Below are 123,413 nucleotides of genomic sequence, written 5' to 3'. Positions count from 1 at the left end.
ATGGAATACTCCTTGGCAATGAGAATAAATGAAATCCTGCCATTTGCAGTAACATGGATGGAACTGGAGGGTATGATCCTAAGTGATAGAAGTCAGCCAGAGAAAGATGTATCTTTTCACCCATATGTGGAATTTGAGAAACTTAACAGAAGACCATGGGGGAAGGGACAGGGAAAAAATAGAAAGGGAGGCAAAATATAAAAGAGTCTTTTTTTTAATTTTTTAAAAATCTTTATTTATTTTTGAGAGAAAGACAGAGTGTGAGCAGGAGAGGAGCAGAGAGAGGGAGACACAGAATCCGAAGCAAGCTCCGGGCCCTGAGCTGTCAACACAGAGCCCCATGCGGGGCTCGAACTCACGAACCGTGAGATCATGACCTGAGCCGAAGTCGGATGCTCAACTGACTAAGCCACCCAGGTGCCCCAAAACATAAAAGACTCTTAAATACAGAGAACAAACTGAGGTCTGATGAGGGGGGTGGGGAGGGAAAATGGGTGATGGGCATTGAAGAGGGTGCTTGTCGAGATGAACACTGGGTGTTGTATGTAAGTGATGAACCATGGGACCCTATCCCAAAGCCAAGAGCACACTGCATTAGCCAACTTGACAATAAATTATATTCAATTTTTTTAATTAAAAAAAATTTTAAATAATTATAAATAAATAAATAAATCCGTCCCACCTTGCCACCAGGAGTCTGAATTCCACACTTTAGGAAGCACTGCTCTGTTTGACAGAAGAGGGAGGGGAGAAGGAGACGTGTGTTCCCTCAGTTTCTTCATGATGAGTGGTCTCTGAGGAGCCAAGGGGAAAGCAACCAGAAGACTCTGCAGAGAGAAGCAAACACAGGCTTCTTTGACAATCGAGCAGGGCCTGACCAGCCCCTGCCCACCTCAGAGAGCCAAGACCCTCATGTACCGCTGGCTGGTTGCCAGGTGTGTGCCAACGGGAAGTTCCCAGACCTTGGATGGTTTTCGTTGGATATGGTGCCTCCCGCTGCGGCCCCAGGTTGTGTAGCCTTTGGGCTCACAGGTGCCGTCATGAGCTGCAGCAGGGACATTACAGCACGAGGGCTAGACTCAGCCTCCCTCATTGCAAATCTCAGCCTCGCCATTTACCAAGCATGGGTTCTGGGATGAATCGTGTCCCCCCAAATTCAGATGTTGAAGCCCTTATCCCCAGTAGCTCAGAATGTGTCTGTTTTGGGAAGGAGGGCCTTTAAATGAGGCCATTAAGGTGGGTCCTACTCCAAGTAGACTGGTGTCCTTATACGAAGAGGAGATTGAGACACACAGAGACCCCAGGGATGCAGGGGCCAGAGGAAAGGCCATGTGAAGAGGCAACAGGAGGGTGGCCTCTGAGGAAACCAACTCTGATGGCACCTTGAGCTTGGACTTCAGTGTCCAGAATCGTGAGAAAGTAAATTTCCATCGTTTGAATCCCCCAGTCTGTGGTATTTTGTGAAGACAGCTTTAGCACACTAATATACCATGTGGAACTGGCTTGTAAAATAGGAATGATGACATTTATTTCACAGGGTGGTAAGGTCGGAATGCCGTACTTCAGGTACAGTAGCTGGCTGCAGGGGAGGTGTGCATTTGACCGCTGGGCATCTCCCGCATTCCTAGATCAGGTGGTTCACCCAGACTACCAGTGCCCCCTCTGGTCCAGTGCTGGAAATGCAGGCAAAGGGCCCTGACGTTCTCAGCCGGAATCTCCATCTATAAAGGCCTGCAGTGCCATGACCTTCTCTGCCACAGACTGGGAGAGACCACCTGTAGATGAAGGTTAAGCAGAGGAAGGCCGAGTGTGGAGATGAAGACAAAGTGGTGAATGCACTGTTTGCGTTCCTGGATCTGAGCTGGCCTAAAAGCCAGCCTCACCCCTTCGGCCCCCCAGCCCCGCTCTGAGCGAATAAATTCCTTTTCTGGTTTAGGCTGGTTTGAGTTGCGATTCTGTCACTTGGCCACCAAAGCAGACGTGACCAATACACCGGCTCCTCGAGAAAATGAATATTAACGGCAGCATCTCAAGCCAAGTCTCCAACACCTTCTTGTGCATAAAGAATTTATTGTCATACAGAAGAAGTGGGATCGCCTATCTCACAGGGTCTTGCCCACCTGGATCAGGAGAAATTGTCCTCAGCGATTTGCCCTTCTGACAAAATAGCAGCACTATTTAATTTTTTTAACCACACATACAAAACGCCACTCCTTAGCAGACCCTTGGGTAACAGGAGCTGAAGTTCTGGAAGACTCCTACCTTAAGAGTATGAGGCGTTCTTGCAGCGAAGAACCTGCCAGAACTGATCAACATTTGCAGTGGTTCGATTTAGAAAAAACTCCCTGCAGGGGGCAGTCCGGCTGTGTGGCTGCAATTTCGGTATCCCTTAATACTTCCACAAGCATCTGACAGCCTCTTGGGAGGAAACCCGTATTGATTACAATAATAACTCGCACTCCTGACAACGGGTCAGGCACTGAGTTAAGCACCTGACATATCTCATTTAATCCTCTGGGTGCTTTTCTTTTAGCCTCATTTTACAGATGAGGAAATTGAGCCCTCGATAAGTCATCCATTGACGATATCGCAGCTGTATGTAGCAGAGCTTGAACCCGAACTCAGGGATGTGTCACCCTGAAGCCCACGAATTTGGCCATGGATTTGACCGCTGTGCAACAAATACCTCGCTAAACAGCGTGCTGGCTGAATTGGGGGAACCTTCCCCTGTGCCAGGCAAGGCACCAAGCACTCTCCATACACGGTCCCATGTAAGCCTCACAAGCCCCGCGTGAGGCAGCTGTCGTTGGATTCTTAGATGAGCCACGGGGGTTCAGAGAGGCTGAAGATCATGCCTTTGATCTCGCTCTTCCCCAGCGTGTGCCACAAGTGCAAGAGAATGACAGTTATGCGGGCAGGAGTGTGGATCCGGTGATACCAGGTCGGGGGTCGTGGACTCCACTCCTGGCCCTGCCTCTTAGGTCTTGTGTGATTTCAAATAAGGTCGTTTCCCCTCTTTTGGCTACGAAAGAGACCATACTGGCTAATCTCTCAGGTTCCTCTCTGCTCTAAAGTTTTTCTGGTTCCAGGCTTCAGAAATTCCCTTCGGACTGGAACAGCCTGGGGTCAGCCTGCAGCCTAGAGGTGAAGACAGGGCACAGGCAGCCTTTCAGAAGAGAGTCAGCCTATGGGGTAGTGTCAGGGGCTGGGCATCGCCTCGGACCCTCAGGGTGGAGGCACCCGGAGGGACAGACTCTCCAGAAGGCTTCATGAGGCCATTGTTTCCCTGAAGGTTCCACAAAGGTATCTGTCGGCCAAATTAAGACCATCTTGCAGTGTTTTAAAACACCTGGAATTCATCACCAACATTTTTAAACCAAGAGACTTTCATATTCTTTAAGATTCATTTATTTTTGAGAGAGGAGAGAGACGGGGTTCGAGGGGGGGAGGGGCAGAGAGAGAAGGAGACGCAGAACCTGAAACAGTCTGCAGGCTCCAAGCTGTCCGCACAGAGCCCGACGCGGGGCTCCAACCCACGAACCGTGGGATCAGGACCAGAGCCGAAGTCAGACGCTCAACTGACCGAGTTGCCCAGGCGCCCCAAATCAAAAGACTCTATACTAAAATCTGGATTTCTGGGTTTTCCTGAAAAGTCTGGAGCGGTGGCCAATCCAGGCCCATGTTCCCGCTGGCCACGCTGGCCCAGGTTGCTGGCTACTGGCCTTTCTGACGGGACAGCAGTGCTCTCCTTTGCCACAGACCCCAGCGCTCCCGGGGCTGCTCACACACACTGCTCCCCTGCCTGGCCCTTCAGGAGCTTCAGTCTGTGAGCCTCATTTAAGGAGCCAAGAGTGCTCTCTTCTTGAGAAAGGACCCACAGAGAGGGGACAGGCTTCATGCGGCATCTGGGCATGAAAACAAAAGCTCCTTTTCCCCCAGACACAACCGGGACACTGGGCTCTGTTGAGCGCTGAAGCTGCCCTGTGGCCTGGCCACAGGTAGGAGCCCCAGGCCCTGGAACAGAAACCTGACGGTGTCATCCGTGAAACTCTTTCTCTTTCTCCCAGCAGCTGCCACCCGGCTCTCCATCTGCTTTCCGGGGCCCAGGGTGGACCAGCAGACATGTGTCATTTCCCTGGGTGGGGGCCATAATGGCGACATTGTGCTGAGTAGAACAAGAGAAGTTTTCATCCAGCCACCAGCCCTGGGCAGACACTCGAGCAAGGGGCTCTGGGGCTCACTCTGCACACAGAGGCTCGGGAGAGGGGCCCTGAGCCCAGGAGAAGCTCAGTGGACTGGGCCGCACGCCCACGGCCGCATGCAGTGAGGCTGGGAAGCAGAGACGGACGGTTTGCAGAATACCCCACTGCAGTCTCATTTCCCCCTGCAAACACAGGAGCGAACAAGCAGTCCCAGAGGATAAATGGGACCCCCTCCCCTCCCCAGGACACATGCACTGAAAGAAGTCTCGTGCACCCTCGAGCAATTCTTCACTGACTCACTCCACAGCGCTCACCACCACTTACCGGACGTGGGGCACCGCACTAGGCAGTAGGGATCCAGCAGTAAGACACAGCACCCACCCTCACAGTGCTTGCAGTCTGGGGGGGGGGGATGGGGGGGAGAGGGAAGAGGCCAGGAGAGAAGTAACTAGGAGACTATGCATTGATGAACCGACCGAAGAACTGGGATTCCCGCGGCCACAGAGTCCGTTCGAGATCTCAGGTCTGAGCGCCCGATGTGTGGACTTTCTTGCTCTTGCCGGGATCTCCTGAGCTGCTTATCTGTGCTGAGCAAAGGGGCTCAGTGCAGAAGGCACCCCAAATACCATCACAAGGAACTCGGACTCTGCACTTGAGGGCAGAGGGGAGCCATCGCATATTTTTAAGGGGGATAGGAGGGCGATCAAGGAATGTTTACTCTGGTGGCCGTGGTGCAAGCAGGCCTAGAAGCAAGGTGACAGGGGAGAAGGCTACAGTAGGTTTCTTCCACTGGGACAAAGAATCTTCAGCCTCCAAATTTTTCTTTCCCAGGGCTTCCCAGCTCCACCTGATAAGCTAAGAATGAGACTGGGGAGTATCATTTGTTTTCACAAGACCGGGAGAGCACGAGGGAGTTGAAAGCTTTCTTCCTGGTATTGTTCACAGGGATCAAATTTGATATCTTTTTACAGAGCCAGAGCTCGCCACACATAACGCTCGAGACAGCACAGACAAACCCAGGATGGAGCAAGAAAAATCCCGTCAGAGGGCCGCACTCACGCAGAGATATGGGAAGGGAAGGGGGAAACGGGGCATTCACAACCTCCATCCCATCCTTCACTGGGCGCTTACCTCCCGACACCCCACCATCGCGCCAAACCAAATGGTTGTGCAGGCGTATCCTGTGGTTTCCCATCTCTGTGGTTCTTCTCTTACTGTTTTCTCTGCCTGTAATGTAATCTCTCCGTTGCAGGTTCATCCAGCACTCTCTCTGCGATCAGCGAGAGACTCTTGCTTTGTCTTGATGAACTGCAAGAACGCCGTGTATCTCTCCTCTGGCACTTTTCACATAATAATTTGCAACGCGTTTATTTTGTACATATTCATCTCCTCTACTAGGTTGCAGATTCCTTGAGAACGGAGCCCAGTCCTGCTTAGTGTTGGTTTCCCTACAGGAACTTGCACAGAATGCAACAAATATTCCTCAGTGAACTGATGAAAAGTGGTGATGAAAGACCCCATTAAATGAAAAGGACAGAAAAAATACGTATAGTTACTCCTTGCCCCAAACCCACAAGCAGGGTTTCTCATTCACTTACCCAGACAGCAACCAAGCTGCAGTCAACTGAGTCAACAGTGCCACCCAGTGGGCATTATGAGTAATTATATAAACCAGAACCCCTGCACCTTCACAGAGACTTCTTAATCCTTAGCCCAACTGTGCCCAGACCGCGTTCTCCCATTTATACATTTTTCCTGGTCCACAGCTCAGTTAATCCCGCTCCATAAACTATTCCACAGATACATGTAAATTCTCCTTAGTCTTTTTAACTTCTCTGTTCCAATTCTCTGATGAACCTCCAAAGTTCTTGCAAGTTTCTGAAATTTCTTTTAAAATTCTACCAAAACCTCCATCGGCCTTTGCAATTGTTATATTTTGTATTTTTTATTCTTTCAAATGAAATATTACACTTTTAAAAGTATTAACGGGCTAGCCTGGGAACCGAACTGCAATTTACAGCCTTGTTTCCAAGTGTTTCGGAGTTCAAACAGTGAACTTTGGGAATTTAATCCACTTGTAAATTGTTGGTTGTCTGCTTTAGGATTTAAAATGGTTTAAATATATTTTATTTATTTTTGACAGACAGAGACAGAGCACAAGTGGGGGAGGGGCAGAGAGAGAAGGAGACGCAGAATCAGAAGCAGGCTCCAAGCTGTCAGCACAGAGCTGGACGTGGGGCTCGAACTCACAAACTGTGAGATCATGACCTGAGCCGAAGTCGGACGCTCAACCGACTGAGCCACCCAGGCACCCCTGCTTTAGGATTTAAACTGACCTTTTCAAATTGGAAAAGTAGGCAGGAACAAAGAGGAACTTGGAAAATAATACTGCCTCACATTTTTATAGCTATTTATGGTTTAAAAAGTGGGTTTGTACCATCATTTCGTTTGCTCTCTCAACAGCTCTATGAGGTCAATAAAAGGTCTCCCAAAGCACAGATGAGCAAACAAGTCTTGTTCACTTGGTAGAGCAAGACCTCACACACAAGTTTTCAGACTCAAATCCTATCCGTTTTTTTTTCCAGCACACCACATTTCCTCCGAGTGCTCACGTATACACGCTACAAACAAAAGCCATACAGTTTTTTGAAGACAGCGTTAATTTCAACTTGCCATAAAAGCAATGGAGGAAATAATTCCCAGTCCAGGAAAGTGCAGGATACTCTTTCCCAGCCTGTTCTTGTCTCTCTGCCTTTGTACAGGGTGTTCCCAATGCCAGGATGTTCTAAGTTAAAGGAGTTGCCTAGTCAAAACTGAAAACAGAGACTTGGCCCCTCTTCGGAAGGAGGGGTGTCTAGGAGGAAAACTGGGCTTGGACTTCACTTTATAAAAGGTCTTTACTGTAGACATTTGATATCGTCTGTAAATGAGTTATACCTCTTTCCACAGAGATACACTAAACAGGATGAAAGAAGTTGACATTCTTCATACAACTTTAAACTTAAATCCCATTCCGGGACCACACTGCCCAGAGCAGTATTTTCCCTACGTGCTGTAATTATTTTGGAAGGGGCGCACTGACCTTGCACTAAGTTTTGTGTGCTAAAAGCATTCGTTTCCACAACGTGTATCCCTCCGTGTTGGCATTTCTTCATCTGTTAAGACACAAAGAATCTCAAAAATTGGAAGTATCCCAAGCCTGCCCACCTTTGAATCCTCTCGTTTCCCCTTTGCTTCGACGCTCTTCTCTTTGGAGATCTTTATTATTATTATTTCACTCTTCTGTCACACCGTTATTGACAGGGCACCAGCGCAGCGCCTTGTCCACTATCTAGAAGGTGCTCAGGAAAGACCTGTCGACTGGAGGAGATAAACCCCCAAGCCAGGAAATGAGTGGCAGCTGCTGGGAGAGGTTTCGATTGCACCGGAGAGGCGGGGGGATGGCGGAAGGGGAGGGGGTGGGAGTGGGGGGACACGTTGTGACAGTCTAAAGATGGCATGGGCTGGGAGGTGCGAGAGCAAGCCCCCATTTCCCCAGCGGAGCGCGAGCAGAGCGGAACACCGCGTGGTCGCGGCTGGGGTGGGACGCGCGGGCACCGGGGCGTGTGAACCCGGCAGCGGGTGCCCCCCCCCCCCGGGCGCGGCGGGAGGGGCGCGGGGGCGTCGCAAGGCAGGGCGTGGCGCGGGCGTGTGCGGGACCCGGGACACCGGCCGGCCGCCCAGGGGGCGAGGCGTGCTCCGGGTCTATTCCGGGAGCGGCGTGGAGGGGCGGGCGCGCGCGGGCGGGGGCGCCGGGCGGGCATCCTGTCTGGGGGAGGGGACGCGCGGAGGGCGCTCCCGCGGGGCCGGGCTGGAGAGCGCAGCGCTGGCCGCCGCCAGCCCGGCCGGAGCCGCTGCGCCCTGCTTCGCGCGCCCGGGGACGGCCGGCGCCATGGACCGAGCCCGGGGTAAGAGGAGCCGCGGCGCCCGCAGTTGCGGCCGCGCGGGGCGGGGAGAGAGAACGGCGATCCGGGAGCCCGCGAGGAAGACGGAGAGGGCGCGGGGTGGGAGCTGACGAGGGGTCGCAGCGGGCGCGCGGCCGGGGGTGGGAGGCCCGAGGCAGGGTGTACAGGTGCCTCCTGCCGCCGGGGCATCCCGGGTGTAGATTAGTCCCTCGCGTCGCGGGGCTGAGTCGCCTCCCGTGTGTTTCATACACTCAGAGTCTTAACTTCATGAAAGAATGCCACCCCCCCCCCCCCGGGATTCCTGAGGACAGCGAGCTCCTCCCCCCCCCCCCCCAGGCCCCTCCGGAAGAGTGAAATAGGGTTGGCAGGTTACACTCCCAAACACGGGGCGCGTGAAGTCCCCACCGTGTGCCCCGCGAGACGCCCGGGTGACCTAAGTTTGCAGCTGCCTAGGGCGTTGAGCGAAGGAGGGGCCGGCGTGCGTGTGAGTGTGCGCGTGGGTGTCTCTGACAAGCTGTGTGACCTTAGCCCAATCCCTCTACCTCTCTGGACTAGTGACAAAGTTGGATTGATGATGTCTGCGAGGCCCCTTCTTGCTCCCACCCTCCCACGCTTTTGCAGGAGTTTGGTAGAAGTTTCAGAGGTTGGTGAGGGCTTGTGTAAGTTGACATAAATAAGAAAAGAGCAGCACTTGAGGGGGACCCTACTTAAGAAAAGGCCAAAAGGCGCCTGTCTGGAAAGAAGTGGCCTGCTTGGGCATGTGGGCAGGGCCCAGGGCTGGGAATCAGAACACCAGGGTCCTAAATGCTGCCTCTGCCAGCGGGCGAGGTCACAGGTGTGAATGCGCTCGGTAAACTGGCCGGGGCTGTGCCAATTTGAGAAGCGTTGTTATTCTCGTTGCTATTATTATTAATGGAAAATTCCTCTGGCTCCCTGATAATCTCACACCTTTCCTCCATCTGCCGGTTTGCTGTGCTGAAGCCCCCAAGGGGGTCGGGGAGAACAGTGATGAGGGGTGTGGAAGCAGTTAGGGCGCCCGAATCAGGGATGAGCGCATGGGCAGGTTTTGTGATAAGCTGCCTGCTCTCCCAGAGAGGGAAAGCCAGGCTCAAGGAATTTCCAGCGCTCCAGGGGACGTGGCTTCCAGTTCAAGATGCTCCGGACAAGCTCTCCACCCACCTGGTCCCAGCATACACCTTCTCTTTTCGGGCTTGGAAGGGCAGGCAGGGCAGGCAGGAAATGGATGGGGCTTCTGTTTGGCTCTTTGGAGACTGAGGTTGTGATTTGTAAAGCAGTTCTCACCTGTTAACTGACTCCTGGACAAGTGTGCAAAGAGCACCCACACTCACCAGGAAGGAAAAACAGAGAGAAGCACCTCTAATGTCCCTCAGTCCTCAATTCCCACCCCCGCATCATAGATCTAAAGCAAAGAGCACCCCCGCCCAGGAAAAGTCGTCAAATATCACCCCGCCTGGTCCCCAGTACAAAAATCCAGATCTAGCCTACCCCGGGTTGTAGGAAATGTCCTGTGTCCTCATCAGACAGACCAAGGTGACGGTAATTCGCCTAGCTTAAAATGCTTAATAACTGACGCCTCCTTTAAGAAGGCTGTCTCCAGAGCCCTCTTCCTAGGGAGCCGGACTTCCTTGGACTCTGGTGGTGCTCAGAATGTTCTAGAGCTCTCTCCCATGCTGCTGGCATTCCCAGCCCACTTTTCTTCTCCTTCACAGCTCTTGTCTCAATGTGCTCTTAACTCTAAAAGTTAGTGTCTGGACTATATGCTTAGTGTCTACCTTCGCTGCCCAAAGGTAAGCTTCTGGAAGGCTGGGAGTGGATCTGTGTGGTCACTCTGCTGACAGTGCCTGGCACACAGGAGGAGCTCGCTGAGAGTGGTTCAGTACGTTAACTAGTGATACAAAACGCACCTGGTAGAGTACCCCATGTTGATTAACTGTAAGGTCGATTTTTAAAAAAATTTTTTTAACATTTTATTTATTTTTGAGACAGAGAGAGACAGAGCATGAACGGGGGAGGGGCAGAGAGAGAGGGAGACACAGAATCGGAAGCAGGCTCCAGGCTCTGAGCCATCAGCCCAGAGCCCGACGCGGGGCTCAAACTCACGGACCGCGAGATCGTGACCTGAGCCGAAGTCGGACGCTTAACCGACTGAGCCACCCAGGTGCCCCTAAGGTCGATTTTTTAAAAAGAATACACAACAGAACAGTTCCTTGTGACTTGCAAAGGCCTTCTCCAACTGTGAGTAAGGTGGTCATGTGGCCGGGGCACGAAAGACCACTAGATCCCAAGTTGTTTACCCTGCTGAGTTATTACGAACATTGTATGAATTAAAGCAAACTGTGTATGAACTAGAATGTGAAACCTGTGTGCATTTCCAAATGAAAACATGAGACTTCAAAAATCATTTCTGCAGAATTTTCTTGTTGTGCCCCTGTCCCCAGGTGGGTGTGTGCCCTCACTTCTGTTATCAGGGAAGGTTTAAGAAGCATAGGTCTCATTTCAACCCCACACCTGCCATGTGGGGAGTTGGATGTCATGCCCAAGATACTGGGGAGGAAACTACCCTTCAGTATTGATAACAACAGTAACTGAACTCATCGTCGGAAAGCGGGCTGGGCAGGTGTATTAGTTTGCTAGGGTCTCCATGACAAAATATCATAGACCAGATGGCTTAAACACCAAATGTATTTTCTCACTGTTCAGGAGGTTGGAAGTCCAACATCAAGGTGCCGCTCAGGCTGGTTCCTGTGCGGCCTTTCTCACAGGTTTGTGGGTGTCCACCTTCTTGCTGTGTCCTCACGTGGCCTCTTCTCTGTGCACATGTGGAGAGAGAGAGCTCTCTGGTGTCTCTTCCTGTTCTTATAAGGACATCGGCCCTATGAGATTAGGGCCCAACGCTTATGACCTCATTTAACCATAACTACCTCCCTAAAGGCCCTGTCTCCAAATACAGTCACACTGGAGGGTTAGGGCTTCAGCCCATGAATTTCAGGGGGGTACAGTCCAGTCCAGAGGAGCAAGATTGGGTCACTGACGTTAACTTGCAGTCACTTGCTGCGTGGGGGACGGAGCTGGGTTTGAACCAAAGTCCTGATCTTTTTATTTTTAATTTTTTAAATATTTTATTTATTTTTGAGAGAGAGAGAGTGAGCGCATGAGCAGGGAAGGGGCAGAGAGAGGAAGACACAGAATCCCAAGCAGGCTCCAGGCTCTGAGCCGTCAGCACACAGCCCAATGCAGGGCTCGAACTTGTGAACTACGAGATCATGACCTGAGCCAAAGTCAGACGCTTAACTCACTGAGCCACCAGGTGCCCCACTGAACCAAAGTCTTAATCTTAGACTTACTCCTGACTACCTCTGCTGTGGCAGGTGACCTGCCCAAGCCCTAGAGCAAGGCTTGGACGCCATATCTTCCTGCCCCTTCACACCTCAGCTGTGCTGTTCATATCTTCACCAGCAATTACTGCACCAAAGCTCAGCACCGAAGTCAACCAACTCAGGAATGAAAACAAACCTGGGAATTAGGATTTCTCTTCAGACAGGCTGTGTGTCTTCCCATGAGTAAAGCAAGATTTATACGATGCCAGAACAGACCGAAAAACCACTCAGACTATAATGAAATCCCTTTCGGTAGGATTTCCCAATTCATGAATATCGTACGAAGAGAATAACAGACTAATGGCCGTAAATACCACCTTCTACAAGACAAATTAACTTATCTTCATATGAGGATTAAAAAATACAGAGACTGATAATACCTATTTCTAGGAGTCGTTGTAAATATTAATTGCATGGAAGGTTCTTCAAACAATGCCTCGCATGTGGGACCCACTCAACCAATACTATTGTGATTACTGTCTTTTCTCACCAGACTCCACATAATAAAATCGCTTTATAAAGCTTCACTTGGCCCTCCCCCTAGCTGGTCTGACTCTGATGACAGCTTTTGAGTCCCTGCTCTGTTTTAAGGACTGAGCTAGACAGCTTCGTGTACAACTCCCAGACAGGGTCCGTGTCATAATCTTCTCTGTATTCTGGAGCTCCTTTGTGGAGCGTGTCTCTTGCAAATCCGTCTCTGACCTTCGCTAACCGGACCACTGTCCAACTGACCTCTCTGAGTGGCTGAGAAAATACTGATACGTATGCCAACCTGTCCATTTTCTCTTATTTATCCTATTTACTCATGCCCACTGACTGGTTGTGTCTTCACAGTTTTCTCAAGCCATCCTCCCCTTAAAGCCTTGGGTCTACATTTTTCCTGATTTTGTAATATGTCTTCTTAATGTCCAAGGTTCTCTCTGATCTGCCCACCTCGTGTGAAGCAACCGATTTCCCCAAGATTACTTTCCTTTCTACTTCACCACTCGAGCTTCTTCAACTAGTTGAATTCAACCCAAGATGGGAGTTTCGTTTGCAGCCTGTATTCCTTGGGAGACCATCTCATCTGCCGGCCAACTCAAGAAATAATCTGAAACTCTGCTTTTCGTTAAATGAGATTGTTGTTGTTCAGGAGACGATAGAGGCACCCATTCTAACTATTGCACCTCTGTTGGACCAGCTTTGAGAGCCATGTGAGGGAAGCCCCATCTTCCCTATCCACAGCTTCCAGGGGCCAAGCAACCTGTAGCTCCTCCTATTGGCTCGTCACACAACCTCCATCACCAAGGCCATGAATTCCCATGCGGACATACCTCTTCCCCAACATCCAAGTTCATTCTTGACTCCTTCTATCCATTACTGCCCTTCTGAAAGAAATACTCAAGCATATTCGTATTTTCCATCCAAATATGTTTGTGGACATCGCCCTGGTCAGCCTAGAGACTCAGTAAACTGGAATGGTTCAGAGAATGGATAAATGTGGGTTTGAGTTTTGACTGGAACTTTCTGGCTATATGATCCTGTATGAATTGGATCAATTAATTTCTCTGAACTTCAGTTTTATTTCATTCGCAGCGTCATGGGGAAAGGTAATACGGGAAAGCTAGCTCTTAGGAAATCGTCAGTAGTGCTAGCTGTTATATTTATCATATACAACTACTTGGATTTCAGCCACTCTCTGCAACAGCCGTATGTGGCCATATGGGGCCATGAGATTTGAACTTACTCTCTTCCCCATTGAGGCTTCTTCTGCTGTCCCTGGTCACTGCTTCCACTTTCTTATCCCGCTCAGCCTCCATGGCTTTTGGCGTCTCCATTTTTGCCGAGGTTTTCTTCTGCCTCTCCCTCAAATATCAGTTTCAAACCCCACTTCTCACATGGGTGAGAACCCTGCCAAGTAAGTTCCTCCCTCCCCAAGCCCTGCCAGAAGCTATCATTACTCCATTCTGATCTTTGGTTGGGAAAAAACAATCCTGTGTTTGGATACCATCAGGTTCTCATACCTTTCTTACCCTTCTAAAAGAAACACGCAACTGGATAAAAAAGTAAAGCCCCTGCACACATTCCCTCTCTCTCTCTCTCTCTCTCTCTCCCTAAGCATTTTCCTCCTTCCTTTTCTGGCCAGACTTCTCAAGTACACAGTCCGTACGTCAGCCTCCTGCTCCTTCCCCCACACTCCTTCCTGCATTCTCCCTTCCAGTCACACCTTCTGCAGAAAGCCTGTTCTTCGGGGTCACAAATGGTTCCATTTTGTCTCATCCGTCACCTCTCCCAAGCCCCATCTCCTGGATTTCTCTGTACCGCTATAGACCCTCCACTCCTCTAACTGTATTCTGCTACTTGGCGGAGATGGGGAAAGCGTGGATTTGGGGATCAAATAAGTCTAGGTTAAATAACCAGTGCTCCAGCCCTCCCAGAAGTCTTTCCCTCCTCCCCTCCTGCCCCCCAGTCCCACTGTTATCAGAGCTTCTCCCACCCCAAGGCAAGTTGCCGGGCTAAGTCTGGTCCCCGCAGTCTGTAAAGCAGGAAGAAGGGCATCCAGAGTTGGGAAACTGGACTGTGGTAATATCTGCCCAGCGCCCAGTGCGTGGCCCGTGGTAGGTGCCTACTGATTGTCATTTTCCACCTTCCCCTCTGGATCGCTTGCTTTTTTCTTGTTTCGTGTCTCTTGCCCCTCTCTCCCCACCACCTCAGCCCTCTCTCTACACTCCTTCTGTAGGGAACCAAGCCGCTTTGAGGGGGACTCTCAGTGTCTATCTTCAGCCATGAGATGGGCTCCATTCCTGCCTTACCTCCTGCCTGTGGCGCATTTCCATTCGGAGGTCAACTCAAACTCCGAGTGACCCAATTCTGAACTCCTCTTATTTGAATCAGATCACCCTTCCTGTTTCTCTTTTTCTGCTAACAACACAGCCATGTGAGGAGCTATTGAAGGAAATGGGGCTGTTTGTGAACGAGACTAAATTTGAAAGGGGGACATGGGATCAGTCCTGTAGAACAGATAATAGACTCTCCAGAAGGCTGTACAAGAGAATTACACAGAGGCTGATTTAGGCTTGATCTAGGAGAAGCATCCAAATGAAAAGAACTATTCAGTACTAGAATTGGAGATACCCAGGGACATAATGAAGCAGAGGTTGAATGGCCACAGATCAGGGAACCACAGAATGGCTCCTATGGGGACCACCGTAGCATATAGGTTAAGAACAACTGTCACTAAGGGCGCCTGGGTGACTCAGTTGGTTAAGTGTCCGACTTTGGCTCAGTTAGAATGGGTGACTCTATCGTCTCCTGAACATGATCTCACCATTCGTGGGTTCAAGTCCCACATCGGGCTCTGTGCTGACGGCTCAGAGCCTGGAGCCTGCTTCCGATTCTGCGTCTCCCTCTCTCTCTGCCTCTCCCCTGTTCACACTCTGTCTCTGTTTCTCAAAAATAAATGAATGTTAAGAGGCACCTGGGTGGCCCAGTCGGTTAAGCACCTGACTTCAGCTCAGGACATGATCTCATGGTTTATGAGCTTGAGCCCCGCATCGGGCTCTGTGGTGACAGCTCAGAGCCTGGAGCCTGCTTCCGATTCTGTTGTCTCCTTCTCTCTCTGCCCCTCCCCCACTTGTGCTCTGTCTCTCTCTATCACAAATAAATAAAATGTAAAAAAAAAATTTTTAACTATAGATTTGAACCTCCACCTGGCTCATCGTGTGCATCCTTTGCAGTATGCTCAAATATTACTTCCTCAAGGCAGCCTATCCCAATCCCCCCAAGCCACATCTCCCTTCTGTAGGTGCCCCTGGCACCCTGCACTTCTTTCGCATTCGTTGCTATTCTCACAATTATAATCGGTTGGGGGATTGAATCAGCCGTTAATGTGAGCCCTGTGAGGAGAAGGCCCTCCTTGCCTTTGTTCCCAGCTCTTTCCCTAGCACCTAGTATAACGCTTGGCATGTAGCAGATGCTCAAAAAAACGTCTGTGGAGATGATGAACAAGTGAAAGAAAAAAAAACACAAAATCCACAGAGTGGAAGTTGGACATGGCCGCCAGGATTCTCCATTTCAGTGACTGTCATTTTCGGGATACAGAAACATAGACTTCATCGTTATCCATTGTTTCCTTTGCTTTCATCCTTCACCCAGTAAGACCTTAAATCCTGTTGACTATTATTGAAAAATGTCTCTTGGATGGCTTCTCTCCTCTATCCTATGGGAGCTTCCTCTTTCTGCTCTCACCTTCTCCAGACTGCCCTAAGGACCACTCTCTATTTGCCTGTTTGACGCCAGTTGGACTCACAGTCCTCTCCTCTGGAGCCTCCTGAACATATGCCCCCCAGAGGTCTGATGGGTGGGTCTGGAGTGAGGTTTGGGTGTGTGTGCTTTTTGCAAAGCTCCCAGGTGAGTCTGATGTGCTCACGGTTATCAGCAGTGCACTCCTTTTATCATGACCCTTGACCTTGCTCAGACACCTGCCAGGATTCCCCGTTGCTGTCGGGGGCACTGCCTTTCATGCTTTTCAGCCAAGTGGCACGGCGGGGTCTGGATCTTTGGCCCAAAGTAGTCTTCTGAAATGTCTCATTTTATCTTTAAAAAGCCAAGCAATTTTTCTATCGCAGTCCACAATATATCTGAACACACTACCCCCTCCCCCCCCCCCAAAATCTTGGCACAGCGAACCTCTAAAGATGCCGATGCTTATCTCGGGGCTTCTCCTTCCCTACCGCACCCTGAACCATCCATCTCTTCTGTGGCTTCTCGCAACTCTGGCAAAAGCCCTGTGAAGTAGACAGCTGAGACATCTCCCCACCGGACAGATGCAAAAACTGAGCTTCGGAGAGATGTCCCTGCTATTATCCCTCCCTGAAAGAGACCAGCTCAGCCTCACCCACCTGTGAAAACATCCCTGCCACATTCCGCCTTCTACCTCCTCTCTGACTTGGGGTTACCCCCACCCTCCTCAGTCTTGGCTTTTAGAAGATTATACTACAATAACTCAAATGCCTCTCCTATGTATATATGAGTCCTATGGTCCGAGACCGTCTTGTCTTCTCGTTTCCAGTGTCTCACACACAGCAGATGTTCTATAATAACAGCCAACTGAGCGCTCACCAGGAGTCAGGCAGTCTCCATTTGTTTCTTTCTTTTTTTAAAAAAATTTTTAAAAAAATGTTTATTTTTGAGAGAGAGAGAGTATGAGCAGGGGAGGGGCAGAGAGATTGAGAGGGAGACACAGAATCTGAAGCAGGCTCCAGGCTCTGAGCTGTCAGCACAGAGCCTGATGCAGGGCTCAAACCCTCGAACTGAGAGATCCTGACCTGAGCCGTGGTGGGATGTTTAACTGACTGAGCCACCCAGGCCGCCCGACAGTCTACGTTTGTATGTGAGATCCTTTAATCCTCACACGATCATGACATCCGTGCATTTTAGCCTTCCTGTGCATAAAATATGCCCTTTGTTTTATTGGGGGGGAGGGGGGAATTCCATCCCAAACCGCTGCCTCCAGCTATGAGTGAAGAGCATACAGTGTGTGGCTTTCCTCTTCTAAAATCCCAGCCGGGGCAGGTATATGAATTATAAAACTGTGAATATGCTTTTGTATTAAATGTTTATGCCAAGATCTAGCTCTGCAGTAGGCCAGTAAGTACATTCCCCGTGAAGGAATGTGGCTCGTGCCAGTGTATGAATGCGTTGATAATTTTTGATGTATTTGTGATGCTTACCTTTTTCGAGCCCCCACCCCCACAAGGGAATTCAGTGGGAATATTTATCGTGACTTTGCCCTCTGTTGCGTTTTAAAGTTGTTTCCTGTAATTTACTTGCAGTAGATAACTGAATTTTGTGGTGTATCTATTCCCTTAGTATCCCTGTTTTACAGCTGAAGAAACTGAGGCTAAGAAAGGTCCAATATATTTACACAGCCCCGCCCACCTCCAAACCTGTTTTTTTTTTTTTTTTTCACCAAATGCTGGAGGGTCATCTCCAAGTCAGTTATAGGAAGCACTGGCTAGATAAACCACGAAGACTTACTAGGTAAAGATTTCAAGGTGGAGACAGAGAGGGTGGAGGGAAGCAGGGGAGGGAAAGGGGACACCGTCCGCCAATGAGTGATATGGCCAGGCAGCTGGCATGAGATTTGATTTCGGAGCCTTTACTCTCCTCCCACTGTGGTCCTCAGAGTTCTGGTGTTTAGAATTCGAGAAGCTCTCAGCCCCCCCGGAAAGAACCAAGAGGGCCCAGGCAGGCCTTGTCGTCCATCTAAAATTCCATTTGGGGAATCCCAGCCTCGCCCCAAGTGAGAGTGGAGGTTCAGAGCTGGCCAGGCTTGATTCTTGTCCCTGGTGCAGCTGTCAGGCCGCCAGGCTGCAGCAGGGGCAGAAGGCGGCACCACATTGCAGTCATTCCAGCTGCGGGGAATTTATCGACAGCGTGCCCTGCAGGAGGCAGGCTCAGGGGCTTTTTATAGCCCTCCAAGAACCTGGGGAAAACTGATCTCTTGAGAGAGAGAAGTGGGGCACGTGTCTTTTCCGGGCACCGCGCCCTCAAACGTGTAGCCCCAGATGCCCACAGTTCAAATTAGGCAAAGAGTCACGGCTAAGTGAGCAGCGTGGATCAGTAGGAGCGCGCCCACTGTCCAGGAGACAGAGATCCCAAGCAAACCCGCCTCCCAGAATCCCCTGCATGGGCTTCCGTCTCTCCACCTGTCAGGTCGAAGTATTATAATGCGGGGATCTGCCCACCTCCCCTGTGGACCGAACCCAGCCTGCCGCCTCCTTTTGTACATAAAGTTTTATTGGAACACAGACACAGCCATTCCTTATGTATTGTCTATGGCAGCTTTCTCACCACAGGACCAGAGTTGAGTAGTTGTAACAGAGACCATATGTGGCCTGCAAAGTCTAAAATATGAACTCTTGGGTCCTTTACAGAAAAAGTTTGCCAACCCTTGGATTAGACTATAGAGTTTGGGAGTATCTCCCTGGAGCACGGTGGTAAGAAGGATTCTAAGGGTGTCCAGACTAAGAAATGAAGCTCTATCCTTTAGACCATACAAGAGTATGTATTTAAGACCAGTGTTGGAAGGGCCCAGAATGCCATTTACTCATGTGTTTCAAACTACTTGTCGTCCCAGAATCCTTTTGCAAACAAGATCTTAAGCAATGTGGCTGATCAGGTTGAGGTAGGAATGAGAACAGAGTTCATTCCATCCCCCGCCCCCGCCAACCCCAAGGAAGCTATGCAGTTCCCGTAACTCCGTGAGGAAAGCACTTGAAAATTACCTATCTAATCCTATGTGTCTTGTTTCACAGCTAGGGAAACCGAGGTTCAAGGGGCAGCATCTTGCCTAAGGGCATACGACGGACCCCCAGGTTGGCTTTCCATGGAGCTACTCACGTGGTTGTGAGGTAGTCACAGAGCACAGACATAATCGCTGCTGGGGAGAAAACATGGCAATTGGCTTTGGGGGCCGCCATTAGTGTGGGGATGGCCACGACATGCCCTCTCTGACCAGCAGCCCGCAAGGCTAAACAGGGCCATAACGTGGCCAGGATACATTGCTAATACCCACCGTGCTTCACTGTGGTTAAGCAAGGCTTGGGAGTTTTTTTCTGAGAACACAAGAGCCAAAAAACCACGGTGAAATTTGAATGGGATTATATTTTTAAAAAACAACATTTATTGGTATGGAAACACATTTTTAAAAAATCAGAACCTATCCTACAGTCGATATATCAATTAGTTACTTTTCTGTTTGTTTCCCGCCCCCCCCCCCAAAGCTGTTATTCAACAGATAAAATGTCTTTAAATCAGTGCCCTCTTAGAATGGAGAAATTATGATAATTTATGCTGCAGCTTTCTTTTGAAGATGGAATCAGATTTATTCATTTGTAGAATAAATATTTATTCTTCCTGCCCATTCTTGTTGAAGGGTTTGCTGAGAGCAGACGCAGCTGATATGAAACCAAGGGGAAGTTTTTTTTTTAGCTCCACTTGGATCCAGAAGAGAAATGATCTAGGAGTGTGCCGAGAAGCCAGAGAGACCGATCAGGTTACAGAGGGGGAGCTCAGGGTCCTTGCACCCCAGAGTCTCCTAGCAAAGCAGAGAAAATAAGACTTGGTCACCAGTGCCCGTGACGTGAGGTCCTATCTGCTCCTTGTCCATCAGAGAATATAGTAAAGAACCAGAGGCCTCGTGGACCACTTTCTAGCCAGGAACCTCAGAAGCATGGAGGGAGGCAATGCCAGAATGGAAAGAAGAAAGGCGCAGAAGTGTGCTCAGGGTGCAATGGGGTGGGCTTGCCTACAGCCTAGAGAAGCAGGTGGACGTTAAACGGAGCCTCGGTCCTCAGAGTAGGGCTTTTTCCTCCAGGTCCCCAGCGGGGTGTGTCCCAGTCCCCAGTCCCCGAGAGGCTGGTTGCTCAGATTTGTAACTAATAATAGAGGCAGCATAATATGGGAGCTGGGTGAGCCCTGGCTGTGGTGTCAGGTTGCCTGGGCTTTGAATCCTGGCTCTACTCGTCCGTTTAATCCCCCGAGTCTCAGTTTCTTCAACCAAAAATGGAGATAACAATCACCTGTCTCCCCGTGGGGATAATTGGATTCGTGCAAGGAAAGCACTCAGCATATAGGAAGCATTCAATTTAAAAAAAAAAAAAAAAAACAAATACTTAAAATACAGGTTTGTAAATGATCGCCTTAATGAATTCGAATGGAATCCAAGTTCCCTCTGTACCGCTTTCCCTCTGGCTCCTGGCTTCTGGCCTGCCCATCCTGGGAAGGGACAGAATGACAGAGGAATTAGGGGTAAGCCACAGGGAGGCATGAAAGCGCGTGAAGGTCTATCATCATCCGTGTCACAAAGGAAACTGGCGTCAGGGCCCCGGGGAGCTATTGACTGGTTGTGAGCAGAAGGGGGATGATGTAAGTGTTGTGGCTGGGGGAAATGAGTAGAGCCAGCAGTGAATTCGTGAGACAGTCAGAAGGGAGATACTGGAAAGAGGTGACCAGTTAGGACTGGTTTGGGGCTATGCCTAACACCCATCCCCAAGACCTTCTACCGTCATTTTCTTGGAGCCTCGCCCCAGCCCTGGAGGCAGGAATCACCCCAAGGGTCTTCCAGAGCCTGCCCCAGGGTGGCTGGGCTCCCTGTGGACTGGAGTCCTGGGCGCCTGCTCGGTATCCAATCCAGGGCTGGCACTGGGAGGCTTCTGCAGGCAGGGGAAGGGAGGGAGGAGGAGAGGCTGGGCCACAGTCCAGGTGGGCATTGTAGGCCCGACCTTAGCCCCCCATCTAGAATGGGTGGGCTAAGTCCCGGGTGATGTTCGCATCCCATGATTGCTAACAACACCGGTAGTAATAACCAACCTTTACAGAAGGACTCGGGTGCTGGTATAGTTTCATCCCTCCACATACTACCTCTCTTTGTGCTTACCACCACCTCTGAGGGGAGCACTCTCATCATCTCTGTGTCACAGAGGAGAAGCCTAAGGTGACACCACCTGCCTGGGGTCGCTAGGCTAGGGAAGGCAAATCCCAGGTTTGCCCTCAGGTATCTCTCACCCCATTTGCCCAATGCCTCGACTCCCCAACTCCCCACCTCCCCACTGTACTGGTCCTTTCCCTGCCTTCCTGCCACAGGGCTGTCCCGGGGGGCTCATCCCCTCTTGGAAGGGACATCGGTCTCTCTTCTTAGTTGAGATTTCCAAAAGTTCTACACAGTGAACCTGATAGTGTCATCTTGGAGCCCCCACGCACGGGTCCAAGTCTGCCACGCAGTGCCCCCGATGCCCCAAGGAACAAGTTGGCTCCACTCCCCCACCCCTTGAGTCCTTCTGCTCTTGGAGACAGTTGTCAGAGGCAGGCTTTAAAGCCTTCTCCCTAGTCTTTGGTCCTTCTCTGAATTCTGAGTTGTCACTTAATGTGTACCCAGTGCACCTGCTGTGTACCCGCTGCTGTGCTGGGCACTGGGCAACAGTGACCCCATCTCTCCCCTCACGGTTCACAGTTTAATGCAGAAGGGTCCTGAACACGTCACCTGCTCTGGAGGGTGTAACAGGATGGCCTCACCTGTCCAGGAAAGCAGGACAGACCCCTTGGAAGAAGGGGCAGCTGTACCAACCCTCAAAAGATGAGTGGGCACCGTCTGGAGAGTGGGAGAGATTTTAAAAAACAATAAGTCAACTTGGGATATAGCAGGTGTGGCTGTGAGCCACTGGATGACAATCCACTGGATCCGCACAGCAACCCTGTAAGGGGTGGGTATTATCACGATCGCCATTTTGCAGATGAGGACGCACAGAGAAGTTAAGTAACTTGCCCAAGGTCACACAGTTAGTCTTTGGTAGCAGTTGGAGGAGAACAAGCCAGGCAGAAGAACTGTCGTGAGCAAAGAGCACTGGGGTGGGGCCTCAGATATTGAAAATAGGTAAGAAATAGTAAAAAAAATAACTTAAAAAAAAAAACCATTGAACAGAACAAAGGTAAATACGTATTGCGTTCCAAATAGTGCAGCCTGAGGCAGCTCCTGGTGATTTTCTGGTTCTTTCATAGGCGGAGGTTTCTATGGGCTGTCATGTCAGCCTCATCCTTGGCCTTCTGAGTGGGAATGCTGTTCAGTCACATCTCTTGAATCCTGCAGGTTCTCTGTTGTTTGGAAAGAGGGGAAACAAATGGCATAGATGCGATTGATCACAGTCCGCTGACTGGCAAAACTTCAGGGCTCTCACTTTTCAAAGACACTGTCAGACTTGAGTCTCACAACAGGCCTGAGAGGTAGGGAAGGGCAGTTGTCATCACTTGAGTTTAATGCTAAGGAAACTGAGGTTCAGAGACATGAAGCCAGTTGTCCAAGGTCACACAGCCGGGAAGTGTGGAGCTGGGGCTTGAGCCCTGGGCTTTCGGCTCTACATCCTGAGTTTTCTCCTCTATACCAAAACACGGTGGACAGTGAGAAGCCAGAACGATTTCTACCTGGCCCTTGTGACCTCCAGAAAGTTTATTAGCCTCTCTGGGCCTCAGTTCCTTCTCGGTAAAACGGGGATAAGAAGAGCTCCTACCATATAGGGCTGAGGCAAAGATTAGATGAGATAATAGGCACAGAGTGGTGGCCATAGAGAACATTCCCATAACCGAGTATCACACAACACAATGAATGAACGCAACGACAGACAACAATACGGGTCAATCTTGGCAGTATGATAGTAAAGAAAAAGTCACAAAGGATTCCCTATAATGTTATTTATACCCTTTTTTTTAAAAAAAATTTTTTAACATTTATCCATTTTTGAGAGACAGAGAGAGGCAGAGCATGAGCAGGGGAGGGGGAGAGAGAGACACACACACAGAATCCGAAGGAGGCTCCAGGCTCCGAGCTGTTTGTTAGCACAGAGCCCGAAGCGGGGCCCGAACTCACGAACCGCAAGACCATGACCTGAGCCGAAGTCGGATGCTCCACCGACTGAGCCACCCAGGTGCCCCAAATGTTATACCCTTTTAATGAGGTTAAAAACAACCACAGATTTTTTTTTTTTTTTAATGTGTGGATATACCTGGTTGCAATAGCACTATACAGAAGGGAAAGCGAGAATGTGACAATTACAGCATTCAGGATGGCGGTCAGCCTGGGTAGGGGAGGCAGAAGCAGGAGACGGTAGTTAGATATAAAGATACAGTCGGGACCCCGGCGTTTGCCCTGAGTGGTAGATTTGTGGGTGTTTCCTACATGAGCGAAAGTAACCGATGACATAAGTCAATAACCAAATAAAAGTGCGGCACGTGTGAACCAATGACGACAGTGTCTCCTGAAGCAAGGATTAGGACTAACTCCATTTTTATCCACCTGAAGTTCTATTTATAAAAAGAAGTAGAAGTGTTAGCTCATGGGATGTATCTCAATAAATGCTCATGGTCATTCTTGGATATCCCTATTATTATCTGTCTTATCCGCATACCCCGACCCTGGGGTCCTCAGTGTCCGCCGCAGGCTATTGGTGAGCCGGGTGCTCAAACTCCAACTTCTCCGAAACAGAAAGCCCTGCCCGATGCAGGCCTCAGGCCTGGCACCCGTCCTGTGAATGGACACCAGTAGGGACAGGTCATGAGGTGCTCACTGCAGGTTCCAGCAATGGTAGAGCACCCCTGTTAGAAGGCCAGAACATATTACAATGCAGCAATTGGAAGCTTAGGTCTTAGAGTTAGGTCTAGGTTTGAATCCTGGTTCTGCTCGCTGTGTGCCTTTAGGCAAATGACCGGGCTTCTCTGAGCCTCACTTGGCTCGCGGGTAAAACAGAGGGTAAAAAACGTACCTACCTCACAGTGTCGCATGAGGATTAAGTGAGGTGATCTATGCAAAATGCTTAGCACAACATCTGGAATATCAGTTAAGAGCTTAACAATACTACCTGCTTTTATCTTCGGGTATCCCAGGCCACTCCCAGGCCACTCCCGGGACTGTATCTGTCCCCCCCAAGCGTCTGGTGAAGGCGGTGGGGCAGATTGCCGTAGGGGGAAACAGCTGCCATCTTGTGTGGGGGGCGAGCATGTGTGTGTCACAGTTTTCCACTTCCTCCTGGAACCATTTCCTTTGTGAGCTAAATAGGGAGGAATCTGCAGACAAAGGAACAATTCTGGGAGAGCCCAGTCCCACAGCCAAGAGCTATATCCTCGGAAGTCAGTGGCTTGGCCCGCCCCCTCCTGTCTGGAAACGGCTTCCCTGGTGGCCCAGGGCTGAGAAACCAGGTGCCCAGAGCAAGGGCTCTGCTGGTAGATGACGAGACCTGAGCAGAGCTGCTGCTGGAAAGGCCATTTAAGATGCAGGGCTTCTCCGAGCCTGTCACCCAGGCCTGACTGACCCATGGGAAGAGAGTCCCCACAAAGGCTCCCATGACCCGCTTCCCCACTGACCTGCTACCTCCCTGGCCTCTGGCCTCCCTATCCTCCTGAAATAACAGTTGATCAGAGAAGTGTGCTCCCCAACGATCCCTAATAATAATCCCCACGATTTACAAACCCTCTCCCCGCTACCAACACATGGGCAATCCTGAAGCCCTCCTCACTGGAGAGGAAGGGGACACTGAGAGGGGCTAAATGCCTCACCGCAAATTCCACACTGGTAGGCGGGAGGCATAGCCCCAAACCAGTCCTCTCAGACCAAACCCCCCAAATCCTCCCCTCCCTCTTCCCCACCTCCCTCCCTTAGGATTCTGTATTTCTGGCCTCTGGAGTCAAACCTGCACCCTTCTCTTCGGCATGAAGGATATTGGGTTTCCTGCGCCAGCGGTAATGAACACACACAAAAGCCTTCCAAGGTGACCTCCCTCTGCCCTGCCTCGCACAGGGGCTATATTTAACTCCTGGCAAGCGGTCAGCACCGAGGCATTGGCTCTGCAGCTGGCTTTCTCCGCTGCTCCCTTTTCCTTCTTTTCCAGCCCACGTGAACCGCGGTCTTCCCCGAACCCCCGGGGACAACAGGAAGTGTTTGTTTTAGTGACCAACAATGCTGGTCCGACCCGCGCGGACCATCGTGCCCACTGTTTGGCCTTCACTTGGGCTCCGAGAGAAGCGCTTGTGAATTCAGAGGAAGGAAGCGAGACGGCCCCGTGGCCCCCGATGGGGACATCTGCAGCAGCAGCTCGGAAGAGAAGCCGCAGGGCTGCAGGCCTCGCCTGCAGGTGGGGGCTCCTCTGCGGAGCTGACCCGGAGCTGCCGCGAAGGAGCCCTGGGGCGGGCACCCCTGAAGAGCCCCTCGCTGCTGCTCTTCCCGTCCTGCAACCTGCCACCTGCCCGACGGGCCTAGCCCACCTTGTCATAAGAATTAAAGTGTGTAAATAATACACAGAAGTCTCTTAAAGCAGAGGGGTGCATGGAAGAGTGATGTAAATTGCTACTGTTTACTGAGAACTTACTACGTGCCAGACACTGGACTAGACGCATTCTCGCCGTTCCCACTGATGAAGTACGTGGGCTCATAGATCACTGGTGATGAACGCGAGGCACGGGGCCGTTGCGCACGTGTCCCAGAGGCGCACAGCTAGGCATCGCGGGGGACGGGACTTGAACTCAAGTAGTTAGTTTGGGTTCCTTAATACGTGTTAGTCATCATTATTTCCTAATTTCTATGTTGGGGGTTAAAATCCCCCAACTACGAAACGGGCGTCACTAAATCTGTTGGCAGCCATGCTCAGGCGAGGGTTACAAGCTCAACCAAAGAGGGTTTGGAGAGCTTAGCCAAGTAAGAAACTGGACTTCTGCTTCCTTTTGTTCCCCGGGGACTATTGTTACCTAGTTTTTTCTTCTTTTAGGCATCTTTTTACGGTGCTGATCCGCCATGATAGACATGGTTTTTAAATCGTGTTAACTAGCTGCTTGACTACCAACTCTTGTTTGTGAGATTTCATTCATCGCTCAAGTACCTTAAGCATGCGCTGTGTCAGGCACCTGCAGAAGCTGGGGCTGTTCCTGCCCTCGTAGAGTTCAGGCTCAAGTGGGGGTCGCTGATGTTAATTGAAGAAATGCGCAGTTAAATGAACATGTCACTATGGTCCACACCACAGGGAGAGTGATGTTATCCTCATGTAAAGTAGGGGGACAGAGGTAGTGGAGAATGGGAAACTTCCCTGAGGCAGTCATGAGGGAGCTGAGAGCTGAAGAGGGCATTACTGGTTGGCAGGAGAAGGGAGTTCTGACAAGCAGAGGGAACAGCATATGCAGAGGCCCTGGGTTAAGAGGGTGAGGAAAGGAGCAGGAAGGCAGCCTGGAGGGAGGTCTCTCTGGAAGGGCTCACAGGGTTGGAAGGCCACCAGAAAGGTTCCTCTCTGTTCCTTCCCCCCAACCCGAACGCTGAGGTCACACCTGCTAAGTGGACTGCTTTCCTTTCCAGGATGATCTGCCTTCCCGTCCCTACAATGGGTCGTCATACCTCATGAATGCGTTAGCTTGCTAAAGCATGGCATATAGAAAGTCATCTCAAAACATGATCAAAAACTGTGAACGTAGCACCCTGGTTCTTTCTCCAGCTCAGGAGCCTTTATGAGATGGAAATTGGGTTATGTTGCCGTTTAGAAAATAAGAAAGAAAACTTGAAACAAACGGAGCATGTGAGCCCTTTGTAAAAACCCCCGTACTGACAACTTTCCTGTTTTTTCATTTTTAAATCATGTTTGCTGTATGTTCTCTTGACTTTGAAAACAAAGAAGGAGGAGTTATCTTTATCGTAAAGAGGCTTGTCACATAAGGAGGGGGGGAAAGAGAAATTGTATTTCCTCCCACTGCTTTTCATTTACTGAAACGGTAACTTGCAAGCTGTTTCCAAGCATTTTTACAAATTCCAGAGTCTAAAAGGTCCCCAGGAATGAGATCTCACAAGTCAGAGTGCCCACTGGGCTGACCATGTAGGTGCTGAAACAGGGGTTATTAAACCTGTGGTTTGCAGAAGGTTAATTATTCACTTGTGTCTTGTTATGGAAATTAGACTCTACCTTTGAGATCTCTAAATAAATCCAACCTTCCCTGCGTTAGAACCCATACTGGCTGTGGTAAAGAACTTTTGCTTGAAGGCGTCATTCATGCTGCATCTGGTGTGCAGAAAGGAGGCAGTCCTGGGAGCAAGTAACAGTGCTTTTTTGCCTGCTGGCTTATTTTCTGCTCTGTGCCATCTCATTTTGATTTAAATGGGGAGGGTGGGGGAGCAGAGAGAAAATTGATCTTAGTTGGGTATTCACCAGTAACAATAAATACTTAGTGGTCTGATCTTAAATGCATTTTAAAATAGATTCCTAATTTTATTTGGCAAACTGTTTTGCATCCCAGAGAACAATTATCACCCATCTTGGGTTTCTGAGCCTGTCTGTCCCACTTAGTGAAAGATTGAAGTTTTATAAACAATGATTAAACCATTTCTTCCTGTGTTCCTTTCCTCACTGGAATTCACTGTACCTCCCTAAGGCTCCGCTAAGCCAAACAAGATCAATGAAATGTATTCGTGGTTCTAAATAAACTTTAGACATAAGAGATAATGCTGTCCCAGTGCCCCAGTCTGTCCTCAGAAAGCAGACAGGACCTGGTCCAGGAGGGAACATAGAAGGGGGGGCGGGTTAGGAATTGGTGAACGAGAGCCTTCCTGACTGGAGACAGCAGGGATAGGATTCCCCTGCAGCTGGAAGATGTCCCCCCACCTGGTAAGGGAGAGGGGGTTGTCCTTGGGGGTGTGAACTCTCTGAGTAAAGGGGCTGCCTACTGGCCCTACCCCCCTACCCCTACTGCCATAGCCACCCTAAGCTCAGTTTCAAGTCCAGCGCCATCAATGGTCAACGTGATGAGGCTCGCAGGGTCCCCCCCCGGTGTCCTCTTGTCCCCCGATACCCCCTCCCTTGTCCCCCACACCTGAAACCCCCTGGAGGTCACACACGAATGGTGAGGCACCTGTCCAGTGCACTGAGCCCCATACGCATGGCTTCATTTCATCTTTACAATGACCGTGTGAAGCAGCTACCGTGATTATCTCCACGGTCTGCAGATAAAGAACTGGAAGCTTAGACGGGTTAAGAAATCTCCCCAGAGCCACAGCTGGAAAATGGCCAAGCTGGGAGGGACCAGACTGGGCACAGCCTGTGTTCCTCGCCACTCTTTGATGACTCAGCCAAGTAGCAGCAAGCTTCGTGTGAGTCTAACGCTAGGGACTTTTATCTTCCATTGGTTGTGTGACCACGGTTAAGTCAAACAACCTCTTGGACACTCACTTCTCTTTAAATCTTTAAAATGAGAAGACCGCCCTAGCCCATCAAAATGTTCAGCAAATGCTTAGCGGGCAGCCAGTATGATTGAGACACAGCTCCTGTCCTCACGGAGCTCTCGTTACACAACTACGGCAAACCTGTCGCCAAATCCTCTCTGACCGGTGCTCTGGAATCTGCGCGGCCCTGGGGAGTATCAGGAAACGGCAACCATGACAATGCTATGGCTGTGATCAAGTGACCGCTGGCTCCAGGCACAGCACCACAGACAGAGCGCCCCATGAGCGTGACTACCGAGTTCGGCCAGCATAGGCGGTGGCCATCCTACCATTGTCACGACCCAGATGAGAAGGCCAGGGCTCAGAGCTCCCTCGAGTGCCACCCCTGTACAGCTGGGAAGTGGTGGCTCAGGAATCTCAGGAATCGCAGTGGAGCACATGTGACCCCGAGGCCCTAATCGCTGTGCTCCTCTAAGCAGGCTTCCTGGCTCTGGCTCTTTATATTCTGTAGGAGCCCTTATTCCCAGCTGGACATTCAGTTATTTCAAAAGTGGTGTCTATTGAGAACGTTTTAGGAAATGAGGAAGGGCTTCCCACGTTCCCTATGTTCACAGACGTGCCTTGTAGTTATGCGTTTTCCGGCCAAGCCTCTTTCAAAGGCTGCATCTTGGGATCACCTGGACTACTTGTTAAAATGCAACTTGCTGCCGGGGCGCCTGGGTGGCTCAGTTGGATAAGCGTCCGACTTCAGCTCAGGTCATGATCTCACGGTCTGTGGGTTCGAGCCCCCACGTCGGGCTCTGTGCTGACAGCTCAGAGCCTGGAACCTGATTCTGTGTGTGTGTGTGTGTCTCTCTCTCCTCCTCTCCCACTCATACTCTCTCACTCTCTCTCAAAAATAAATAAACACTAAAAAAAAAAAAAAAAAAAAAAATGCAGCTTGTTGGGTCCCAGTAGAGGGCCTACTGAAAGAGCCACGCCAGATCAGGAGGGCCGGGCTGGGAATCTGCCTTTCCAACAACCCCCTTGGGAGTCTTATTGTTGCTAAAATGTGAGGCTGCTGTCCTGGCGGTCTGTTTGAGGCCTAGCAGAACCACTGGCCGTATGCTTTCTCTCCAAATTAAATTCCGTGATGGTTCCAATCCCTGTGGTTTCAGTTTTCTGGCATTAAAGACGAAGCTGCGACAGAAGGCACATCCGAGTTCACTGCACCTGAAAGCCAGCTGTTTTACGAGGGCTCACAAGGGCTGTTTTACGTGGGTTACGGCATTTAGCTTGCGCCAAAACGTGGCGAGAGAATAGTCGTGTCCCGTGTAATTCCAGAGCTCTGTCCACGAAGGGCGTGTAAGGGAGTGTGAGCAGTCTGGATGGGAGTGTAGGGGACGTGGGGACCCCGGAAGGGACAGGCTGGGAAGTCAGGTAGGGCCACAGCATGAGAGGGACGGAGGAGAGGGGGGAAGTTCTGTGCTAAGACGAGATAAGGAGAGAGATGAACGTTCTCGGATACAGGCTATCGACGCGTCTCTGCTCTCGGCACTTTGCACACACCTTCTCTCGGCGGTTCTGTACTGTCTTCGCAGAGCCAAACACTGGCTGAAAGCTCCCCGGTATCCAGGAGGGTGTAAAGGTGTCTCTGGGCTGAGATCCTGGGGTTGAGTCAGGTATATGCTTTGAGGAGCTTGTTTTTCTTCCTGGAGATCTTCACGGTGAGGGCTCTGAAGTTCACCTGCAGGCCCAGTGGAGAGACTCACTGAGCAAGAATTTCAGCCCCACAGTAAGGGTCTCCACCCAGCCAGTGTGGGGAGCCCTGGTCAGGAGGCCTGATGACGTCCTGGCCCAGAGCCGTTTGGCAGGAGGGCTCTGAGGGGCCACTTGCCTCCTTCCTTCCCCAGGCCCGGCCTCCGCTGCCCTGAGCCCATGTTTTCTGGTGGAGGATTCAGGCACAGGTGCACACTTTGAAGTCAGACAGACCTGGGCTCCAGGCCCGGCCTTACCACTTACTGGTTGCGCAGCCTCACTTCTCTGAGCCTCCGCTCCCTCCCTCCATGGGGCGCAGTTAGCAACGCTATGTCCCTCCCGTGCAGTGTCTGAGGATTAAACGGGAGGGCGCGCCCTAACTGCCCTGCACACAGTAACTGCTCGGCCCTCGGGAGGCTTCTCTCAGGTTCACTGCCCGGAGCTCCCTCCGCCAGCCAGCCGCACTTGAGAAATGCTGTGTGACTCTCCCTGGACCACCCACCACCTGCTGCCTGCCGGGCCCTTCCTGGCTGCAAAAGCCATCATGGGCACGAGGTGTCTCCTTGCTACCCATCTGCTTCTCCCAGCGTTGCTTGGTTCCCACCTTCTCCTTTGCTCTGCCTGGACTTTTGTGACCATGCCTCCATTACACAAGAACATTTTTAGAAGTCAGGGTCCCATGTTAGGAATCCCGTTAACAAGCAGGGAAAAACATTCAAAAAGTTGTTAACAAAGCTTGGGTCCTGCAACTCCCGCATTTCAATGCCGAGAACTCACTCACAACCTGATTGTGCTCGCTTTAGAAACAACTGCAACAAACCTCAAATTGGAAGCCGAAGAGGCTTTCGAAGCAGGAATGCTGCCACAAACAGACACTGGCTGATAGCAGCAAGAAGGAATCTCTGGGACCTCAGCACAAAATGACAGACCCAAAGGACGGGAGGGAGGAATGGACAAGAGGGGCAGACTTAGCAAATCCGAGGTCATTCATTGAAGGCTGGCAATTCTCAGAAAGGTGTGGTTGGGGGGGGGGGGGGGGTAATGCCCCAAGATGCTTTCTGGGAGTCCACGCAGTCAAAACTACTTTTATATAGTACTCAGACCCCATATGTCTTTATTTATTTATTTATTTATTTATATGTTTATTTTTGAGAGAGACAGAGAGAGACAGAGGGCTAGCAGGGGAGGGGCAGATAGAGAGAGAGGGAGACACAGAATCCAAAGCAGTCTCTAAGGCTCTGAGCTGTCAGCACAGAGCCCAACGCGGGGCTCGAACTCATGAACCGTGAGCTCATGACCTGAGCCGAAATCAGACATTTAACCAACTGAGCCACCCAGGTGCCCCACTATTATTATTATTTTAGAGAGAGAGAGTGCGTGTGCTCAGGGGAGGGCCAGAAGGAGGAGAGCGAGCGTCTCGAGAAGGCTCCACACCTAGCACAGAGCTGGGTGTGGGCGGGGCTTGATCTCACGACTGTGAGATCATGAGCCGAGGTGAAATCAAGAGTTGGACGCTCAACTGACTGAACCACCCAGGCGCCCCCTGCCCCCCCCCCCCGTATGTGTTTTTTCACTTCCATTCTTTCATGTTTGCAGTGGAGTTTTCCAGAGGTTGTGTCGTATGTGATGATGCGACAGCTCTGAAAGCTAACGGGATGTGTGCCTGTGTATTCTCCTGGTTTAAAACGTTCTCAGCCTTAATTTGTAATACAGTCAAGATCGACAGATATAACCCACATAGAACCAAAGTTCTTGGGAGTCCTTGATAATCTTTTCGATTGTGCAAAGGAGTCCCCAGGCCAGAAAGTTGCAGAGCCACTGGTAGAGGGCTAAACAGTCACTGTGCCCCATGGCCTTGACATTCCCACATGATAGCAGAGCCGTGTCGGGAATTTTCGAATACGAACCATGGCTGCGAGCCGCAAGAAAGCTGCCATGGTCCCCTGCGGTGCCTTCCTGGTAACATTTAGCATGGCCTCCCTTGTGTGTAATGACGTGGGTATACGATAAGGTGTGTGTGTGAGAGAGAGAGAGACAGAGACAGAGAGACAGAGAAGAGAGAGACGGAGAGGGAGCATACCCACTGGAACAACGTCTTATTCATTTTCGAATCCCCCGAGTGGCGTGTAATCAGGCTCAGTAAATAATTTTAGAACCGAGTTAACTTTCAATATATCTGATGAAGGTGCCAGACAGGTCTGTGACTCCATTTGTAAAGATTTCCTTTGCAACACCTAAAATTTACCTAAAATGATGTTATGATTTTAAGTGGTTTCCTGCTTCCAGGAGGGAAACCCACCCACCTAGAAGCCTCGCTCAGGCGGCAGTGCAGGGGCTCGGGCCCTGGAGGAAGCAGGGCCTCCAGGTCCCTTGCACTTGGGCTGTGGAGGCGAGCGGCGCCCCCTGCCGTCGTGCGACTCAACAGCTCCAGGAATCACACAAACGTAGAATCAGCCTGGCTTCACCTCTTTCAAGCGGTGCAGCCATCCCACAGCCTTCCTCGGCCTCAGTGCCTCAGTTCGAGGGCATCCCAGCGCGACCTGCTCGCAGATGAGCTGTGCCGTGCTCGCAAAGCCCCTGCCTCAGCGCCCCGCGGCAGAGGGAGCTCAGTGTAGGTGACAGGATCGGCCTTCGGCTCATTTACAACAAATCTGAGGTGACGAGGGAATGCCACAGAGAGACTGCCACGGCCACACCACGTTTTTCCAACGACTGCCGCTATCTGTATGTAAGATTTCTATTTTTACAAAAAAGGTCCTGATGTGGTCATCTGTGCGTGGAGCCTGGGCACTGAGCAGGCCCCAGACTAGATGCTAAGGAAGCTGAGATTCCTAGCACAGTCTACACCGTCTAGAGCCTCACGGCCTACTGAGGGAGCGGACGCTCCCAGCACAGACCAGCATGGTAAATAAATACTATAATGACAGCAGTCACAGCTGACTTGGGGTGAGCATTTACTCTGCGTGGGGCAAAGCACTTTTCACGCAGGACATGATTAATCGTCACAGTAGCCATTTAAGGCAGGTGCTGTTCTTACCCCCGTGTACAGAGGAGGAAACTGAGTCACAGGCTAAGTAATCTGCAAAGGTCCCACGATGAAGGAATGATGGAGCCTGAACTTGAACCCGGGAGTCTGGTCCCAGGGCCGGTTCTCTTGTGCACAATGCTACAGCCCCTCTGACACACCCAGTGCCTGTAACTGCAAGCCAGAGTCTGGTTGTTTCCTTAGGGGGCCCAGAGTGGAGAGAAACACGGGGGGCTGGGAGTCCAGAGGCGGTAGCCGAAGGCCTGGCTCTCCTGAGGCGTCTGTGTATTTGCAAGCACGTCACTTCTCTTCTCTGAGCCTTGGTTGCTTCCTCTAAAAAGCACGTGTGATCATGGGACCTGTCCCAAAACTTGTTGGCAGGCGTGTATAAAATACCGTAAGGCAGTATAGTGCCATGGTTGAAAGTGAGTGAGGAAACCAGGTCCAGTTGAGGCTCCACCGGCTGTGTGACCCTGGAGGAGTTATTTAACCACTCTGAGCCATAAAATGCTTGATAGTGGAGTCAAATGAGACTATACATATGACAGGCGTAGCACAGCTCACGATAACTGCTCAACGTGGTTAGCTTTTATTTTTATTTATTTTTTTAATGTATGTTTATTTGAGAGAGTGAGCGGGGGAGGGGCAAGGAGAGATCGAGAGAGGGAGAGAGAGAGAGAAAAGCCTAAGCAGGCTCCGGCTGTCCACATAGAGCCTGATTCGGGGCTCGACCCCACGAACTAAAAGATCACGACCCGAGCCGAAATTAAGAGTCAGATGCTTAACCGGCTGAGGCACCCAGGCCTCTCAGCACGGTTAGCTCTTAGTGTTTCTACTACTGTAACGAGGCTGGTCTTTGGTCTCAGGCGCACCAAGTCCCAAGCTACCGTTTGGGACAGGGAGACATCATGACCTCATGGCTGTGGCATGCTCCGGTCTTTAAAGGACTGTGTGCTGTCGAATGTCGCAGCTCTGTGTGCTCTCAAGAAGCAGCGTCAGCAGCAGCTGGGAGCTCCCTGCCCCAGACCTGAGCCAGCCTCCGCGTTTTGACGAGATCCCGGGTCATTCCTAGATACACTCAAGTTTGAAAACCGCTGGTGAACACAGAAGGACTGGTGATAACGGTTTAGGGCCTGGGGTGGGAAGGGTTAATGTTTAGTTTGGCTCCCACCAAGGCACCGGAAACAGAAGGTTCCAGAGATTGAAGTGTATGAACTGATGAGACAGGAAGGCTCCCTTCCTGCCTGTGTGCTGGATGGCCGGGAGCTCCGGCCTGGCACCCGCACTGAGCCTCGAGCTGCAGTGACGAAGGCCCCTCGTGCTGGGGCAAAGACAGGCCCGAGAGCCTCTGCTCAGGGTTCAGCGTTGCCAGGCTGGCCTCGGGAGGGTCAGTCCTCAAGCCAAGGCCATATGGGGTCTGAGGCAGAGTGGGGGCGCCCAGAGGAGCATCAGGGTTCACTGAGGACTCTCCCTCGGGAGGCGACTGGCCAGCGGCTGGGACAGCGGTGGGAGGGCTTCTGAGGTCTCCCTGTGGCGCCTGCCCTGCTCTCCGGCCCCTGCTTCCCCGGCCTCTAGTGGACGGAGGCGGGGCCCGGATCCTGACCCGGAGCCCTGGCTGTGCTCCCTCCCCAGCGCTGGAGCAGCTGCTCCCCGAGCTCACGGGACTGCTCAGCCTCCTGGACCACGAGGACCTGAGCGACACTGCCCTGGAGAAGAAGATGGCTGTGGCCTCCATCCTGCAGAGCCTGCAGCCCCTCCCAGGTCAGCCTTTGGCACTCTGCCCCCAGCTCCTCAAGAACCTTCAGTAACTCCCCAGGGCCTGCGGCAGGAGGAAGCCTAGGGCTCGCCGCGTGGCCCACGTCCTCATCCACTCTGTTCCTTCTCCACCCTGGGCGTGTTCTTTGTACGCCTCTGCCCTCGAGCCACTGAAACTCACGTACGCAACCCACGCTCCACACACACCACGCAGCACGCACATCGCACGCCGTGTGCTCAGCGGCAGGCGTCCTCGTCCGCCCCGCGAGGTGATCACTGCGAAGTCCAGAGCTGAGTCAGCTCCGACGAGCTGTGCCGTGTCCCGCAGTGTTGGAGGGGTCTGAGTGACGGGAGGGGGGGGTCACCACCGGGTGACTCTCAGAGCCTCACTTCCGGTGACAGAACAGGCCGATGTCATCAGCAGCCCTCACAGCACTGTGGGAGGAGCCGTGGCTGGCCCACTGTGCTCGGCCCTATTTGTCCCCTGGCAGTCCCCAGAGCAGCCCCAGTGCCGGGCCCTGGGCCCCGTTTCACTTGCAGAAGGAGATGCTCAGGTACAATAAAAATAAGAACAAAGTTTGAGAACCCGGGAACTCACGCAGGGTGTGCGCGTATGCGGTCCGCGGTGCCGCGTCCCGGTGGGTTCGAGTCCCAGTAGCAGGAGGGGGAGACCGGGCCCTCCTCAGAGGCGACAGGTCCCCCTCCCTCCTCACTGCCGGCGTACTCACCCCTCTTCTCACAGCCAAAGAAGTCTCCTGCCTGTATGTGAACACAGCGGACCTCCACTCCGGGCCCAGCTTCGTGGAGTCCCTCTTTGAGGAGTTCGGTGAGCGGCCCTCTCCCACCCCTGCACTGGGAGCCGTCCTCCCCCTGCACGTGTGAGTCCCCTGCCCAGCCTCTGGAAGGGCCCTCGGGCGCAGTGGGGGCCCGGCTCTGACGTTGCAACGCTGAGTCACCTCGGGCAAGTCGCTTGGCCTCCCTGGGCCCTGCCAGGTCTGAAAGCCTAGTCAGAGTCTGTATGGTCATGGGAATCATCCCCCGGATTGGAGGAGAGGTAGGGATGAACGCGCAGGCCAAAGAAGGTGTGGCGCGTCCCGTGCTCTCTCCCCTGCCACTGACGTCCACCGGTAGTGGCCGCCTGGCCCCGGGGATGGGCAGTCCCTGCGCCTCCGCAGAAAGCGGAGTGGCACCGTGGGCATGGGAGCAGCCCTGATGGGCAGCGGGCAGGGCGTGGTGGCCCCTGCTCCTTCCCGAGGGCGGACAGCGCTATTCTGCATGGAGAGAGCTGCGGGTCAGGTGGAAGTCTCAGGGACTGAAAGACTGAGGGAAGACACTTTGCCTTCACTGCCCAACTCTTGAAACCCTCCAAAGCACCACACCAGGTAGGGTCTTATTGGACCCTCTTGATAACCCTGGCAGACAGACAAGGCGAGGGATTATTGGGACCGGTTTACAGGTGAGAAGGCCAAACAGGTCTCAGAGTGATGAAGTCACTTGCCCAATGTCACTAACAAAGGAGGGGGTGGAGGCCTCCTGACCCCAAATCCAGCCGCCTTCCCGTTTTACCGTGCTCATCCTTGGCTTTCTCTGCCCCAATGGCCTGACCCTTGGTAGACTGTGACCTGAGTGACCTCCGGGACTTGCCAGAGGATGACGGGGAGCCCTGCAAAGGAGCCAGCCCTGAGCCAGCCAAGAGCCCATCTCTGAGACATGTGAGTCACAGCCTGGGTTCCCACATCCTCCAGCCCTCTGTCCCTCTGAAGTGATGAGGGGAGCTTTCCCCCTAATGCCTGGGACCCTCCTGGCTGTGTAGGACCCTGTTCTGAAGGGAGAAACCGGGAGGGGGGTGCTCAGTTGGTTAAACGTCTGACTCTTGATTTTGGCTCAGGTCATGATCTCAGGGTCGTGAGATCAAGCTCTGAGTCAGGCTCTTTGCTGGGTGTGGAGCCTGCTTAGGATTCTCTCCACCCTGCTCTCTCTCAAATGAATAAATAATGAAAGAAAGAAAGAGAAAAAGGAAGGAAGGAAGGACGGAAGGAAGGAAGGAAAGAAAGAGAAAGAAAAAGAAAAGAAAAGAAAGAAAGGAAAGAAGGAAAAGGAAGGAAGGAAGGAAGGAAGGGAGGGAGGAAGGAAGGGAGAAACAGGCTGTGACAATATTTCACTGGCTCATGATGTGCTCACTGTGCCCATGCTGAGCAGGGATGATGCAGTGAACTGACCCTTCCCTTTAAGCACATGGGATGCTCCCCACCCCAACTTCTGATTGCCGTGATAATTAACATGGAGTGTGGGGAATGCTCTGGACCAGGAGTTGGTGGCCCTCTGCCCTCCCCCCTGCGGCTGTGTGGTCTTGGGCAAAGCACCTTTCCTTTCTGAGCCTATCACCTATAAAATAAAGGTTTGGATCATGTCTAGGGTTCCCAGCCTTTGTCCAAGGAATTGAGGGAAGGGGCCCATAATCACATCAAACATTATCTGTCAGCTACCTAATTCACTATCATCATCACCATCCAGTGGTACCAATTGCTGACCCCTTATGGCGTCCTTTACACGCTCCCAACAACTGATGGAGGTTGGCGCCATTAATGTCCCCGTTTTACAGGTAAAGAAACTGAGGCTTAGAGTAAGTGACATGTCAGTGTCCCACCACTAGTAAGAGATGGAGCCTAATCCTGGTAGAGCAGGGGTTCCCTGGCCCCAGAGCCTAAGGCATTATTGCCTCGCTAAGTCACACGCGTTCCATTTACTTGTCCTGCTGTTCCTCACCTGAATAGAGATGGGTTCCAGAGTATTGCAGAAGTCACTGTAGCTTTTGATAATTCTGCACGTGCTTAATCAAAAGCACTAACTACGTCTCTGTGGCAGCCCACACAGCTTTTAGATATTACAGAGAAGCCCTGATGCTTCAACAAGTTGGGCAAGGAGGAGAGAACCAAGCAAACGTGTCGGCAAACAGCTTCCCACCTCTGCCCTTCTGCTACTCTGTCACAAGTTATGGCTTCCGTTCAGAAACGGTTCCTAGGGGCTCCGGCCTCCCCCTGCCCCAGCCTCGTCCCGTCCCTCCGCCTGTTCCCTCTGCTCTCCTGGCCGCCTAGGTCTCATCCACCTCCTTTGTCCCCCTTCAGGCAGCCGATCTGCCTCCACCGCTTCCCAACAGGCCCCCACCTGAGGACTACTATGAAGAGGCCCTTCCCCTGGGACCGGGCAAGTCCCCTGAGTACATCAGCTCCCACAGTAAGTTCTCGTCCCCTGCGGGACTGTCCTGCTGGGGCTGGCATTCCAAGGCCAGCACCGTCCAGCCCCGCCTACGTCCTGAGAACCTGGCCTCTCTAATGGTGGCCTGGGAAGGCGGTCAGTGGGCATGGCCCCAGGGATCAGGGGCTTAGGTTCCAATCCCAGTTCTGTGCGGCCTTGGACAACTCCCTTCCCTGCCCTGAAAATAAGAAAGGGGCTGGATCCATGGATATAGATGTGCCTGGATGGAGGTGCACAAATGACCGCTGCATCCTGGGTCCTGGCACTGAACCTGCTGCTGGCCTAAGTGCTCCTCCTCGGTGGACTGGTGAGACGGTTCGTACTTAGCAGGACCGCATCTTCTAGGTGGGCGAGGTTACAAAGTCAGTGCCTAGGATAAAAAAAGCACATGGCTGAAATCAAAAGGTCTCCCATGTAGAGGGTGGTCACCCCAGGGAATTCACAAAACGATGTAGGAAGTTATAGAAGCTTTACTTATATTTAGCTCAACACTTCTTTTAAAAACTTTCCATGTCAATGTTTTAGAGTTCTAGTCTTTGTAATCTAATAATAGCATAATGCTTGTAAACAGTCTATACATATAAGAGAGGGACATATATGTATATAATTTGCCCATAAATAAATGGAAGTACATTATATGATTACATTTTTACTGATAGGTGGACCCGATAAAATAATTTAGAGGGCACTGGTGCAAATTACACTTGAAAAATCTCTTAAATCGGCCACAAAGAGTCTCTGCTTTTGACCGACCTCTTAATGGGTTTCCTCCTGCAGTGAGACAAATGGGTGTTTCTCTGAGGATCAGAGAAGTCACTGGCTTGGATCTAGGAACTTCACATGACACACAAGAGACTCTATCCTGGTCTTTGTGTGCCCCAGCATTCGTAGTTGAACTTGTATGAGATAATGTTTATGCAATGCTATCCTGTCATTCAGTAGCTCAGTGGAATATCTTCCAACCGCCAAAAAATAAATAAAATAGGTCTGTCTGTGCCGATCAGAAATGAATTCCAAGATACAGCCACTGAAAAATATTCAAACGCTGCAGAATACTGCATTTAATAAGATTCCATTTGTTCCTTGATGGGATACATGCATCCCTGCATTCATTTAAAAAAATTTTTTTTAATATTTATTTATTTTTGAGACAGAGAGAGACAGAGCATGAATGGGGGAGGAGCAGAGAGAGAGGGAGACACAGAATCGGAAGCAGGCTCCAGGCTCTGAGCCATCAGCCCAGAGCCTGACGCGGGGCTCGAACTCACGGACCGTGAGATCGTGACCTGAGCTGAAGTCGGACACTCAACCGACTGAGCCACCCAGGCGCCCCATCTGCATTCATTTAAATGACTCTCCTGGGATATGCAAGAAACTGTCAACAGCATTCTCCTGTGGGAATTGAATGGAAATCTGGGTGAAGGGAACATACTTTCCCATTCATACTCTTTTGTACTGATTGTGCTTTTCACCCTGGGCATATTTTCTGTATTGTAACAAAATACACATAACGTGAAATGGACCATGTCAACCATTTGACGGGTGTGCAATCAGTGGCATTTAGTACATTCACAGGACTGTGCAGCCAGTTCCCACACCTTTTCATCACTCAAAGAGGAAACGCCATCCCCGTTAAGCAGTCGTTCTTGTTCGCCTTCCCCCTGCGCCCCTGGCAACCACCAGTCTGCTTTCCGCCCCTGTGGATTTGCCTATTCTGAATATTTCACGTGAATAGCATCATACAATGTGTGGCCTTTTGCGTCTGGCTCATTTCCCTTTAGCGTAGTGTTCCCAAGGTTAATCTGCGTCACTGCGTGTACCAGCCCTCATTTGCTCTTTATGGCCAAGTAATATTCCAGTGTAGGGAGAGACCACGTTTTGTTTAGTCTTTCATCAGTTGATGGACGCCTGGGTTCTCTCCACCTCTGGGCTACTGCGGTATATTATTTTCACCACTAATAAACTAGTTAAAGCAGAGTGGAGTGCTGGGGTTGAACCAGGGGATCAGTGGCTGTCTTCAGCCTTGAGATTCTTGGTGTCTGTGGGGCTCCAAGTGGCGGTTTGTGTGGGAAGCAGGTGACTTTGTTCTGTTCTCCACTTGAGGACAGGGGAGGAGGGTGGAGACAAAGTGCTGCCGGGCCCTGAATCCCAGGTCAAGCCCCTCAGCTGGGTGAAGCCCCTCCACCTCCCCAGGGAGCTCACGGCTCCCCTCAGATGAGGCAGCAGGGATCCTGGGGCAGGAGGGAAAGGCGGGCCTCAGGAAGGGTCAGGGAGCTTGACCAGGGAGAGGCCGCCAAGCCCATCAGGGAATATCCTTCCTCTGACCCGATGTCCAGCCCTGCCAGGTGTTCAAGAGCATTGCTCCGGGTGTCCCCTCCCTCTTCCCCGTCACACCTCCCCCCACCATCCACCTCACAGGATGTTGCCAGCATCTGAGGCTTCAGAGAACCTGCTGGGAAGGGCAGGCTGGGGCCATCACTTGGGAGCTAGCACTGGGTATCCCAGTCGCTGGGAATTCGAGTGCTGCTGTTCTCAGGAAACAGATGGATGGTAGGGGCTGGGAGCCCAGAGCAGCACGTTGCAGAACAGTGTGGTTTGACAGCCAGTTGTACTGGGTGAAGAAGGAAGGCTTCCTGGAGGAGGGTATGTGCCCCTATTCCCTGAGCGGGCAACCTCAGTTCTTATCCAGGCTCTGTCACTAGCAAACTGTGTAGAGCCTCAGTTTCCTCATCTGTAAAATGGGGCTGATACCTATCTCCCTGCATTATGGGAATCAAAGGAGGTGAAAATAATAATGGCATCTAGCATCCGTCTAGCACATTCTGTGTGCCAGGCACTGTGCTAAGAGCTTATATGCATTTTATCACTCATCCAAGGTGGGCACTGTTCACATCACTCTAGGGTGAAGACCCTGAAATGCAGAGAAACTGTGGGATTTTTCCCCCCAAGGTCACTAAACAAATGGTGGCGACAAATTTGATCTCAAATCTGATCCAACCCAAAGCACGTGCCCTTAACCCACTGGCCTTCAGAGCATGCCCCAGTGACCATCTGGATCAAAGTAATCTTAACTGTTGAAAAAAAACATCCGATTTCTTGAACTTCCGTATAGTTGTTATTTTTCCATGTTTTGTAATGCCCTATTAAATAGGCTTTTTAAAAAAAAAAATGCAGATTCCTCAGCTCAGCCCACACCAGTGAATCAGAATCTCTGGGGGTACAGCCCGGGCATCTGCATTTTAAAGAGACCCCGGTAGTTCCGATGCAGAATGCAGTTTAAGATAGCCCCCACCCCTGCGCTGTGCTGCCAGCTCAGTGGGAATGTGCTGGGAAAATTCCACGTAGACGGCTGTTGTGGTCACTGTTGCAAGCACTACCATTATCTTCTTTAGTCCAGTTCCTCCGTGGTATAGCCACACACGCACACACGCACACACACACACCAATGCTGTGGGATCACTGAGGAGGGGCTGACTATTCTCTGCCCGAGAAGGTCAGAAGAAAGATCTTTGATCTGGGTATTGAAGGATGAGTAGGAGTTCTCCAGCAAAAGCTAAGACAGCACACAGAATAGCGTGAACACAGCCTGGAGGTGTGACAGGGCCCAGCAGGGCAGCTCCTGGTCACAGGAGCACAGAGAGCATGTGGGGAGCTAGAGCAGAGAGGAGGCCCCTCACCACGGCCAGGGAGCTGCGGGGAGCTGCACTGTCTCTCCCCCAAGCAGGGCCAGGGTGTCTGGGGTCTTCCCCAGCCACAGCCCCTGCAGCCTGCCTGTCTCTCTCCAAGGTGCTGCTCCCTCTACCAACCCCACAGATGGCTGCAGCCCAGCCCACTCCATCATGGACGGCTACTACGAGGATGCAGACAGCAGCTACCCTGCGACCAGGATGAATGGGGAGCTAAAGAACTCCTGTAAGTACGGGGCAGGTATTCAGAAGGGTTCTGTCCTCAGAGAGCAGGCCTGACCTGATCCTTGGAATACACGTGTGTGCCAGCCCTTCTGGGTCACCACAGAAGCCCCAAGCCCTGGTACTCAGTGACTCCAGGGTTCAGTGGAAGGACCACTGGCATGGGAGTCAGGAGCCCTGGATCTAACCCTCGCCCTGATCCTTGGTGACTGACCTCGAATGAGTCATTTATTCTCTTTGAGCCTCCAGTTGCCTTCTGTATAAAATGGGGATTTGCGGGTGCTGTGAGAGCCCCTTGAGATTGTGGATGTGAAGCTGTTGGGGTAATGATAGTAGCCGATGTTCACTGAGTGCCTGCCGAGTGCCAGGCACTGGGCTGAACGCTCTGCATTCACTGATGCTCACAGCCGGATGAGGTAGATACTGTCCTTCATTATGACCATGTTACCGATAAGAAAGCTGGACTCTGAGAAGTGAAGTCACCGAGATCACAAGGCCAGTGGTAAATCTATACAGCATGGTGCCCATGCGGGGGTTAGCGATCACCACGATCACACCTCACGCCCACCCCCTCCTGGTCCTGGGACCCCGGGGCAAGGACATCTGCACAAGGGTATGGAGGTGCCTCCCAGGCAATGACACAGTAGCGGGTCCTTTCCTGTGGTTCCTGCAGACAACGACTCTGACGCGATGAGCAGCTCCTACGAGTCCTACGAAGAGGAGGAGGAGGAAGGGAAAGGGCCACAGCCCACGCACCAGTGGCCCTCGGAGGAGGCCTCTATGCACCTGGTGAGGGACTGCAGGATATGTGCCTTCCTGCTGCGGAAAAAGCGCTTCGGGCAATGGGCCAAGCAGCTGACCGTCATCAAGGAGGACCAGCTCCTGGTGAGTGGCTGCGGATATGTGCCTCTGGGCCTCACGTGGCCTTACGTGTGTGTGTGTGTGTGTGTGTGTGTGTGTGTGTGTGTGTGTGTGCAGGCATGTCTGCCTCAGTTCCTCTGGGCTTGCTTTGTGCACAGAGGCTCTCCCACTAGAGCAGAATGGAAACACACACACACACACATATTCAAAGACCTGATAAAGACGTTGCCAAGTTTTGTTTTGCCAGGAATGAATTTTTGATCACTTAACATTATTTTATTTTTTTTTAGAGACAGAGGGAAAGTGTACAAGCAGGGGATGGGGGGGGGGAGAGAGAGAGAAAGAGAGAGAAAGAGCATGAGCACAGGAGAGGCAGAGAGAGAAAGAATCCCAAGCAGCCTCCATACTGTCAGCACAGAGCCAGACGTAGGGGCTAGAACTTATGAACCGTGAGATCATGACCTGAGCCAAAATCAAGAGTCAGACACTTAACTGACTGAGCCACCCAGGCACCCCAGTCACTTTAAAACAATGTTTGTTGTTTTCATTAGGCAAGTAAATGTGTTCATTTATAAAACTAGAGAAAAACATGATGAAAACCATTTTTCAAAAGCCACCTACAATCCCATTGATCAAGGGCTAACCACTGTTAAGTTTTAATATACATATTTCCACCCTCATTTCCACACATCTGTCTTTTCTAAAACTGAGCCCATTGTAACCAAGCACTTACAATGGAACTTGCTTTCTTAGTTTTTTTCTTTTTTAATTTGCCATCATTTTGTAAAAGAAAATGTACCTTTAATTCCAGAGTAGGAATGCGGACATAATTCAAAAATATTCATAGCTGTTTAACCCCAAGTCTGTTGACAAGCCTTGCCCAACAGGTACTCATTTGAAACATGACATTTTTTTCATCCTGGAGCAGTGAGAAGCTCACCCCAGGCCAGAACCAGTCCCAAGGTCATGACCCTTCTTCCCACTCCTTAGGCCATTTTTTTTCTTGACATACTGCATTGGTTAGGATCTCCAACACAATGTAAATGTCAGTGGAAGAGCAGGCGCCCTTGTCTCAGTCCAGAGCTCAAAGGGAGAGTTACAAAGTTCACTATTAAGGCTGATATTTGCTGTGACAGGTCTGTAGAAGGTCTTTATTATCACATTAAGGAAGTCCCCCCTCTGTAGGTCTAGTTTGCTCATTTATACTACAGATGGGTGGGGAATTTTATCAAATGCCTATTCTGTGTCTATTGATAGATGTGGCTTTTCTTTTTTTTCTACTTATATGATGAATTATAGTGTTGGTTTTTAAAGGCTAGTGCACTCTTGCAATCCCAGAATAAATAAAGAATAAATAAAGTCTTGATACAGTATGCTTTTTATATGTGTCAGATTCCATTTGCTAATTTTTTTGTAGGGCTTTTGCAACCAGGTTGAGATGAGCTTATCATTTTTCTTTTTTGGAATGTCATTGTCAGGTCTCAGTATCAAGGTAATGCTGGCTTCATAATAAGAATTGGGAAGTGATAATCATTGATAAACCATTGAGAAACCAAGCCCAGTCTTCCATCGCGCCTAGAATTCTCTCTCCCACATTCCTGCTAGGTAGCCCATTAGGAGCACAGAGCTGGCTTCCTCCCGAGCCAGGCTGTGTCTTCTCTGGTTCTTTAGAATGGTCTTCCTAGTTTTATGCTAAAATCTGCCTCTTCCTGATGGGTGGTTGTGCCCCTGGGACCCCGCAGTAGCCCTTGAGATCTGAAGATTGTCCAAAAATGCCCCCTTTCCAGACTACCCTTCTCTGGGATGAATAGCCACAGCCTCTGTCTTCATGCAGTGCCCACAGCTGGGCTTGGTGGGGGAGGTCTCTGTGGGGTAGGTCGAGCTCCCCCAAGTCCTCCTCCGCCCTCCCCTCCAGAAGGGTGACCCCGTCTCTTCCTGCCCAGTGCTACAAAAGCTCCAAGGACCGGCAGCCGCATCTGAGGCTGGCACTGGATATCTGCAGCGTCATCTACGTGCCCAAGGACAGCCGGCACAAGAGGCATGAGCTGCGCTTCTCCCAGGGGGCTACTGAGGTGCTGGTGCTGGCACTACAGAGCCGGGAGCAAGCCGAGGAGTGGCTCAAGGTACTGTGCCCTCTCTGCCCCACCCCTCCCGCCCCTCCTTCCTCTCTTCCCAGGCCCGGCTCTCAGCACAGTGGGCTCTCATCCCTGGGAGAGCAGGCCTAGCTCAGGGGAGGGGTGGTGATCGGCGACCTGTGCATGGCGAGGGCTTAGCTCGTGGAAGTGGGCTCAGACATCTCCAGGAGACAGACCCCAGGCTGGAGTCCTGCCTTCCTTCTAGTTACTTGAATCCTCTTTCTGACACCCTTACTGTGGGCTTGTCCAGGCTGCACATGTGTACCTCCTGGAATGGGGAGCTTGATATCTTTCAAGGAAGCTAATTTTATCAGTAGATAAAGCTAATCCTTAAAAAAAATAAAAAGAAGAAACAAAAACAAAAAACAGGAAAACTCCTTCCTGTCTTAGGTGAAATGTGCATGCTTGCAACCTCACCTGTGGTCCGGCTTCTGCATCTTGCCTCTGACTGCAGAACAATTAGAGTTACCTTATGCTGAGCACTTAACTTCGTGCCATGTGTTGCACTAAGAGCTTCACATCCATGACCTCATTTACTGTTTGCAATAGGACTATTATCGTTCCCATTGTACAGATGAGGAAACTGAGACACAGGAATCTGACGTGACTTGCCAAAGGTCACACAACCGAGTGGTTTGAGCCAGGATTAGAAGCTGACAAGGAAATCTCCTCCAAAGGCCATAGGCAGGGTGCCATAGTGATGACAGGGGAGGACTCTGGTGGCGCACGGACTTGAGTTCAAGTCCCAGGCCTAAGTGGCACTTACTGGCTATGTGATCTTCTGCAAATGACTTTGCCTATCTGTGCCTCAGTTTGCTCTTCTGTAAAATGGTTCTTGTAAAGATTCTAGAGAGCATTTAATAGGGTGCCCCCTAGGCAGGAAGTACTTAGTAACTGTGAGTGATCACTGTGGGATGGTGGTGGGGTCCCTATCCCCAGTCCCTTACCGCCAGCCATGTCCCTGCACCCTGCCCCTCTTTCACTCCGACACCTTTCTGCCTTTTCCTCTGATCTTTCTGCTGAAACAAAGCAACCAGACACCTTCCTCCCTCCCTAGCCTCCCTTCCTTCCTGTGACAACCAGCTGTCCCCTGGGATGTTTAGTGTTGCTCATTATCTTTGTCTCAGGAGGGGAAGGAAGTGAGAGAACCTGCTTTCTGGGGGAGCCTCTGCCCTCCAGGGGCCGGGTGGGTCAGCAGAAGGAGCCCTAGACTGGAGATTGAGACTAAAGACTGAGCCTGGACTGGGGACAGTCTTGACATCCCGATGCTGGCAGGTCATTAGTCCAGAGGTTAAGGTCAGGCAACCATGGCTTCATTCTCAGAGCCCCATCATCCTAATCTGTGACATGGGGATCCCACTTGTCCCTGCCCCTCAAGGCTGCTATGGGGATACAGTGGGATAACCCACGTAAAGCCACGGATTGGTGAGCAACCAGTGGCGGCCAATCTGATTTCATGCTCAGGTCATGTGAATGCCATGGAATCTCAGCTCCCACATCTTCAAAATGGAGGAGACGACCCCGGCCACCCTACAGGCTGATGCGGAGGTTCCGCACGGTCACAGAAGACAGTCCCTCACACTTGTGCAGGGCGTCCTGGTTCACGTGGCCCTTCACACCCACGATCGCACTGGTCCTCAGGCAACCCAAGGACGTAAGCAGAGGGCCAGTATTATCCCCATGTTACAGACAGGGAAGGCGAAGCCCAGAGGAGAAAATGGCTTTCGCAAAGCCACACAACTAATTAGCAACAGAGCCAGGTCTAGAAGCCACGCCTCTTGTTTCCCAGCCCCCTGACTTTTCGATTCAAGGGGTAGACACAGGAGAAAGCCGTGTTCAAACCCTGATGGGCCCCATACGTGTGGCGGGAGGCCACATCGACCCATTCCTGCTGCCTCCACAGTATCCCTGCCCACCTGCTCACAGCTGTGTGTCCTCTCCACAGGTCATCCGAGAGGTGAGCAGGCCTGCCGGGGGCACAGAGGGGGCAGACATGCCCAGATCCCCAGTCCTCGTGTGCAAGCTGGACCTAGACAAGGTACATCTGTCTCCACGAGGCCTCCTCTGTGCCAGGCAGTGGTGACTCAACAGGGGCTGTGCCCCCGGGGAAATTCACAGGCTGGTGGTGAAGCCAAGCCATAGAGCTGGCACCTCAGCGTATCAATAAACGTCTACTGAATTGATGAACGCACGAATGAACGAATGCCCATGTCCAGGGTGCAGTGTGAGCCAGAGGAGGGAGTAACTAACACCGCCAGGACAGGAGGAAGTCGCGGTTGACCGGAGCCATTTAAAGCAAATTGGGAACTGTCAGAAGAGTGTGGCCCAATGGGACGCAAGCGAGGCGGTCATTTAGCGATTGCTCAGGCAGTCGGAAAGTATGTGCTTAGTGCCTTTGCTTTGCCAGGTGCCGGTGGGTGATGAAGGGACTCAGCCCCAAACCCACACACACGGGGCTCACATGATATAATAAAGGTTAGTATTCATAGAGTATGACTGTGTGGCCGACAGTGTCTCTGATGCTTTACATGAATGGCCTAATTTAATTTCCACAACAACTCTTTGATGAGTCACATTTTCAGAGGAAGAAGCTGAGGCACAGAGAGGTTTGCCCAAAGTCGCAGAGTCAGTAAGAAACAGAGCAAGGGTGTATATACCCCCCAGACACCTGGCTCTTGATGGTTTCGCCATCCCATCGCTCACGGAGGGCCAGACTGAGCTCTGCTCAGGGAGCAGGCTGGGAGCGCCGTGCGGCAGGTGCACAAGAGCCATCCTGACAGAGACACACGCTGCGCTCCCCAGGGCGGGGCAGACGCGAATGCTGGGCTGCGGGAGTGCTGGGAGGGAAGAGTACCAGGTACCCAAGGGCCTGCTCCTGTCTCAGGCGTCGGGGAAGCTTCTCCGAGAGAGCACATTTGTGAGAGTGAACAGCTAGTAAGGAAGGGCGACACTGTATGGGGGCAGAGGTGGGCCAAGGGACAGGGGCTGCTGGGGCACAGTGGAAGCAAAGCTGCAGGGTCAGCATGTAGTCCCTAAGAGAGGACAGGTAGGGGGCTCTCATGCCAGGCAGATGCTGGAGCAGTGCAACCCTACCCTCACTTGGCCCTTGACGTTAGTAGGGCCTGAAGGAAAGCAACATTGACTGCGTAAACGTGTAGACGCATACACGCACCTGCAGGTGCGTGCCGTGGTTCGGTCCCGGGCGTGTGCAGAGGAATGTTCCTGGGGCCGAGCGTATAGGGGGAGGGCAGCTCAAAATATTTAGGGGGGTGTGTTTGGAGTGGGGACATGGTATCGGTGGCTCTGTCTCTCCATGGAGTCTTGTACGTGAAGTGTCACCGTCATTAAGTCAGTTCCAAAGTGTTCAGAATGTGTTTTGTATTTGCCTTCTATCTTGATGAAAAACTTAACCACCCGTACACCATTGCAGAACAAATAGAAACAAATAACTTGTTTCACACTTGTTTCTCTCCCTGTAGGGGAGATCCATTATGCTTTTGACAGATCTGGCCCAATTCTGGCCGTTGCCATGTTTCCAGCCTTTGGAAATCGGGGGGAGCGCACGGCCTCTCCTATCTCCCCCTGCCCCCAAGTTCTGTGCGTATAGCAAAGCATCCCTGAGCCTGGTCTGGGAAGTCGTTGGCAGGAAAGGTGGAGAGGCCTCAGAGCTCTGTAATTCTTTTTAAATGGGTTGGTGCCATTTCAATCCTGTCCCAAGTCTGGCTGGCACAGTTGAGCTTTTTAGAGCAAGAGGGCAGCACTTTGCGGAAGTGTTAGAAGTGATTCGGTCTGTTGTCTGTTGGCCTTGCCATTGCACTTGGGCCGGCTCCCTGGGGAGGGTGTGCCTCAGGTGAGAAAACAGAGCCTTGGGGAGAGGAAAGGATTTTCCCACATTCTCATGACTAACGACCCCTCTCTTGTCACCACTGATATCTCCTGGTCCCTAACTATTCTGAACATGCCAACCCGTCCCTTTCTCTACATCCTGTCATCTTAGCGCCTCCCTTTCCCGCGTCTGACCTTGCCCAGGACGACACTGTCTTATGTGGCTCTTTCCCTTACAGTCTGTCCCCACTATGCCACTGGCGATCACTCCCTAAACCAGTTGCATTACATCAGTATCCCACTTAAATACCTTCCCACTTAAATGCCAAATATGGAAAACCCTGGGAATTTATTACACCTAATTGCCTGGCTCCCCAAACAGGCTGTGAGAGATTCGAAGACACGACCGTTCTAAGTCAGCATTGTCTTCCCCATACCTGGCATAGTGTCAGGACGTGAGAGTTGCTGACAAATATTTGTTAGGCAATCATCATGTGCAGAGGTTGGGGGGATTGAACCAACAAAGGGGAACCTCTGAGTGTGCCCTCTGACATGGGGCTGTCTGTGTCCCTCCCCAGAGACTGTCTCAAGAGAAGCAGACCTCAGACTCGGACAGCCTGGGCATGGGTGATAACTGTTCCACTCTGGGCCGCCGGGAGGCCTACGACCATGGTAGGAGCCTCTGGGGGTTCAGGCTGGAGGATGCCAGAGCCGGGAGGGGTCCTGCCTGGGCACACAGTGCGGAGCAGGTCCTGACCACCCTGGAGATCTGGGTAGGGTGACCTGCTCCGTCCGCACCTGCAGCCACAGCCAGGCCCCATGTGCGGGCTGAAAGGGCCGCTGGGAAGGCCGGGGTGGGTGGATCGGGGACTTGGGGCTCCCTCCCTTCCCCTAATCCATCTCCATGGCAACAGGCAAAGGGAAGAAGAGCAGTCTGGCAGAGCTGAAGGGTTCAATGAGCAGGGCTGCAGGCCGCAAGATCACCCGCATCATCAGCTTCTCCAAGAAGAAGCCGCTGGCTGATGGCCTACAGACATCCTGCCCCGACCAGGAGGTCCCGTGCTGTGGTGGGTCCTGGGCACCAGGAGGAGGATGTTCAGACCCTGCTGCTGTGACCCCTGGGCTAAGCCAGAAAACCCTCTGAGCCTCCTCCACCTTGCCCCCAAGGCAGAGGAGAGAATCCTACCTAATCCCCACGGCATCAACATTCCATGCCTTTCCACGACACTCAGCAGAAGGAAAAGCCAACTGACCCCCCATTTCCGTGTTCCCTGTGACCTTAGCTGCAATCACCACCTGCCTCTGGGCCTCAGTTTCCTACACTGTGATGGAGGGAGAGTATCTTATTTCCTCTTGGCACGTAACATGCCGGGTGTGTAAGTTACGAACCAGTCTTTTTTTGAGAGAGAGAGAGAGAGAGAGAGAGAGAGAATGCGAGCAGGGGAGGGGCAGAGAGGGAGACACAGAATCTGAAGAAGGCTCCAGGCTCTGAGCTGCCAGCACAGAGCCGGATATGGGGCTTGAACCCACAAACCGTGAGATCATGACCTGAGCTGAAGTCAGACACAACAGACTGAGCCACCCAGGCGCCCTGACCCAGTCTTATAAGGAAATTTCTTGGATAAAAATCTTTAAGTACTTTTATTATAAGTGCATTCAAATGGCACCTGGGTGGCTCAGTCAGCTGAGCATCCGACTTTAGCTCAGGTCATGAGTTCTGCATTTGCTCTCAGTGCAAAGCCCACTTTGGGTTCTCTGTCCCCCTCCCCCCCTGCCCCTCCCCCTGCTCTCTCTCTCAAAAATAAATAAAACATTTACAAATAAATAAATGCATTCAGTGTGAGTTAGATATGGTTTGGAAGGGGAGACATATTAGTCTGTTCACGTTAATGCAATGCTCCATGTACTGGAATCCAACAGAAAATTCTGTATTTTGGATATGCAGTAATATTCCATTAAACTTGAAAAAAATATTATAAAAGCACATGGCTATAAAGAAATGTTTTGTAACCAGTGAATCAGGGCATGTTACTGGGGGAAAATTGATTGAAACCTAAAATGTTAAGAGGGAATTCTTTTTTTTTTTTTTTTTTAGACAGAGACAGAGCATGAACGGGGGAGGGGCAGAGAGAGAGGGAGACACAGAATCGGAAGCAGGCTCCAGGCTCTGAGCCATCAGCCCAGAGCCCGATACGGGGCTCAAACTCACGAACCGTGAGATCGTGACCTGAAGTCGGACGCCCAACCGACTGAGCCACCCAGGCGCCCCTAAGAGGGAATTCTTAAACCTGTTGGTCACCAGCCTCTTCTCTTGGCTAGTTTTGTTCCCACATGCTGCCAGCAGGTGTCAGCATCACCCATTATTTTCTGTCTCAATAGCTCTGGTATTTTGAGAGGAGGAAACTTGTGTCTTTTATTCACCCATACAATAGTCCCTGCCCTTTTCACCAAGCTCAGTGTGGTACAAAGGCCGTGTAGCAGTATGGGAACGTGAGTATCAATCCTCATTTCATGTAGGGAAATGAAACTCAGGCGAAGAGGGTACCGGGGGTCACAGGCCCAGAGAAAGTGAGCAGATCCTGGACCCGCGAGGTTCCTTTTTCCAGCTAGAGAATGAGGATTGTCCAGGCACTTCGTCCACAGGATATAGACCCAGGAACCTGACTCAGAGCCCCCACCTTGGGTTTCCCCAGGGCCGGGTTGTCAGGAGGTCATACCCACTGGTCTCCCCCTCCCAGGCTATCTGAACGTGTTGGTGAACCAAGGCTGGAGGGAACGCTGGTGTCGTCTGAAATGCAACACCCTGTACTTCCACAAGGACCACACAGACCTGCGGACCCATGTGAATGCCATTACTCTCCATGGCTGTGAGGTGGCCCCAGGCTTTGGGCCCAGACATCCATTTGCCTTCAGGATTCTGCGCAACCGACAAGAGGTCGCCATCTTGGAGGTGAGAAGAGAGAATCCAGGAGGTTCTTGGTGGTGGCGGCTGAGAGGAGCTCTGGCCTGGGTGTGGGCTTTTGTTGGGGGCGGGGGGGGCCTTGCTCCTGACATTACAGGGACTGAGGAAAAAGGAAAAGTAAGCCCAACTACTGCCAAGTGACCAAGAAGGACTACCAGTTAAAATACAGCACGCCCACTTAAATTGGAATTTCAGATAAACAACAATGGTTGTAATGCAGGTGTATCCCATGTGATATTTGGGGTATACTTATACTGAAAAAGTATCTGTTGTTCATCTGAAATTCAAATTTGGCAGAGCATTCTGCGTTTCTATTTGCTATATCTGGCAAACTCTAGAACTAAGGCTTGTTTATTCACCCCTATCTTCAAATCCCAAGCCTAAGAGGCCCCTAGTCTGATTTAACCTGGATCTGATTCTGGAATCCCCTCTAAAACCTTCCCACCAGTGGCCATCCACCTCAGGTAAACCGCTGCCCTTCAAGGCAGCCTGCCCCTATCAAGCAGCTATGTATTTTTTATTTTTTATTTTTTTATTTTTTATTTTTATTTTTTTTAATATAGTTTATTGCCAAGTTAGCTAACATACAGTGTATACAGTGTGCTCTTGGCTTCAGGAGTAGATTCCCATGATTCATCGCTTCCTTATAACACCCAGTGCTCATCCTGACAAGCACCCTCCTCAATGTCCATCACCCATTTTCCCCTACCCCCACCCCCACCGCTCCCATCAACCCTCAGTTTGTTCTCTGCATTTAAGAATCTTTTCTCGGGGCACCTGGGTAGCTCAGTCAGTTGAGTGTCCGACTTCGGCTCAGGTCATGATCTCACGGTTCATGAGTTCAAGCCCCGTGTCGGACTTTGCGCTGACAACTCAGAGCCTGGAGCCTGTTTCAGATTCTGTCTCCCTCTCGCTCTGCCCTGACCCTGCTTGTGCTCTGTCTCTCTGTCTCTAAAATAAATAAACATTTAAAAAAAATTTTTTTAATATTTTTAAAAAGTCTTTTCTCATAAATATGGAGAACAAACAGAGGGTTACTGGACGGGGTGTGGGAGGAGGGATGGGCTAAATGGGTAAGGAACATTAAAGAATCTACTCCTGAAATCATTGTTGCACTATATGCTAACTAATTTGGATGTGAATTTAAAAAAAAATGAAATTAAAAAAAAGAGTCTCTTATGGTTTGCCTCCCTCTCTGTTTGTAACTATTTTCTCCCCTTCTCTTCCCCCGTGGTCTTCTGGTAAGTGTCTCAAATTCCACATACGAGTGAAAACATATGATATCTGTCTTTCTCTGACTGACTTATTTCACTTAGCATAATACCCTCCAGTTCCACCCATGTTGCTGCAAATGGCAGGACTTCATTCATTCTCATTGCCAAGTAGTATTCCATTGTATATAAAAACCACATCTTCTTTATCCATTCATCAGTTGATGGACATTTGAGCTCCTTCCATAATTTGGCTATTGTTGAAAGTGCAAGCAGCTGTATTTTTAGAAAGATGGTCTCCATGTTGAGTTGAAATCTTTAAGCTCTGTGAAGACAGTAATCATACCTGCTTCATATACTTTTGTTTTTCCAGAACCCAGCATGATGCCCAGCCCATACTAAGGCCTCTTTTGCTATTTGTTGAGCAAATGGCTGAATGAAAATGTGATTTCATCCCCCCCACTCACTGTTGTTCCCACCCCCTGGCACTCACCCTCCTCTCTGAGGTCCTGTAGAATGCGTTGAGTCTCCCTCTCTTCTACATATCAGTCCTTTGGCTTTTTAGAATTTGAAATGTTAATGCTGAAGAAACATTAAAGAACTCCTCCCTCAGAGTACAAACAAGGAAACTGAGGCCTGGGCTGCCAGGTGCTTTATCCAAGGCTCCAAGGGGGTCATTAGCCTCTTGGTCTTATCTTAGAACCAAAACCCAGCCTCTAGACCTTGTTTTCTTTGCCCAGTACCCACTGCCTCACCCATTTCTTAAATTTCAAGATATATTGCCTCTGTCACTCAACTTTTACTTTTGAGAGGGTGAGATAGGTCTCTTTTGTCCCTTAAATTATACACAGAGCTTTCTGGCAAGAAGTGTGCCTCCTTTATTCAAGTTTAGCAGTCGTGTGCCAAGTTGACTTCATAATAATGCTCTTTAAATGAGAACTAACAGAGGGGGTTTGGTTACAGCAACTTCTTGGCAATTTTCCTGTATACAGTGCTACAAAAACATTGGCAATTATGAGAAAAAATTTTTTGATTGGGTTATGTGAGAAACAGCCTCCTCTAGCAAAAAGTAAGTATTAAGAAAAAAAAGCCAGGGAATGCCCAAATGCTGTTTTCACATCGAAATGGCTCTGAAGATAGTGGGAAGTGGTGGGAGGGGGGGTGCGGCCGGCAGTGTGTCTTAGAGAGATGGTCAGGGAGGACTTCTCTGAGGAGGTTGCATTAGAGCCAAAACCTGAATAAAGAAAAGGTAAGGAGCCACTCGGGTTTCTGGATGCGTGTTGCAGGCCTGTTCCCCTTGGACCCGGAAGTACTGGGAACACAGCAGGTACTATACAAATATGGGTCCGGCTGAAGTGAGCAGGTAGCCTGAGGCCCTAACAGTACTGAAGTGCAATCAGCCTGTGCCTCCCTTTTCCTCAGGCAAACTGCTCAGAGGACATGGGCCGCTGGCTTGGGCTGTTGCTGGCGGAGATGGGCTCCAAAGTCACCCCCGAGGCGCTGCACTATGACTACGTGGACGTGGAGACCTTAACCAGCATCGTCAGCGCAGGGCGCAACTCCTTCCTGTAAGGGCCGGCTCCCCGCAGCCCGCAGCAGCCTCTCAGAGCCTCTGAGCCCAGCCGTGGGCAGTGGGAGGGAAGGGAGGAAGAGCTGAGGAGGACGCCGCTTCCTTGGGAGGTCAGAGGGGGGGGTGCCTTCCCCTTCCAGCAGGCAGGAGTGAGCTGGCTAACGGAGGTGGTCTGGGGTCAGGGGAAGCTGTGGATGGGACGAGCAGAAGAGCAGAGGCCCTTTGGGGTAATGATCTGGGCTCGGCTCTAAGCCACGGAACCATAGGTTCTCACACCCTCGGGCATCAGGCAGGCTCAGGGCTGGTGTATGTAACAGAAGAGCCGGGTTCCAGCCTCAACTCTCATGAGCAACAGCTTGGGGCAGTTGCTTGCCAGCTTGGATCTGTTTTGGACCTGTTTTCTCGCTTATAGAATGGAGGTGATGAATTACTTGCCTCTCAGGTGGTTATAAGAATCACGTGGGTCCCTGCCTGCGAGGCCTTAATACAGCAACTGCCCAGTGCTGCCTGCCATGGTTGCCCTTACTAACCTTCCGACATCCATCGCAAGCTGCTGCCAGAATCGAATGAGAGTGGACAGGAAAGCACCGTAAGCCACAAAGTGCCATCATCATTGCACCTTACCTTTTCTAGGTATGCAAGATCCTGCCAGGATCAGTGGCCTGAACCCCGTGTGTATGATGATGTTCCTTATGAAAAGATACAGGTAGGGTCCCTTGGGAGTGCCTGGGAACGTGGCAAAGGCCACTGATCAGCCCTTCCTCTCTCTCTCTCTCTCTGTCTCTGTCACTGTGTCTTTTTATCTTTGCCTCACAGATAATTTTTATTTGCCCGGCAGCTGGAAGGGGAGGGAGGACCCTTCTTGCCATAGATCATGGCTCCAGATAAGGAATCCTCGGCCCAGGAAGCTGGGTAGTGCAACAGAAAGCTCCCCAGATCAGGAAGAGGAAAGGACTCTATATAATGCAAAGCACTATGCCGGTCTGAGCAAGGTGTTGGGCTCTCCAGCTGTTTACTGCTCTCCAGACTGATGGTGCGACTCAGTGGGGCCTGGAGCGGGGGCACTAACTGGGTGGCCACTCCCATAGACCTTCATCTGTGGCATCCACAGTCTGGGCTTCAGCTTCCAGGATAGACTCTCCCTGTCTTGCTCACTAAATCAAGGAGAGGCCAGCTCGTTCGTTTACAGCGAGGCCTCTGTAGCCATCACATGAACCACACTGCTTCTGGCAGCATGTCCCGTGTCTTTTCCTTCCACGGGAGAGCCAGACAGCCACATTCTGATCAGACACCGGTGGGCGGGTCAGGCCTCACGGCTAGGGGAGAAAGAGGGGATCCGGCTGCCAAGGAAAGCAGACATATCTGCGCGCCAGGACCCCTGCCCTAGACGGTGCTGGATGACACAGAGCTCTCACCTCTGAGACTCCCTTTTCTAGAAACTTCTCCAGCCATCCTCCTTCCACTTATATGGTCTTGCTTCAGATTCATATGAGCCAGTGGATGCAGCTTGAGATCTTCCTCAACTGCAAGAGCTCAGTAGCAAGACAGCTTAGTACCTAGGGGCATGAACTTTGGACTCAGGGCTGAATCCGGGTTACCTTGGGCTTCACTTCTCTGGTCCTCACTTGCTGGCTTCAGATGAATACATAAAAGCTACCTGATTGAATCATTGCAAGAACTAGATGAAATACTGTATGGGCACCATGCCTACACATTGGAAGGTCTTACACCGAGTAAAGAGTACTATTGTTATCAATATCATTATTATATTACATTATTATCGTATTCCATTCATGGTTCCCTGAGCTCTGACAGGGTTCTGAGTGCCCTTAATACTCATCATGCACAAAGGTATAGCCAGTTTATTAACTTATGTTCCTTCCACCATTGGCTGACGTCATCCATGACTTTTTATCTTCCCTGGGAACTCTGTATTTAGCCATTTCAGAAAATTTCAGGGACACTTCCAAAGGATGTGAAGAGAGAAATATCTATGATAAATCAAATATGGGGGGCGCCCGGGTGGCTCAGTCGGTTAAACGTCTGACTTCAGCTCAGGTCATGATCTCGCGGTCTGTGAGTTCGAGCCCCGTGTCGGGCTCTGTGCTGACAGCTCAGAGCCTGGAGCCTGTTTCAGATTCTGTGTCTCCCTCTCTCTGACCCTCCCCCGTTCATGCTCTGTCTCTCTCTGTCTCAAAAATAAATAAACGTTAAAAAAAAAAAAAGATAAATCAAATATGGTCACCTACGGCCCTCTGAGACTTCCTGATTTCCTCTCAGCAGATATCCCAGTTTAAGGGCGCCTTCTGCTGCCCCTGACAGGAAGGGATGAGGATCAAATGATACATGCTAGTAGAAGTAGTCTATAAACTGTTGAGTGCCGCCCCGGTCTAAAAATGTAAGACCTAGATCTCAGAGGTCCTGCAACGCTCACCCACCACACTTGGACCAGAACACACCCCCGCATTGAGGGCCCTGAGCCTACCTGTACTTCAACTCCTTTCTCCACCTCCCATCCAGGACGAGGAGCCCAAGCGTCCCACTGGGGCCCAGGTGAAACGCCATGCCTCCTCCTGCAGTGAGAAGTCCCATCGCGTGGATCCGCAGGTCAAAGTCAAGCGCCATGCCTCCAGTGAGTCCCATGTGGGAGGGAGGAAAGGAAGGAAACAATCCACAGGGCAGGGGGTCTCAAATCGGATTCCTCCGGACGTCAGGCAGGCACATTAATGAGTGAAGTGAGATATAAGAAGATACCCTACCGTAAGAAAAATGACGGCACAAGCCAAGTGCTGAAGGGCAGCTAGCAAGTGGCCTCAGAAGAGAAACGCTAGGGAATGGGGTGGGGGAAGACTGCAGGAAGCCGGAGAACTCAGGCTCCAGCTATAGGGCTGGCCACTACCCAGCCCCAGCCGGTGGCTCCCATACAGCCATGCCATCCCAGGTTTGCAGATTATTCAAGAGACCAGAAATCTAGCCATTATGTGAAATCCACTTATTTCTTAACACTAGCAATTAATTTTCAAAAATGTTAACATTAAATAAGGCCAAATATGTTTTTATGTTCCATTGTCTCTTATATATGTATGCACATATATGCACGTGTAAAATTCATCCTCAGGCTCTGTCTGTTCCAAAGCTAACAATTTATAATTTCTGATCTGGGGTAACAAGTGGAGAAATGAACTCCTCCAAATACCCTTCAGGCAGCTGCCTGGAAGGCACGGCTCACCTCTGTGTCCTAGCCCGGGCTCTGCCTGGCACCCCATAGGAGCTCCATGAATTGCCTGATTGCCACACAGCACAATAAAGGCTAAGTATGGCAGGCTATGGTAAATTCTGTTTGATTTCCAACGCTGATCTCTGCTCCTGTGTGATTTATGAGCAGGCCAGCTTCCTGTAGGACAGCACGTTCCAAGAGTCTTTTATTTATTGCTTTATAGTTCTGCCCCCTGCACCTGATCACAGTCAAGTTCTATCCCTTGCTTTTTGAAGATTAATTTTTTAAATACTTTTCTTTATTAGATCTCCATTTCATGAATATAGACAATCTCTTCTGGGGGTCAGAAGAGCTATATTCCATTCCCCACTTGATCATTTAATTACTGCATAACTTTGGAAAAGTCCCTTCCCCTCTCTGGGTCTGAGTTTTCCCACTGAACAATCAGACGGTTGTTGTGTAACATTCCTGACGCTCTACTCTCATTGGCACTGGAAATATGGGCCTTTATGGAATGTCCTTTTTAATTTTTTTTAATGTTTATTTATTTTTGAGAGAGAGACAGAGCGCGAGCGGGGGAAGGACACAGAGAGAGGGAGACACAGAATCCAAAGCAGGCTCCAGGCTCTGAGCTGTCAGCACAGAGCCCGATGCGGGGCTCAAACTCACGAACCACGAGATCATAACCTGAGCTGAAATCGGACGCTTAACCGACTGAGCCACCAGGCGCCCCTGGACTGCCCATTTTAAAATGGAAAAGTAGGGGCGCCTGGCTGCCTCAGTCAGAGCATGTGACTCTTGATGTCGGAGTCATGAGTTTGAGCCCCACGTTGGGTGTAGAGATTACTTAAATACATAAAACTTAAAAACAAATTTTTAAATAAATGAAAATAAAATGGAAAAGTAAACTGAAATAGGCATGTAAGACTAAAGAAATCACAAAACGTTAAAAAACAACAACAAAGATAACAAAACACAGGTTCTTCAAATCAAATGTTATAGTTAAGTCCAGGTTATCAGGGATATAGAAGGGGAGCTGCTCTGGTTGGAGCTGGGCCACCCGCCGGCCCCCGCTTTGCCCCTGCAGCAGCCTGGTAGCCGTCACTGTGAAATCACAGGGCTCCTCAAACTACAGATCTAGTCCGACCATGTGTCTCAGATGAAACAGCTGAAGAACATTAAAGAGAAGGGTCTTGCCCAAGGTCATGTATTAGCTACCGATTACGGGTGATAAATCACCCAAAATTTACTAGCTCCAAAAGTAAACATGAGTCACGTCACCGTTTCCGTGGGTCAGGAATCCTGGAACAGCTTCATTAGGCAGTTCTGGCTTGGGGTCTCTTGTGAGGTTGCTCAATCTGTTCAGTGTAAATGACTGTTTTCCTCTGCATTTGTGTCCTTCCAACTCTAGAGATGTTGAGGTACTATTTATTTTATAAAATATTGGGAATAACAGATGGTGGTTGGGGACTTTAAGGTCCTTATCTGATACAACACTGACACCATTTTGTTGGTCTACCCATTTATTTTTATTTACCAGTCTATCGAATCCAAAAGTCTGGGAGAAAACTCCCCTGGGATGCCATTGTGTATCTGGCAAGTTGGGGGAAGTATGGGTCCCCTTCTGTGCCCTCCATGCTTTATTTGTGATCAGGGCCATTGTGACAAGAATTGATTTTTGCATGCATCACTGGGGGACCACTGCGATCCCTACAAGAGCTAGAGAGAAAAGACCCCCAATTATTAGTAACCATGGGAATCGCTCCAAACTCCACACCCACCAACTTAAAAGGGCTGTGTGTGACTGTCTGAAGCAAAAAAATAAATAAAAATTTCCCTGAGAGGTTAGACTATGGCATTACTCCAGCTAGAGCAGTAAATGCACGACATGGACCCTGGAGTTCGACCCTTTGGGCTCAAACTGGGCTCTGCCATCATTAACAGTGAGACCTAACATCTCGGTGCCTCAGTTTCCCCACCAACAAAATAAAGCTAATAATAGTAAGTTTTTATGTAGATTAAATGGAAATGTATGTCAATGGCTTAGCATATAGTAAATGCTCGATAAATTTTTGCCATAATTATTTGTTATTGTCCACCATAATGTAGAGCCTCCAACAGACTCCTGGGGCCCCTCGCTCCCCCAACCCATTTTTCAGGAATAAAATGGGCAATGCCTGACTTTAGCCCAACTCCTTGATTTTCTATGGATCTGAGTTATATGTACCTGTCTCCTTATCTTACATATATCTGAGAATTGACTGTAAAACGCCCTTTTAAAGCTAAAGTGTGTTATACATCACAAAAATCTGTTTCTTATCATCATCTAACATTTACTAGGCACTTCTACAGATACTGTACTAAGTATTTTTCATGAGCTATCTCATTCAAAACTTAGCACAATGCCAAGAGGCGAATTTGATCATATCCACATTTACAAATGCGGAAACTAAGGCCCAGGGCATGGCACAAAACACCACTGTTCACTTTTGCCCTAAAGTCACACAACTAGTAAAGGGCAAAAGAGAACACAAACCTCGGTCTGCCTCGTTCCAAAGGCCCTGTTCCTAGTCTCTGTGCTCTCCTGCCTCCCTTTTGCTCCTATTTCCTTGGAGGATTCACACCAAATTTATCTTTTTAGATCTAAATATTCCCATTTTACAGATGGAGAAGTTGGGGCTGAGAAAGACGCCAAGGTCACCCAGGTACCCTTACCAGAGGTCAGGAATGGGGGCCTTTTCCTGTCTTCTATCTGTGCAGGTGCCAATCAATACAAGTACGGTAAGAACCGAGCTGAGGAAGATGCCCGGAGGTACCTGGTAGAAAAAGAGAGGCTGGAAAAAGAGAAGGAGACAATCCGGACAGAGCTGATGGCACTGAGGCAGGAGAAGAGGGAGCTGAAGGAAGCCATTCGGAACAACCCAGGTACCTACATGGGTGCGTCCTGGGCATTCAAGGTGGGGGGTGGGGCTGGACCTTGACACCTCCCATGGCAGAGGTCACCTGGTTATCCAGGACAAGTGGGCTTCTCCTCCCATTCTTCCTCCTCCTTATCCTCCTTCCACCTCTTCCTCAACATCATCATCATCATCCTTCCTAATGAAAGTGCCATCAATTTAAGTGCCTATTTAAGGGCCAATTTAAGTGCCATCAATTTACTGATTTGGGGTAAGGGAATGAAGACGCATCACAAAAATGCGCACACTTAAGGTAGCAAAATTTGGTCTGACTTTAGAAATGTTAACATGTGACAACAGAGTGTGACTTAGAATCAAGGAAATAGGAGATACCGTTTTGAGCCTCACATTAATTCACTCATTCACGGATGTGCTGAACACTCCCAGCTGTGTGAGACACTGGCCCTGGTTCTGGGATTGATGGACAGAGACATGTTCCCAGGATCCTCTTCGAAAATCCAGGGCCATAACCCCTGCAGACTCAGGCTGCTCTGGGCTCCTCTGCACCCCACTTTCTGCCGTTTCTTTTGAATTCTCCCTGTAGCTGTAGTTTGGCATAATTTCAGCCTGAGGTTTGCACACACATGCTTGAGAGAACAGAGGGTCTTTGTCCTTTATAAAATATATCCAAGGTCACATAGCCCCATGAGAATCTGATGGGACCTATGGGCCCTTTCATAAGGAGGGAACAAAACCCCACAATTCGCAGTGTTACAGACAATTGCAGCAGCCAAGAGCTTATGCGCCCTCAGAGCTCACCCTTAGATTGCCTAAAAATCCATGAACCTAACTGAGAACTTCTGGCTTAAAGGTTAAGACTTCTTCTGTGGAGCCAGGAACCAGAATCTGTGGAAGGAAGCATAGGAAAGCAGTGTGGTCTCAATATACAAAACTTACTTTTTATTTTTTTTAATGTTTATTTATTTTGAGACCGAGACACAGCTTGAGCGGGGGAGGGGCAGAGAGAGAGAGGGAGACACAGAATCCAAAGCAGGCTCCAAGCTCTGAGCTGTCAGCACAGAGCCCGACGTGGGGCTCGAACTCACGAACCACGAGATCATGACCTGAGCTGAAGTCGGCCACTTAACTGACTGAGCCACCCAGGCGCCCCAATATACAAAACTTTCTAAGAGTCAAAACAAGAGTTTGGAGCAGGCTAACTGTCCTCCTTACTGTGCTCAACTTTTTTTTTCTGTAACCCATCACTTTGTAATATTAGATTATTTATTCTATTTATTAATTTAATGTATTGTTTATTCTCTCTCATACACACACACACACACACACAAATGTGAACTCCATAAAGGCAAACACTGCCTGTTTTGTTCACTGATATATCCCAAGGGCAAGAGCAGTGCCTGGGTACATAGTAAGCACTCGCTAAGTGTTTACTGAATAGATGGATGGATGAATGAATGAACGAATGAATGGAAAGAATTCACCCCATTACTGGAAAATCCTCCAGTGCAGCCTCCTATTTGTCCCAGAGCAAAGAATGAATGGAGCTAATGTTTAAACCTGGTAAGGCCCACTGCAACTCTTGGCATGAAAAAGATACGAAAACAGGGTTGCTAGTTTAGACTGAATAAGCAGCAAAATGGCACCCCTGGTCAATGTAAAGCCCTGTGTTATAATTCAGTTACAGGTAAGAGAAACCAAAGTCAAATTGGCTTAGAAATGAAAAAAAAAAAAAAAATCAGCGTGCCTGGCTTGTTCGGTCAATAGAGCATGGGACTCTTGATCTCATGATCATGATTTCAAGCCCCATGTTGGGCATAGAACTTACAGAAAAGAAAAGAAAGAAAAGAAGAAAAGAAAAATGTAATTGGAAAACTGAGCGATTGAGTATAGCAAGGTCCAGATATTTAAATGATGTCACCAGGAAGCATATTTCTCTAATTCTTGCTTCTGCCTTCCTCCATGCTGATTGCATTGTGTGGCCTCATGGTGGCATAATGGCTGCACAGCTCTACCCCTCACCCAATCCTCCCAGCCACCCCAGCAGAGAGAACTTCTCTTCCCAGCGGACCGACCCCACAAAAGTCTCAGCATTCCCTCTGATTAGACCAACTTTGATCTCTAAGCCAATCAATGTGACCAGAAAATGGAATTATGATTATGGGCCAGATCTAGGTTATGTGCCAACCCCCTGAACTAAAAGTGAGGTCAGCACCATCCAAACTATAGGGAATGGGAGGAGAAGGTGGTTTTCCTGTGGAAAATCAGGGTTCTGTATCGAGAAGGTGGGGAAATGGGTACAGGGCAGGTAAAAACCACACAACCCCGCACGGAGCTAGCACCCCAGGCCGGAAGTCCATCTCTTAATGGGGACAAAGGGCTGGGAAAGCCACGGGGCAGACTAGAAGCAGAGGCCCTGCCGAAGCCCCTGATGCTTCAAGCCAGGCTCAGCCGTTTCTCACTGATGTCTTTGGACCCAGGAGCGAAGTTGAAGGTCCTGGAGGAGGCCGTGGCCACCCTGGAAGCTGAGTGTCGGGCGAAGGAGGAGCTACGGATTGACCTGGAGCTTCGGCTGGTGGCCGTGAGGGAGCGCTTGCAGCAGTCCCTGGCGGGGGGCCCGGCCCTGGGGCTCTCTGTGAGCGGCAAGACCAAGAGTGGGGTGAGTGTGTGCCCTTCTGTGCCGGGGCAGCTGCTCCCTAACACCCTCACATGCTATGGATCTTCAGGATCATTCTTTGCGGGTGGGAGTTAGGCTCAATTACAGATGGGAAAATGGAGGCTCAAAGCGGAGGGAAGGTGCCAGAAGACCCGATCCCAAAGAGGAGGTGGCACGGCTAGGGAGGGGGCTCCTGGAGCAAGTTCAGGCCTGTCTGCCATTTGACTTTTTATCCTGAGTGTGATCTTAGAAGTAGCCTTTGGGTTATTAATAATTATAGCTATGATACATTGAATAAGAGCAAACTTGTGTTGAACAGTAACATAGGTCAGTATAGCATTTGAACCTGCGTGACCTCATCATCCTCACAGCAGTCCTGTGACGTAGTGCTGTGTGTATTTGTGCCATTGGATGTACAAGGAAACTGAGGTCAGCAATGTCAAATGACTTACTCAAGGTCACTCAGTTAAGTGGGGGACAGGATTCCCAATCCAGGAAGTATGACGCAGAGCCCTGTATTAGCCAGGTACACGTGCCCTCTCTCAGGGTCCCCAGGGTACGGGGCCGTCCTCAGGGCTTTGCATCCATTATCTCCAGCGCTCCGGGCAACCCTGCAAGGTAGATACTCTGACCCTGAATGAGACTTCCTCAGGGAGAACGTGGCTGCCCTGGGTCTCCATCACTACTGACATTTAGGGCCAGTAATTCTTTTTATAGGGGACTGCCATATGCATCGTAAGATGTTTAGAAGCATCCCTAGCCTCTGCCTACTAGACACCAGTAGCTCCACACCCAGTTGACAACCAGAAATGTCTCCAGAAATTGCCAAGTGTCCCCCGGAAGGGCAAAACTGCCCCCATTTAGGAACCGCTGGTCTAAAGTACCAGTGGTCTCATCTGTTATCCTTTCCCATAGCACTTAGCCACAATGTGCATATACATATTATATGGATGTGTGTGTGTGTGTGTGTGTGTGTGTGTGTGTGTGTGTGTCTTGTCTAATGTCTGTCTCCCCCCACGGGATTGTATTTTTATTAAAAAAAAATTGGACTATGGCTGTTTTGTCCCTATAGCCTTAGCCCTTTAGAGTCTGAAAGACAGTAGGAGGGCCACAAATGTTTGACGAATGAGTGAATGTGACGCCTGGTTTCAGACAAGGAAATTGAGATGCAGAGAGACTTGTCTAAGTCTGGGCTGTCACTGGGAACGGTATTCTCACTGTTGTTGTCTGAAGCCACGCTGTCTGCCCCTGTGCTTCCTCTCCGTGGGACTTTCCAACCTCATTTACAGATGAAGAGCTCAGAGGACAAAGACAAACTCACTGAGGCCCGGTGGGAGAGCTGGAAGTGGTTCACTCATCCCAGCTGCTTCCTCCCACTAGTGTGCCCTGAAATTCACTTCCCAGGGGGCTTTTCCACTACTTTTGAGCCTTTGTTTAAAAAATGTTTACTTATTATTTTTTTTGAGAGAGGGAGAGAGAGAGAGCAAACGGGAGGGGCAGAGGGAGGGAGGGAGGGAGGGAGGGAGAGAGATAGAGAGAGGAGCTTAAGCAGGCTGCACACCCAGCACAGAGCCTGACACAGGCCCGACCCCACAATCATGAGATCATGACCTGAGCCAAAAACAAGAGTTGGACGCTTAACCGACTGAGCCACCCAGTTGCCCCTACTTTTGATCCTTTTGATGGTCTTTGGAGATAAAGAGAAGTCTTCTCTCAATTCCCTGCAGGCTCAGCTGTTAATATGTCACTCTTAAGGAGCCATATCGTAGTAAGGTACTAAGCAATTATCTAGAAGATTTAAGAGGTGACAGCACTCTAGAAGATGAGAACGAGGGCCACCCGCCTGGGCAGTTCAGTAGGTTGGGCGGCTGACTCTTGATTTCAGCTCAGGTCATGATCTCACGGATCGCAGGATCGAGCCCACACTGGGCTCTGTGCTGATAGCACAGGACCTGCTTGGGATTCTCTCTCCCTCTCTCTGCCCCTCCCCCACTCTCACACGTGCACCCGCACACACTCTCTCTCAAAATAAACAAACATTAAAACAAACCAACAAAATGAGAAGGAATTCAGGGCAGAGGTTAAGAGAGAGGGCTGTGGGGTCTGAATCCTGGCCCTCCCACTTGCCAGCTATGTGACCTCGGGCAGTGACCCGACCTTGCCATTTCCCTTATCTGTAAAATAGTTTGACCGATACTAGCGTCTACTTCATAGGTTTGGAAAGGCTAAAGGAGCTAATCCACGCAATGCCTGGTACATCGTGAGGGCTCAGTAATTCTAGACGTCATTACCTTTATTCCAAGGCCCTCAAGCGTCTTCCTCCCCTCACCCTGTTTGGTGCTGGCATGTTTGCACTATTTGCATGTTTGCAAACATTCTATTTGCGTTCTTTAGAGGGCAAGCCAGGTGTGGGTAGCCACCCTAGACCTCACCTATGTAACTACTTCTTGTCACCAACAGGAAACTGCACATAAAGCCCAGAACAGTGCCTCAGAGCAACCTCTCCCTGTCAACTGTATTTCTGAGCTGAGGAAGAGAAGCCCATCCATCGTAACCTCTAACCAAGGAAGGGTGCTACAGAAAGCCAAGGTATAGCAAGCAATAGCTCAGCTAATTAAAATTCAGACACCGGGCAGCCTTCCGATGGAACCTCACCAAAAGCCAAAACATCATCTAGTTAGAAAGGCAGAGAAATGCCAGCACATCCACGCAAACTCAGGAAGTTTGCTCCGAGAAGGTCCTCAAATCTCGTTCAGTCCCTATTGACTCGTTCTTAACACACAGTTCGAACAAGCTCAGTTTTCTGGTTTCTGAGCCTACAGTGGGTTTGGGGACAGGAAAGGCCCTGTTTCATAGGTGAGGAAACCGATGATCAGGAAGTGAAGAGACCTGTCCAAGGTTATGCAGGGCATCATTGCAAAAGCTGGGCAGCAAACCCACCTCTTCCAATTCCAAGTCCAGGGCTCCCTCCACGATACTGGCCCACAGTCTGATCATCTTGGGGCCAGCTGTGTTACAGAACTTTTTGGATTTTAGAAAGGTAATACGGTACACAGACTGAGTATGATGAAAAACTCCAACAAATTCTCAGGAGGTCCCCTGTAAGCAAACACGTTAAAAATTTTACAAGGCACATGAATCTTCACCCCCTGTAGAATAAATAGATTATAAACAGCCTCATATCAGTTCAGGTCAGGTTTTGCCACCAGTTCAGTTTGTGCCCAAACACTTCAGAAAAATTTTGGTTTCGGGGGTTTCTGGATTTCAGAACTGGGCGTAAGAAATTGTGGACTTGAAAATCAAACACCCGAGCATTAGGACATAAGATTAGAGAAGTAACCAGCCGGAGGCGAGATCATCTAGACTAGATATCAGCAAACTTTTGCTATAAAGATCCGGATGGTAAATATATGAGAGCCTGTAGACCACAGAGTTTCTTCCAGAATGACTCAGCTCTGCTGTTATAGCAGGAAAGTAGCCACAGACAACATGTAAACAAATGATGGACATGGCCGTGTCCCAGGAAAACTTTATTTATGGACACTGAGGTTTGAATTTCATAAAATTTTCACGTCAAGGAAAACCGTTATTGTTTTGATTTTTTTTTCCAAACATTTAAAAATGTGAAAACCATTCTTAGTTGATGGGTGCTACAAAAACATGCAGTGGGCCAGACATGGCTTGTGGGCCAGTTCGCTTCCCTTTGACCCTTGTAAGCCATGGAAAGAACTGTGAATTTTGTTTTAACATTCTGAAAGTCATTGGCAAGTTCCGGGCAAAAAATTTTTGGAGACGAATTACGTATTTAAAAGACCGTTCTGGAACAATGGTGAGAACTGATAAGGGGACAAGAGAGACCAGTCAGAAGTAGTCGTCTAGATGAGAGATGAGAAAGGTTTGGTGGGGGTGATTTGAAGTGGATGGCTTTGGAGGTAGAGACGAAGGATTTCCTGGTGAGGATGCGGAGGGTGAGGAAAAGAAAGGAATTAAGGTTGATTATTCCTGTCAATGCCCTCGGCAACTGCAGTGTAGATGGTGAACACTGGGGGAAGAGCAGGGTGGGATCAGGGAATCTTCCTAGCAAGGATGTTCGAACCATCCCTGTGAACCCTGGTTCACACCATCACCTCCAGAGCTGGCTGAAAATCCCTTTGCATCATTTAGGGGTAAAAAGCCAATCACTATTGGCCAAGACATCAGTATCCCTCTAAGATGAACCCCTACACAGCTCCAGGGGAAAGAATGGAGCCCTGTGAGCCCCCTGCCTTCACCCTTCCTTACCAAACTGCTTTGGTTTCTCTCTCATCAGCCTCCTCCTCCACACCAAGGTCCGGTGGAACAGCATTAGCGTCAAAAGTTGTCCCCATTCTCCTCTCTATGGGCCTGTTTCCTTGTCTGAGAAAGACAAACTTTGTGATATTTGGGCCCCCCTGAAGATGAGCCCCAGTGTGGAGAAATGACTTACCCAAGGCTACAGAGAGAGAGTGAGACTAGGACCCATGGCTCTCTAATCTGGTCCGTGGAGATCTTTATATAATTAGGTGCCGTAGAATGTTTTTATCCTGCAAGTCACATAGAACATTCAGCAAACTGACTCGTCTTGTCTTTCTGTCCTTCAGGAATGGGAAATGAAGAAGACCTAGAGAGAGGGTGAAGATTTCATTCCTAAGGAAATACGAGATTGCATTGGAAACAGTTTTTTCACCAGGAGATGCCAAAAGACTCGAAGTAGCCCCCACTCTCCAGGGCACCCAAAACACCAGCATTTATCGTCTGCATGATTCTAGGGGATATGGGGAGGGAAGAAGTAGAAGGGAAGAGGGACACGGAGAGTGTCCTTATAACTTCACAGAGGGTGGAAAACGGGTGGAGGGAGACAGAAATCCGCACGGTTGCACAGGTTTCGTGAAACGTCTTTGCCCTCTCTTCCGAAGAAGGAACGAAAGCACACGTGAATAAGTCCCATTCTCAGCATCCCATTCCCAGGCCTCAGGGCAAAGGAAGACAGTGCTGAAGCCGGTGGTACAGCACAGAGACAAGACTTGATCAGTTGATCACACTTGGGCCTACTGGATTCATGCTGGGCATTGCCGACAGCCACTGGACAACATAAATAGGCCGAACTATCAATAGAATTTCCCTGCCTACGTAAAGGTGGACGAAAGCTATAGACGACATGCAAATTCTGCAGTCAGCCCTTTTGTGCCTTACAACCAGGCAGATGCAGCTACCAGAACCCCACAGTGGAGTGGTTTTCATATTAGAGATCGGAGATGCAGCAGGCAAGGGGAGGTTCAGCAGCTGACTTATTTTGAGCTCTTAGCGAGAGTGATGGGAACATTGGTTTCTAATGTCCCCAGGATGCTGCAGGCATTGTAGGGTGGGGCCATTTGTGGTCAGTCAAGTCCTTTACCTATTTCATGTGACACTCAGGCTCCAGGAGCAATGGTTAGAAATCCAAGTGATGCTCTTTATGTCTTTATCCTTATTTTGCACTTGGAGGCTCTCCCCGGTCTGCCCTTCCTTGTCTGTGGATCAAGTAAAATCATCAGGGAGAATCAGAGGACAGTGGCTCACTTCTGCCATAGTGCCTTTTCCTTACACTTGATACTTTTATGGGGAAGCAAGGACCTCAAGTCTGGGGCAGTCTCCTTGCTGTGCCACTCGCTACTTTCTCAACACTATAGGCGCTATTGAGGTCTTTACATTTCCTTCCAGAAAGAGGTAAGACCAGTTAACTGTTAAGAGCTCCAAGTTTAGCTCAAGGAGAGAGAAGGGAAATCCCAGAACAGCCTCTGGACACTTTGATGGAGTTCTCACACACTTTACCCTACCTAGGGCTTTACAAACGTGTGCCTTATCCAAACTTTACCACCCTTGGAGACAGCCAGGAGCCAGAATAGGGAAAATAACTCTGACCAAAATCATCCAGCTGGCCAGTGGCAAAGCATAAGGCTTAGGGCTTATGAGCCTGGACCTACACAGGGTTGAGTTTGAGCCCTGCCTCTGCCACTGACCAGCTGGTGACGCCGGGAAAGTCACTCGCCCTCTCTGATTCTTGTTTTCTTTACCTGTGAAACCCAGGTTAATGGTTCTATTTTCCTCCCAAGACTATTGGGGAGATTCAATGAGAGAATACATGGGAAGCATTTTGCATACTGTCTGAGAAATAAGAAATCCTCGGTCAATAATGGCTTTCATTATTAGCTAGATAACAAATGTCTGACTAAAAATTCTGCGTTCTTTCTACTGAAGAAATGATGTGTATATGGTTATTACAGCCACCAAAAAGCTAAAAGGCAACTAATCCATAACTGACAGTTTGCATCCAGATTCCACTTAAATATCTTCAACGAGAAAGGAGCTCACATCATCTGGATTGTTAATGTTCTTTTTTTTAATGTGGATCCTGGAATGACACCAAATACTCCAATTACATCCTCAGTGTGTCCTCGGTGTGTTATTTTGGGGTTGAGCATCTCTTCCCACTGATAGATCTTGCGACTCGTTGGGGGGGGGGGGAAACACCACAGAATTAATAATAAGCATTTATCGAGTACTCCATGCATCAGGTACTGTGTCAGCCAAGGCCAGCTTCACGGGCACACAACCGGTGCAGTCACAAAGATGAGTAGAGCCCTGAGTTTGGTTTAAGGCGCTGCTATTGCCCTCTTAATAATTTTTTTTAATGTTTATTTTTGAGAGAGAGACAGAGCGCGAGCGGGGGAGGAACAGAGAGGAGGGAGACACAGAATCCAAAGCAGGCTCCAGGCTCTGCGCAGTCAGCAGAGAGCCCAGTGCGGGTCTCAAACAAACGGACCGTGAGATCATGACCTGAGCTGAAGACCGACACTTAGCCGACCGAGCCACCCGGGTGCCCCTTTTGCCCTTTAAATTATGTAGCCAGTCCTGGCGTTACCTAATCACTTTTCCAGGCATTATCCCTTTAGTTTGCACTAAAACTCTGTGCGACAGTTTCTGGTATCCCAGTTTTCACAGGTGGGGAAAGTGAAGCACAGAGGGGTTATGTCACTTGCAGGAGCGCATGGCTGGGAGGTGCTGGAGCCAGCAACCCTTCCTCTGAGTTCCAAGGTTCTATTTCCTTCATGTCTTACCCTCCCCACCCCCGAACTGCAGCATTCAGAAGCACACTAGCGCTTAATACCTAGATGAATGAATGGATGCACGTATGCAGCCTTGATGTTAAGTCAATCAGCTAAGACAGTGCAAACAAAATGGCTAAAGCACAGAGGCCAGTCTTTGTGTGTGAAAATGCCTCGTTTGGTTTTTTTCAAGGTATAGGCTCACGGCTCTAGGGTGGAGCTGAAGCTCCATCCTTCCCGACCCTGCCCCAAGTGTGGGGACTGTCAGATTTCTGACGTCCCTGGATCAGTCGGGGACCCTGAGCAGGTGTACCAACCTCTCGGAGCCTCAGTTTTCTCAAATGTAAAGGGGATCATAATCCCTTCTGCTCCCATGCTGCTCTTCTCCTGAGACGAAAAGGAGACATAAGGTATTGGTTACCACACATTTGAGTTGGGCCTTGGATAGAATATAAAGATGCAAAAGTCTCCAGCTCTGTCCTCAAGGAACTTGCAGACCAGGAGAGAGAAAATCTGACCCAAATAGCTGCAGTACAAGTAAACCATGTTATGGTGAAGACTTAGAATAATGAGGACACACCTCCCATTCCTTAAATAATGTTGTTGTTGTTGTTGTTGTTTTTACCTTGGGGACTGTGCAGTAACTAGTCTGGCAACTCCAAGTGCCCTCAACCCCAATCACCAGTCTATCTTGTCAGTTTTCCATATTAAATCTCTCTCAAATTCTTCCACTTCTTCCTATCTCCACTGACACCAACAATTCATTCATTCAACAAACATCTGGTATGAACCTACCATGTACACCTACTGTACTAGACAGATGTCAGAAATCACAGCTGTGGACCCTCATGAAGCTCAAACTCTAGTTGGGAGAACAGAAAGAAAACAAATGAAATACTAATATGGAAACAAAAACATGCCCAACACACCTAAAAGAGTAGCTACTTCAGATAGGGTGGTTACAAAGGTCTATTAAGGAGTCCCCAGGACAAAATACAGCCCTCCCTTGAATGGACTAGTCCAACAGCTTGTCTCCCTACTTCTCTGCTTAGATCCAGCCATCTGTCATACGGGAGTCAAGGCCACCCGTTACACACGTAAAGGTTTTGTAACATGTTCCCACTGCAATCAGAGTAAGACTCAAGTTCACATTCAACAAAAAAAATTTTGAACTACACCAGGACACTGTTCCACCGTTCATTGGAAATAGACAAGATAATCTCTGCCCTAACGGAGCTCATATTCTAGCGAAGGGAAATGAGAAAACGCATTTTAAAAACATAATAAAGTCAGAAAACAAGGGAATTGGAAGGGGAGAAAGCAGTAAGAGTGATGCGGGAGTCGGGCTCCAATTTTTTAAATCCCTCGCGTGATCTGTTCCGCTAATTGTGTTGTGTTGCCCCTCTTCGCTCCAATATTTCAGCGCGTTACTCGCAATGTACTCTCCCTATTGACTGGGTCTTTGCAAAAGCTGTTTACCTCTACCTGAACCACCTTCCTCCTCTTTGCATCTACGCATCCTTCAGTTTTCAATTCAACTATTTTTCCCTCTGGGGGCAACTGCCCACACTCGGCCACATCATGTTCCAGGCTTCCGTGACACCACGCCCCTCACCTTTAAACACCGGTCATATTTTGACTTAATGCGTTTGCCTTCGTTTATTGTTTACAACTTTACGTAAGCCCCTTGAGGGTACAGCTGAGATCCCCCGTGTTCCCGGCGGATTTCTCGACGAACACGGAGCTTGAGTCCTACAACAGGAACCCACCCTACGCACCCCACGCGCGGGACACCGGAAGTGTCGCGTTCCGTCGGGGACACCGGATGGACACGAGCACGGCGCGCAAAGACAGCCGGAAGTGTGGCGTTCGCGACCCGGACCCTGGGCCGGGAGAGCCCGCGAAGGCTGCCGGGAAGAGTGGCATCTAGCGCATCTCGTCATTTGGAGCAAGTGCGCTTGCGCTGCCTCCGTCAGCCGGGTTCGGGAATATGGCCGCGCGGTCAGTGTGGGCGGTCCGGCGGCTGGTGCAGCGCCTCCTGGCCTCGAGTGCCGCGTCCGAAGGCAGGTAAGCGAAGCAGGCCGCGAGTGGAGGGTTGAGGGTAGTGCGAGACGAGCGAGCTGGAAGGACGGTTGTGGGCTGGAAGGGCGCGAGCTGATCCACCAAGCTTCTCGGCTGCTCCGATCGGGCGCTCACGGCCCCATTCTACAGAGAAGGAAACTGAGGCACACAGTCGCGCCTTCTTGCCAGGCCAAAGAAGGTGGGAAGACCGGAGGTCACGTTCCTCGGAGGTGGGAACTCTTCAGCCCCAAGCGTCGATTGAATTGGGGATGTACCTTTCCCGGCCTTTACTCCCAACCTCCCCAGCTAGAGTGTCCGCTGTTAAATTGGAATTCTCCCCGTTGACTCCCTGTGTGCCTCTGGGCCAGTCCCTTCCCTATTATCCCGGCTACACTTTACCTGTCGGTAAAAGTAGGGCGTTGGACTTGGCCTCTCCAAACGGCCCTTCCACCTGCTCCCCAGAGTCTATGAAGTTGCATTTGCTGCTGCTTTTCACCATCGGCTGCGGCACCTTTTATCGATCACTTGTCATGCTGATTGTAGAACTCTATGGGTAGTTCTTATTATTCTCCCGTTCAATCGAGAAAACTGAGGTTTAGAAAAGTTGAGTAACTTATCCAAACTCAAACACTCCATAATTGTGGAACCCAGCCCCAGATTCAGGGCTCTAGAATCTGCTCTTTTAATTAGTGAGCAGCGTTAATTCTCAGGAACGATTCCGTGTTTAACTGTTTCTTCCTGAGAAAGAATAAAAAAGAGTGAATTGGGGGATGGGTAAGGTTGGACTTCCTGAAGTGTAAATTAAGCCGCGGCGTCTCCGGGAATTTCACATAACTATTTGTCACCTTTTTATCTTAACACACCTGACCTAGCTAGCACCCTGCCCTAGCACCCGGGTGTGAGGTTGAATTCAAGGTTTCCGGCTTTTTCTTTTTTTTTTTTTAAGTCTTTTTGGCAGTTTGTGATGTAGGTACTGGCCAGAAGAAGAAAGTTTCCTTCTGATAAAATTTCCCCTCCATTTCTGAAGCAGGAGGAATTGAGGGGATCAGCCTCAACTCTCCTCTTCAGACTTGGGCTTTGGCCATATTCTCTCTCTCCCTCTCTCTCTCTCTCTCTCTCTTTTTTTTTTTTTGGCCATTTTCTCTTTAAACTGGCCCTGGGAGTATTTTGACCTAATTTCAATTGGATAAATGTAGGTTTGTTAGGGGGTTAGGAGAAAGGAGGTATTTCACCCTGTGTGATTTGCCCCAGATCTATGGTGGTCATATTTTCTGAACCAAAAATGGAGAAACCATATATAATCTGACACCAGATTGTAATAGCAGAGCTCAGTCCTGGCCTGGAAGGAAAGTCTGGAACATAAAAGTCATCTTGCCCATAGCTTTATACTGAATGTTCCCTCTCCCTTTCTTGACGCAAACTCCTTTTCCCCCTTTAAATCTTTGCATGGATGTCACCCCAGTGACTGCCCTTCATTATATGCCAGTTTATATATGTAAACTGTTTGTTTTAAAGACCTCTGTGCTCATGGGTTGATTTTTATTGATGATTTTACTTCAAGTCAAATTATGAGCATCCAGCAGGTGTAATGGAAACTTCCTTGAAGGAGGAGTCAGAACTGCTACAATCCAAGATTTATAAAGTAGCCCCTGCTCTAAATGTCTTTCTTTGTAAACAACTGTATGTCAGACATTAGAGCTGTACTAAATTCCAGATTACAAACATGATTGAATACAAAGATCTGTTTTATTCACCTGTTTTTAGTGCACCCGCTGGAATGTATAGTGTTTTATAAGTATTTAATTGACGTGATTTTACAGAGAAGTGGGTTCCCAACTCAGAATTTCCCCTAACACAGGTTTTCTTCCATAAAAGCCTTACTTAAGCACTTGTGGTCAAGAAAGCTTTAGAATTCTAGGCCTAACTCCAGTTTGACACAGTCCCTTTACTAGGCTTAATTTTCCCCATTTGTGAAATGAAGGATTGAATCAGAAATGTATGGCTTTGTGTTTTGAATTCCTGCTTCTGATATTGCCCTGCTGGTTCTGGGTATTAGAACTTGGTTTACTCTTGCTGAGTTTTGTGTCCCCACTTCTGGCTATTTCTGCTGCCTTGTGTTCAGTACCGTGGTTCAGCTGAATACTAGCCGTGTGATCTTAAGCAAGTCATAAGCCTCTCTGAGCCTCAGTTTTCTCATTTATACAGTTGAGGTGATAATACTATTTCTCTCACACTCTGTGAGAGGAAAATAAAACCCGACTTAGTAAGCCCTTTATTTATTTATTTTAATGTTTCTTTATTTTTGAGAGAGAGACCGAGTGGCAGGGGATGGGGGGTGGGGGGGAAGGGGCAGAGAGGCAGAGAGAGAGGGAGACACAGAATCCAAAGCAGGCTCCAGGCTCCAAGCTGTCAGCACAGAGCCTGACGCAGGGCTCGAACCCACAAACCATGAGATCATGACCTGAGCCAAAGTCAGATGCTTAACCAACTGAGCCACCCAGGCGCCCCTTAGTTAGCCCTTTATAAGCGATCGCAGAGGGACTGACTGAGGGCACTTTGGCTTTTTGCGATAGCATTTTTTCATCATGTGCCACCTCCCTCCCCCTTTAGGGGATGGCTGCATCCTTTCAGCACCGCCACCCAGAGAACTGCTGGAGAGGACTGCAGTTCTGAGGACCCGCCCGATGACCTTGGGCCCTCTCTTGCAGAACGAGCCTTAAAGCTTAAAGCTGTGAAACTGGAGAAAGAAGTCCAGGACTTAACAGTGAGTAGATTGTATCTGTTCTTCACATCCTCTCTCTGGTTTAAAATCTGCATAAAGTTTTCACGTCAGTTTTTTCAATTAAATTTCCTCTGATTGGCTCTTTACCTCTCACCCCACCTCCACCCTCTTGCTAGGTATGTTAGGCAACATAGTCTATAGTCATTTAAAAACCTGTTGTGTCACAGTACTTAGATACCTAATGTTGTGGTAGCTTCAGAGGAGGTACAGTGCCTGGCGTGTAGTAAAACTCAGTAGATACTTGTTGAATGAATGACGTCGCTTATCATTTTACTCTGCCGATCAGACTGCATCTGGTATACTCTCCCGGTACTGGGTTGACAAACACACTTCGAGGGTGATAATTAGAGTAGTTCCAAAGCAAGACCACCCAGAATAGTGAGGAGGTAGGAAAGCATGTCTTAGGAGAGCAGTTAAAGGAATCAAAGATTGTACGAATGAAAGAGGAAGAGATTAAAGGAGCTAAACATACCGTTGTCCTAGAGTTCAGTTCAATGAATGAAAGAGGGTGGCAGTATTGGCTGAGTGTGAAAAAAGGAAGCTTTCTCTCAAGATAATGAGCTTGAAAAGCAAGTGTTCAGAGTAGGAGGCTAAATGACAGTCTGTCAGGGCTGCTATAAAGAGTAGGTTCCTGGGGCGCCTGGTTGCCTCAGTTGGTTGAGTGTCTGACTTATTTTGGCTCGGGTCATGATCTCACGGTTCGTGGGATTGAGCCCCGAGTCAGGCTCTACACTGATAGCACGGAGCCTGCTTAGGATTCTGTCTCTCTGTCTCTCTCTCTCAAAATAAAGAAACACAAACACAAGAGAGTAGCTTCCTGCCTTGGCTGGGGATTTGGAGTAGTTGATCTAAGATTCCTACAGTTCCTCATTTTTTTTAATAAAAATCAGTCACAAGGGTGAAGGTTGTAAAGGTAGCAAAAACACTCTTTTCCACCAGCAAGCATGTTTTCTGATCATTTTCACTTTGCTTTTGGTGTTCAGATGAGATACCAGAGAGCTGTAGCTGATGGTGAAAACATAAGGCGGCGAACCCAGAGATGTGTAGAAGATGCCAAGATATTTGGTGAGAGATTTATTCACGATAAAAATTCAAATGCCTTTTAGTTTAAGGATGCTTACTAGCAGTTTTGCAAACTGAACATAGTAAACAACACAGCTGCATCCTAAACCAGTCCCTACCCTGCTGTTGTACCCTTGCCATATGCTTTCTGAAATGTTTATTGGGAATGTTGCCACGTGAACCATTTGCTACAATAATGCTTGCTTTCGTTTTAACCAAAACCTTTGTTATTTTATTTTTCAAGCACGTACACGTAACATCCTGGGCCTTCTACATTCAATTCTGTTTGACTCGTTAATGAAGAAGTGAATCATTAAGATGTTCAAAGGAGAATCCAGAGAGCAAGATGCATGAGTAATCAGGCATATTAAAATTTTCTTGGTAGAAGCAAAATTACTCTAGATCCATAGAGCAGTAATCAACTGTATCTCCACCAATTTTCACTACTATGGGCAATAACCATTTGCCTTACCATTAGTATTTACAACTTACTAAGTTATAAAATAGCTCAAAGACGTATGGAAGCAGATTAACTCTGGAAGTTATGCTAGATTACATCTGTTTTTTCATTGATGACTGAAAAAGGTTTTTTGGTCCAATTTAAAGTCTTTCTTGGGGCTGGGTGGCTCAGTCAGTAAAGCATCCGACTTCAGCTCAGGTCATGATCTCAGGTCATGATCTCACTGTTTGTGGGTTTGAGCCTCACATCGGGCTCTGTGCTGACAGCTCAGAGCCTGGAGCCTGCTTCGGATTCTGTGTCTCCTTCTGTCTCTGCCCCTCCCCCATTCCTCTGTCTATCTCTCAAAAATAAACAAACATTAAAATTTTTTTTTTTTTCTTAAGTCAGAGGCACCTGGCTGGCTCAGTCAGTGTAGCATGCAGCTTTTAATTTTGGGGTTGTAAGCTCGAGCCCCACATTGGGTACAGAGATTATTTAAAAATAAAATCTTAAAAATATATCCATATGAAGGCTGCACATTTAAAAAATATAAAAAATAAAGTCTTTCAGAAGTATTTCTCTGAACACACAACATCTTGTTCCAGATATGTTCATGAAAGTGTTAGTAGAGGGCAAATCTGTGATTACTTGAGATGCTCACAATTTCATACAGACCATTGTACTTTCACTGCACATAGAATAAAGGTGCTTGAGGGGCCATTGGGTCCTTTCTAGTACAATCTTCTCTTATAGGTGAGCTGAAAAAAATTAATTGGTGACAGATAGAGGCATGAGTCCATTGTCTCCTGACCGCCAGTCTATTATTCATTCCCCTGTATCACATTACCTCCTGTTCTCTTCATTTATCTGCTGTTTGTGCATAGGATTCGCTTCATTCCTGTCCTGTCCATTCATTCCCCTATTCAAACCCTAGTGCTTTGGCATAGCCTTCTGCTTCTCATTCAGTGCTATGGACATCACGTTTCAAGGCTTTGAGTATTAGCTAAGGACTGACCCCCAGATTGTATCACTGATAATTTCATCCACGTTTTAGTGTCTTACTTGCAACTGTCAGGACAGGGCTTAGCAAACTACAGCCTATAGGCCAAGCCTGTGACCTGTTAGTCAATAAATATAGTTCTGAATTTCATTGTTAAAAATTGGGGGAATTTATTGTCTCTTGTTAAATGATCACCTACATAAGATCCTTGGGTTTTTTCCGTCTTGTCCCACAAAGCCTAAAATATTTATATATGGCCCTTAATAGGAAAAGTTTGCTGACTTTGAGCTACAAGGAATTTCTGTAGCAAATAAACCAACTGTGGTACCTGGGGAAGACTTCTAGCCTGCTTGAGGGGTGCAGGGTAAGTTGTCTTATCAGAAGTCAGGCTGTGATGAGTTTGGAACGGACTTCCATCAGTTTCCTCAAGACTTGATAAGGTTCCTAGGAACAAGCAAATATTTAGCTAAACCATAAAATAGTTTGGTAATCTATTAATTTATGGCGCAAAATGTGTCTAGCAATATGCCTGCCACATAAGTCATTTGCCTGGATCATTTCCTCCTAGTGGCCAGGAATATTAGAAAAATTGAAGATTGCTCAGGAAGTCTGGAGGTAGAAACACAGTAGAAAGCTTTTAGTATGGAACACAGCATGATGACTCCTTCCAGGGATTGCTTTGCCTCAATAACTCACCTTCTCTTAACAGATCATAAAGATTCTCCCCCACCCGCAAGAAATGATGTAGACACCAACTTCCTTTTGAAGTAACAATAATGAGAATAGAATCAGAGTGTGGACCCCACACTATATAAACCTGGGCTTCTATTTTCCCAAATGCTTACAACTTGATTGAACAGAAGCCGGGGTTCTTTGTACCATGTCAATGTACAGTCAGCCCAGAAGCTTAGAGCTTTCAAAATTCTATTAGAGTGTATGTCTTCTTTTAATAGTCAGGGCATGCTTTGGATACCCCTGGTTGATCTTTATGAGACATTCTTTTCTCATTGGTGTTCTGATCTAATCGGCATACTTTTCAAGCCTTCGGCTAATCTCTTCTACCTTTTCAACTGATTTCATTAATAGCCATTAATATTTACGGCTGCCATCCCTGATGGAGGTGAGGGAAGTATCTTGTGGTACTCTGATCACACCGAGTCTGGTACCCTGGAAATGCCTCCTGGTTTTACCCTTTTCCTCTCCTTCACCTCCTCCTACTCCAGACCGGGTCACACCAGCTGATTCCTTCATGTGGCTCTCCTATTTCTTGTATCTTCTCTTCCTGCCCATCTGTCATGCCCCCAGCACCCCAGATCCATTTTGTATGTTATTATTAGACTAATTTGAATCATTTTATACTTGTTTTGCTCAAGATACTATAGTGAATCTCTGTCACCCAGAAGTTAAAGATAGAATCCTTACCTCTGTCAGTTATTCTTCTAGAATCTAGGCAGTAAGTCTGGGGAATCTCTTCTCTGTCATCTCTTTTATTGCTTCCCTGTGGCTGAGCTCCCTTTTTATCTCTGAGTACGGTTAAACTGGCTATCTGTTATGACACATGGCCTTAAAACTGCCCCTGGATTAAAACTAGAACGGAGTCTTTCACCCTTACCATTGCTTTGCTGTTATGATAGATACCTGTAATGATGACATTCCTTATCATTTCTGTAAGAAAAATCAAGATGCGGCATTGGGAGTAATGAGATTTCTCAACAACTGAATTTAGTTTCAGAACAGTTTTTGTGACTGAAAAGGTTAAGCAAGTTTCATGGCCCATCTCCAGCAAGTATATGTAACTTCGCAGCAGGCAGTTGAAGACTCACCTCACCTACGGAGTATCTTACTTTCCTGCTCCTCTTTAGCCGATTCTCAACAACCATTCTTGAATCTCCCTTAGCATGGTCTTACCAAATAATTTTTGTATTATTGCCCCCTGCCCCATGACATACTCATGTCTTATCCCTATTGAGAGTGCATGCCTTAGCAAAATTGAGACGTGAGAATTTTCAAAATGTACATAACTCAATATTAAAGGTGAATAGCAACAAAAATACAAGAAGCATTGACCAGGTTTTTAAAAGACAGGTTTCTGATCTTCCCGTGTGTAGTCTTACCTAGGTCTTAGATTCTAACCATCTTCCCCATTTCCTGGTAGGCTTCCCGGTCATATGCCTTCCCAGAGAAACACTGGTTTGTCAGTTGGGTTCAGGTGGTAATTGTTGATCCCTGAGTCCTGTGTGGCAATCTTCCTACTTCTGGGGTGCCCAGTAGGCTAGCCCTTATGTGGGCCTTCCCCATACCCCACCCCCAAAAGCAAAGTGATTTCCTCACAAACAATTACAGTGTGTGGTTTCTCTAGGAATTCAGAGTTTCTGTAAGGACTTGGTAGAGGTGGCAGACATTTTGGAGAAGACTACAGAGTACATTTCTGAAGAAACAGAGCCTGGGGACCAGAAGCTCACTCTGGAGAAGATCTTCCGAGGGTTATCACTTTTAGAAGCAAAGCTGAAAAGTGTGTTTGCCAAACATGGCCTAGAGAAGATGACACCCATCGGTGACAAATACGACCCTCATGAGCATGAACTCATCTGTCACGTGCCCGCTGGCGTTGGGGTACAGCCCGGCACCGTGGCATTAGTAAGGCAAGATGGCTACAAGCTTCATGGCCGCACCATTAGACTTGCCCAGGTGGAAGTGGCCGTGGAGTCTCAGAGAAGACTATGAAAGGACCGTGAGGAACTGGATGTTCTCCCAGAGTACAGTCACCTGTGTTTCCTTTATTTATTAAACTAGGTTTGTATTGTACATGAGGTACTTCATGTGATCTGTTTTGGATTTAGTCATATTGGCTTTATTTCTAAAATACTACGGATTTAATGTGACCTATGTGGTCTCATCAGAAGTCTTGCCATTGGGCATTTGAACAATGTGACAAGTGATCCTGTGGCCTTTGTCCAAATCTGTTTAAGAAAATTATTTTAAAATTGGTACTCTGATGACTATCAATTGAAAATCTTTTTAAAAGATGGAAACGAGGATATGTTTATGTATTTTCAGCTAAATGTTTCTTTCTAATGGTCTCCGTAACAGGAATTATATAGGATCTGTTATTTCGTGGGAAAAGGAGATGGTAGCGATTGATTCAACGTCTGGGTACTTAGATGCTAAAGCTGTATAGAGTTACATGAATTTAGATCGTTTGGGTTGATTTTTATACACATAGTTTTTTTTTTTTAGGACTTCCCCTTGTTATTTTTCTTTTAGCCACCTTTTGTCCTTGTAGTCCCCACCAGGTGGGCCATATTCACACTCATTGTCCCTTTCCAGTTCCCGTTTATAAGGGCTAATTAAGGCCAAGGCAAGACTTGGAAGGCAAGGAGTATCAAGAAATTCAAGATACGAGGTCCCTTACAAGCAAGTATGACCAAGAAACGTTGTGCTGTCTTTGCTGAGTTACCTTCAAATTTTCAGCCTCCCTGGGTACATAATCATTTCAGGGTAACTGAAGCAGCACCCATAGCCAATGATCCAAGTTGGTCTGTATAAGTAATTTACCTACAGCTTTTCTCTCCACTAGCCCTTAAATCTTCCACTTCGTCAAATTTGCTTTATCATCCTTTATTAGATTATGCAGGGAGGTGGTCAGGACAAAAATAGGTTCCTACAATTTCTCATTTCATTTAGTTATGCTGATTTTTTTTTTTTTTTTTTTTTTTTTTTTTTTTTTTTGGTACTCACAAATCACTACCTCTCTCACACTGATAAACTTTGTTTTCTAGTTTTTGTTTGTCTTATGTCACATGTATTAATATCTAGCTGGAGTTAGTGAGACTGTGTGGTTTTGTTTGTTTGTTTTTTCTAGTCTTACTTATACCTGGTGCTCTGTAACAGATTTGGTCAGTAAATAAGTGAATGGATGACCTATGAATCAGACTTTAGAAAGGAGGTCAGTTATGGATTTGTAATGTTCGAAGAGGCCTTCATGATGACCTCATCTCACCCTTTCAGCTTCTTAAGAATGAAGACATCTTTTAAGAACTGGACTCAAAAATGTCTAAAACCAGTAAAGTGAATTTCTGTGAGGACTTGAATAAGGAATAACTAGATACTAACTTTAATCATTTAAGCTTCAACAGTTCTGTAACGAACGTGCAAGTGTGTCCCCAACAAACAAATGTCGTTGGAGGTCCAGATTGCATGGGTTCAGGTTTTTACGTCGGTTACCCATAAAGTAAATCCATTTCTAGAACTTTATGACCCCATTCCGTGGAGTGGTAAAAGTTATCCTCTTAGACATCATAGATGGTTCTAGCACACTCCGCACATATCAATAAAACCATCCCCCAATGGGCCCTGCCATCTCCACCAGAATTAGACACTTAAAAAAAAATAAATAAAAAGCAAGTACATGCTTTTAAGAAGCAAACAAAAGACTGGTGTAAGATTTTTAAAACCAGAACCGCTTTCTGCTTTCCACTAAGTACGTACTATAAACTTAATGAGCATCAGAGTTCACAATAAGAACTGGATTTTTTTGCCTTCATTCCTTTGAGATTGACCGATGGTGACAAGAAAAGGAGCCGATGACAATTACCTAGGCTTCCATGAGTTACGAGCTGTCATTAATCAGTGATTTAGAACCACCATAATTTTAGGTATGGCATGTTCCAAGTACTTCAAGAGTTTTCTACTATTCCTTGCAACCTCCCGTTTTAGCAAGTAGATTGAGGAGAATTTTAGATTTTTTTGTTATTCAGTAGTTACGCAGACTTAAAAGTGTAAATTTAGAAGATGGGGCTATAACAGTAAGAATCTCAAAAAGTTGGGCTTTTGGGAGCCAGAGCAGCATAAGAGAGCAGGGGCTCTGTAGGCATTGGCTTGAACGTAAATCCCAGCCCAGTCTGTCACCTTGGGCCCCAGTCATCTCACCCTCCAGAGCCTGCTTCCTCGTTTGTACAATGATCACAATTCTCTCGCAGTACTGTGAGGATTGGATGAAATGTGTAAACTGTCTACTACAGTAGGCCCTCAAATATTTATTTTTATTACTTTTTATTATATATGTGGTTTTGCCTCTGTTTTTATAGCTGCCCTAAAGTCTAAGGAAAAGGGAAGGCTGGTTAAGTGATGCTTTTCTATAAAAAATTGTAGTTTAATCAATCACAGTGACTTGTTTTCCTGCCAGCTTCATTTTTTTTCTGTTGTTGGTTTTTTTTAAACATAAATCCACACTTTCAGACTGAAGGAGCAAGAAAATTGTGTCAGTGCTCTTATTATTTTCATCTTGACGGGAAAGCGAAAAGACATTGTAGGCCTGCAGTTGTGTAAGGAAGCTTTGGCTCACTTGAAGAGGGGATCTTGGTGTTTTAGTACGTACAGTCTAACAGTCTACAAATCTTTTACAGATTGTCTTCTCGGCCATAAGGGAATCAGTTTGATACTGATAAATTAATTGGTGCTCTTTCATGGCAAAGGATTTGATAAGTGAAGAAAGGGTCTTGAACACTAAAGCAAATTAAATAGGGATATTCAGAAGCAACTTCAATAAAACCTGAGTTGATGTAACCGCAGATCATGTGTTTAGTGTGTTTGTCTGCCTAAGTGTTGACATTATGGCCACCGCATTGATTGTAGACCCATCTTGGTGATGCACCGTTGAGGTTCCTTGAGATCTCACAGCAGCCCAGCTATGTGCATGCAGTGAGATGCAGGCATCACACACCCTGCCTCGGGGTTGAAGTCTTACCTGTTTTCCTGCTTCCTTCCCTTGCTTCATTCTGATTTCTCCGTATTTCTTAGATCTGGACTCCTGCTTCTGCCTTCCTCTCTGTCATTGCCTTATTTTCTTATGCGTGTTTCTTGGTTCTAATTGTATTATCTGCTTCGGCCGCTTCACTTGCTAGGCTTCTGATCCTCCCAACCAGATTACTAACATGTGGCCTCATTCTGACTTTCAGCTTCCACGAGTTCTTGCCAAGCTCTACCTGGCTTTGTCCATACATCTGCTCAACTGGTTTCCACATACCTGGCCTGACTGAGTGGCCCTTCACTCTTAGAGCTCAGCCATCAACTTAAGAGCAAACTGAAGGGCTTGTGAAGTGGAACGGGCCCTAGCTGAGCTTTCAGCTGATAGCCAACACCGTCTTGCCAGGCCTCTTGGGGAGCCATTTTGAAAGTGGATCCTCCAGCCCCTAGTGGAGCAATTCCAACTGATACCACATGGAACAGAGATGAGCTGATCGGAGTCCTGCCCAAAATGCAGATTTATGGCCAAAGTAAGTGATTGTTACTTTTAGCCACTAAGTTTTGGGGCAGTTTGTTATGCAGTAATAGGTAATTGATAGAGTCTCCCAGCTTCACTTCCAGCCTCACTAGTTTTGCACCTCGGCCACCAGAATTCTCCCTCCTTGCTTTTACAGCTCTTTTGAACTTGTCCCACAACTTCGGTGTGCTCACCCATTATCAATGGCTTTCTTGTAGGATGGAAAGAACTTCCTAATAGGAGAAAACACAGCTAAAGTTTCTAGAGTTCACAAAGACCTTAAAATTAAAAGCAAAGTCGAGGCAAGAAGTTGAATTTTCGCGGTACCTGGGTGGCTCGGTTAGGGATCCCACTTAAGCTCAGGTCATGTTCTCAGGGCTTGTGGGTTCCAGCCCCATGTCAGGCTCTGTGCTGACAGCTGGGAGCCTGGAGCCTGCTTCGGATTCTGTGTCTCTGGCTCTCTACCCCTCCTCCACTCCTACTCTGTCTCTCAAAAACAAGTAAACATTAAGAAAAAAAAAAATTTTTTTAAGTGTTGAATTTCAGCTCCTCTCTCCTTTTGTCCACCATCGCAGTGTGTGTGCAATTGACTGTTCTCACCATGTCTTCTCACGAGACTTTCAGTATCAAGTGATTCCTGGCCAAGGAAGTGAAGTGTCTAAGGGTTTGTTGGTTGGGGGGCGAGGCGGGGGGGGGGGGGGGTCATGCATATTTACGATAGGTTATAAACCTATTGTTAACTAGACAGCACAGCTTGTATTTGGTATTTCTGAAAATGAATCATCTCACTTCTCATACCTATCAAAAACTACAAGAATCAGATTAAGTCAGCACATAAGAGAACTTTGTCACAAAGTGATTGATGAATGCTGTCTAACAAAAAATTTAAGGGAATATCTTGAGTCACTGGGAATGAACTTAAAAAGTTTGGCATTGGGCAGGGGGGGCACCTGGGGGGCTCAGTAGGTTAAGCATCCAACTTGGTTTCAGCTCAGGTCATGATCTCACCCTTCTGTGAATTCAAGCACTGCATCGCTGCTTGGGATTCTCTGTCTCACCCTGCACCTCCCTCGATCACGCTCGCTCTCTCAAAAATCAATAAACTTAAAAAAAAAGTTTTCCTTTCTGAAATAGCATTGCCAAAAAGATTTCTTTTTTAGGATTATAAGAAACGCATGTTTGTTCATCTACCACTTGACTAGTAATCCAGTTTGGCCTTGTTGAGACTCACAAAGCCGACTTAGAATCCCAGCCATATGCTCTTTTACTATTCTCTGAATCCTTTCAGTTTCTTCTTTTAGCCATAATCTGACTGGATAAATATGGGTTTTCCTTATTTATCATGAAACTCATTCCCAACTTTATTTTCTGCTAGAGGAATCTGCCCTTCACAGTGAAAAGTACTAACCACGCTGCGCTGCTCTTGTTTTCTTAGAGGGTGAAAATGGGAGCTTATCTTTGCTTACTACCTTTCCTCCCCCTGAGAAGAGACTAGATGAAATCTTTCCTTTTTTTTTTTTTTTTTTTTTAATTTTTTAAAATATTTCCTTTTTGAGAGAGAGACAGAGCATTAACAGGGGAGGGGCAGAGAGAGGAGTCACAGAATCCAAAGCAGATTCCAGGCTCTGAGCTGTCTGCACTGGGCCCAACAGGGGTCTTGAACTCAGGAGCCGCGAGATCATGACTTGAGCTGAAGCCGGTCGCTCAACCGAACGAGCCACCCAGGCGCCCCCCGCGCCTTTAAGGAGAAGGCAGAGATGCAAACTGTATGTAGAAACTGCAAATACACGTCGGTAACAGCAGTCTCGAAAGTATCTGGCTCGTTTCCACGCATGCAGCGGGTAGCGCCTGGCCACCATGGCTGCACGCCTGGTCAGCAATTTGCTGCACTTGCAGACACTGCCGAGCGGTATCACGTCCCTTATCTCACGTGATTGTCACAACCACTTAGAAAGGCAGAGCAGGGAAACCGAATGAGACACAGAGAAGGCACGTTAGAGAGCTAGTAACTCGCAGCGGCTGGGCTTGAACCGAGGCGGTCAGAGATTCGGGTCTCCCTCCCGTCAGGGTCCTCCGCAGTGGGGCCCTGGTCCTGATGCTGTTCGGTCGAAGCGCGCACACCTGCGCGTGGGCAGGACGAGCCAGCCAATGAGGAAGCCTCATCGAGGAGGCGGGACGGGGAAGCTGCTAATGACAGAGCCTGCCCAAGAGGGATGCAGCTAATGAGGGCCTCTTGCTGGAGAAAGACGGCCGCTCGCCCAATGAGAGGCTGTGACCGGCGGGCTGAAGGCGGAACAGCCAGTGGGGCGCCGGGGCGGGGCGGCGAGCCCAGCGCCAACCCGCGAGCGACCGAACCCCGGCGTGCAGCCCGGATCGCCGCCCGCCATGGCCCGCGCTGCCCGGCTCCTCGCCGCGCTGGCCGCGCTCCTGGCCGCCGCCGCCACAGGCGGAGATGCCCGGCCCAGCAAAATCGGTGCGGGAAGGACAGGGTGGGGGGCTGCGCGGGGGAGGGCTGCGAGGGAAAAGGGATCGCAGCAGGGAGCTGCCGGGTGGGGGAAGGGGAGGGAAACTGGGCGAGGGAGGGGTCTTCCGGAGAGGAGCTGGCTGGGGAAGAGGCGAGGGACTGAGAGTGGGCGAGGAAGGGGACCGGCAGTGGGCAAGGTGCTGATCCCGGGTGGCGTGGGCATGTGGCGACGCCTGCCTGGGGCTGGAAAAGAGGCTCGGGGCAGGACTGGCCACAGATCTCCCCAGAAGGTCCACGGACATTACGGTGGACCTGGCTCTTTGCCAAGTGCCCCGATGGATGACAGAGAGGACTGGGTGTGGGTGATGTCATTCATGAATGAAGGCTTATTGAGGGCCGTCAGTGTAGCAGGCACAGTGCTCCGTAGCTCCTGTCTGGAGGAGAGACGGCGCAATACAGGGAAGTCGGTGGTAAGGCCGAGAAGGTACCCTGATAGGGAGAGCATTTCCACCCACCCCTTCAGGCCTCTGGGAGGCCTCTGGAGGCTTCCTAGGAGTAACATCTAAGCAAAAACCTCAGGGAGAATAGGAGACTGAGCCCGTGGTAGGTCTAGTGGAGATAGATTTGTTGGACGACAGGGAAGAACTTTTAACAGCAGTCATCTTGGTTTTTATTACAATGTTTCATTTTGAAAAATTTCGAACATGGGCAAAGTTGAAAGAACTGGATATACAGGGATCATCTATGTACTCGCCACCAAGATTCTGCCAGTAGCAAACTGCTACTGTACTTGCATTATTACCTAATTATCACCCACCCATTAACTTGATGCATTTCAAAATAAATCGCGGACATCGGGGCACCATGCTAAATACTCCATCGTGCATATCACTGGCTCGAGTTCCCTATTTGTTTGCAGTTTATTTCTCATCACAGTTGTCACTTTAACTCTACATGACTCCCAAAGATGTTCAAGCTCCCTCACATATAAAATTCCCACGGGCAGAGATGCTAGGCTTCTGGTGGGGGGAAGGGGGGCGGTACAGAGCCCTACTCCACGAAGCTGCCCTCTCTGTACCCTTGTTGGCAAGGAAGCATGTCCCGCAGGAGCACCACAGACTTACTGGGCTAGGACAGGGCTAAGGCTCCTTTGGATTACAAAACCACAGCTCAGGCCATGAAGAGGTAAGACAGACAAGCCTGCCAGGACTGAGAGTTTAGGGCTTTCCGGGGAGAGAGAAATCCTGAGAGCTAGAGGGGTTAGAGAAGGTGGATTTTGAGCCAGGCTTCGAAAGATGGGGAAGTCAGGCAGGCCGTGTCTGGAGGTGCGGGGCCCTCCCCCATCTCTCAAAAGTGGGCAGCAGAGTTCGCTGAGTCTTTCCAGCTGGCCCTGCCCACCTGGCCCCAGGGGTCACCCAGGGCAGGACGCTGGGCAATGCCAAGATGCCCCGTGGCTTTTTTGACTGTCCTTAGCTGTCTGACAAAAGCTTGACTTCGCCCTTGGTGATTTGGACTCTACACACGAGAATGAAGAAACTTCCTGTGAGGAGGGCTTCACCCTCGGACTGCTGGGGGGTCAAATCTGAATACCTCAGTGTGGCTTTAGACCCTTTAAACGCCTCACCCCCGACCCCCCCTCCCAGTTCCACATGCCCATGTCACTGTGGAGAGTGTTTCTGCTGCCTGGCAAAGCCGACTGTCCAAACGTTATTTCCCCTGTGGAGCCTGGTCTGCATATCCTCAGGCAGAATTCACTGCTTCCTCTTCAGGATTCCCTGGAACCCTGTTGCTTCACTTGGTCACACGTTGTCCTAGCTCATTGTCCATGAGTCTGTCTGCCCACTCCCTGCATGAGCTCAGGAGGACAAAAGCCTTGCTTGATTCGCTTGCGCCCCAGCACATCTTATCATGGACTAGAGAGTGGGCGTCAGGTTGTGGGGGTCGGATGAGCTGGTTCTCGATGGGGTGAGCTCTTCCGCTTCCCTATAGCCCTGTGGGCGGCTTCCAGGCCTCGTGAGAGTAGTTCCTCTGAAAAATGGGTAATTTGGGACTCCGCCGCAAATGGAGGGGAAGGGAGCACACCGCTTTGTAAAGGTTAAGGGCATTCTTGAAAATGGCTTTGTCAACACTGGAAAGGAGGAAGTGGTTTGTTTTTTTCAAGATGCAGCAAATCCTTCGCTTTACCGCCTGCCAGGATCTGGGGGCATAGTGAGCCGCGCCCGGTCCTTAAACGAGAAGAGTGGAGGATAGTGTGCAAGGGCGAGCCCCGGGGTAGGAACGTGTGCTGCAGGGATATGTGGGAGTGACACCTGACTTGTCTGCAGTGAGCCCGGCAAGCCAAGCTACAATTACGGGGGGGGGGGGGGGGGTCACAGAAGCAGCGAGGTGAAAGGTGACAGCATTCCTGAGCAGCTCAGGCAAAGGCACAAGTGTGAGACAGGCAAGTCAAGGCAGACAAGAAGGTGGAGTGTTGGGCGGTGGGGCGGGGAGTAAGGCCATGGAGGCCAGATCATAAAGAACCCTGTAGTTTTGCCTTCTTGACAGGAGCTGGTGGTCCGTCATGGGTCCAACACGGGTCTAGTGAGGACAGATCACACCAGATTTGTCTCACTTTCTCTTTGGACCGAGTTCCACAACTGTCAGATGAGAGGGAACCTGTGTCTCAGATACGTGGTGGGCAAACAGTGTGGGTGGTGTGGCTATCCAATTCCATAGCCTCACAGCTGCTCTGCTGGCTTTGCACTGTGCTATTCAGCATTAGCATCGAGATTAGGATCTGCCTGGACCGTGGTTCCTAGGAGCACCTCAGAGCCCACGTTGCCAGTGAAACGTTTTTATCAGTGACTTGGATGAGAACACTCACGGCATATGAACCAAGTTTAGAAATAACAGGAAGGCAGGAGGCATAGGAAAGACAGTGGATGATAAGTTCCAGAAAGACCCCAGAGCCGAAACTTTGGAGCAAGACTCCAGACCGGCATAGAGTGCCCGGCATGGTAGTGAGCAACCCGTCACAGGGTGTATTCCAGTCTTGGCAAACGCAGATGTAAAAGAGGTTTAAGTGCCAGGTGGTAGGTTGCATTAGACCAGTCGTTGGCTGACGCCTTCAGGAAAGGGCCAGAGAATAAATAGTTTAGGCCTGCCACCATAGCATGAAAGCAGCCATAGACCCGCTACAGAGAGTGTGGCTGTGTTCTGATAAAACTTTATTTGCAAAAACAGGCGTGGGCCTGGATTTGGCCCATGGGCTGTACTTTGCTGACCCCTGGGTTGAGTTTCCAAACACTGTTCTAACCTAACAGTACCTGTCAGTGACCAAGTTTTCACCAATTCATAGTGAAATAAAAACGGGGACAATATAACGAGTTTGTGTAAGGTTAAATGTATTCTCTTTAAATGATCCTCCAGAATTTTGAGATTTCTTTCCTGCTCTTTGTGCTGCCAAGGTGTCCCTTTCGTGACAAAAGGAGGGTTACTAGGTGACGGTTTTCAGGTTGTCCTTTGCTCTTTTTTGATAGCTTTACTAAACACTAGCTGCAGATTTCCTTTTTGAGATGGCATAAGCCGATGAAACGCAAGGGCCTGGGAGCCACCACCCAGGAAGCCGCGAGGGTGGCACCTGTATCCTCACGGCCTTGCTCTCTGTCTCTCCCCTCGTCTGCCTCCCGGGCCTGCTGACAGCCGTGGTGGGGGCCGGGATCGGGGGCTCTGCCGTGGCCCATTTCCTCCAGCAGCACTTCGGCCCCCGGGTGCAGATCGACGTGTTCGAGAAGGGGACCGTGGGCGGCCGCCTGGCCACCATCTCAGTCAACAAGCAGCACTATGAGAGCGGGGCCGCCTCCTTCCACTCCCTGAGCCTGCACATGCAGGACTTCGTCAAGCAGCTGGGTGAGTGCACCGTCCCGGGGCTCCAGCACACAGCGCCCGAGGCTGGGGGCAGCCTTTGGGCTCTTTCCAGATCTCCCCGAAGGTCAAGGCTGGAAGGTCACGTAGCCCAGTCTCCCCGTTTTACAGATGGAGCAGCTGAGACCAGGGAGGGGAAGGCACTTGCCTGAGGTTACGCAGAGAGTTAGTTGCAGAGCCCGGATTAGAGCACAGGTTGGACTCCCGGGCCAGTTTCCTTCCCTTTCAATTTGCTGCCTCTCAATAGCCATAATCTTATGGCTTCCACATGCTGTGTGCTTGCCAGGTACCCAACATCCTTCTAGGCGTAGGCATTACCTCACCTCCAGTCCTCCCTCCTGCAAGACAGGGGTTGTATCTCCTGAGGAAACGGAGGCTCAGAGGGTGTCTACACCTTGGCTGGGGCCCCGCAGCTAATGAGTAAGAGAGCTGGATTCAACCCCAGCAGCATGTAGCAAAGCCACAAAGACATACACTGTGTGATGCACAAACTCGGCTTCTCAGAAGGGATCCCGCAGGTATACTTGAAGATGTGCTAAGTGGCATGCACACAGGGTTATTCATTACAGTGTTGTTTGTAGTAGCAAAAGGTTGAAAATATCCCATGTCCCACCCACTGGGGTCTGAGAGTAAATATTAAATAGCCAGCAGACAGTTCAGCAGGCAGATTGAGGAAGTCCTTTATGCCCAAGTATAGAACAATCTACAAGACACAGTACGTCAGGATGTTGCAGAGCAGTGTGTGGAGGGTGGGGGTGGGAGGAGGAAGAACCCCCTAGATATATACACATATGAGTGTTTGCAGAAAATGTCTCTGGAAGGATGCTGAAGGAATGTTGCCCTTGGGATGGGGGAACTTAGTGGCTCAGGGACAGGAGTAGGAGGGAAATGTACAAAAACCTGTGGCTTGGGGCAGGTCTATAACCTCTAAGCCTCGGTTTCTGCATCTTTAACTGGGATGCTGTCACCTGTTCTGCCTCTTCCCAGGCTGAGAGAGGATAAAGTGAGATGCTTAAGTCTCAGGGCTCTGTGAGCTGTAGCATGTGGAAGCTTGCAAAGAGCCGTGAGTCCTTCCAGGCGGTCTTGGTGTCCAAGGCCACCGTCCGAGAGCAAGCCCTGCAGCTGTCAGCCCCTGGACATTCCGGGATGACATCTGAATTTCCCTCCCTCATGACTGAGTGGATCCCTGTGGGGAAAAAAAAAAACTGAACTGGCATATTATTTACATTGTCACGTCTTTATTGACTAGCCAGCCCAGTGCATTCATTTACTGTTTTATTTACTTTTTTTTTTAATGTTTATTTATTTTTGAGACAGAGAGACAGAGCACAAACGGGGGAGGGGCAGAGAGAGAGGGAGACACAGAATCCGAAGCGGGCTCCAGGCTCTGAGCTGTCAGCACTCAGACAGGGGCTTGAACTCACGGACCGGGAGATCATGACCTGAGCCGAAGTCGGACGCTTAACCGACTGAGCCACCCAGGCGCCCCTCATTCACTGTTTTAAACAAGCAGCAAAGATGAACAAACTGTAGCGTTCATATTCCCTTTAATGGAGCCCGTCCGTTTGCATCCTTCAGGAGGACCCTGCGTTTTGCTTCAGGCACCGCTAGATCTCCTTGGGGGCCCCGTGAGAGGGACCTGAGGGGCTCCTCCCTGTCTCCTCAGGGCTGAGGCACCGGCGAGAGGTGGTGGGCAGGAGTGCCATCTTCAGCGGGGAGCACTTCGTGCTGGAAGAGACGGACTGGTACCTGCTGAACCTCTTCCGCCTCTGGTGGCACTACGGCATCAGCTTCCTGAGGCTGCAGATGTGGGTGGAGGAGGTCATGGAGAAGTTCATGAGGTACAGCGGGGCAGGCCGCAGGCAAGGCCTTCTGGAGGGAGGGAGGAAGAGAGACGGGGAGGGACCCAGCTGGACTGTAAATTGTCGAGAAGGAAAAGGGACTTCCTTGCTCGCGTGTGAGAGCCCCGCACAGTGCGGGGATGGGTCTCTGGTGTTGCCACACTAGCATTCCTTCCCTCCGCTGAACTGGTGATGAATTAAGAGCCTGGGTTGCAAATACAGCCACCTGCAGGGGGCGCACCAGGGATGTGAATGAGTGCAATAGAGAGGGGGCAGAGAAGAGGAGGGAGCAGGTGCCCTGAGGAGCAAGGCCCCACCCAAGGGGGCAGCCAGCTGTGGCCGCGTGGCAATGCTGACCTCATGTGGCGAGATCTTCCAGTTTTTTGGAAGAAGCTAGAAACCCAGAGTTATGTGTGAAATCTGGTTTTTCAATACATGCAACCAATTCATCTTATAAATAAGCAAAATGAAGCATGTATAGGCCTCACGCAGCCTGTGGGCCACCCGCTTACAAGCCCTGCTCTCCCCCAGTTTCCCCATCTAGAACAAGCTCCTTTTTTCACCACTTCCCTCCTCCCTGGGTCCCAGTCTCCTCCCCGACCCCTTCAGATAATGAGCACAAGTGGTCCAGTGTCACTCTGTCCACTTCCCACAGTTCACCCACTCGCCGGTTGGCACCCCAGCTCTCCGCTGTATGTCCTCCCCGCCTCCTGGCCCAGAGGCGGTCGTTCAAGGTGGCCCCCTGGCCTCCTCCACTTTCCCCACCTCCTCAGCTACGCCTTTCATGGCACTTCTTATATTTTCCAGGTGTCCCCCAAAGGTTATGTCCTTACCCCTCTTGTTTCTTCTGTTTCTCTCCCCTGTCAATTTTACCCAAACCGACAACGCTGAGTTTTTTCTTTCGCGGGAGAGGAACTCTGTCTGGACGTCCCATTGACGATCAGAGTCAACACGGTTACTAAGTAGCCCAGGCAGAGGCAGCGTTTCCAGGACCAGTACCTCTGGAAATCTACCAGCAGATGAGTCCCAGCAACCGCTAGTCCCTGAGACCGGGAGGGGGGGAGATGTGGAGGGACGAGACGGGAGCTCGGGGCTGCGTGAGAGCCTGTTGGATGGAGCCGGACAGGAGGCCAGTCTGGGCTAGCACAGAGCATGATGATGTTGGTGTGAGACAGGCGCCATCGGGTCCAGTGTGGCCCCAGAAGCCAGCGCAGAGCCAAAGCCGCTGCAGACGGGGCAGCGTCTGTGGGGGCCGGCTGTGGCCCACACTGCCCGTCAGTCGTCCCCCCAAGTGAGAAGTGGGCTGTGCCCTCACAGGGGTGCCGGAGTCGTCATTTAGCAGAGCCGTGATGTGAAGCCAGGTCTAGTGGGATTCCAGGGTGTCCGCCCCACCCTCTGCCCTGTCGCTGTGGCTGGGAAAGGACTGTCAGAGTCAGCAAATGGGCCGAGTAATCAGCCTTCTCTCCCCCCTACACGGAGAGGAGGGGCAGGTCCCTGCTGGGGCTCTCGGGTGCGGTGAGCCAGCAGTGGGCGGTCAGCCAGAAGGCCTTTCGGCACAAGGGCTCCTCTGCATGTCTTCCAGGATCTATAAGTACCAGGCCCATGGTTACGCCTTCTCAGGCGTGGAGGAGCTGCTCTACTCGCTGGGTGAGTCTGCCTTTGTCAACATGACCCAGCGCTCCGTGGCCGAGTCCCTGCTCCAGGTGGGCGTCACTCAGCGCTTCATCGACGACGTCGTCTCTGCAGTCCTGCGGGCCAGCTACGGCCAGTCCGCGGCGATGCCCGCCTTTGCCGGTGAGCCTCTGGCCCTTGGCCTGCCTCCTGCCCTTCCCCTGGCCCACAGCGCCCGGAAGGGGCTGGGCTCCCCGTAATAACCTCACTTTTACCAGGCCTAGTTGACTAAGCACCTTATTGCCTCAACCCTATTTGATTCTGGCCATCAGTCCTCCAGGCTGGCAGGAGATAGTGTTTGCCCCACTTCTCAGATGGCGAAAGGAAAGCTGAGATCTTAGGTCCAGTGTGTTTCCACCCCTGAGTTTCAGGAACTGCCCCACTGGGACCTCGGAGCCCCCGGGTACTCCTCCGTCAGCACGTCTCCTCTCCCCAGCTCGTTACTGGGGCCAGGGGGCATGTTCACGACCTGCGCAGGCTGGGTCCATCCCTCCTCCTAGGCTGCTGACATGGAAGGTTCAGGTTCGTGGTCCTCTTCTCGACCACTCACGCTTCCACCCGCTGGCTCCCGAGCATGACCTCCAGGACTGCACATTCAGCAGGTGCCTCCACTGGGAGGCCTGGCGGGCACTCAGCGTGGCCAGACCTGAACGCCTGACCCTTCCCCTCAAGCCCGCCTCCCCTGCGGTCTTCCCAGCTTGGTTGGTAGTAGCTCCTCTGTGTGGCTCCAGCCAAAACCTTGACTCGTTCTTTCTCTCATGTCCACCACATGGTATGTCAAGAAATCTCATCTGCTTTGCCTTCCGCATATATCCAGGGTCTGGCTGCTTCCCACCTCCATTTCCTCCCTGACCTGGATTACTACAGGTCTCCCACCAGGCCCCTCTCCCCGCCCTCCTGCCCCCTTCCCCCTGCGGGCTCAGCTGCAGGATCCTTTTAAAACAAAAGACACATCATGTCAGGCCTATGTGTAAAACTCTGTTAAGGGCTCCCGCTTGCCTTCAAGTAAAACCCAGAGCCCTTCCAGTGGCCTTCAAGGCACCGCCTGGCCTGGGCCCCACCACCTACCTGCTCATTCATCCCCGCTCCTTTTCATGCCTCCAGCGTTCCAGACACACCCCTATCTTGGGGCTTTTGGGTGGCCCTCCCTCCACCTGGAACATTCTTCTCTGGGAAACTCTTGCTCTTTGTGTTGGAAACACATTGGAAACACCATGTCTTTGTGCAGACGTTCCTTTTCATGGAAGCTACCCTGCCACCCCACTCCTGCCCGCAGCAGGGCCAGTCCCCCTACCCTGTGGCCATCAGCTTCTAGCTGTCTATTTAATCTACTCCTTTCATCTCTTCCCACTAGGAGGTAGGCTTCCCAGGGGCGGGAAATTCTGTCTCCTTTGTTTACTGGGTATCCCAAACACTTAGAAAAGGGCCTGGACCATTGGAGGCACTCAGCCCATTTTTGTTGGCTAAATGAATGAAAAGGTTTGTATTTAGCAAGTACCTCCCACGGCCGCCGGGGCTGCTGTTCCTCTGGCTGTTGGCATGGTTACCTCCCTCCCAGCCTTCAGGTCCTGCCAAGTGTCCCCTCAACGAGGCTGTCCTGCTCCCTCTTCCAGTACTTGTGTGTATCCTTCAAGATACAATTCATATACCACACAATTCGCCCCTTTATTTTTTTTTTAAGGTTTTATTTTTAAGTAATCGCTACACCCCACGTGGGGCTCGAACTCACAACCCCGAGATCAAGAGTTCAGTCACAGACTGAACCAGCCGGGTGCCCCCAATCCACCTATTTAAAGTGAACAATTCAATGGTTTTGAGTGGTGTAGCCATCATCCCAGTCAATTTTGGAATACTCTCGTGGCCTCCAGAAAATCCCATAACCATGGCCATCACTTCCCCAGTAACCCCCTGCCGTCTAACCCTGGACAACCACAAATCCACTCTGCATTTCTGTGGATTTGCCCCTTCTGGGCGATCTGTGTAAACAGAATCTTACAATCTGTGGTCTTTTATAGCTGGCTCTTGCCCTGAGCATATTTTGACTTCATAGCATTGTAAAGTTTGTTGTATTTGTGGGTGTGTGTTGTCTCTCATTGTCCGTGTTGGGAAAGTCGGGCCTGAGAGGGAGGGCTCAGCGGGCAGAATGGTGCTGGACTCTCCAGCCACACAGCCCAGTGGTTCTGAGAACCCACTGGCCGCTCTCCCCCGCTTTGCCTAGGAGCCATGTCGCTCGCTGGGGCCCAGGGCAGCCTGTGGTCTGTGGAGGGAGGCAACAAGCTGGTTTGTTCCGGTCTGCTGAAGCTCACCAAGGCCAATGTGATCCATGCCACAGTGACCACTGTGACCCTGCAACAGACAGGTGAGTGAGCAGAGCACGGGGTGTGGCCACTCCATTCCTAGACCCTGCTCACCTCCACCACTCTGCCCCTAAGCCCTGGTCTTTGATCTGCGGGGGAGCGGTTCCAACAAACCCGTGGAAAGCCCCGACACTGCCGAGTGACGCCAGAGGGCACTGTCGTCCTGAGTCAAATGTCAGAGCCAGAAAGCTGAGACTTGCCTTCATCTAGCCCAGTTCGTTTGACCACGGAGGACTTCGAGCCACAGCCTTGCCCAAGTTCCTCCAGCTAGTCCACAGCAGAGCTAGAGCCAAAGCTCAGGTCTCCTGACTCCCAGTCCAGTGCTCACCCTGCAGCCATACCGGCATGGAAAGCCCAGGACCCACCATCTGGACAGCCCAGGTGCACGGGAGTCTCATCCCCTCAGCACTAGGCCCCAGGGGGAGATCAGTGGGTAGAAACCGAGAAATAAATCGACTTTTGTGCTCTATTCTCTCTCCTTCCAGAAGGGAAACCCTTGTACTATGTAGAGTATGAGAACGAGGTGGGCAATGGCTCTGACTTCTATGACATAGTGGTCATCGCCACCCCCCTGCACCTGGACAACAGCAGCAGCACCATCAGCTTCGAAGGCTTCGACCCGCCCATTGATGCCGTCCAGGGCCCTTTCCAGCCCACCGTCGTCTCCTTGGTCCATGGCTACCTCAACTCTTCCTACTTTGGTTTCCCCGACCCTAAGCTTTTCCCCTTTGCCAGCATCCTCACCACGGATTTCCCCAACTTCTTCTGTGCCCTGGACAACATCTGTCCCGTCAACATCTCGGCCAACTTCCGGCGGAAGCAGCCTCAGGAGGCAGCCGTTTGGCGAGTGCAGTCCCCCAAACCCCTCCTCCGGTCCCAGCTGAAGACCCTCTTCCGCTCCTATTACTCGGTGCAGACGGCCGAGTGGCAGGCCCACCCCCTGTACGGCTCCCACACCGGCCTCCCGCGCTTCGCCCTCCACGACCAGCTCTTCCACCTCAATGCCCTGGAGTGGGCGGCCAGCTCCGTGGAGGTGATGGCCGTGGCTGCCAAGAACGTGGCCCTGCTGGCCTACAACCGCTGGTACCAGGACCTAGACAAGATTGACCAGAAGGATCTGATGCACAAGGTGAAGACTGAGCTGTGAGGGCTCTGGGGAGATCCCGGAAGGTCCATCCCCGCCGACGATAGATCACCCCCGCTAGCGGCCACGGTCGGGCAGGCTGCGCTCCCCCGCCAGGCCTCGCTCCGGCCCCTCGTGTGTCAAGCTGCTTCTCCTTCCGGCGTGGGTCCAGGTGGCCCGCTCTCTGCCTCTCTATCTTAAGGACTCTCACAGTGTTTGCTTCTTTTTAAGGGGGAGAATGAGAGAAGGGAAGGAAATTCCAGCCCGTGTATTCATTTTATTTATTTTTTTTAAGAAGAAATAAAAATCCACCCTCTCCAGCTGCTTCTGATTGGGTTTTCTAACTAGAATACGGGGATCATTGGGAGGAAATACGGGGAAAGAACTATGAACCAGATTTCTTTATTGTTTTTCATTGCCTACTCCCAAAATGTGTGTGAGGCAATACCTACAATGAAATACAGGTACCAGACGGTTACAAATAAAGTAGAAGGGAAGATCAGAAAACATCAGACATGATCAAAGCTTCCTCTGTACTGTGCGCTTGCTAGATGTGAGGTGCTTAGCTGAGAACTTACTAGACACCAGCCAAGCCTCTCAACAACACTGCATGTCGGGAGACATGACTGTGGTAGGACCTAAGGAAGAGATGGTGACCTCAGTGGAGCTCTTGGGATAGCTCTGAGCTTCCTGACATCCAGTGGGCAAAGGGAAATATACCAGGCCATAGGAAGAGAAAAGCTTTTCCTCGGCACCTGGAAGAGTTGGCCATTGTGCCCATTATGCAAGGGTGGAAGAGTGATACAGTGGACCTTTCTTGCAAGAATACCGGTTCCTAGGTGGTGGAGGGTGGTCCAAAAATATCCTTCAAGCAGATGGAGGCCCAAATTGTCTTTGAACTTGTTTTTGCTGTGCTGAGGTGATGGTTGTGTCAGTGAAGAAGACGGTGCCTTTAAAGTGCACGTAGCATGTACCTATCGGTTATTATAGGAATTATGAAGCTGGCGCATCGGTAAGAATGTTCTACCTCTGGTTGAAGTAGTAGAAAACCAATCTTAAAGTGGCTTCAGCACTAAAAAGAGGTTTTATTGGTTATGAGAGTCCAGACACAGGGCACAGGGCAGGCACCAGCTCTGTGCTGTGCCAGCGCCGTTTTTTCTCTCCTGGTCAAGGATGGCTGCCAAGAGCACCCAGGGGCAGCGGTCTCGCACGACTGTGAACACAGTCGGCTCTGGGCCAGCTGGGCAGTGGGCCCCTGCTGAACCAATTCTCTGTGACGGAGCAAATGCCGCGTGCTAATTGGTTTAAGACTCAGCTGCTGGACCAGTAATAGGGACACAGGGGATGAGACGAAGCTGATTGGCTTAGAAGAGTCAGGTCCCTCCCCTGGAGCAGCCTTATCCAGACTACAAGTTAGGAGAAGCGGAAAGGGGGTTAGAGAGAGGCACTCTGTCAACCACGTGCAGGGTGGGGCTGTGCCCTCCCCCTCTTCTCAGGGCCAGTGGAATCAATATGTAATGACATCCTTTCATGGTCTGTGTTTGGAATGAAGATGCCACGGGCTGTCCTATTGTAACTGATGGCCATTGGTATTGGACCAAGGCCAGTTTCAACCTTGTCCCTGGTAACCATCCCTCCCTTGCATCCCTAAGGAGGTGCGCACAGAAGAGGCAAACGAGGACAATTACATCTGATCCCCAGTCCTCAGCTGGGACTTTGGCTGGTTCTTCAGAAACTTCCTTTATCTGGGTAGACAGGCCTGAACAGCTCAGAACCAAAGCAGGCCAAAGTGCCCATGCTGACAGCTGGCCTGCTTCCTCGAGTCCAAACCTGAGAACTGGATCTCACCACCTCTCTGCCTGCAAGGAAAAGCCAGAGATTCCTGAAGATAGGAGACGGGATCATAAGTTCCAGCAGGAAGCCTTGGCCCCAGGGCCCACCCCAGCCTTCTCAGACCAGGACAGAAGCCCCCAAGGGCCCACAGCCCTCTGGGAGAAGAGAGAGCATTTGCAGAGACAGCCCTATAATTTGCCAAACAGAGCAGGAAGGAAGCCACACTCATACTCAGTGGTCCTGGGGCAGTGTGGTGGACATTTAAAACTCTTTGCAGGGTCTCCATCCCTACAGCGGGTGACCTAAGCAAAACTTGAACACTTGGGGGTATGGGAGGTGGTGGAGGATAGAGCTGGGGGTGGCTAAAGAATGGGAGGGGCGAGAGGAATGCCTTGCTCCCGATGCACCGTTTTTTTTTTTTTAATTTTTTTTAACGTGTATTTATTTTTGAGACAGAGACAGAGCATGAACGGGGGAGGGTCAGAGAAAGGGGGACACAGAATCCAAAACAGGCTCCAGGCTCTCTGAGTGGTGGGCACACAGCCCGATGCAGGGCTTGAACTCAGGGACCGCGAGATCATGACCCGAGCGAAGGTCGGAGGTTTAACCGACTGAGCCACCCAGGCGCCCCCCTACCCCGCTTGACACACCTTTGAAGGAGCAACAGGAGCTGGGGCAAACCTTGGGCTCCCCCTAGAGGCCCCTGTGCATGCGTGCATGCATGCATTCAGCATGCATTCATGCATCCAGCCCTGCACTCTTTTGCACTGGACCCCGTGCTGAGTGCTGGAGATGCAGATAAGGCCCCTATGCTCATGGAGTGGGGGGTTCTTACCAGACAGTGTAAAATATGAGTCACACATAGACTCAAACCAAAGGAGGTTCCTGGGCACAGTGTAGACCCAGCTCTCTCCTTGGACCTCCAAAGGTCCTGAGCTCCCTGCTGCTGCCTTTAAACCAGGGGACTAGAAAGGGCCAGCTGCCAGCCCAGGCTCCCAAGGCCAAGTTCCTAGGCTGCAGAATGGTAACACTGGGAAAGACCCTGAAGATCCGAAATCCCATCTGCTTGTTTCACAGACGAGAATACTGAAGCCCAGAAAGTTAGGAAAAAGCAACATCCATATAAAACTAACCGGCACTTACTGAGGATCTCTGTGTGTCTGATGCTCCAGTAGGAGAGCAGCCTGTCCCACCCGGATGAGGAGTCTCCCCGCCCAATCCCTATGCCCCAGGGAACCCGAGTCTCCCACTAGAGCAACCATCCTGCAGCTCAGTTCTTCCCACGCCTGCACCCCACCACAAGGCCTTGACGCCGTGGGTCCCTCGTGTGCTGCTGAAGTCTTACTAAGGCCTAGAGAGCGGGCTGTGGGGCCTCACAGGCGAACAACCCCTGGGGAGGAGGGCCGGCTGCTGGAGGCATCAGCTTGGGCTGGCACATGAAGTCTATTTTCCATGTGTCTGGAACCAGGCCAAAGCTTCCTGGGGTAATTTTAACCAGTATCCGCTCTAGAACAATACCAAAAAAGGTAAGTTGCTTACCACCCCAGACAGGCTCATACCTAATCATTGCCCTTTCATGAATTGGACTCTTAAAACCTTCAGAGCTAAAACTGCTTTAGGCACTGAAGGAAGAGTCGCCAAGCAAAGTGGCCCTCTGTTGGCTGTTGGCCCTCCTGTTGAAATTAACCCTGAAGTGCCAGCTGTTCTTAACCTCACAAAATAGCCTGAGCCCCTCAGCTGTCTTGGGGGGAGGGAAGGTATTTTTAGACCCTGGAACAACTGGTTTAGGACTAGCCGCGGGGGGCTAGGAGGTCAGGGGGAGGATTGAATTGCAAGGAGGTAATGGGGGGAGCGGGGACTTATCCAAAGGGCAGGAACCAGCAGGGGTTTAACGACAAGGCAGTCCACACTGCCTTTCTGATCAGCAAAGTATCTTGATATAAGCCAGAGGTTCTCCAAGTTCTCCAAGTGTGGCCCCCGGACAAGCAGCTATCACCCGGGAACCACTGCACTGGAAATGCGAAGTCTCAGCTCCCACCTGGAACCCCTGCACGTGGGGCCCCCGCGATCTGTGTTTTAACGAGTACTCCAGGTGATTCTGGCGCTAGCTAAAGTTTGGGAACCGCCGATATCATGAAACCATCTATCCAGGTCCCCTTACACATAAGGCTGGAGGAAAGAATGATCGACACGGGTGCTTCCCAACTCTTGAGTGTTTGTTCAAAGCAAGGGATCCCAGCCCGGAAAAATCCATACCCGCGTGAAAGTTTCAGGGGCTGGCTGGCCCAGATTAAACCCCCCCCACTCTCTGGCAACCTGAAGGCTCTTTTGTGGGTCTAGGGCTGACCTGCAGAGAATCTCAGAGCTGAAAGAGCCCTTCTAGGTCACTTACTCTAACCAAAGCAGGATCTGCTCCACAGTATCCATAGAGCTTCAGCATTAGCCGGGTTTTTCCAGAAACTGGAAGCTCCCCGCTTCCCTAAGAGCTTACTCGCAACCGTCCTTGACTTATCTGGGGGAGAGATGGTGTTTGTTCACTCCTATATAGGTTTATATCAATGAAGCTCCAATAACATGGTTGAAGTAGGCTTACAAACCCAAATTAAAGGAAGTATGTGACTGCCCTAAATGGTAGAGTGAATGCAGTATTTTTTAAATAACCTATGTCAGTGTTGGAGACCGCTGAGCGATGGAATATCCCTTTTTATTGATCTGAAATCTACATCCCAACAGCCTCCCATCCCCCACCCTGGTTTCGGCTTCTGAGCCCCAAGGAGCGAACCCAAAGTCTCGCTTTACAAAAGACAGCGTTTAACTTTTCATTGGCCTGGCTTGGCGCGGGGGCGCAGGGAGGGTGGTCTCCGCCGCCCCCCCCCCCCCCACGCAGGCTCTGATTCAGAAGATGCAGGTGCAGCCCACCGCAATGGTCTCCATGACCGCACGCTGGCGGCAGGGCCCCGTGCGTGGTGGCAGCGGGCAGAGGCGGCGGCGCACGGGCACCTGGCTGAACACAGGCACGCTCACCATGCTGCGGTCCTCCTGCATGGTGAAGGGGTTCACGCAGCCCAGACACAGGCACCGCGCCTCCGGTAGGTCCGCGGGGATGCGGCTGGGGTCGTGGTTGATGCTGCAAGAAGGCAGGAGAAAGCACTGAGTGGAAGGCAGTGGCGGGAGGGTGGGGGAGGGGAGAGCAAATCAGTCCCCAGGTCCCACACCCCTACCTTTTCTCGCTGGGGTTTTCATTCCCACAGCAAGACTGCGCGGTGGTGGAGGATGGACAGTAATTAACTCCGTGTGCCAGGTGAGAAAACCAAAGATCTTGGAAGGCAAGCCAGCCCCCAGGTTATCCAGGCTCAAGGTCACCCAGCTCCCTTCTTTCATCCACCAGTTGCCCATCCCAGTACTAGATTCTGCTCTGGGATTGCAAAGAAGCTAAGGCCTTCTCCGTCTACCTACCCCCCCTCCCCCCCACCATGTTCATATCCCTGGGAAACTTCTTCCGTGGGAAACGATAGATGAGCACATTGATGCCTAATCCTCACGAGAAGAGGAGTCAGGAAGCCTGGGTTCTATTCTGACTTCGTTTCTATTTGTTCAGCACATATTTTTCAGACACCCACCATGTGAGTCTGTCCTGGACATTAGGTGTTCACTGATGGGCAACACAGACAAGTTCCCTCCCAGACCTGAGAGTACAGGGACTTGTTTTATGACCTTGCCTTCTCTGTGCCTCAGTTTCCTCATCTGCTAATTGGGAGGGAGGGAGTTTGACTGCGGACCTACAGCATCAGCATCACCAAGAGCTTGTTAGAAAAGCAGAATCTCATCCCTGCCCCAGACCTCCTGGATCCAAACCTGCATTTTTATAAGACCTCCCCTCCCCCCCCCCACCCCCCCCAGATTCAAGGGCACAGTAAGTTTTGAAGTCCAGCTTTGAGCAGGATCTTTATGGAGCCCTCCAATTGCCACATTCCAGATACGGTAGCCACTAAGCCACATGTGGCTATTTAAATTGAACTTAATCAGAATTAGTCAACTATCCCTCAGTTAAGATAAATAAATTTAAGACAAATAAAATAATCAAAATTAGCTCCTCAGCTACACTAGTTACTTTTCAAGCGCTCAACAGCTCAGTGCCTACCGTGTTAGACTTTCCATCATCCCAGAAAGCTACGCACTTCTAGGATCTCAGGACCTAAGTTGCGCCCCTAAAAAATCTTTGGCCTGACTTGTGAGTGACGACCCTTCAAGGTTACTCGGTTTCTTCCAGCACGCAGGCATTTGGCCCCTTGTGCATGCCAGGCTCTGTGCTTAGAAGTAGAGCTTTGACCGAGGTAAGGCACCGACCCTGTAGTCTGAGAACAGCGGGTTTTGGTTCCCGATCACGCGGAGGTGTGTGACATATCACTCTCTGGGCCTCTTCCTGCAGATTTTGACGGAGTGGGGCACGAGAGTCCTTAGATGACTCTGATGCGGGCACTGGGGAGGTGCCAGTCGTGAGAGGCAGATGTAGACACAGAACTCAATACCGCCCTGCAGGCGCTGTGACTGGGAGGGTGTACAAGGCACGCCGAGGCAGAGGAAGTGAGAGCCTTGCAGGCACTCCAGCGGGGACGTGGGGAACACAAATGCCAGGGCTCTGCACAGACAGCTCATTTAATCACAAGCCTATAAAACCGACGAAGTTTGAACTACCGTCATCCCCACTGACACGCAAGAAACTGAGGCTCGGAGACACTGAGGCTGCCCAAAGCCACGCAGCGAGTAGGGGACAGAGCCGAGATTCAAACCCAGGCACTCGGGCCTCCCGATCCAAGGTGTAACTATTACAATGGTGGGGACAGTGGGCACGGTGCCCCCCCTCCCGCCCCCTACACGCAGCTTGCCTGTGGCTGCCCAGCCCAGCCTACCTGTAGCCCCAGGGCGACAGACTCCTCTTGTTGGACAGCCACAGCTGCAGGTTGACTTCACACTTCCTCCTGGCCGGCTCAGAGCTGTTCCTCAGCTGGGCTACCATCTCCCCGAGGTTCCTCTCGTATTCCTCCATGCGGGCGTACGGCTTCGCCTGTGACACCAGGTCCAGCGGCACCTGGTGAGGCCCAGAAGCCAGCGTTCCAGGCCGCCCTGGCCCCTTCCTCTTGCCTTTGGGGTTCCTGGGCTGGCCCAGCCCCAGGAAGATGGAGAAGGTCAGAAGGAACAGCTGGGAAAGAAGGCCACACGTCAAAGATAGGAGAGCCGGGTGTCCCTCTGGGCCAAGACTCCAGGCTCAGGGAAGAGAGAGGGAAGAGGGCCTTTACAGGGACCGCCCCACCTGCCAGGCCACCACAGGTATAGACATGTGGACAGGACTAAGTCCCGCCTGTATCACCTCTTCAAAATCTCCCCACCTTTCCATTTATCCATCTGCACCACCATCCCTCAACAGCCTCCCACCTGGTCTCCCCACATCCCCCCGGTCTCCTTCAATCCGTTCTCGGCACCATGGCCAAGGACAGCTGCTTGAAATGCCGATCTGATGTTAACCTCCAGCTTGACCATTCACCCTTAGGTTAAAGACACCCCTACTCTGCCACATGGTCTGACCTCTGCTGAGCCCTGCCTCCTCCAATCTTACCCCTGACTTCCTCTCACACCTGCGCTCCAGCCTCTGGCCTTCTCTCCAGCCCTTCCTCCCAAAATGCCCCTTCCTGCCACAGGGACTTTGCACAGGCTGCCACCCGCAGAGTCCTGCCTCCCTCATTCATCTAAATGCCTCTTACCCCTCAACCCCTCATGTCTCAGCCCAGTGTCACGTCCTTCGGGATGCCTCAGTGGACCTTTTGGGGCTTTCAACACCACACGCCCCTCGCATGCCTGCAGACTTAGAGTTCACGTGTGTGGTTCTGTTATGCATCCCTCCCCTACTAAGCACGGACTCCATGCAGGCAGGCATTGCAGCAGCTTCCATATACTGTCTCCTCCCTTCTGTGACCGAGTCAGTCAACGGCTGTCACCATCCCTGCCCCTTCTGTAGCTTACAGTCTGGGTGGGGGAACAGACGGTGAACAAGTAACAAGCACCTAAATCTCTAGTGACAAATGTGATGATGACGCGGGCTGCCTGTGGCTAGAGATCAGGGCCAACCGCTTAGCAGCAGCCGAGTGGTCCCGCAAGGCCTTTCTAGGGAGCCGGCATGTAGGTGAAATTTGAAGGATAAGAGGGAGGCAGATGTGGGCAGAGGGAGTCTAAATATCTCACGGGGGTGGGGGTCAGGGAGGGGTGGCAGCGTGAGAAAAGGTTTGCGTCGGTGAAGAGCTTTGCCGGGGAAACCGCGAGGCTGAAATAGAGTGTGCAGAGGAGGGGGCGTGAGATGAAGTTGGGGAGATGGGCAGGTCGCGGCTGAGGATCCCTGTTGGACTCCATGACACCTGTGCCCCCCTCGTCTATGCCCGGCCCTCTCCCTGCCCCCCACCCCATCCACGCCTCACCCGTATCCAACCTCGCCAACCTCCGTCCACTTCTTCCCATAGAACCCAGAGCGTCAGGAAAGTCTCTGGCTCGCTCAGGAGAAGCCCCAGGAGCCTGGCAGGACCCGACTCTCCCGCAAGGCAGGGAGAGAAGGGCCAGGACTCGGGTGGGGCCCAGGGCTTGCCAGAAGGGAAGAATCTTGGTTGGGGCGGGGGGCGGGGAGGGGGGGGTTATCTTGTCCCTGCATCTAACCAGGCTCCCACCTGCCCCGAACCACTCACCTCAGCACCTGCACAGCCCAGGCCTGACCGATCCAGGCTACCCAACAAACCTTGACCCTTGAACACAAGTTCCAGCACAGCCCCTCCTGGCAACACCACTGCCTGGCACAAAATCCCCCAAAGAGATTCAAGTCGCTAAATTCTTCCCTTTTGGTCCCGGATTCCGGTGCAGGAAAAAAGGCCTCCTTCACAATTGGCTTTCTCCTCTGGGCTGCTCACCCTGGCGCCCTTGAACTCGGGCCCTCCACTCAGAGAAACCCAGAATAGGATCCAAGTCCCCCCACCTCCCCTGGGAAACAGAAACACAAGGACTTGCCCAAGGTCACACGGCCTGGCTCTCAGGACCCAGGGACTTCTCTGGAAGAACCCCGATAACGGAGTTTGCCAGGCTCCCCCGCCCCGGACGGCTTGGGCCTGAAAGGGCTTCGCTGTGGACGGGCTGAGCCCAGTTCAGGAGCCCGAGCTGTCGGCCATGGCCGCAGGCTCTGAGACCAGTCTCTGTTTCTTCCTCGCCCTGGGGGAGAGACGGCAGAGGGAGAACTCACCTCTGCAGATTCCAAGCCAAACAGAGGCAGCCATGAATCAATAGGAGAGAAGTAACGAAACACTCAGGCCCTAAAATGGGGTGGGGGTGGGGGTGGGGAAGAGCCACGTACCAGGTTGTGCGGCCAGTCCATCCCGCGAGCCAGGCGGTTGGCCAGCAGCTGCCGCCCGCCTGGAACCCCAGATGCCTCCGCCAAGAGAATGGCAGCAACAGGAAGGAGCGAAGCAATTATAGCTCGTCAGGGGGCTGCTGGGGGGTGGCTGGGTGGGCTCGTCATCAGCTGGGAGCCTCGGGCCCCCAGCTGGCTGGGCCTGGCGGCGAGGGGCGTGGGGGCAGGCCAGGAGCCGGGCCGAGGTGCCCGGGGGCTGTTGACTGAGGGACAATGCCCTGTGTGTCCGGCGGGGCCCTGGCGGGTGGGACCTCCGCCTGTGGCCTGCGGCTAGCCACCCGGCCGGCACCCACAGGGCCGGCTAAGACAATCAGCTTCGTTTGCTTTGGGGATGGCAAGGGGGTGAGGGCGGAGGCGGGACGGGCTGTCCGTTGGTCAGGAGAGCAAATGTTCTCGAGTGTGCCAGCCAGGAGCGGGACGCGGGCCCCGTCTCCCGGGGAAACAGCCTCAGGCCCTCCGGCCTCAGCCAGCCTCAGGTGAGTTCAACGGCCCTGGGTGGGGGAGCCCCACCCGCCTAGTCAGTTCTCAGGAAGGGAAACTGAGGCCAGAGCAAGGAAGGGACTTGTCGAGGATTACACAGTGGGTAAGAGACGACAGAGCCGGGATTCATACCTGGTCCCTGTGCAGGCCTCTATCCCCCACCCCATGCTGTTTGTCTTGGGATATTTTCTGCACAATTCTGGCCTGCTGTGAGCATGTTTCTGAATCTGTGCTCCTGCGCCGGCCAAGTCGCAGTTCAGGAGGACTTCGTGGCTGGCTATTCTGCCCTTCCCGATGCAGCGCCCCCCCCCCCCACCATTCCATGTAGAGGGTCTTCCGTCCAGGGGCCTGCCCCTGTGTAGCTGTCTGTGACTTTGACTCTCTCTCAGCCTCAGTCTCCTTCTCTGTAAAATGGGAGTCATGCCCAGGAATCGACAGTCGCCTGGCCCCTTTCTTCCTGAAATCGTTCTGAGCCTCACTTCCCACCTCTCTAGGATGGGGGGAATCACGGCGGCCACTACTTGGGGCTGTTAAAAGGAGTAAAGGAAATAAACCGTGTTTAACAGCTGGCACAGTACCTGACATGTAGTAAGTGCTCAATAAACACTTAGCTGTTTATGACGAAAATGATCATTATGAAATAATCATATAGTTGTTATTATAAACATTAGCCGTTCTGATTAGCATTAGAGCCCGTGTGGTTCTCATCGCTCAGCCAACTCTCCTTCCTACCCCCCGGGGCCCTGAGAGAGCTCTGGGCTTCACAGGCTCAGGCCGCAATGTGGTGAGCTCGGGTGACCCCAGGATCCCACGCTGAACTGAGCAGCCCCGCAGGGGCCTAGGTCTCTCACCTCAGGTGAACAGCCCGGCCAGGCCCCGATGTGAGGGAGCCAGTCCCCCCAGGGAGGCAGAGGAGGGCTGGGAGGGAGCGTGCAGAGGACAGGGAGTGTCTGTGAGCAAACACTGGGGACTGCAGCGTCTTGCGGAGGGCCACTCCTGGCCATTTACAGGAATCGGCTGAGGGAGAGAACGCCGAGTGCGACGCGCTCCTGAATGTCACAAGATTAATCTGTCCGGGGCAGGTTTCCACAGCATAACTGAGAAACTGGCTGAGGCGGGAGCTCGTGGAGAGATACCACCATATTTGGTCAAATACTAGACAGGACTCTATTCTATCACTGGAAACTCCAGAGGGAGGGGGGACTCCGAAAATACCTCCTCAGGCAGCGAGGGCCCCCACTCCGGCTGCCTCAGCCCCACCGCCACTGTCCTCGGGGCAAGCGTGAGGGGGTGAGGGCTGGGGGGCAGTCTCCTCGCTACCCCTCTGCTGCAGCCGGCAGGGGGACCGACCAGCATGCAGCTGGGGTGGCCCCACCCGCAGCCCGGCATCCACAGAGAGGGAAGTCTCAAAGACACGACTTAGCTTCCTTAGCTTCCAGCTTCAGTGCGCGTCAATATGGATTCCAGGGTCCTGGCCTCAGAGCTCTGACAAAGCAGGCCCAGGAATCTGCACCTGACAAGGAGCCAGTCTGGGAGCTACAGGAATCCTTACCCGTCATCTTCTCCTTCCCCCACCCAACCTCCACTTGAGCACGGGAGACGGAGGCCAGGGAGGGGTGGGCCTCACCCTAGCTGACATGGTATGTTGGTGTCAGAGCCCCATGAGGCTGGTTAGAGCATGCCTCAGTCTCCTAATTCTTACTGCTCTTCCCCCAAAGTTTACACCTACAGCCCTGGGCCCGGCTGGGGCTCCAGACTCCTCCCAGTCGGGACGGGGAATCTGTGAGGTCCCCAGGGAAGGTGCTTCAGGGAGTCAAGGATGGGCCCAGTGACCATTACTGGGTTTCCCATGCCTGGGCCAGCTCGGGCCTGGAAGGAGGTCCCTTCCTCCAGCCTAGGTTTCTAGAAACCACTGAAGGGTCATCTGCCCTCAGAGATGTCCTAAGTGTGAACCCTCCTGGCAGACCACCATGGGACCCAACCCAGGCCTGAGAGGGAGGCCTAAGAACTTGGGGTTCTTGGGTTCACGGCAAAGTTGGAGTCGTTAGGATTTTTTCACGGAAGGTGGTTGGCACTCGTAAATGAGGGAAGGGGCGGATGTGCTGGAGAGGAAGGGGCAGGGGATGGTCTTGCTCAGTCTCCAGACAGCCCTCTGGCTGCAGAGCCTGCCATGAACTGTGCTGTGCTCACCACCAGGTGGCGCCACCAGAAAGCCAGACGACCCTGAAGAGGGGCCGCAAGCCCTGAGGGAACCTCACACCAACCAAGTCTGAATGGGCCCTAGCGTTGCAAATGAGGGGACCAAGTGATGGGGTATGGGTCCTGGGCCTGCCCCTGGCAGCCCAAGTGACCCACTGTTAGGGTCAAGCGCTGAGACACCTCCCAGTCACTGCAGGAAGGGCACAGCCACCGAGAGTGAAGGGGCAGGGATGGGGTGGAGGCCTCCGTCTGCCTTGTGAGTGATTCCCTTCACTTGGAGCATCTAGTATGTTCTAGGCCTTGGGCATTTGTCACCAGGACATCATAATTTTCAGAAAATAACAACTAGTAATAGTAATAGCTACTGCTTAATATCTGCTGACTGACTGCCAGGCCCTGTGCTAAGTCCTTCGTGTGCAATTGTTTCATTACATCTTCCCAGCCACCCTGTGGCGAGGTCCTAATTTTATCCCTTATCTACGGAGGGGGAAACTGAGGCTCAGGGAGCCCAAAGTCACAGGGTTCAAAGCAAGTTTGTCTGATTCCTGTACATGCTGTTCCCTGCAGTGGGGGAAAGAAAGGAAAGTTGTAGCCAGGAGAGGAGAGGGGATGGCCAGCTGGTCATTGAGGAGGGGCTATGCTTGCCTCAGCCTTACCTGGACATCCTCAACAAACAGGTCCGTGAATGCTGGGGAGGTCACTGAACCCAAGCCCAAACCAGAGTCCTCAAGGGGACCTGAGAGCTCCCAGGGGGTGAGCGAGACGCCCAGCAGTGTTCCCGGCACGTAGTAGGCATTCGCGAAATCTTTGATGCGTTGACTCAAAGCAGCTATATGCAATATGGAGTGTTAATGCTGGAATGGAGGACGGGAGGCCAGAGCATCAGGAACCTGTAGGAAGAGGTATAGCCCAGGGGTAAGGGTTCAGATTCTAGAGATGGACAGACCTGACTTTTACTCCTGCGTCTATCAGTTCACAGCTATGTGTCCTCGGGACAGTCCCTTGACTTCTCTGAGCCTTGGTTTCTTCTGCACAGTGGAGATAATAATAACCTGGCTTGGATAGAATGTCGTGAGGATCAAATGAGATAATGCATGTTGAAAGACTTAGCTGAGCGCCTGACAAAAGTAAATGCTCAATTAAAGGTGGATGCAATTGTCGCTGCTATTATTAAAACTGATTTGGGCCTTCAAGGATGCTTCTGGAGTGTGCTTGAGTGGGAAGGGCATTGTGAGGTGGGAACAAGGATAGAACGTGCAGAAGAATGCACAGGCCCCGTTTCCAGGAGGCTCGCCCTAGAGCAAGGAGGGCCTGTGGGATTCAGTCTAAAGACGTGCCCAAGTGAGCCCAGTACGGTCTGGGGGGGCAGGAGACTAACAGGCGCCTCTCTTGCAAGATGGAGGGGGGCTGTGGCCAGGAGGGCGCATCCTCCACAGGAGGTCTTGGCTCTCCTGACATGCTGCCCACCCCACCCGCCACCCTCCTGGGTAGGACTCTTTCTCCCAGGCCCATATTTGCACAAATGCCTGCCTCACTGCTCACTCGAGAGCCCCAGCCAAGAGGCACTATTTTAAGCTCCCTGGACGGGAACACTGTTGGTGGGAACAGACCCAGCCAGCAAACTCCCAGTTCTCAAAAAAGGGAAAGGCCTGGGTGAATGGGAGGCCCCTGGGGTGTCCACATGACCCTCTGCCCAGGCCAGGTGCCGAGGCCTTCTCCCCCATTGGGGGGGGGGGGCAGTCAAGGAAATGGCAGTAGGGGTAGGACTCTAGGAGGTGGACTTGTACTCGGGGCCTGGATGGCTAGGGCCTCCCTTCTGCCCAGCAGCCAGCCTTGAAAACACCAAGCGTGTGTTTCTGAATTAACTGATCGACTTCGCCCGGTACCTCGTCTCTTGTTAGCACTCACCACCCATACAACCTCAGACCCGGGGGATGTCCCGTGCGGCCCCTCCCAGCACAGGATCCCCTTTGTAAGCATCTCGGTTGGACACCTTCATTATCAGGGAGAGCTCATTTCTCCCTGAGGATGCACATCTTACTTTTCCTAAGCTCAGTGAGCCTCAGGTTCCTCTTGGGGTTGTTTAAATGGATTTATCATGAAAATTATGATGTGCCTGGCACACAACTAGTACTAAATATTTGGCACATTTTAGCCGTTTTTATTGTGACTTGATTGGCTTTGTGTGTGCCTGTGTTAGTTGGATGGTGCTTTACTTTATTTATATTTTTAAATTTTTTTTTAAACTTTATTTATTTTTGAGAGACAGAGAGAGACAGAGTGTGAGTGGGGGAGGAGCAGAGAGAGGGAGACAGAATCTGACGCAGGCTCCAGGCTCCGAGCTGTCAGCACAGACCCTGACGCGGGGCTCGAACTCACGAACTGCGAGATCGTGACCTGAGCTGAAGTTGGATGCCCAACCGACTAAACCACCCAGGCGTCCCAGTTGGATGGTGTTTTAGTGCGTGTATGCTATTTTTGCTTTTTGATTGTGGAAAAACAGTACAGGCTAATATTTAAAGCATGGACTCTGCACCAGAGTGACCTGAACCCCGGCCTCTGCACACGACAGCTGGGTTAGCTTGGGCAGGTGACCTAACCTCTCTGATCCTGTGTGTGTCCTCCTGGAAAGGAGGGCAGATTTAATGAGATGATGCATGCAAAGCGTCTGGCTCAGCATGTCGCTCAACGAATGCCCTGCTATTATTTTGTTGTACCCATTGTTCTTTACTCTTGCTCAGTCAGGTCACCCAGAACAATTCTAGTCAGCCCTCTTCTAGAACTTTTTAACTGCCAGAGGCCCAGTCATAGAATAGACTGCCCTGGGAAAGAGCGAGCTCCCCATTAGCCGGGTTGTTTTAGCAGCAGTTGGGAGAGGTATGAGGGAGGTTCAAGAAGAGGAAATGGGGGCTGCCTGGCTGTCCCAGTCAGCGCGGCACACAACTCTTGATTTCACAGTCATGAATTCAAACCCTCCACTGGGCATGAAACCTACTTAAAAAATAAAACCAAATAAAAACGAAGGAAAGGGCCGGGCTTGTTGAGTTTTAACAGTTCCCCTTCCAGCCCTGAGAGGTCTGAGTCCCAGGTCCGAGGCCTCAGGCCCGCTGATGGGCCTCCACTTGTCCAGACCGGGAACAGGAAGGAGCCCAAAGAGGCCCATGAGGGATATGGACTAAACAGCCTGTCCCCAGAGCAGAGAGAGGCGCCGGGCCCCCTGCCCACCGGCATATCTTCCCCTCAGTCCCAGGGGATGTTTATTCTTCGGTCAGAGTTTATAGGACGTCTGGACTTACAAGATCCAGAGTTCTGACTTTTCCCTGAAAGCTGTCAGCCCCTCCTCCTGCTGGGTGGGTCTGCATCTATTTTGGGTGGGAGGCCCCATCGTCCAGGAGGAGGGTACAACCGTGAGAAGGGCTCTCTTCGGCCCTCCCAGAGCCCAGACCTGGTGGAGAATAAAGCTTGGGCTTGGGGAGTGGGGGAGAGAGGATGGAAGGAGAAAGAGCTTGGTGTCACCTGGCTGTTTGTAGGAGAGGAGTCCTCCAGGGGAGGGGTGGGGAGAGGGGAATTCCTTGGCAGCTTGGGTTCAAAGGTCTGCTCCCCCAACATAGCTGAAAGGCATAGTATTTATCAGAGTCTGCCTTACATATTGGCTTCTGTTACTGGCTCACACAGCGATGTTTTGGTGTCTGTTTTGGTGTCTGTGGGAGCGTGTATTTGTGGATGGGGTCTTACGGGTGCGTGTTTTGGAGGCCTCGGGTGAGAGCTTCTTGCAGATTGGGAACGCGGCTTATTCACACACGTGCTTCTCGGCGTCTGACTCAGGAGCCAGCTGTGACCAGGGCAGGCCTTGCTGAGCCACCGGAGAAACCCTAAGAGCTACCCGATACCCACCACTTGGGGGACAGGCAGCGACCCCAGGACAGGTCCCACTGCCCTTCTTCAGCAAGGAGCCTTGACGGCCGTAGCCAAGGCATCTGTCCCCGGTCTGCCTCCCCACCTGGAAACCAGTCTCAAAACTGTACAGGCTCTTAGGGCTACAGGGAGTCCCAACCTGGGCCTCCCTGCAGAAGGAGGTCAGAACCTCCTGAACTTTCCTATGAACCCGTTAGCTGATGATACTGAGAAGGCGCCCCAGGTGGTCGTTTAAATGTCTTGCCTAGGGCCTTCTGTAAGTTTCTATGAGCTGTGACTTTACTATATGGGCAATGAAAAGCCTCGAGAGTCCTTGAAGAGGGTTCACTCACCTCTTGACAAAGACATAATGTGTCAGGCCCTGTGCTTAGCCCCGGGTCATACAGCAGTGAACAGCTAACAGTTCCGGAGCTCATCATCTCAAAGAGGGCGGCAGATACAACAATATTGATATTTTAGGACCAGGCTGAGGGCCCGTGACCTCCGCTCTCAGGGCCTGTGGAAGAAGATACAATGTCTCCTGTACGTGACATCTTGCCAAATTTCTACTGAAAGGACGGTTCTCATAAATACTGTATTTGTGAGGGAAGAGGAAGAAATGGCTGGCCGGTGGGGAAGCTGACCATTTCCAAAGACCTCCATAATTGTTCTAATGTTGGAAGACAGTTTCAAGGGGCGCCTGGCTGGCTCGGTCAGAAGAACATGTGACTCTTGATCTTGAGGTCGTGAGTTTGAGCCCCACATTGAGCGTAGAGATTACTAAAAAAAAATAATAATAATAAACTTTTGTTAAAAATTAAAAAAAAAAAAAAAAAAGAGTTTCAAGGTTTCCGGCCCTGGGAGACAGAGGTGGTATATATACCCTTCGGACTGAGACAGACGCTGCCGATAACTGCGTGGTGGTCAGAGTGAGAGCTTTTGTGTATATGTAGCTCTCTACAGTTTACAAAGCACTTTTACATCCTTGACTCTTATTTCCTTGTATCAACCACCCGTGAATATAAAGATTTTTATAGAAGAGGAAACTGGGTAGGAAAACAGTGAGGAGAAAAAGTGCAGAGCTTAGGCTGAAAGCCTGGGTCCCCAGGGCCACTTTTGATCACCACCTGCCCCTAACCTTTGCCCCAGCTTAGGGAATGAGCTTTGGGAACCAGGCAGCGGTTAGAGGTGGGCACCCATGTCAGTAGGCAGGATACACAGCACCAAAGTCCATCCGAATTCTCTTCGACGTGGCCTGGCTGTGCTCTGTGAACAAGCCTACCCTGAAGAGAATTGCGTCTGGCAAGAGGGCTCAGTGCCAAGGGGCCATGTTTTCTGAGTCAGCTCTGGAGAGAATTCTAGGGTCGGGCTGACCCCAATCTCTCTCTCTCCCCCAGGGGTGGAAAAACTGGGACTGTTTGACTCCTCGGTCTGGTGATTACATAGCTATGTCCACAATTTTTTGTCTCCCATATTGGGATTCCCTGGCGTTCTAGCCCATTATCTCAACCGCAGGGCTAGCTAGTTCTGACACTGTCTTTCCAGAATTACTCACAAATCTCCAACTGTTTTAGACCGTTTCCTTGAACCTCAGGATCAGCAGGACCTTATGGTCATTTTGCTGGCTTCTCAGTGATGCTCCTAGTAAATGCTCCCTGGTCTCTTATTAGGCGCTGCTTGATTTAAACGTCTGCCTCCCTGCTCCTTCCGTCTGCTGATGACAAATTTGCTCTTTGAGAACAGACGGAACAAAGTTGCTCCTTCTGCCCTGTGACGAGCAGTGTCACTCAGGATAGGCCACATTGTGCAGCGGTAAGAAACACCTCCCAGATCTTGGAGGCTTACTCCAGCAAAGGTCTCTTTCTCACCTACGTTACGAGTCCTACGTAGGCTCCCGGCGCATGCTCTGCTCATCTGAACCGCTCAGGGACCCAGAATGATGGACGCTTCCACAAGCACCACAACAGGATCAGGGGGTTGGAGGCCACGGATTTATGCAGGTCAAGAACGGGCCCTGGAGTCTCTGCTCCAACCACTTATTTCCTTCCGGCAAATTCTTTCCTCTGTAAGGGTCAGTTTCTTATCTGTCAAATGAAGATGAAAAAGTACGTCCCTCACAGACTTGCCGTGAGGTTAACTGAGAAGATGGATAGAAGCCTTCAGCACAGAGTCTGGTTCATAGAATGAACTCCATAAACGTCAGCGGTTATGATGTTAACAGAACATTGGCCGCTTAACGGGGGCTACCATTTCCAGACAGCCACAGCCCTGGCTCTTTCCACGCTTCCCCATCTTGGCCAGTTTGAACTCCTTTGAAGAGTTAAGGAATTATTCTTCTTCCCACACGTTATTTTCACATTTGGGGGGAGGGGTCATGTATTATATCTCATGAGGGAGGAGCTTGACGGTTCAAAGCTGAGGCAGAAAAGATGTATGTCTGTGTGTTGCCAACCCCAAACTAGATGTACCCTGTTCAAGGTTCGTTACCAAGTCCTTTGGGAAAGTTCAGAGAATGGAGATCAAATTTGGAGAAGTATCCTTGCTTGAGATAAAACCCAATGGTGGAGAGACACAGAAATCAAACTGTAGAATATCCGAGTTAGAAGAGACTTTCAGAGGGGCTCCTGGGTGGCTCAGTCGGTTGAGCATCCGACTTCGGCTCAGGGCATGATCTCGCAGTTCATGGGTTTGAGCCCCGTGTCAGGCTCTGTGCTGACAGCTCAGAGCCTGGAGCCTGCTTTGGATTCTGTGTCTCCCTTTCTCTGTGCCCCTCCCCTACTCATGCTCTGTCTCTCTCTGTCTCAAAAATAAATAAAAATATTTTTAAAAAATTAAAAAAAAAAAAAAAAAAGGAAGAGGCTTTTGGAACAAACAAGTCTCATCAACTCGTCTCTTTTACAGACGGAGAAACACAAGTCCAGAGACGAAAAGAGACCGATAGAATGTCACACACCAATGAGGCCTGAACCCACTCCCTTTAATCCCAGTCTTGGTGCTATCCACATACCGCATAAGAGGACAAGGGGACACCGTTCTTCACCGTTGGGATGGGGGGCTGAGGGGGGTGGAATCTCTTTGGAATTGCGGCTTGTCCTCAGTTCATGGAGTTGTACTCGGCAGAGTTGTAAAGCTAAGAACTTTATAAACATTACCTTATTAAGGCTTCTTGAAAACCCAAAGTCACAGCTCCTCTGGGTCATGGGACATGCGTTGAGCATCCAGTGAACAAACAAAGGGTAACGTTACATTTTTCACTTCGTTTAGGAAACCTGGCTTCTAATTATAGGATTTGTTTAACAGTCCTGAATGGTTTACGAAGCCTTGGTTCAGCCTCAGTCCCCAGGAGGGTCAGCCGGGGAGACACGGACAGGGTGGGGGCAGGGAGGCAGAGAGAGGCCTCGGCAGCCAAGGGGAGAGATGGACAAACAAGGTCAATTTAAGCCAGGGCCTAGGGGGCGCTAATCGTCCCTCATCCCCTCAACCAGGTGGCTCCCAGTGGGAAATTATCTCCAATAACCGTTACCATAACGTTCCATACAGGGGCAGTGGACATGAATTTGCTCTCGGGCAAGCAGGTAAGACAAGAGTCACGTTACTATTCAGTGTCCTCTCAGACTGAACCCCCTGCAACCGCTGTCATTATTAGCACACCCCCTACCCCTTCCGGGGAGGTGGGCGAGGGGCTGGCTCCACCTCCATGCTTATTTCAATAAATAACTTTATTTTAACTAAGTTATTTTTAAAATAAATCTGTATAAATTCTGTAAAATACTATTATATGAATACGTTATATTCCCTTAACACAAAAATAGAAATTAGAAAAGATAGATGTAAAAATGGAAGTCCCTCATGTTATATATAATATAATATAATATAATATAATATAATATAATATAATATATAACGAAGTGCCTATGGTTAAGGTCACCACCTAAGGAGGCAAGGAGGTTAATTAAGGGGTAGGGAATGGGATCATTATTAGGCTGAAAGGCTCCCCTGCTAATGCAGCCCAAGTCGGGGTATGGAGATCTTGCCAAACTGCTTCCAGGACAAGACAGTTAAGGTCCAGCCCATCTACCATCCGGCCACATTTCCCTCCTCACTCAGGACCCCATTGCAAGCTCAGCCCAGCCCCTGCCACTCAAGGAAACCCCTCAAACCCTCGCCTTGTCCCAAATGTCCCTCTGCCTCCATTCCTGACTCAGCACATGTGCTCACACACACACACACACACACACACACACACGCCTCTAAGTCTCTTGGACAATGCAGCCGGTGCTTTCTCGAAGCTAGGTTCGTGATTTCCAACGTGGGGGGTCATTCCAAGCTCAAGAAAAATATTAGGGTCTTTTATTTTTACTTCTATCTTCTCTAATGTCTATCTTTTATTTGTTAAGGGAAGAGGCTATATTATTAAAATCGTGTTTGGGGCACCTGGGTGGCTCAGTCATTTAAGCGTCAGACTTCGGCTCAGGTCGAGATCTCACGGCTCGTGGGTTCGAGCCCCGCGTTAGGCTCTGTGCTGACAGCTCAGAGCCTGGAGCCTGCTTTGGATTCTGTGTCTCCCTCGCTCTCTGCCCCTCCCCTGCTTGCGCTCTGTCTCAAAAATAATAAATAAACATTTAAAAAGTTATTTAAAAAATCGTTCTTGACAGAATTTATAAAGATTATTTATTTATTTATTTTAAAGTTTTGAGAGAGACAGAGATAGTGCAAATGGTGGAGGGATAGAGAAAGAGGGAGACAGAGAATCCCAAGCAGGCTCCACACTGTCGGCACAGAGCCAAATGCGGGGCTTAAACTCATGAAACTGTGCGATCATGACCTGAGCCGAAACCGAGAGTTGGACACTTAACCAGCTGAGCCACCCAGGTTATGCCCCTAAAAAGTTATTTTTAAAACAACTTACTTAAAAATAAAGTGTTGTTTACTTCTAAGGTTTTATGATTAAAAATGTTGAGTTCCCCTGGACCAGGGCTGGGAACTCAGTGCTCCTTAACTCTAGGTGGAGTGAGGGGCCCCATCACCCCCCAAGATTTCGAAGCCTCTTTGCTCTCCTGAGTTGGGAAACAAAAGCATCTCTCATTCTTTCTGACTCTTTCACATTCTGAGCACCTTGGATGTTTAGATGCATGAAGATAGCAAGCACACAGTAAATTCATTATTAAACTGTGGTAAACCCAGGATTCAAACTCAGATCCAGTGGGCTCCAGAGCCAAGCCCCATTCCATCCACTGCGGACACTGTGTGACACACAGATTAGTGACATATATCTGTTCTACTTCCAGCCCCTCACTCGGTACTTTTGCAGAGAACAAGCGTCAATAACATTTATACAACAGTTAGCAATGCTGCCCAGTGCTGCGGGACTTGCTGTGGGTAATATGGGGTCAACAGCATGGAAGGGGCAGAGGGGCCAGTCCACCCTCCATGTCTCCTGATGTTCCCTTAGTTAGCCCACCCACTTTGGGGTCCTGTTGGTGTGGGAGGGCTTGGGCTTTGCTTTCTTTGTATATCACCTGCTGGAAGCCAGAAGTTCTATGGAACCATGCTGGGAGTGGGGGGCAGGGGAACACTCCCCGGGAGGCCGATCTCTAGACCCCAGGTGTCCTCATGTGTAAAGTGGGGTGAAAAGTCCCACCCGTCTGCCTTCCTTGGGGATCTTTGGGAGGATCCATAGAGTACAGGACAGAGTCTAGGGAAGGGGCTGTTGGGGGCAGGTGGTATGGTTAAGAATAGTGCTTGGGGAGGAGTGTTGTTCAGGTGGTCTCAGGTCTCAGACCCCGGGGAGTGGGGGTCCAAGTCAAGAGATGGGCTGGTGATGAACTGGCAGCACAGAAGACTGCCACCACCATCACTGAACACCCCCAGAAGCATCTCTTCTCTCACCTCCCCCAAATATCAGGGTCAAATTGCCCTTTTCAAAACAGGAAGGCAAGGAACGGAGACTCAGGTAGTTCTGGCCCCCTGGGAAAAATGGTAGGGTCGGGGAGGTCGGAGTATACCACCAATCTTAGAGGGGCTGAGGACCTCAGCCACTAGGCATGTCGGCCAAATGGTGGCCTTCTCCATGTCCAACGTCACTTGTCTTTAATGTCCAGATCCGATGGCTTCAGTTCCGGATCCACACTTTTGACAAAACTCAAACTCTCTTGAGTTTTACGGGAGCGAGTGCCTCCTGAATTAGTCCTCACTTGGCACAGCCTGCTTCTCAAGGCACTGGCTCCTAACTTGAGCTCCTGTCCCCGCTCACATCCCCCCTCCCCACCCCCGCATCACCAGGCGCCCCCTCCTCCCAAGCACCATTCCTGGGAATGCAAGGCTGTGGTGGTGGCAGGCCTTCCACTGGACTGTTGACGGACAAAGCGCGACCGACAGCGTGCACACGACATCACACTTGGTGTGCAAGCCCCTATGTCACCATCATTTCCCCAGGGACTTATGGCTGGCCCTGTGTCTGCTCAGGCTCCAGGCTCCTCCCCCTCCGGAGCACATCCTGGCTCTCTCTAGCTCTGCACTCCTCCCAGGTTCCCCCCCCCACCCCTCCTGGAGGGGTTGCTGCCTGAAGGGACTAAAAGGCCCCTAGCCCACTGCTGGTGAGAGTACTTAATGGGTTACAGCCTCTGTGGGGGGAGGGGGACCGGAGGGCTATGTCAGAACCACAGACGCCTGAGACCTTTGCTCCCACAAACGGTTCTTCCAGGCCTTCGCGACAGAGACACCCCCGCACGGTAACGCCACGGGTACCAGGACCGGCTTTGCCGCCTCACTGATGCCAGCAAAGGATTGGAAAACCTTGAGATGCTCATCCCTACATTCACACAGGACTGGTGGCCTGCAGTAGGACACATCCCCCCGGGGGGACCCTACGCAGCCATCAAAAGAACAGGGAGCCCCCTCTGTGATGCTAGGCTGCAATATAGGAGACACGTTACTAAGGAAACGAAGTAAGGTGCAGAACAGGGTGAACCGTGTGCTCCTATGTGTAAATACAAAAACGCCAGGGCTGTATATGTACCTGCCTGGATTATCGTGGAAATATAAGCAAAGCATCAGCATGGATTCTCGTGGAAATACAAGCAAAGCTTGGTGAGAGATTTCCTCCGAGGAGGGGAGAGGTGGATAGAGGGCAGATTCAGGAGGGTACTTGCTTTTCATGGTATGCCATTTAGAGCTTTCTGATGGTGACAATGTGTAGATATCACCTATTCAGGCAATAAATGCTAATTTTAAATAGAAAAAATAAATACCTGTTGCCGCATGATGTGTATCATTTCATCCCCTCTCTCTCCTCTGGGCCGGGCCCGGGAGGCTTCACCTTCGTGCATCCCTGAAGCGACCTTAGAAGTGAGTCTGGGCTCACCGCTCCAAGGCGGGGGCAACCACATCCAGCGTGTCTCATTTGTTTTCTCCCTCCCTTCCCCGGTAGCAAGTTGTCCAAGCCCTTTATTGTACAAACAGAAAAACTGAAAAGCAGAAAAACAGCTTGGGAAAATTGGGTACCCAACGTCATGTAGTAAGTGAGCCTCCGTGCAGTTCTGAATAGAGCCTCTGTGCTTTCGTTCACGCTGTTCCTTTTATTTCAAATGCTCTTCCAGTCTACCGTACGGCTTTCCAGATTCCCAGATTGGAATGACCTCTAGGTATGCCTGGCGTGTCCTTACGCTACTGTCCAAATCCCCCCCCCCCCCCCCCCGCCTTCTCCATTAGCCAGTGGGAGCTCCTTAGTAACAGGGACTTGGTCTGCATCTCTGGAGCCCCCGGCTGGCTTCAGTGGGAAGCCCAGAGCAGGAGTTCAATGTCTACAACCTGAATGCGTGAATAAAAGAATGTATGAACGCCTTTGTTCTTCCCTGTTCGGAAATCCTCTCGTGTTTCACCGAGACCTCTCCTATCCCTCAGCGCTGTTTTCTGTCCGGGGCCCTTCTGTCTGGGCCTCTTTGCAGTTCGCGCTCTGTTGCAAGCTCGCTGTGAGGGCGCACACACGAGTTGTGCCTTCTTTCCGCAACGTCAGCTTTATTCAGTCATAGAGCAAGGTGAACATACTTGTAAAGCAGGCCCGGGATTCCAAGCTCCAGGCCATTTGACTACGTGTTTAACTTGGCTTTTACATGTCACACAAAGCAAAGCACGAGACAAAGTCACACAGCGGACGAGAAATAACAAGGGGTAGGAAGTTACCGAACCCCACGGGCCATCAGCCCGTGGACGCGCAGTGGAGATGAGGCCTCCGTCTGACCGGGCGGCTCTCAGCACGTGCTGCTTGTCAGGTTCAAGCAGTGGAGGATGTCTGTTCTGGTCCAAGAGCAATCGGGGGCATCGGCCTTCGGCGGCAGCTCCCTTTTTGACGTGGTGGGATGTGAAAGGGTCAGCGTCTTGAAAGTCTGACAGTTTGCTGCAAAAGTTCTCCCTTTTTAAAGGGATTTCATCAGTCGCGGGCCTTTGCAGACCCCCTCTGGTCCTGCTGGTCATCAGTTCTGAGCGTCGTCAGCCTGGGCCGGTTTCGGCGGTATCTGGTCTTTGGTGCAACGCCCTTGGTTCTTGCGTCACGGCTTGAGGGAAGTTACCGCTTGACACGAGTGACTCCATCTTGTCTGTACGCCGTCTTTCTCCCTCTCTCCCTCCCTCCCGCCTTCTTCCAGGATCCATGCTCAGAGAGAGATTCCAGGAACATTGTTTGAGTCTTTGCATCCAGCCGTGCCTGAAGCTGAACCTACCCGAGGCCTTCTCAGTCACCGGAGCCAAAGAAGCCACTAAGTGTCTCGAAGTCACTAAGAGCCGAGTGTTCACCCCTCTCCATAAAAGAGTGTTGTGTGAGAACATTCTGAACTGTATCACAAATGGCCTGATCCCTTTCAACAACACGTTGTATACAGTAGGCAGCTATATTTGCTTAAGGAAAGAAAGCACCAGACCCGGACCCAGGCCCTGAGGCTGGGTGATGGAGAAGAGTTGCCCAACTCTTAGGGTTCGGCAAAGGTTGTGATCTCACGGCTCGTGGGATCGGGCCCTGTGTCGAGTTCCACGCTGCCAGCACAGAGCCTGCTGGGGACTCTCTATCTCCCTCTGTCTCTGCCCCTCCCCTGCCTTGTTTGCTCTCTCAAAATAAATAGATAAACTTAAAAAAATAAATAAAATAAAATAAAATAAAATAAAATAAAATAAAATAAATCATTGATGTGTTGTCAAAGGAGCTGTTGGGTTTGGCCGGCACAGGCACACAACAACCCGGACACAAGAAGGAAAAATGGTGGTGACAGGAAACCGGTCATGGTTGGGAAGAAGACGATTATCTTTTTTTTTAATCCCAGGATAGAAAGAACAAAGAAGCCAATTTGAGTGGGACAGCCTTACAGAACAAATTTATGAAGCTAATTGCCAAGGTGTGGCCCAAGATTCTGGAGTGTGGTAAAGAGTGGGCCCCGCAGTGTTTGTTGAGTGAATTGTGGATGGCGGTAGGTTTTGATTAGCTGTGGCTGTCACCCTACAAGTCAGTTAGAGGCCAGGGTCTGACTCCCCATCTTCTAGTTTCTGAGAAGACTGCTATTTCTAGCACCCCAGGTTCATGCGCTCAGGGGTGTGAATTCTGCCAGCTGCAGAATGACCGATGAGAAGGCGGGCAGAGGATCTTGGATTTAGGCGAGGGTTGTGGCGGTTGGCTGAGCCCCCATCCAAACCCACTCCTAGGGTGCCTTCACGATGCAGAGTATAGTCAGCTGAAAACATTCCTCAGACCTCCTAGAGTTCTAGATGAAGGTCCTATCCCTGCTTCTTCATTATACCTGATGTCAAGTACCACCATATGGGTTTTCTACAGCAATTTTGTATTATTTATAGACCGAAGGGTATCGCCCCAAATTCATATGTTGAAGCTCTAAGCCCCCAACACCTCAGAGTGTAACCTTATTTGGAAATAGGGTCATCGCAGATGTAACTCGTTAAATGGGGTCACACGGGAGCAGAGTGAACCTTAATCCAATATGACCAGTGTCCCTATAAAAAGGGGGACTTTCGAGACAGACACCCACAGGGAGAACGTCACGTGAACGTAAAAGCACACGGCAGACTAATGCATCTCAAGCCAAGGAACACCAAAGACTGCCAGAAAACCACCGGAAGCTACAAGAGAGGCCTGGAACGGATTCTCCCTCACAGCCCCCAGAGGGAGCCAACCCTTCCAACACCATGCTCTTGGACTCCAGAAC

At 50.5% G+C, this 123,413-nt stretch overlaps 4 protein-coding genes and 2 long non-coding RNA genes across 9 annotated transcripts; 3 read left to right on the top strand and 3 right to left on the bottom strand.

The window, feature by feature from the left end:
* The first annotated feature begins 7,994 nt into the window (after positions 1 to 7,994).
* On the top strand, positions 7,995 to 69,737 carry AFAP1L1 (actin filament associated protein 1 like 1). The gene is made up of 19 exons (XM_027076866.2): positions 7,995 to 8,149; positions 34,656 to 34,784; positions 35,521 to 35,604; positions 36,393 to 36,490; positions 37,904 to 38,012; positions 41,820 to 41,945; positions 42,615 to 42,826; positions 44,746 to 44,925; positions 46,883 to 46,975; positions 49,341 to 49,434; positions 49,677 to 49,829; positions 51,501 to 51,712; positions 54,358 to 54,503; positions 55,139 to 55,211; positions 57,026 to 57,137; positions 60,483 to 60,647; positions 63,118 to 63,296; positions 65,754 to 65,882; positions 67,913 to 69,737. Exons 1-19 carry the CDS (start codon positions 8,134 to 8,136, stop codon positions 67,934 to 67,936), a joined length of 2,334 nt encoding a protein of 777 aa, XP_026932667.1. The 5' UTR covers positions 7,995 to 8,133; the 3' UTR covers positions 67,937 to 69,737.
* On the bottom strand, positions 56,549 to 67,980 carry LOC128311182 (uncharacterized). Its single transcript, XR_008289273.1, has 3 exons — positions 67,575 to 67,980; positions 60,438 to 61,525; positions 56,549 to 59,441 (listed from the first exon to the last, which is right to left on the bottom strand). It is a non-coding gene; the product is annotated as an uncharacterized LOC128311182 (long non-coding RNA).
* A 698-nt stretch (positions 69,738 to 70,435) lies between the features above and the next one.
* On the bottom strand, positions 70,436 to 73,165 carry LOC113604537 (uncharacterized). Its single transcript, XR_003426515.2, has 3 exons — positions 72,012 to 73,165; positions 71,192 to 71,258; positions 70,436 to 70,783 (listed from the first exon to the last, which is right to left on the bottom strand). It is a non-coding gene; the product is annotated as an uncharacterized LOC113604537 (long non-coding RNA).
* On the top strand, positions 72,315 to 84,651 carry GRPEL2 (GrpE like 2, mitochondrial). Of its 3 annotated transcripts, XR_008289271.1 has the most exons (6): positions 72,315 to 72,463; positions 75,068 to 75,221; positions 76,223 to 76,304; positions 80,100 to 80,533; positions 83,698 to 84,015; positions 84,578 to 84,651. XR_008289271.1 is itself a non-coding variant. In XM_027076877.2 (4 exons), exons 1-4 carry the CDS (start codon positions 72,387 to 72,389, stop codon positions 80,462 to 80,464), a joined length of 678 nt encoding a protein of 225 aa, XP_026932678.1. In that variant the 5' UTR covers positions 72,315 to 72,386; the 3' UTR covers positions 80,465 to 82,140. The 3 variants fall into 3 exon arrangements, 1 of the variants encoding a protein (XP_026932678.1); XR_003426514.2 differs by lacking the exon at positions 84,578 to 84,651 and having other exon boundaries at positions 83,698 to 84,552; XM_027076877.2 differs by lacking the exons at positions 83,698 to 84,015; positions 84,578 to 84,651 and having other exon boundaries at positions 80,100 to 82,140.
* Positions 84,652 to 86,315: 1,664 nt separating this feature from the next.
* Positions 86,316 to 97,683, top strand: PCYOX1L (prenylcysteine oxidase 1 like). Of its 2 annotated transcripts, XM_027076895.2 has the most exons (6): positions 86,316 to 86,475; positions 90,148 to 90,354; positions 92,036 to 92,210; positions 93,793 to 94,004; positions 96,100 to 96,240; positions 96,724 to 97,683. In XM_027076895.2, exons 1-6 carry the CDS (start codon positions 86,388 to 86,390, stop codon positions 97,383 to 97,385), a joined length of 1,485 nt encoding a protein of 494 aa, XP_026932696.1. In that variant the 5' UTR covers positions 86,316 to 86,387; the 3' UTR covers positions 97,386 to 97,683. The 2 variants fall into 2 exon arrangements, with proteins under 2 accessions (XP_026932696.1, XP_053056457.1); XM_053200482.1 differs by lacking the exon at positions 90,148 to 90,354 and having other exon boundaries at positions 86,328 to 86,475.
* Positions 97,684 to 99,712: 2,029 nt separating this feature from the next.
* Positions 99,713 to 107,379, bottom strand: IL17B (interleukin 17B). The gene is made up of 3 exons (XM_027076903.2): positions 106,579 to 107,379; positions 104,105 to 104,394; positions 99,713 to 102,321 (listed from the first exon to the last, which is right to left on the bottom strand). The coding sequence occupies exons 1-3, from the start codon at positions 106,597 to 106,599 to the stop codon at positions 102,090 to 102,092; spliced, it is 543 nt and encodes a 180-aa protein (XP_026932704.1). The 5' UTR covers positions 106,600 to 107,379; the 3' UTR covers positions 99,713 to 102,089.
* Between the last annotated feature and the right edge of the window lie 16,034 nt (positions 107,380 to 123,413).

This window comes from Acinonyx jubatus, chromosome A1 (assembly GCF_027475565.1).
Source record: "Acinonyx jubatus isolate Ajub_Pintada_27869175 chromosome A1, VMU_Ajub_asm_v1.0, whole genome shotgun sequence".
Taxonomy (NCBI): Eukaryota; Metazoa; Chordata; class Mammalia; order Carnivora; family Felidae; genus Acinonyx; species Acinonyx jubatus.
Note: the sequence above shows the minus strand (reverse complement) of the source record. Positions and strands in the feature narration are given on the sequence as shown.

Excerpts from the sequence above, each read along its gene's own strand:
- IL17B (XM_027076903.2), bottom strand. The coding sequence starts at position 106,599 with ATGGACTGGCCGCACAACCTG. Across the intron at positions 104,395-106,578 it reads TGGACTGGCCGCACAACCTG|CTGTTCCTTCTGACCTTCTC; the intron begins GTACGTGGCTCT and ends CTTCTTTCCCAG. Across the intron at positions 102,322-104,104 it reads CTGTCGCCCTGGGGCTACAG|CATCAACCACGACCCCAGCC; the intron begins GTAGGCTGGGCT and ends GCCTTCTTGCAG.
- AFAP1L1 (XM_027076866.2), top strand. Across the intron at positions 49,830-51,500 it reads CCAGGAGGTCCCGTGCTGTG|GCTATCTGAACGTGTTGGTG; the intron begins GTGGGTCCTGGG and ends TCCCCCTCCCAG. Across the intron at positions 63,297-65,753 it reads GCGGCAAGACCAAGAGTGGG|GAAACTGCACATAAAGCCCA; the intron begins GTGAGTGTGTGC and ends TGTCACCAACAG.
- PCYOX1L (XM_027076895.2), top strand. The coding sequence starts at position 86,388 with ATGGCCCGCGCTGCCCGGCTCCTCGCCGCGCTGGCCGCGCTCCTGGCC. Across the intron at positions 92,211-93,792 it reads GTCATGGAGAAGTTCATGAG|GATCTATAAGTACCAGGCCC; the intron begins GTACAGCGGGGC and ends CATGTCTTCCAG. Across the intron at positions 94,005-96,099 it reads GGCGATGCCCGCCTTTGCCG|GAGCCATGTCGCTCGCTGGG; the intron begins GTGAGCCTCTGG and ends CGCTTTGCCTAG.
- GRPEL2 (XM_027076877.2), top strand. The coding sequence starts at position 72,387 with ATGGCCGCGCGGTCAGTGTGGGCGGTCCGGCGGCTGGTGCAGCGCCTC. Across the intron at positions 72,464-75,067 it reads AGTGCCGCGTCCGAAGGCAG|GGGATGGCTGCATCCTTTCA; the intron begins GTAAGCGAAGCA and ends CTCCCCCTTTAG. Across the intron at positions 76,305-80,099 it reads AGAAGATGCCAAGATATTTG|GAATTCAGAGTTTCTGTAAG; the intron begins GTGAGAGATTTA and ends TGGTTTCTCTAG.